The following is a 116145-nucleotide window of genomic DNA, read 5'->3' as shown; positions in this document are numbered from 1 at the left end:
AGATGAACGACATAATTAATATGTCATCCTCATAGGATATATATATATATATATATATATAATTAAAAGAAAAAAAAACGTATTATAATGAGTCATACCATCATGTGGCGATGTTTTGGATATATACTTGAAATTACTCAACCAAGGATGAGGGAGACCAAATACAGGGTCCCTCATGTGTGTGTCAATAGTGTCGTAAAGCCTCCTATGTATATAAATATGGTCGCATAGCCAAGTGGTCCGGCTGTTGCAACTTAAATAGTTAGCCACAAACAGTTTTTATGTCATTTGAGGTCAAATATAAACAAATTTTGGCTAGCCCTTGCTCAAAAATGCATAAGACCATAAAGATAAAAGAATGAAAGTCCCAACTTTTGTAGCGATGTAAAGATAAATGCTCTACTATTAGAGTTACAATATCGACTCCTTTAAGACTAACTCCAATAGTGGGCTAAAAGCCAAATGACCCTCCAAAATTTCCCCCCAAACCCACTCCAACCCAAGGGGAAATTTTGGGCTAAATGCTAAATGCTAAACCAATGCCAAATTCCCCCCAAAATTTAGCTCAGAAATCGGAGTGGACTCTACTCAATATTTATCGGAATTTAAATTTTTTTAGATTAAAATGTTCATAAAATTAATTTACGATAGTCTACATATTTATTTATTTTTTTAAAATTCAATTTAACAAAAAAAAATGGTCTAAGTTCGTTCTTTAATAATCTCTGACTAAGATTTATATCTCCATTCCTACTATCGTGCCTTTCTTGGCTCTAAGAGAGGCAGGGGTCGACTCCGCGAAGTCTTCCTTGGGTGTCCTACACTCCACCCATTTACCTGTCATAGGCCTACCACCAGAGAGTTCTCCAGTGGTCTGGGAATTGTGGTATGCTCCATGTTAGCATAACACAATAAATTGCCTACCATAGCTTGCAACCTCACGTCCCAGTTGCCTACGAAGAATCTCTCCCATAAATATCTAAAAATCAAACATGAAAATTAATAATCATCACTTATTACTCAAAATTCGCTGTTCAATTTGTAGACATCAAAATTTCGGTGAAATGAATGTTGACCAATAATTAAAATTTCAACGCTCACGTATCACATAAATTTTACATGTAGCGTGTGACTCAACGAAAAATCGAAATAAATTGGAAAAGTCATCAAATAGGACACGTGTCAATACCTGGCAGAAATGATTTATTTCATCTGATTATTTAAATCCAAAAATCAAGTTTTGGAATTCTATAAATAGGAAGCCAAGGCATTCATTTTGGAGGAAGAAGGAAGAAAGGAAGGAAGAAAAGAAAAGGAAGAAGGAAGAAAGGAAGGAAGAAAAGAAAATGAGGAAGGAAGGAAGAAAGGAAGAAAGGAAGAAGCTTTGAAACTCTAAAGCTCTCAAGCAAATCCCGAAGGATCAAGAAAGCAATCTTCGTTCTTCGTCAAATCCACCTTCAAGATCAAGCCCCGACGACCCTTGAGGAAAGTGTTCATCGTTCATCATCCACCTTCAAGATCAAGCCCCGACGGCCCTTGAAGAACTTCCACCAACTCAAGATTAAGCCCCGACGACCCTTGAGGAAAGTGTTCATCGTTCATCATCCGTTCATCCTAAGATCAAGCCCCAACGGCCATTTGGATCAACAACCTCAACAAATCCACACATCCAATCGTTCTTCAAGATTAAGCCCAAAAGCCCTTGAAGATCCGCTCATCCATCAACCTTCAAGATCAAGCCCCAACGGCCCTTGAAGAACTTCCACCAACTCAAGATCAAGCCCCGACGGCCCTTGAAGAAAGTGTTCATCGTTCATCATCCGTTCATCCTAAGATCAAGCCCCAACGGCCCTTTGGATCAACAATCTCAACAAACTCATACACCCATTCTTCAAGATCAAGCCCAACGCCCCTTGAAGATTCATTCATCATCCGTTTATCCTTAGATCAAGCCCCGATGGCCCTTTGGATCAACAACTCATCCACAAACTTACACCCTACGAAGATAGAATCAGAGGATCAAATTACAAAGAGATTGTAACCCCAAAATCATTAATACACAAATATATTTTGTACACGTATTCTTGTCTCTTGTTTCAGGAATTTTTCGTGTTTACAAATTTGGCACGCCCAGTGGGACTATCTCTACCTCTCATCTCTATCCTCAAATCATCAAAAAACGCAAATGGCATCAAGAAAGGATCAAGCTGTTCCTGCAATCAAAGCAAAGAACAAGAACATCATCGCCGCAAGTGGTGATATTCCGGGCATCATAACCCGAAGTAAGGCAAGAGATCTTTTTGCCGCGGCTTCCGCCCCTGCATTAACTCTGTCAAAGGAACAAGAGCACCTGAGGTACGAGCCTGTGATCACCCTAGCCTCGCTAAGGGCATCAAGGGGGGAAAGCCCGAGGAAATACTCAGAGTCCCTACTCTCCGACGCTGATTCGAGCGGCAATACAACCATGCAAGTCATGACCACTGGAGCAACTTCAATCGAGGAGCAGCTAGCTCAGATGAATGAAGCAATCGCAAAGCTCACACGAACTGTGGAAGAGAAGGACTTGCAGATTGCCGCACTTGTCAACCAACTAGATGCGCTGCCCGACGTGAAAGTCGACCCAATTGTTGGCCTATTAAAGAAAGAAGGCGACGAAGAAGAGGAGCCTCCAGCAGAGAAAGTCGAAGAGAAGCTGAAACTAGACCAAGCAACGGCGTCCATGGGATCTCTCTCTATCCAGCAACTACAGGAGATGATTGCAAGCACTATCAAGACACAGTACGAAGGAAGCTCGCATGACTCCGTACTGTACTCAAAGTCTTACTCCAAGAAGATTGATGCTTTGAAGATGCCAAAGGGTTATCAGCCCCCAAAATTCATGCAGTTCGATGGAAAAGGCAACCCGAAGCAATATGTCGCCCATTTCATTGAAACTTGCAACAATGCTGGGACAGAGGGAGACTACCTCGTCAAACAGTTCGTGCGTTCGCTGAAAAGTAACGCTTTTGACTGGTACACTGACCTCGAACCTGAGTCTATCAACAGTTGGGACCAGCTAGAAAAGGAATTCCTCAACCGTTTCTACAGCACTCGTCGTACTGTAAGCATGTTAGAGCTGACCAGCACGAAACAGTGGAAAGATGAACCTGTCGTTGACTACATAAATAGATGGCGTTCTTTAAGTCTGGATTGCAAAGATCGGCTTTCTGAAACCTCTGCCATTGAGATGTGCGTTCAAGGCATGCAGTGGGGACTACACTACATCCTTCAAGGCATCAAACCACGAACATTCGAGGAGTTAGCCACCTGCGCCCATGATATGGAGTTAAGCATCACCCGTCATGGGAAAAAAGAACAGATCGCCGACTACAAGAATGACAAAGTTTTGGGGCCAAAGGTGGATAAAGCTACGTGGAAACCCACCAAGGAAGCAATGACGGTCAACACAACTCCAGTCAAAATCCCTACACGAAGCAAGGCGATTCAAACCGAAGCTTTTCGTGATCAAGAGACACGTAGACGCACTTTGAAGGAGCTTGAGGAGAAAACTTATCCATTCCCCGACTCTGACGTGGTTGCCATGTTGAAAGACTTGCTTGACAAAAAAGTGATCGACCTACCTGAGTGCAAACGGCCAGAAGATATAAACCGTACTGACAGTCCAAGGTACTGTAAATTCCACCGCTTCATTAGTCATCCGACGGAAAAGTGCTTTGTGCTAAAAGATCTCATCATGAAGTTGGTTCAGAAAGGGATCATCGAGCTAGATCTTAATGATGTGGTGAAGTCAAACTATACCACCGTCACTTCTGGCTCTTTGAACTCAAAATCTTCACCTCAACCGTTGGGGGCATGCTCCAAAACCATGTCAGTCAAGTCAAGTGAAGTTGAAGGATGGACTTATGTCACTCCAAAGAAAAAGCACAAGAAACATAGGTCTCCTCCACAAGTTCACCAATTGGAAAGGGGGCAAAACAGCTATCGTCAACCTTCAAAGCTGCATGAAAGTGTTGAGGATGATGAAGTTATGACACAAAGATCGTCCGTTGCCATCACGATGCGCGATTTCTTCCCCAAAGACTTCTTCAATCACTCAGTCAAGACTCCTTGCTATAAAGATTGCAAGGAATGCTTCTCTAAGATCGTTTGACAAATTCAAAAAAGCTCCTCGTTCGCACGAGCCTAAAAGGCGACAACCAAAGCTCCTCGTCCGCACGAGCATAAAAGGCGACAACAAACGCTCCTGGCCCGCAAGAGCATAAATTGTGTACGGCAAAATCATCATAAAAACCATCACTCATTTGAACTACGTCATGACTTGATCCCTCCTCAACCAAGGGTACATAGGCAACTTGAAACTTCAAAACTTCAAGTACAGTCACATCACCAACAAAAACACAAACACTTTGAAGAAAAAAAGCGAATTCAAACTATGAATACTTTATTTCTTTAAAGGAATGATTTGGTTACAAAGCCGTATTACAAGGGTGAGCATCACACCAACGTCACCATCGAGGAAAGTTGTGACCAAAAGACACTACACAGCATGAACTCGCTGCAGTCTTTTGCACAACTACACACGATAAAAGTGACACTTTGGAACAAGCTTCAAGTAGCAGTGGTAAAGAGCCCACGACAAGCAGTAAGGTCAATGTGCACAACAAAGTCACCGCCGAGGGAAAACCGTGACCAAAAGGCACTACACAGCGAAATCCCGCTGCAGTCTTTTGCACAGCACCACATGGTAAAAAGTGGCGTACTGCAACAAGCACCAGGCAAAGAGTACAGTTGCACCCACATCCTGCTCACTCCGTCACCAATTCCAAATTCACAAGAAACTGCCACCAATTGTGAACATGGGTAATCCGTCAAAAGACAGCAAGGAAATCTATGAATGCAGTAAGTACCTGTAAAAATAAAAAATAAAAAAATAATAATAATAATAAAAAAATAAAAAATAAAAAAAATATATATAAGGGTTTTTATTAAAGACTTACAAATAAAAGTCAATTTTATTACAAGAAAAAAAAATATTACTTTGTATTAAAAAAAAAAAAAAAAAATTAAAGGTTTCATTAAATGCTTGACTAATAAAAGTCAATTTTATTACAGGGGAAGATATTACTTTATATAAAATTGTTACAGTTTCTTAAAAAAAAAAAAAAAAAAAAAAAAAAAAGAAAAAAGGAATTGGGTCGCCTTTTCTTCTCCACCGACAGAAAAAAGAGTCAAAAGCCAGGCCTCCCTCCAATTTACAGGCCCAGAAGCCCAGAGACCGGCTGATGCCATAGGCTGCGCAAGATGCTCATTCTACTTCAACAACTCCGTCTTCTTCGTCTCTGCTGTTGACGTCAACAACAAATCTACCAGCGACGGCAAATCAAGAGTTTCGTCGCCGATCTCGAACTCGCCGTGTGTGGTTCCTCAGTTGACGTCGCCTTTCCCTCAGAATTCTGGCTCCTCTGTCACTTCCATGTCTGCCAGCCGCAAGAAGCAGCAACCATCATTGCCGCTGTCAATTCCTACAACCGCAACGGTCGCCGTCAAAAGCCCAGCCACGAATAACAGCAGATATCAACTCTGCCTTCCCCCAATTACTCTCCTTCGCAGTCCCCGCCGCGCTCTTGCTCGCCGTCGCCCGCGTCTCGTGCGCCCTACCAGCTCCGATCGAAGCGCGCCGCAGCTAGTGGATCCGACAGCAAGGGTGATGCCAACCTGCCATCTGCGAGTCGTCCATCACCACCGTCGATTTCCCAGATCAAGAATTCCAGGATCAAAATCGATGACTTTCCGGGAGGCCCTGATGGGTTCGAGTTAGTTTCTCGATTCTGTTACGACAACGGCAGAATCAAACTCACGGTTTCAAACGTGTGCCGACTCCAACTCTGCCCTGAACTCCCCTGTCGAGAGACGACCAGATCGCCCACCCTCTCTCTGTCATTCTCCTCTTTGGACGCAGTTCCATTTGTGGTGTGTTTGACTTCCAAGAAACTTCCACAGCCTGGTGCGTTTTCACGTTTTGAGTCTGCCACGCTCTGCTCTCCCCCTCCGCCGCCAACACTGACCCTCTTCTCCACCTCCGCTCCCAATCTCTATCCGGCGCCGTTTCGGTCAGTTGCTGATCTCACCGTCAGAAATCTAGAGCTGCCCGTGAACCCGGTCCAGAATCTCGAGTTTAATCTCAACAGGAACGCCACCACTACCAGCGGCCGACTAGGCCATGGACACTACAAAGAAGACCAGGAGCGTGATATAGCGAGCCTCCGACGAGCCTGCTTGGTCGAGAAATGGATGGAGAAGAAGGCAGCTGAGAAGTCCGTACCTGTGCGACGAAATTCCATGGCGGATTTCCAGACAACAAAGTCTAGATACAGTCACCAGAACGAGTTCCTGACGAATTCTAGTTCCAGTTCTTCAGATTCCAGTGGTGGGTTTTCTTCGTCGGAGTCGGACTCCATGTACGGATCAAAATCGAGGTCCTCATCGTCATGCTACAGCATGCACAGGCCGAAGCCAATTCGAACCAGCTTTTCGTCAGAAAAGGTTCCATTTGACGATCACCAGAGAAATTACCATCACAGTTCACAGAAGAAGCACGAGAATGGGTTCTTGAAGACGAAATCAAAAGCGCTGAAGATTTACGGCGATTTGAAGAAGGTGAAGCAGCCGATTTCGCCAGGTGGTCGGCTAGCCAGTTTTCTCAATTCTCTGTTCAATGCAGGGCACGTGAAGAAGTCCAAAATTGACAATTTGGGTGCGGAGAGAAAATCGTCACCAAATTCGGGACAAATGGGGTACTCAAACCCGAGTAGTAGTTGTTCGTCAGCCTCTTCGTTTTCAAGGTCTTGCTTGCGAAAAGCGCCTCTTTCGAGAAGCGAGTTGAGTGGCATCAGCATCAATGGTGATGCCGCGAAGAGGTCGGTGAGGTTTTGTCCTGTAAGTGTGATTGTGGATGAGGATTGCCGCCCGTGCGGACAAAAGACTCTACTTGAAGCACAGTAAGCTGCTGCGGCCATTAAACCGCCAACAAATGAAGATGTTGGACTTGAGTGTTGTGTAATAGAGGTTGATGAAGACGATGACCACCGGCGCCGTGAGACCTCCTGCGTTCACCACCCTGTGAATTTCCAATCAAATCCAAGAGCTCTGCTCCCCTTTTTCTGCAACAAAAGAACATGAAGTCAGTAAGAGAGGTTAAGAGAAAGTGACGGAACACGACAAGGCACTTCTTCCTCTCCATCCATGCAGCTCCTCGCCTGCAAGGACCTCGAGCTCGTCATTCTGGCCACCTTGATCAAAATCAACGAAGAGCTTCATTGACCGCTGTCAAACGACTAGCCGGTCTTCAAACTCGACGCTTTGCACTACTTCAAGCTCTGGCTGCTTCTGCATCTCCGCCATGGCTGCTGCCTTTGAATGTGATCAACAAAATCAAAGTTTGTCAACTCACACCCAAAGATCTCATCCGTCTGCTTGCCTCTGCTGCTGCCTTTGAATGTGATTGACAATATCAAAGTTTGTCAACTCACACCCAAAGATCTCCTCCGTCTTCTCTCGGACTCGCCTGGGTTTTCACCCACGAACTCAACCTTGCAGATGGCCATATAAAGAAAAAAAAAAATGATGATGCGGTGAAGCATCTTTCAAAAGAATAATAAAAAATTAAAAAAAAAAAAAAAATAATAGCAATGATGATGCTGGGAAGCATCTTTCAAAAGAATAATAAAAAAAATAACAATGATGATGCTTCTGGAACCATGTGAAAAAAAAAAAAATATATATATATATATATATATATATATATAATAAAAAGAAAGAAAAAAACGATGGTGGTGCTTTTGGCACCATCTGAAATATATATATATAAATGAATGGTGGATCAGCGCCACCGAAAGTAAAGAAAAGAATAAAAAAATGGTGATGGACGGTGATGTATATGTTTTATCTGTATTTAGCACAATACACTAAATAAAACGAAGCATGTTCATTGATTTTCGAGAAATTACAAGTGCGAAAAAAAAAAAAAAAAGAAAAAAAAGAAATGTATCTAACAAAGAAAGAGAAAGATGGAGCTTTCACAAAGGTTGTTCACGTGAAGCCCCACTACTTGGCCAAACTCCAGGAGCGGGAAGCAACGAAGATAGATCATTCGAGGCCCCAATACTTGGTGGAACGCTTGATGACGCAGGAAAAAGGTGTCTCTGGAAGAAAGACGCAAGCCTTTGACGGTCACTTTGAATACGACCATGAGATTCTTGCATCTCATCAAGCTTCCTCTTCATGCCCGACGAATAGTTATTTGCAAGCACATACAAACTTCTATTCTCGTACTTAAGCTGTTTAATCTCCTGCTTAAGATCTTCTACCTCTGCCATCAATGATTCCACCTGACGGGACCGAGCAAGCAGGCGTTGGCCCATGTTGGACACAGAGCCCGCACACTGAACACTAAGAACGAGGGACTCTTGAACGGCCAACTCATCGGACCGTCCTGAAAGCAGCCTACTATCTTTCGGTGTGAGGAGGTTCCTAGCTACTATTGTAGCTGTTGTTGCATCCTGCATCACTGAGTCTTCACCTGTAAGAGGACCGTTAGAAGATAAGAAAGACGGGCACCATACATTACCTTGACGCGGCGCAACCGGATCACTGCTGAGACTCAATTCTAAGCTAAGGTTCGATGGGTTAGCCATTTTTCAAAGGTGTTAAAAGAGATGGGTGGATGGAGTTAAAACTTAAAAGGCCGGAGATGATTTTCAGGAATGAGCAACCTTCAAAGTATGCATGTTAGAGGTGATTAATACCTCTATAAAAAGGAAGAGGCGCTTGCTCAGAAATCAAAGAGGCGTTGGTTCAGAAATCGAAGGGCCGCTTATTCAAAAGTGAAGAGACATCGCTCTGCAAATCTCAAAAGCTGGATTTTCCGGCGTAAGTTAGGCGACGCTTTCTCGGCTTTTCAGAGCACGGGTGCCACTTTGTCAAAAGATCACGTGGAGGTCATCATTGCAGCTACACATCTTTAGCCGACAAGCGCAAAGTTCGGTGACGCTTTCTCTGCTTTTCAGAAAACGCGTGCAGCTTTGTCAAAAGAGGCGCTCGTTCAGAAATCGAAGAGACGTCGTTCAGAAATCAAAGAGGCGTATTCAAAGATCGAAGAGTCGTCACTATTTCAAAAAGCCGGATTTGCGGGATCAAAACGTTTGTCGACAAGGGTAAAAGAACAGTACCACCACTTGCTATTGGGAAATCCCTATATATGTCGACCTTCATCTTTTATGGCAAGGCAGACCTGCAAACAAGAAAAAAAAAAATGCCCAACTCTTCCTCACCTCCGAGAGTACACTCCCAGCAAAGCATCTCAAAATGCTCAGTTTTCTTCCTCTTCGGGAATGCCCTTGCAAACAATTGACACCAAGGCAAAAGTATCTCATATCATCAAGGGCGAAAGCAAAGGTATCTCATATCATGCTTTTCCCCTATCTTTTCCTTTGCCCTTGTTCTCACCTGCCAGGACAAGGACAGAGAAAGCAATATGTCGGAACCTCCACTCAAACTTGCGCTGCCACCAAGAAGTGATGGTCCTTTCAAATGCAAGGTTTGCATTCAACTCCTGCATCAGGAACAAATAGTACAAGAGAAGATGCTAAACCTGCATAAGGAAATACCACTTCTGCAAATGGGAGCAAGTAAGGCAAGTGAAAATGATACATTGAAGCATGTGGAGACAAGTTACAACTGCATATGCTGAGCTATCCTCTAACCCTCTTCAATACGAATTGGAGAGATTGAACAAAGAAACAGAAAAAAAGGAGTAAGCTCAGACCTTCGGGGAAGACCAAAAGAATCCTCCTGCCCAGTTCAAGAGTAGCACAAAGGAAAATCAACGATAGGGGGAGACCAAAAGAATCTTCCAGCCCAGTTCAAGATCAAGCCTCGATGGCCCTTGAAGAAATCACAAGTCTGATTCAAAATCAAGTGTTCACCACCCTTGAATCAAATTCAACTCCAGATAAAAGGAGTAAGTTCAGACCTTCGAAGGAGACCAAAAGAATCCTCAAGCCCAGTTCAAGATTAAGCCTGCGGAAAATCAACGATTGGAGGAAACCAGAAAATCTTCCAGTCGAACTCAAGATCAAGCCTCGATGGCCCTTGAAGAAATTTCCAGCCCAATTCAAGATCAAGCCTCGACGGCCCTTGGGTTGACATCTACATTAAGGGACTTCAAAACGCATCTTCTACACGTGACAAGCACATGTCTACGTCGCGCCATGAAGTGGGGGCATTTGTAGACATCAAAATTTCGGTGAAATGAATGTTGACCAATAATTAAAATTTCAACGCTCACGTATCACATAAATTTTACATGTAGCGTGTGACTCAACGAAAAATCGAAATAAATTGGAAAAGTCATCAAATAGGACATGTGTCAATACCTGGCAGAAATGATTTATTTCATCTGATTATTTAAATCCAAAAATCAAGTTTTGGAATTCTATAAATAGGAAGCCAAGGCATTCATTTTGGAGGAAGAAGGAAGAAAGGAAGGAAGAAAAGAAAAGGAAGAAGGAAGAAAGGAAGGAAGAAAAGAAAAGGAGGAAGGAAGGAAGAAAGGAAGAAAGGAAGAAGCTTTGAAACTCTAAAGCTCTCAAGCAAATCCCGAAGGATCAAGAAAGCAATCTTCGTTCTTCGTCAAATCCACCTTCAAGATCAAGCCCCGACGACCCTTGAGGAAAGTGTTCATCGTTCATCATCCACCTTCAAGATCAAGCCCCGACGGCCCTTGAAGAACTTCCACCAACTCAAGATCAAGCCCCGACGACCCTTGAGGAAAGTGTTCATCGTTCATCATCCGTTCATCCTAAGATCAAGCCCCAACGGCCCTTTGGATCAACAACCTCAACAAATCCACACATCCAATCGTTCTTCAAGATTAAGCCCAAAAGCCCTTGAAGATCCGCTCATCCATCAACCTTCAAGATCAAGCCCCAACGGCCCTTGAAGAACTTCCACCAACTCAAGATCAAGCCCCGACGGCCCTTGAAGAAAGTGTTCATCGTTCATCATCCGTTCATCCTAAGATCAAGCCCCAACGGCCCTTTGGATCAACAATCTCAACAAACTCATACACCCATTCTTCAAGATCAAGCCCAACGCCCCTTGAAGATTCATTCATCATCCGTTCATCCTTAGATCAAGCCCCGACGGCCCTTTGGATCAACAACTCATCCACAAACTTACACCCTACGAAGATAGAATCAGAGGATCAAATTACAAAGAGATTGTAACCCCAAAATCATTAATACAAAAATATATTTTGTACACGTATTCTTGTCTCTTGTTTCAGGAATTTTTCGTGTTTACACAATTTTCTCAAACTATTTCTTACTTAGGAGAATCTAAGACTTCATTGCTAGACTATTAGAGAATTTAAGAGGTCATGTTTGGTTTCAACGATTTGAATTTTTTTTGGTCAAAAGTGTCCATGATTTGATTAAATTGAAGAATACTGAATGCTATTGAAAATCTGGGTGTCCACTTCGTCTAAGATAGAACATTAAGGAAATTAATCCCTTGGTTAGATTTGGAGGGATTAGTTTCCATCTGTGACTACTCTCTCTTATATCATCCAAATCAAACAATTTAACATTTAACATTCATTTCATCATTTGTTATATACTTAATCTAGTAAGTTATCTTTTTCATTGTCAATTTAGTAAGTTATCTAATTCAATTATTATTGATACCAACCAGCCACAAGATTGCTTTTCCATTAGAATTGGCACTCAAGTTCCATCCTCTACCTCTAATGATCATATGATCTAAAACCACTACGGAAGGAGGCCTGTGCATCTCTAGTAGAATACCCAAAGTTGCTTTCAGGATATATATATTTCATTGGAACTCCCCGAAAAACCACTCCAACAAATTAGCCATGACATTATTAATTCCTAGCTAAAAGTGGTTAGCCAAAAGAGAAAAGAAAACTTTTTGCCAAGTCTTGTTCTCTCCTCTCTCTTCGTTATTAATTCAATTCATTAAAATTAATTATTTACTATTCCATGTTAGCCAAACTAGAAGATAATGTTATGGCTAGACCGTTCCCATATATAGTATAAGAGACAATTAGGTAGGACAAGTTCGAGAAATTTTTGTGTGACCTAGAACATCAGCATGTGGTATTATCATTTTATATGTTATAATATAGTAAATGACGTAATTGACACACATCCTACTTGTAGGATATATAATTAAAAAATAATAATAGCGTTATAGTTTGAGCATAACAACACCATTACGTGGTGATGTTTCAGATAACTTAAACATACTCAACCAACTTAGGGTGAGGGAGACAGATACAGGGCCCTCCTATGTGTATGAATATGACTACATGGCCAGGTGGTCCAACTGCTGCAACTTAAAATTTGCCAAAAATAGAGATAGTAGTTGGCCATAAACAATTTTCTGTCATTAGTAATTAGCCATAAACAATTTTTCTGTCATTTGAGGTCAAACATATACAAACTTTGGCTAGCTAGCACTTGTTGAACATGCGTAAGACCATAAAAATAAAGAATGATAGTCCTAAATTTGGTCGCGATATAAAAATAAATACTTTACCATTAGAGTGACAATGACTCCCTTAAGCATCCTTTTGTTTTGTCATTACATTCTTGACACTAGCTTGCTTGAAACGTAACACACATATTAGCTGGCTTGCAAATATCAGTGATGACTTCGCATCCACGTTGGTCAGATATATATGTTGCTATGCCAAGAAATGTACTACAGCTTTTTTTTTTTTTTATTTATTTTTTTTATTAGTGAAGAAGATTAGTTAGATTCACGTAAACAACTTCAAATAAAAGCATTTATTCAAACTTGGCGAATTGCTTTTGCTCAGGGTTACCCATGGACAAAATATTAATCGTGCGTGATTAGATAGCTAGAGTTGAACAGAAAGATGCTTAAGTCCATAAGCACTTGGGCAGAGCATCAAACAGAAAAAAAAGCACTTATGTAGTCAAATTCAATAATTAAAAATATGACTTTCTTTGTTGATACTATACTTATCTGCAGTGCTACCATGCACTGCAATGTGGCACACAGTGATTTGCCAACAGGCTGCCAAATATTTGGACAGCCAAGCGCCAAACTTGGATGTGGACATGGAGGCTAGAGCATTCACGCATCCCTGTTGTGATGTTGATGAGGTCTTAAAATTTTCCATTTAATAATAAAACAAAGTTTATGTAATTAAATTCCCTATCTTCTTTAAGCCAGCAAGCTATCAGTCAGTGTGGAAGCAGCAATCATGTAATATAATCAGAAAAATATTTGAAAATGTTGAGGTTTCAACGTAAAATCAACTCTTAATTAATATGTATTTGCAAGATTTTTTAGTTTCTCGTAGTGAAATTCACACAGTAGCTTAAATTTTTGAATTTGATTTTGATAAATTGAAATTAAACTCAGATAATGAATCAAAAGTTTAGGTTCAATTGGTGTGAGTTTAACTATTGAGTGTAATACATAAGTTTCTCGAGTTTGATTTCTACAATTTTCTCCCATAATCATTAAACTCACACTACTTTAATAAGCAATGTCATAAAATTAATCAAACTCTAGTGCGCATTCTTATATGAGAATCATCTTCACACATACAAACGGCCTTATTGTAAGATGATTTTTCTCATTACTAGAAAAATGACATTTTTTTTATTTTTTTTGCAATGCCACAGAGTATAGAGTAATTCGAAAAAAAAAAGTTAAAATTGAACATTCAATACCATGGAACATCGTAGTCATGTTTTAACTTGTGAACATAAAAGTAATTTTAATAAATTACTTTTACACACGCATCAAATTATACTTTCTTTAAAGCCAAATAGTGTTGCATATTTGCCACCAACTTTATATTGTTATTGAATAGTTAGAGGCGTGCCCTGAATGCTCTTCTACCCCGCACGGCATACAGTGATATATATTATTTTAACAATTATCTTAATACCTAAAAACGATCCTCCTGAATTGGCCAATGTCTCTGTCTTCCCATGTAAATTCAAACCCTAGCATTTTGCTTCACGGGGGTCATACGCTGATAAGGAATAAGCGTGAGTGTGTGTGTAATTCCTGTTATGAAGCTTTCTTTTTTCTAGAAAAAAAAAAAGAGAGTAAAAAAAGAAATATTATTTTTCGGCATCTTTGTCTTCTGTCCTGTTCTGCTTCCACCACCTTCAAAACTCACCTCCTTCATTAACCCTAATATTTATAAGCTCTTAGAGTCCTCCGCTTTAGCATCAAAAACAGCTGGGAGGTGTTTCCTAGGACGGTAGATCTTGTAAGAAACTATGGGGAAGAATGTAAGCCAACAAACTGCATCACTGAAAATATCTAAGAAAGAAAACAAAGAGTTTAACAGTTTGATAAGACTTTTGAGGCCTAAAGTCTACATCACTGACAGCTCTAGCTTCAAGAGGCTCGTGCAAGACCTCACCGGCAATGGAGCTTCGAATCCAATTACCACTTCCTCCTCCCTCTTGCACCCTCCGAAAAAACATAGACTGCCGGTCGAGGAGGAGAAGGAAATCCCAGTAGTTGTGGACATTGAGCCTGAAGGCAGCGTGGATGTGTCTATTGACACGTCGTTTGATTCTTCGGAATTGTGCAGCCAAGTGTTTATAAATGATCAAGAGTTCGAACAGTTATGTTATCAGATATTTGCAGATGATCATACAACAACAACAACTACTAGTACTTCAGAAGGTTCCTCAGAAGAGCAATTGTTGGTGGAGGATATGCTACCTTTTCAAGATCTTGAGCAATGGCTCAATTTAGACACTGTTTATGATCAGCCTAATCATGATCCTTTTTCCCACTATGGTTATGCTCAAATTGATCAACAAGTCAGCATATATGATTACGAACTCTCGGGGTTACCATGATCAAATTTGTTAAATGTTCGTTGTATGAGCTATCCGGTCTTGTAATATTCTTCTTTTGATGCCTAAGTAGTACATATGTTCATAACAAAGATATGCATTTATTCAACGTGGATTCTTTGTATAGAGAACATATTTCTACTTTAACTGATTACCGTGTATAATTTGTTCAATCTATATTTCGTATTATTATCCGTGCTTCTCATTCATATACGTAGGTGTACATTGTAACACACATGCTAACTTTATATGTTCAACGGGGACAGTCGTGTATGTCGTAAAATTATGTTTGTTAAACTGAATGGTTTGTCCATACAAGGCAAAGAATTGTACGGCTTCCAATACACAAAAGGTTAGCAGCATTGGTCTAGCTTATAAAATCTTTGTATAAATAGCATGCTTCGATTGTAAGAAAAGATCTTAATTACCAAACCAAAGTATTCACAACATATTCCAAGTGTCATAGGATGCATTTCTAGTTTGTGTTTAGGAAATCAGATCACAGCACACAGCTGATATATTTGCACAAGAAAAGTCAAAATTTCCCGTTATTTTGAAGAAGTTGGGGTTACTCATTCTTATGTCTACACCACTGACAGCTCTAGCTTCAAGAGGCTCGTACAAGGCCTCGCCGGCAATGGAGCCTCGAATCCAATTACCACTTCCTCCTCCCTCTCGCACCCTCTAAGAAACGCAGACTGCCGTCTGCCGGTTGAGGAGCGGAAATCCCGGACTCCAAAAAGTTGTGGATGTTTGAGCGCAATTGGTATTAAAATAATAAAATATTATTTTATGTATAGTTTAAAATAAGATTTTTAACAAATCACATCACTTTAATATCTGAAAATATAATTTGTGGGAATAGATTTTTGAGTAGATTTTAAGTAATTTTGTAGTGCCACTTGTCATAATCTGTAAGAATTTTGCTGATAGATTTCCAATAAGATTTTTAATCAATTTTGTAACATCCCACATCGTTCAAGGAAGTAAATCATGTATATTCTCATCTCTACCTAGAACGAGGCATTTTGGGAGCTCATTGACTTCGGGTTTCATAGGAACTCCGAATTTAAGTGAGTTTGGGCTAGAGCAATCCTAGGATGGGTGACCCCTAAGAAGTTGTTCGTGAGTTCTCAGAAACAAAACCATGAGGATGTGGTTAGGACCTAAAACAAACAATATCATACTATGGTAGAGTCAAGCCCGGAATGTGGTGGGGGTCCGGGCCGGGATGTGACAATTTCGTCCCACCACGTGTCACTATTTGTTCAAAATCTTTGTGGATATATTTATGACAAGATTTCCAGTCAATCACGGCGTGACATGTGTCATTATCTACAACTTTTTTTTCTTTCTCTTCATATAAACCCTACATCCAACATAAACCCACATACCAAATTCAAAATCTTTAAATTTTGTTGATTTTGGTGGATTGAATTACCCAATTGCCCTGGCAGTCTTATAATTGCTCCTTTTTCCTTAGGATTTCTCAATTTCTATTTTCAAAAGTTGGGCCATCCCAGGCCTCAGATTCCTTACCCAAAATTTTATTTTAACCAAATTGTTTCAAATTTTGTGTCTAACCTTGGAAGATCGATCGTTGGATCAAATTTAACGGTTAAAATTCAAAGATCGTGAACCGTTGGACTCGATATAACGATGGATTAACCTCTGGCACTTGCTGTCTGACAGTTGATTGATTAACCAACAGGTGAAGTCCCAAAAGAGGCCAATGATGGAATCATTATATAATGGGAAAATTCGAATCATATACAGTTTTTCTATATCATTTAGATTAAACATTTGTGCCTTTTTAAAATTTGATTAAAGTATTTTGACCAATCGTTGCCTCTATTTTTAAAAATTAAAATACTTTTTGAATTTATTCATTTATCTACATGATGCACTTTTCCTTATTTAGTGGACATATTAGTAATTAAACTATATTTTCTCTTCTTTCAAATATGTTTTTTCGATCACAATTTTTTTGTTTGGTTATGCAAACATTTAATATTATTTCTTTTTCCAAATGATTTTTTCTTTTTCAAATAGTTGGTGATCAACATAAAAGTTCCATGTAATTTTTTCAATATTTTTGTGAAATATTTTTTTTTTTTTTTTGCTGTTTTTTTAAGTGTAGTTGTTGACGAATTATTATTAGGTACAATACATTACATATTTATTATCTATGGGTACGTTTGAATTTACAAAAATCATTAATTGGTACGTTTATTTGCTATTTTGGTGAGTTTGATTTGATACTTAATGTTAATATTGGTACATTATTTTTATTTTGGTATGCTTTATTTTGTACACATTGTGTATTGGTACGTTTATATTATTCACAATCATATTTTCTCTTAATGTACTAAAAGAAAAACTTATTTCGGTACGTTTGATTTTGGGGGATTTAAAAATATTTTAAACTATTTTGGAAAGAAAATATCTTAAATTGTAGCATTATTGTGAAAATAAATTGAATCTAACCAACTTTTTATTTTTTTATTTTTTTATTTTTTTATTTTTATTTTTACAATTATCTCTAACAAAGGAGAATGTAATCAAAAGGCTAGATTATAGGAAATTTGTTACAATATAAAGTGCATATAGCACCAAACTTATGACAAAAAAAAAGTTTAATCAAATCACTAAAAGACATGAATGTTTGATCTAGAAAATTCAAAACAAAGGCGTCTATATCAAAAGATCTCTAAAAAATTTGCCAAAGACTAGAGATAGTAGTTAGTCATAAACAATTTTTGAGTCATTTGAGGTCAAATATAAACAAATTTTGGCAAGCATTTGATGAAAATGTGTAAGACCATAAATATAAAGAATGAAAGTTCTAACTTTCGTCAAGATGTAAAGATAAATGCTAAAAGTCCTAACTTTCATTGAGATGTAAAGATAAGTGCTCTACCATTATCGTTCCTTGGGTTTTAACATTACATTGTTGACACTAGCTTGTTGAAACGTAATACACATATTAGATGGCTTGCAAAGATCAGTGATGGCTTTGCATACACGTTGGTCAGATATATATGTTGCTATGCCAAGAAATGTTCTATAGCTAAAATTTTTTTTTTATTAGTGAAGAAGATTAATTAGATTCAGGTAAACAACTTTAAATAAAAGCATTTATTCAAACTTGGCAAATTGCTTTTGCTTAATCGTGTGCGTGACATAGGGTTGAAGAACAGAAAGATGCTTAAGCAGAGCATCATATAAAAAAAGCACTCAATAAGCAGTCAAATGGGTTACCAAACAATTCAATTAAAAAATCACTTTCATTGTTTATACTTCACTTATTTGCAGAGCCAATAGGAAAGGGATCCCTAGATCCCTTTCTATCTAATTCACCTAATTCGGAATTCGGACCATTCAAATTTAATTAAACAGTTACAAACAGAAAATTCTTTTAAAGTGATAATAACTGTAACCGTTCGATCAAATTTGAACGGTTCAAATCCTGAACTAAATGAATTAGATGAAAAAGAATCCGAAGAGGATCCATTTCCGAGCCACCATGCACATGATTTGTCAACAAGCTGCCAAATATTTGGACAGCCAAGCGCCGAAATTCCAGATTTTTTATATGACGTGGGATGTGGACATGGAGGCTAGATCATTCACACATCGCTATTTTGATGCCGATGATGTCTTAAAATTTTCCATTTAATAATAAAGCAAAGTTTATGTAATTAAATTCCCTATCTTCTTTAAGCCAGCAAGCTATCAGTCAGTGTGGAAGCAGCAATCATGTAACTGTAAGATAATCAGACAAGTACTTGAAGAATTTGAAGGTTTCATCTTAAAATCAACTTCTGATTAGGGGTGGGCAAATTAAAAAAAAGGGACTGAACCGACCAAACCTTTGGTTTGGTTTGTTTGGTTTTATATATATATATATTTTTTTTCTGTGAGTAAACCGAACCATACCAATAAGGTCGGTTTGACGAGCAGTTCTTATAATTTTTGGGACATTAGTTATCTGAACTGACTCGTGTGTTTGTTTTTATTTGTTTTAATCATAATAGACATATACCTTGTACCCACCACAACAAAACAAAACGTGGTAGTTTTACGAACTCTTGTCCAAAACTTATGCTTCTGTGTTTACATAATTATTACATGGGTAGATTGTTGGAGCGTAGGAAGTGCTAGGAAAGTTACTAGAGGCTTGGAAGTATGGAACTTTTGAAACTTTTTGATATTTTGAACTTTGGAACTTTTGGATTGTAATATTTTGAAAAATTGGAGCTTTGATATATTTCCTTTTTGTAACTTTAAGAATGTTTGAATGTTAAACTTTGAATTTAACTAGTGTTCACACAAACCGAAAACTGACCCAAATCAACCCCCATCGTCGGTTAATCGACATGATTGGTTTTAGATCCGGCTTCATTGGTTTTGGTTTGCAATTTTGGCTTAACCAACTAGGTCAGTTTGGTTTCGGTTTTTGGCCCAAAACCAACCCAACCCAACCCAACCCGCTCCCACCCCTACTTCTTATATGCACTTAGAAGATTTCTTAGTTCCGTGAACTGGAATTCATAAAGTAGCTTGAAAGTTTGAGTTTGATTCTTATAAATTGAAATTGAACAAATAGAATGAGCCGTGAATTCGGGTCCAATAGGTGTGAGTTTAATTATTGAGTGCAAAACAAAAGTCTTTTGAGTTTGATTTCTTCAAATATAATTCCCATAATTATTAAACTCACCGCTTTATTAAGCAATGTTATATAATTAATCAAACTCTAGTGCCTGATTGTTATATGATAATCAACCTCACATAAACCACTATAGATGACCTTAATGTAAGAGGATATTTTCTCATTATAGACAGATGACAATTTTCAAATTTTTGCTATGCAATGTAGTATTGAATATCCTGAAAAATAAATTAAAAAAATTAAATTTGAACATTCAATATCAGAGAACATTGTAGTCACGTTTTAACTTGTAAACATAAAAGTAATCTTAACAAATTACTTTTACACGCATATCAAATTATGATTTAGAGAAAAAATGACTTCTTTAAAGCCAAATAGTGTTTCAGATTTGCCACTAATTTTTTATTGTTATTGAATAGTTAGCGGCGTGCCCTGAATGCTCGTCTACCAAATATGTCATATAGTGATATATATTATTTAGTAGATGTTAGAGAGATCATCAATTTAAATCATATTTTGTAGATTATATGACGTAGTGATTGGTAGTTAAACTTCTTCTTTAAATCATTAAAAGAAGAATTTAATCATTAACTGCCTATATCATGCAATCTACAAATATGATCTAAAAACATATCTCCTTAACATTTTTCATATTATTTTAAACACTTATCTAATACACAAAAACATCCTATTGAATTGACCAATGTCTCCATCTTCCCATGTAAATACAACCACTAGCATTTTGTTTCCCGCCCCCCGCGCGGGGGTGTGGGGGTCATACTCTGATAACGAATGAGAGTGTGTTTGTGTGTATAATTCCTGTTATGAAGCTTTCTTTTGCTAGAAACAAAAGATTAAAACAAGAAATATTATTTTTCAGCATCTTTGTCTTGTGTCCTCTTCTGCTTCCACCACCTTCAAAACTCACCTCCTTCATTAACCCTAATGTTTATAAGCTCTTTGAGTCCTCCGCTTTAGCATCAAAAACAGCTGGGAGGTGTTCCAAGGACGGCACAGTTGTAAGAAACTATGGGGAAGAAAGTAAGCCAACAAACTATTTCACTGAAAATATCTAAGAAAGAAAACAAAGAGTTTAACAGTTTGATAAGACTTTTGAGGCCGAAAGTCTACATCACTGACAGCTCTAGCTTCAAGAGGCTCGTACAAGACCTCACCGGCAATGGAGCCTCGAATCCAATTACCACTTCCTCCTCCCTCTCGCACCCTCCGAAAAAACATAGACCGCCGGTTGAGAAGGAGAAGGAAATCCCAGTAGTGGTGGACATTGAGCCTGAAGGTAGCGTGGATGTGTCTGCTGACGCGTCGTTTGATTCTTCGGAATTGTGCAGCCAGGTGTTTATGAATGATCAAGAGTTCAATCAGTTATGTTATCAGATATATGCAGATGATCATACAACAACAACTACTAGTACTATAGAAGGTTCAGCGGAAGAGCAATTATTGGTGGATGATATGCTACCTTTTCAAGAGCTTGAGCAGTTGCTCAATTTAGACGCTGTTTATCATCAGCCTAATCATGATCCTTTTTCCAACTATGATTATACTCAACTTGATCAGCAAGTCAGCATATATGACTACGAGCTCTCGAGGCTACTATGATCGAATTGTTAAATTTCGTTCTACAAGTTCATAGAAAAATTAAGATGTGTATGTATATATGTGTGTGTTTATTCAATGTGTATTCTTTGTATAGAGAGCCCATTTCCGCTTTTACAAATTACACGGTAATGTGTTCAATCTATACTTGGATTCCATTAACTTTAGAACTCTTCTATTAATTTTTGGATTCTATTATGTACAGTGTATATGAATGCACTGCACAATCAAGGTCTACTCGTTTCACCTAGCTTCATTGCTGTTTGAAACTTGAAATCTACTACAGAGAACGGTGCGCAAAATGTCAGAGTTAACAAATGATTGGCTTTAAGATATTGAGTTATATCCTCCGTCATAGTTTCGTAACCTTGAGGATGAGTTTAAGGACCCACGTAGTAACCATTTCGTAAATATTAGTTGTATGATTTTTCGTTTACTTCTGAGCTAATTGGAATGCTGAAGTCCCACAAAATTTATGAGACCTGCCAAAAAACCTGAACCCCTCGCATGCAGTGAGGCAAGTTTCAAGGTGGATGAATGACACACCGTATAAATGAAGGACACACAGTATAATAGATTACGCATAAAAGAACTGTAACGATACATTGATTATAAAGAAGTGTAACGATACATAGATTACATATCTGGCCAGCATTATATATGAGTTGCAACTCACATAGAAACACAAAAGCAACCTGCAAATGCATGGTATTTCATTATTTATTATTACATAGTTACTTCATGACAGGACACACCACTCCAACTACCAGTGTCATATTTATCCAGCACCCGCACCTCAATCCACTGCCAATTCTTTCCCATCCACTACCTCTTCAGAAGCTCTTTTGATCCCGGCCGGGATATTCTGTACTCCAGAGCTTACCAGAAGCCTGACAATAATAACAATACTTGGTAACAAGATGTACAGGCCAGTTCACTTCAGGCGTACCAGAGGGATTCTCTACAAGCTCCTCACAGTCCTTACAAAGTATTTCGTAGCCAAAGCAACATCCAGAAAAAGTTGAAAACCGCCCTCGGCGTAGGAATAAACACCTGTACGGGCAATCCTTACGGAGTGTTTAACTTTTTTCTGACCACAAACATTACAGGAGCGGTGCGCAGTTTTCCGACCACAAACTTCACAGATGGATTTTGTCTCTTCTTCCTTTTGGAGTTTGAGATTATCCTCTGAGTCTTCAACGGACTTTTGTAAACCTTCCTTTTCTTCTGTTTGTATAAAGTCCCACAAAATAACCAAAAACAAATAAAAACAAAACAAACAACGAAAAATAAAAATAAAAGTTGAAATAAATATTAAGGCCCATATGAAATTTTCTTGCTACAGTAGCGTGAAGGCAAGTAGAAACAATATACAGATAAAACATGGGAAGTGTTATTGACACTCTAAAATCTTATTTTACACTCCTCACAAGCTTATTTTTCTTGTCAAATATAGAAAATTTGGAGTGCAATTTGAGATTTTTGAAATGCCAATAATAATTCTCTAAAACATTACGGGGAATTTGGAACTGTATCTCTACTAACCAATTCCAAACAGGCCCCGATCCACTTAAGCAATTACTCGGGCCGCAAATCCTCAACACAATGCAGAAGCTATAGAACAACATACATGCATCATGTAAAGACAGACATGCCAACTCATGCACTAAGCCAGCCACCTCGGAATTTTGATTTTCTTATTCAAACATGGCAAACGTAAAAAGCACTAGTTTCATGATCAAGCTTAGTAAGGCTCAATTGTTAAAAATACCCTACAATATAAAACTATCAACACTACAATATAAAGCTCTAAAACAATACAAATTTACTGCAAAGACGCTAAATGAACAATAAACTATGCAAACACTACGAAGCTAACATTGAAACTTTAAGCTTCTAGTCATTTTCAAGTTATCCTCCATCTAATTCTCGATGCTGAACACCAAGGAAACAAAATCAGCATTTATCAAACTTGGGGAAGGAAAATAGAAGATTACTAAACATAAAACAAGTAAAAAGCAAGGAAGTGTAAATTTGATAATTTACCTACTAGGAATGTGAAGCATTTCCCACTTACCAAGACGATTCAAAACCTTCACGTTTGCAAGTGAGGACAGGGTCCTGTTAGGGAAAATAAATTTTAGTACCAAAAGAAGAATATACTAATAGCAAACTCCTTGAACAGAAAACATATTTAGCAAACACCTTGAGTGTGCCATTAGGTATGAAAAACGCATTCCTTGCAGTCGGATGAAAGCAGGAGGCTCCGGACCATCCTGGAGCATCAACTCCTATAGATAAATAATTAAAAATGTATAATTTTGTTCAATGCATATGCTTATACTCCATTAGAACTTTCCTCCAAATGAACAATAAGCTTTATCATATTATCTTAAGAAATGAGTTTCTAAACCCCATCTCACAGATTTTTATTTTCTACTTTCATGAAGAAAGACACATGTAAATAGTACACACAGTTATAAAAGTCATTGCATGCTCAGTAACAACTTCCGACTTCACAAATAAAAAATAACGCAAAGCTTAGGACGCGTTGGTACTCTATTTGAGTACAAGTTTTTTTAACTCAAAAATCGTTTTTGAGTTACAAAATTTTAATTCTTGTTTGGTAGATCATTTTTAAAAACTGGCCTTGAGAATAACTCAAAACAAAAACCATATCTACGTCCTGAAAACACAAAAAGTGATTTTTTTAATTTTTTATTTCATAGTCCCGATCTCTTCTTTGCGAGTCGAGTTAGTCGCGTTGAGTCCACCGGTCGAAGAAGAGTGAAAACCACCGATTGCCGATCGAAAGATTTCCGTCGACTAAGAGGTATCACCTGCTGGTGATGGCCAGCGCCGACACCACCGCTTCGCAGCCATCGGGCCATTCTTCACTGGCTTCTCATCCTCCCTCTCTCTCTCTCTCGAGTCTCTCCCTCGGTCCCTGTTACTATCGCCGTCATCGGCCACCAAACACAATCCAATTTAATTCAAAGCTTATTTGACGCTGGTGATGCACAAATCAGTAGAATCATGTGTGTTGGCTGTTAAGCTTGGTTCAATCTAAATTTTTTTTTTCTTTCCCAAAAAAATTATTTTCAAGAATTTAATAAAATTCATACCAAACAAGTTCTTGGATTCTAAAGTCTAAATTTAAAACCCTTGTTTTTATAAGAAAAAATAATTTTCTTAGTCCAATTCTTAAGTAAAATAACAAACGAGCCCTTAGTTTTTGTCCAGTTTGTTATGCATGTCAGTTAAAAGCTTCCCTCTGCACGTCCACCGAGCAGAGGGAGGTTTTAACCGATTTTATAGTGTACTTCTGCAATGAAATTTTTTGATTCGAGCCAATGTCTCGGACATGGTTACTCAACCGAGAGCAATAATGCTACTTTTCCGTCTGATGGATGAGTGAATGGCTGACTCTGTCTTAAGTTGTTGGCTTTAGCACCAAAAATCTATGTCCAAAAACTTGCATTGTGCTGGAAACCACCCTAGTTAACGGTGCTTCTGCCCTTGCTCATCTTCACCGTGATGCTCAAGAAACCGATGATATAACAACTCTAAAGATCACTCTAATGCAGGACCAAAGAAGTTCGGTGCAGAAAGCATTTTCAAAATACCTTGTATGGAAAACATTGAAGGACATAATAAATCTGGTGAAGCAAGCACTTTTAAAATTCCGTACACACACACACACACAATTGTGCTCAGACTTTATCAAACTGATTAGATCAGATATGTCGGGCCAATTTAGAGCAGTTGAACAAATCGAAATTACTATTAGAAAACAGAGTAGTTTACCAACACGAGCAAAGGCAAAAGCCATTATTATGAACTGATGTTAAACAATGTATACAAAGCATAATAAAAACATGAGAGTATGATAGACACAGATCGAAAACGAGTTATTTAACAAACGAAGAAAACAAGAAGCCTTTGTCATCTAGCTTGTGTTTGTCGTGGAGCTGGAAGGCTATATAAGGATTTCAGTTGTCTGCTAATAAGCTTACTGTTATGCATAGCCAGTTGAAGTTCCAAGTCATCCGACCACCATTGCTCTAACCCGTGAGCCTCCAGAAACTTCTGGTTTCCTTTTGACATCACAAACAACTTCGCTGCTACTTGCCTGTTGGTTGGACGCACATTCTCTTTGTCGGCATTGGCTCCTTCTATTCCATCATGTTCGGTGTAAGAGCAGCAGATATAGTCACTATTATTTACGTATAAATGAGGAACCCATTTTCCCAAGCCTACACCAGGATTCTTCAAACCTGAAAAATTTGGTATCCAATTCTTCAATGCAGTACCAGGAGCATTATCCCCCTCTTCACTGCTAACCTTAGTTGCACTGCCCAAGGGAGCATTGACTTAAATCTCTTCCAAGCAAACCCTGCTTTCTCTCCAATATTTCTGAAGCTCATTGCTAGCGATACAGAAGGTGGGTTGAACAGATGAGTCTCCACATACATCCCTTCTTTGGCTAATGCTTTTCCTACTTGGAGAGCAAATCCGGCCCCCAGTGAGTGTCCTGCAATACACACATTACTGCTTCCATACCGTTCAGCAACTGATTTCAAAGCTTCCATAGCTGTTTTGAACCTCACAGAACCCTTCAAGCTCTCCCAAGCAAGAAAACGAAGGTCGTCTTCAATATCCCTTCTCATAGTTGGGCCTTTGAGTAATGTTCCTCGAAGTGCTAGAACCACCTTTGGCGCTCCGCTTGGTCTGATAAGTACAAAGTCAGCAAGTGCTGCAGATCGATCCCATTCCAGTATTGCCCCAAATATGGATCCATCTCTTTCATCGATTAAGGTTTGCGACAATTTATACTTAAAGGGTATCCACCATTTAGGAGCTAGAGCATGTGCTTCAGCTCTATTCTCTTGTCTGTCGAGTTCAAGCAAATATATTGATTGTATGAAGCACGCGATTACAGTTCGTTTATAATTCCCGTCCTTCCTGTATGAACAGAAATACGAGTCATTTAACAAAATTGTGTTGTGCCTTGGCCCGTTCGTCAGTGCGGAACCGAGATTTAGATTACAACCTCACCAATTTCACACACAGTTGAACAAAATAAAATACAAGAAATAAAGACACAGAGAAATTTACGAGGTTCGGCAAAAAAACTGCCTACGTCCCCGGAGAGATATTGCTCTTCACTATGAGAATAACAGTACAAGTATACGTAAGTTAAATCGACATAACCCAATCCCATATTCCTTGTACACCCACTCACAGAATTTTCTCAAAAGCCTCACTCTACCCCAAGAGTTCTTTCACTAGAATACTTTTCACTCTAGCTCTCTTGATTTTCTCTCAACCCATGTTCAACCTTCCATGGGAGAGCCGAATGCTCTCCCCCTTGGATGCTCTCTTTTTCCCATCACAAAGGCATAACCAAATGCCTTAATATAAACAAAAGGCCCCGCCTTCTCTCTCTCCTCTTCTCTCTTTCGGCTCATCACACAAGGCCAAATCTTTGCCTTTGTAAAAGCCACAAATCAAGGGCTAGACATCATAATGATGTCCCCCTTTTTCTTTGTCCCTTTCTTTAGCCGAAAGTAGCTAGCACTCCACATGGTTGAGATGAAATTGTTGCCAACTCATAATATGAGCCAATCACAACAATTGGTATCAGAGCATCGTTGGGGGCTTTGGTTCGTTGGAGGTCCAGATTTGTTGTTCACCATGGAATTTTCAGTTGAGCAGTTTAAAGGGAGAGGCGGTTTTGCTCTTGGTAAAGGAGAGTAATGGAAGCCTGAAGAAATGGAAGCCGTGTTTAGGGATGCTTGGATCAACTGCGAAAGTTGATGTTGAGGAAGAAGACAAAGGCCTCTTTCTTCTTACCTCACTTTCAGATTTGTACGAGAACCTTGTGAAACTTTACTGCAAGGAAAGAAACAGTAAGTTTGGAGCAGGTGCAAGCTTCTTTGGTGTGGAATGATACACACAAGAGACCATGGATGATGGTGGGCACAAGACTGCTTAAGCTATTCAAGGTTGAAATCGTGGAAGAAAATTGGAAAGAGGATCTGAGAGAGACAGCAGGTTCGGATCCGGTTCCGGAGGCAAGGGTCCACAGTGCTACGGGTGCAAGGCCGGGTTAGCAAGTTTGTGGTGGAAGACTTTGAGTATGCCCTCTAGGTACTCGAAGCAACACTTCTCCTGGTGATGTTTAGTCTCAAGTGTTGCAGGGGTTTTGCAGCAGGTGGAGCTATGGGATTCACAAGTGATGAGAAGGTCCTGAGGTAGGAGGAAGTGTGGGAATTTTGTCTGGCTCGATGGGTTGTTGCTGGAAATAGGCGCGCTGACGAGTTTCCAGGTTGCAGACAATGAAGAGGAGGAAAACCTGCTGAAGGAGACGAGGATGTGTTGAGATCCTGTCTGAAGCTAAATGGTGATTTTTTAGCTTGCAGCAGCTGCACATGCATTGGCAGTAACTGAATCGGAACAGGACCAACGAGGTGGATTCAGAGTGTGCATGCTGGTACGTAAGGCCAATGGGCTTTGGTGATGGGTGCAAGGATTTTTGCATGGTGTATTCGCCAAGGTGGAGATTGTTGTGATTGGCTCATATTATGAGTTGGCAACAATTTCATCTCAACCATGTGGAGTGCTAGCTACTTTCGGCTAAAGAAAGGGACAAAGAAAAAGGGGGACATCATTATGATGTCTAGCCCTTGATTTGTGGCTTTTACAAAGGCAAAGATTTGGCCTTGTGTGATGAGCCGAAAGAGAGAAGAGGAGAGAGAGAAGGCGGGGCCTTTTGTTTATATTAAGGCATTTGGTTATGCCTTTGTGATGGGAAAAAGAGAGCATCCAAGGGGGAGAGCATTCGGCTCTCCCATGGAAGGTTGAACATGGGTTGAGAGAAAATTGTTGCCAACTCATAATATGAGCCAATCACAACAAATTGAAACCCTACATGTTTCTCCATCCCCTAAACTACAGCTTCATAAGAATTAATTACTGCATAGCCATATGAGTGAGGCAACATATATACTAGCTAAAATAGAAATATATTCAACATGATCCAATCTCAAAGGTTTAGTATAAGTACAACCCCGAACCAATTGCGCCTACATTTGAACCAAAGATAGCATTTGATTAAACGATTTTAAATTCAGATCGCGGAATCAACAATGTCAGAAACATTCTATGTTTATTTGTAATCATGTATTTTATGCTTTTGATATATGTTGCCAAAGCAACCAAAAAAAACAATCGAACCGGAAAGTCCATAATTTATCAATGTAAACATGGATTAGTAGAATCAAATTAGATAAAACTCCCAAAACCCCATAAATCTAGGATCCCAAAATATAAGAAAGTCCCACTAAAATGCAGCAAAATTTGATACAATCACAAATGCACATTGGGTGAATCAGGTGGTGATGGGTCAAAACCTACAATTATGTACCAAATTTATCCGCCAATCCTGGTTGAAATAATCTGATCTGAGATCCAACAATGCATTTCCCTAATTAATCAACTAATTAACAAAAGCACAAAACATAGACAGGCGAAAACTCTGTTATCTTCTCTGTTCCAAACGGAGTTTCCTTTTATGTTCCACAAAAATAAACAAAATTCAAAATTAATCATGGGCAAGTTTCTAAATCTCCAAATTTTGTAAAAAAATCCAAAACTGAAACCCATTCTGCTAAAAAAATTTAGCAACAATCCAACATATTTCAAATCTGTAAAGTTCCAGAATTTATAAAAATCTGAAATGGGTACTTACCAACTCGAGTTTAGAAGGTCTCTCCAATTCGGAGAGGTCAAATTGCGAGGTCCGGATACATGGAAAGCGTATGGATGAGCAGCCTCAGCTGCCGCAACTTCCTTAGCTATCTCCTCTCCGCCGCCGTGCTCAGTCATTAATGCACCGCCACCAGAAACAGCACCGCCTCCTTCTGCAGCTTCTTCTTCCTCTCTTTGTTCTGGTTTTCTTTGCATGATGAGGGGAGAGAAAGAGAAGGAGAGAGATGGAGTAGGGGTACGGAAAAGGAAGGTGAAGTCTTTTAGTTGGTATCTGATTCGAAGAAGTCGATGGGAAATAGGACTATCGGCTTCCCTTTTAATTTTAATTTAATGATTCGAAACGCCTGGATTTTGTAGGCCTGCAACGGTCATATTACTGGCTATCTCGGTGGGTTCAATATCAAATGACCATATCACCCCTGCTCGATTTCAAGAAAAAATATCCTTATTGAAAAACAAAAATGTTCAATTCTCGGATAGAGAAAAATTCAAAAATGTAACATATATCATGAAAATCATTTTTTATTTTTTTAAATTTCATACAAAGAATATAAAATAATTGGCTTGATTTAAAATCAGAAGCATAAAATACATTTCTTAGAGGGCACTAAGGCCGAAGGATGTTTTGGTCATTTGACTGTCCTTCTTGGAGTGTTAGCGTTTGATTGCACGCTGGATTATGTTGGGTCCCCGGTCAAAGAAAATCAAATTGAATATTGTGAATTTAGGATATCCTCAGGATCCTTCCTCAATGGTGATCCTTTGGTCCATAGTGGCTTACTTAATCTAGAGGTTAAAAATATTTGGGAGCCAAGCCAACAACATAAGTTGCAATAAAACAGCCAAATCAAACCAACCCGTCTCCATTAGGTTGGCGAATATTCTAGATTATGATTCATACAAATAGTGGCGTAGTTAGGATTTTCAAATAATGGGATCATAATATTAATAAATAAAAAATGTCATTGGGCTATTTCGTCGAGCATCTTGTATGCACCTGTCAATTCCTGTCAAAATATGTTGAAAGTTTATGCCAACATACGTTGACAACTATTATTATTTGTAGAGACTTGTCTAGGGTGGATGCTAGATATAGAGTAATGTTGAAAACTATCAAGACTTTTCAACTAAAATATTTCATCAAGCAAATAATCACACAATAATGTAATTGGAAGTTAGCCCCCATGGTGAAAAAAATTGGATTTACCACGAGGATTTAAATCTGATTTTTTCACCATGAAGGCTATCTTCCGATTACTCTATCACCACGGGGACCGGTAATTCAATTTAGCGTAGAAGAAAATAGAAGAAGTAGGAGGAGGATTTTGTAATTTAATTTGCCTTAATTGTTTATAGATGTCAAATATAATACACAAACAAATATACATGCGGTTTTCGAAGTGTTGGGGGTCAAGAACAACTAATGATCTCATGCTAGCTCTACCATACATACTAATGCGAGTGAAATGTATAATTTGTATTGAGTTGATACTTAGTTATAATTCATTATAACTTGTTATGTATAGATTAACACTGAGTTATAAAATAAATAACCGAGAAATCAGATCGAACTAGAGTTAGAAAACCGAAAAAGAAATAATTGAGTTGACTAAATAAGTCAAAACTCAGATCAAACCAACCTTCCAATTTGGTTCTTCGATTTGAAAAAAATGAAAACCGACTTACCAAACTGAACCAAAAATTAATCACTAGATAGATTAAGACTGATCCTAATCACAAGATAGATTAGTTTGATTCAATTAGGCTACTAAGTGTGGGTGAGAAATAATAGTTTTTTTTAGTACAACGATATATTTTAAAAAAAGGGGAAGGGAGAGTTTGGCTAAGCTACGTAATATAGACAACTTAATTTGGTATCGAATTCATCATCCATTAGATTGGAACCTAAAACTTTTCACTCATAATTGAAAAGGAATATCATCGTACCGTAAAAAAATAATAGTTATTTTGCCTCACAAATATTTGTTTAATTTTCCACATGGTCAAAAGACACGTTCAAGTGGTTTATGTGTCAATATGTGGAGGAGCAATTTCCCGCATTTATTTTAGTCCATATAAAAAATAAATTGAGGTGTGGGTGTAATGCGACAGGAGGCACAACTGAAGTAATAGCCTCAAAGGCCTCCATGGCCAATGAAGAACCTTGTAAACTCACACAACCAAATCTCATAGAATTATGGCCCTGAATTTAATTGCTGCTTCTTCATTTTCTTCTTCTTTTAGTCCTCCTCCTCCTCCTCCTCCATTTCTAAACCCAAAGCACAAACCCCACCTCAAGTTGTATCCTTTAGAACATATGCAGCTCATTCGTCAGACGGAACTGAGAGTTGGGTTAAAGAGGAAGACCCTCCTGCTTCTTTCTCCGGTATACTTTTCGTTAGCGTACTATCGATTTAGTTCTTATGTCATCTGGGTTCGAAAAAGTATGCTTCTTCATTATTTAAAACACTAAACTTTACTGGATAAGTCACTTTGTTTGAAGTGATCAAACAAGTCCTCTATTTGATCAATTTAGTCAGCCCTTGAGCATATCAAGAACACTGGAGATGTTAGTGGCTTCCTCTATAAGCACTTCTAAACAATCTAATCACAGCTTTTCACTTTCTGCTACATAAACAATCTAATCACAGGTTTTACACTGTCAGCTATATAACAATTTGATTCAACTAGCACCTAAGAGTAAGGAATTTAGCATGCCACTAACACTCTATTTGCGGCTTCTTATATCATGTTTTTTTGACGGGAAGTGATTTCTGCACACCCTTTTGACCTTTTGCACTCTTCTGTTTAATTATGACCCTCGATCTCCATTTTAATGTAATTGATAATAATGGAGAGAATTTCATAGCTACGAAATCTGCCATTCAACTTCTGGTTGCCAGCATCTTTTATTTCGTTCCCTTTGAAAGGCTGTTGATTTTCTTTTGGCATTGATTACTTGAAATTTAGAGTATATTGACTTCACTTTGTAACCCAAATATGCTTGAAACACTTTTGATATGCCTTCTTTATAGGATCATCGTCATCTGCTCGCGCACAGCTGGATCTTTTGAGCAACTTACCTCTTCTAGCTCATCAGTTGACGCCAGTATGCACTTCTGTCCATTTACTGAAACAGGCACAAAAACGTATCATGTGTTGCTCAGAAATTTGAAGAATGGGAATGCTAATAAGTTACATATTTGATTGCCAGGTTATGTTAGTGATGGCAACTCCCGAAAACTTACAATCCGTCAGCAGCTAGCGCAGTTGGTTGGGGACAGAGACGGGGATTTCATCATTCCACTAGGTAAAAACTTTAAAAAGGTGAGTGCCAAGGCTCTAACCGTCTCTCAGAAGCGAAATATCAAACGACAGGCTTACTTAAACGAAGTATCGAAGAGGAATGATTCAGTTTTCTTTGCCACCATTGGAGCATTTGTGCTTGTTCCACCTCTTGTAATATTAGGAATCGCCATATTGACAGGTTATGTACAGCTTTTCCCATGACATATATACTACTGAACTAATATATAGAAATTCAGTTCACTATAAAATTTGGAGATGCAGTGCTTCAAATGCTTCATTGTTTGTTCAAAGGAGGTACATACACCGACTTCTTGGAATCGCATTCCCTTACTTAGTAAAACTCTACAATCTGTTTATAATCACAGAATCTCCAAATCTTATACAGAATCCTACTTACAAACTTCCGCTAATGGTGTGTGTTACCAAATAATTTCAAAATATACCAAAACACCATTAGTTCATCTTATTGGAAGAATTCCTCATCCCAACACCCAGTGTTTCACCTGCTAGAAACACCAACTATTCCTAGAGAAGACGGGAAAATGATTCCCGCAAATCTCGTTTTCCCCTTCTACACTCTCCCTTTGCTTGTCCGTTGATTCTCCTTTCGATCTATTCTATCCAACGGGAGGAGAATAGGGGAGAGAAAGGGAATGCAGAAATCATTCTCTGTGAAAAAGTTGAAGATACTATACATATATATATATATATATTTTATATATTAAGAAAAGAGAACACTTCTCAGCAAGAATCAGTGACTGCTTGCTTTTGCTTTTCTATTGGCAAAAGTACTTGATCTGCAGTGGGCCTTACTGGTTCATGGCCCAGAAGCACTCCTTGCTTTTGGATGTACCACCATTTGTCTTGGAAGAGGTAGAAGAAGGTCATGAAAGAGACTTGAGCAGTGAAAATTATGGTCCAAAGCTTTATGCCTTTTGAGGTCTTCTCATGGTAGGCTTGTAGTCCTGTGTATATGTTGAGGATCCCAAGCAGTGACACTGCAGTTCCAAGAATCCAATGTACAGAAAACCATACGCTTCTTCCCTTGGATCCCCTGTATAAGAATAAAGACTGTAATTAACTCGTAAGTGAAATTATTTTCGCCTTTTATTTCCTCTCACACACTTACTGAAGACTCGTTGCAGAATTTCTGGACTTTTAGATTTGTTGTTTTGATAAGGGGATATTCAACTACTTTAAACTATGAAGCAGGGGATCAAGCTTTGGTGAATGGGGCAGGCCGACTGTTCAACTAGACTAACCCATATTTGCGTATTTTTGCTCTATCAAACAACCACACTTTCCTAGCACCCCAAAGATAAAGCACATTCGTTTTATTTTGTTTTGGTGAGGACATTTGGATTTGATAATTTACCTTTGTGGCCTTATAAACCCCATTAGGGCTTGCAACCATATGAGGCCATATAGGCCTAAGCCAACTCTTTGGTGTTTATTGTTGAAGGAGTTGTTGAAGTTTCTGAAAGACATCACTGCTGCTGCTGTTGCAAGAAGGATAGAGAGCATCTGTTGAACAAAACTAATCAAGCAAGAATTAATTAAAGTCATGTCATGTCGTAATTAATCGAATCGAATCAAAAGCTACTACATATAATTAGTTGTGTGAATGATGGGATTTGACATCAGGGAAATTCAGCACCTAACACTATAATTATGTTCCACACACACATGTGCTAATTAATTTAAAATGAAAAAAATCAGAAGTTTTGAGATTCTAGTTACCCAGAAAATTATAAAGATACTCCTGTCTTGCTCTCTAAGCATTAATCATAATCTCCTTTAACCAAAAAAAAAAAAAAAAAAAAAAAATTAGTTTTAATTTCCTTTCACCATCTTTGTAAGTAAGAGTGGGGCATCTGAACCTAATAAATAAGCTTGTAGCTTAAATAATTTAGTTTTCATAAACACTGTAGTTTTTTTATTTATTTATTTATTATTACATGGAAGGTAGGGTTTGAATCTGCGAAACTCTTAATTGAAGAGAAATATCCTATTCACCACGGAAATCTATCACTTGCAATTTTAATTTTTTTTTTAAACCAAAAACACAAAGAAAAATAGGAAAGACGGGTGAGTCATGTTTCATAAACAAAGCAATTTTAATCGTTTTCAAGTGAAAGAAATCTAAAACTATTGAAAAGTCTAATTAAATGTTAATCTAGATTATTAGAGAGGAGAATGATAATGTAACAGTAAATAGATGATAATGTAACAGTAAATAGATGAACTTGCCTCTGAAAAACCATGAACATAGAAAAGAATTCTGAGCCTTCTTCCACATTCCTCTCTCTGTGACATTCTGATAGCAAGTATTCCTACAGGCATCAAGAACCCCATCGAAGCCCAAAGAAGAAACCCGTGTAGTCTGATTTCAAACGATAAGTTGTGACTCATCTGCTGTAAAAGTCATGCACCAAAATTCTGAGTTATGAGCATTTGAATTCCTTCACAAAGTAATTAGATGGAGTGGAGTATTACCTTATGACTGTTGTCTTTGTTACTGCCTCCACCTTTCATGTGTTCTTGAGAGGAGCTGACGAGCGGCGAAACAAGAAAAAGAAGAAGACTTGAACGAATGCAGAAGAAACCCAGTTTCTGCAGAAACTTCATCTTGCTTTCTCTATGGTAAATGAAGAAACAAACCCTAAGCTTAATGATATATATTTGGGAAAGCGCTCTGGATGTCAGCTGCAGACAATAAGGCATGCTGCAGACACCAAGGCATTTGAAGTGCTTCACCAGTACTTGATTGCCTCTCTCTCTCTCTCTCTCTCTCTCTCTCTCTCTCTCTCTCTCTCTCTCTCCCCCCCCCCCCCCTCCCTCCCTCCCACATGCAAAATACCCCACTTCAAAAACAACAGATATGTCAAAATGTAAGAGAACAAACTGATCAAGAAAGATGCTTAAAAGTTTGTGAGATTAACCATTCAGTCTGTTTCTTTTGGCTTAAAAGAATGCCAAGTGGGATGTCTTTAATGTAATAAGGATGGTAATTGCATGGACGTTGATGGTCTAAACGAATGAGAGTAAGAAAAGAAAGTGGAGGATAATTGAAATATGAATTGATGTTTCAACCTTGTGGGGTTCCACTTTGACATGCTTTTTGGGTTGATGGAAGAGAATGTGGAATTTCATCGACCAAAAAGAATGTCAGGTTTTCTGCTCTCCACTAACCAGTATATGGTGTGCCTGTACATAACTCACAAGTCTAACATGTTGTACCAACCCATTGAAAAAACACAAGGCATTTCACACTTAACCGTAAAGGATTGTCCTGGCACTCGAAGTCTCAAGTTCAAATCCTCCATTTTTTATTTTTGCTTTTTATTGTTTTCTTTATTTCCATTAGAGTTTCCATTAGAGCTCGCTTTAGTGTGAATTTTAACAAAAAAAATATCAAAGATCTGACAGCGGGCGTGCGGACCTGGACGAGGATGTTAGGTAATCAAGCGAGGGAGGTTGTGACAACCCCGGTATTGTGTCTCACATTGGTAAACTACTAGATCGATTTATTTAGTAACTAGTCCTTTTAAATTTTAACTCAGACTAATCCAAGCAGTTAAATTATCAATTATGTATGCCACACTGAACTGAATCAGTTTTACACAATTGCACTTAGATTTAACTAATGATGTAGAACAGATAGCTAAATGAAGTAATTAGTGAATAGTATGGATCATTTCTCGGTATATATTTTATGAGGCAGGTGGACTAAGACAGCGTATGTCATGCATATATACTTTTTGGTTGTGGGAAATCTAATCTTGGATTGCATAAGAAAAGCTATGTGTGTTGTCCTCCCTTTTCAAATACAGCCACCTATGGATTCCTTCAAATTCATGATTACCATTTTGTAACTTATACGTGTTTGCACAGACCCTTATCTTATTTTGATGTTTTTTAGTTGGTAACCTCAATCAACAATCTAAGATTCTAAACCATATTAATCTTAAAGCATAAAAGCGTTTTTGTTTTCCTGATAAAAATAGAGAATGATCAGGCAAGATTAGCTCTTTGTAACGGCGCATGTAGAGCACCTGAACGAAAAAGGCCATTGCACTCAAAAAGTGTTTTTGCTTTATGTTTTTATGGGTTGGGAACTAAAGTAGAACATAATGCACATTATTTGATCTTTATCAAAACTCTATACAGTTTGGATTGAAATTGATGATAGCTCGACAATAGTAGAAACTTGTATATTATATGAAACTCACCTAGTTGTCAAATGTACTAGTAATAGCAATAAAACTGGATGTAATTATAAGAAGCTTAGGCTTAATCAAAAATTATTTCTCCTCATATGATACATCATATGATTAATTGTACACAAGAAATTAAATCCCTTTTGTAGGAGATAATTAAAAAGGAAAAAGGTTTCACTTTACTATTGATAGGATTTTTAGTACCTACGCAAAGAGGGTTAAAATCACATAAAATACTTATAAGAGTACAAGATAATTGCAGTAAGAATGCTTATGCAAGGTGGTTCTCGGCAGGAATTATTTAAAACAATTAGCACTTCAAAAATCTCATTTGACACTCCAAACTTTCTATAATTAGAAAGAAAAATACACTTGTGAGGAGTGTAGAATGAAAATTTTAAAGTACTAATAACAATTCCCTATTTGAAAACCAAATCTTAATTGATTATTTGAAACAAAATTTAGAAAATGTTGATTTTGAAATTTAAAACAACAAAGTTTAGGAAAAGTCGTTGATTTTGAAACACAGTTTACTGTTGTGATTTGCAGATAATTGATAGGATTAAGATGTTAAACATCCTTAACAGGCTGTACGTAAGAAGAACCATGATGAGATATGCTGTTTTATAATTACCACATACTAAAGGAGGGATACATCAGAATATCACATGAACCAATCATAAAAGTTCCTAGCTAATGTTGTTGACATGTCACATTTGATTTTAACATACCAACTGATGGCGTTTTGGGTGAGGGTTGACCCACCAAAAAAAAAAAATAAAAAAATCACTAGCTAGGTTTTGTTGAGAGGATAAATTTCACTTCGAGGAAAAGATGACCTTCTGTGTGCTTATAAGTAATTGAGTTACTCTCCATATTTCATTTGTCAATTAGTTTCATGATGGAACCTCACCTTTCTTATGCAAACCTGGGAAGGAGGATTGGGATTTCAAGATTTACATGCCTATAATTTGGCACTAGCCAAGCAAGGCTGTCGATTTTTACAGCAACCGGACTCCCTAGTCACATGTCTATTTAAAGCGAAGTATTCTCCGGATTGGCATGGCCAAGGAAGCTGCTGATGCTGCCTGTCAGGCGAAAGATGGTGAATTGCTTGGTCGACTCAAATTGACTCTCTCACAAAATGTTGCAGCTTCATCAAATTTTCACACTTTTAGGGACCGATTCGTTTCTTAGTTTTTCTGCCTCCATCCTATCCCTTTGTTTTTAATTTATTCTTGTCGACGATGCGTGCGCATATTCTTAACATTGTACCTGACAGGATGAATATGTAAGGACGAATGAGTTTCGTTTTCATACACGATATATTGTATGCATTTGTGAATTGTGGCCATCAGTTTAGGTCATATGATCTGTTGTGAACTGTGAGGAAGGATCGCTCAGTAGAAGAAATAAACAAGTAGTGGTGATATAGGACTGTTTTGTAAGGGATTTTGGGTTAAAGTGTAAGGGTTTTTTGTAATTGGGTTCAATTGTAATCACCTAAATCTTTAGTGGAGTCCACTTAATTAGTTAGTGGTGTCCAGCTGGCACACATGTAGCGGGATAAAATACACATGGCGCGTGGTAAATGGTGGCCAGAGGAAATTGTAATGGCATCGTGGAATTAATCAATAGAATATCCGTCTCTCTTTCTCTCTACTCGGTCCCTTCATCACTGTCACCATAGCTGCCATTGCAGGTCTGGTTCTTATCATGATCATAGTTTAGTTTTGGTACTACAAAACCGATTTCATGAATTTTGGTCGTGTGTTTCCAAATTCCCCGCTCTTTGTTCCGCTCGTCCGTGACCACATTTGATATCTATCCTGCCAGAACAAAGGAAACACTCTAGTTTATTACATTACGTTCTCAGGGTCTCGGATGGATAATCAATACTCCGAATCTGAATTACATTACAACGGTTTTCATCAAGGCGAACAACTCATGCAAATAGGCTGGGAGAAATGCAACACAAAACGTCGATACTTGCGCTAATGATATAAGATAATACTTTTAAGAAACAAGCTCAACCGTGACCAGATATGCATCTTGTTTACTCAGTCACCTTCAAGGATGCATAAGCTGAATTCTCATACTTGCCATCCCACCTGAAATTGAGTAAATAAAAGCAACTCGTCATTCTTTCTTTTCCGTTGAACTACCTATTTAGCCACAGCTTTGTTCAGATACAAGAGACACGAAGCTGCATTTACCTGTTTTCTTCCTGTTCCTTAATCTGGAGCTCCAAATCTTCTTCGAACGGCTGGAAGACCAGGTCTAGTTTCTCATCCACCACATTGTCAAGAGACGGCGGGTTCCACTACAACCAACAACAATACACATTTTCTCGTTTTAGAAATGACTGTAATGTTTAGATAATTTGATCTCTGGTCATAACACATAGAACCGGAAAACGATTAATGGAAAGAGAGGGATTACCTTGGGAGCATTATCCTTGTCAATAGTGAGAGCTCTAATACCCTTCATATCAAAATACAAGATTAGTACACTCCGAAAGCAGGGAGCGAGATGGTATTTTCAGCATAGGAATGTCCATAGTTATATGGTCTAGTTAGTTATCGTTATACAACAATTACCTCATACACATCCTCAGAAATTTTGGACCGCAGTATATTCATTGTGAGTCTAAATTCCTTCTTCATAGATTCAGGCAACGTTTGCTTCCTGCCTTCACGAATCTGGAGAATAAAGTGGCAGAAGCAACTTAAGCAAGCAATGCATCTATAAAGCAAAAGGAATTACGCATGGGTTGCATTCCCGTGGATGTTCAAATCAAGAGAGACAAAGACCACAACAGATGATGCATCTTTAGGTGAGTCTTAAAACATAAATCTTGTATACCTTTCAGGCTTGCATTAACCAAAAACACATGAAAATTCCCCACTAACCAAACAATACTACGGCCACGAGGACTCAAACCGCAATATGCATCTGATCAAACTGCAAGAAATCATACCGATCTCAGTGTTATTGTCAACCCTGTTGGGGATGATCTTTTTAAGCCCTTGAGATGTGGACCTATCCATCCATTTCCTTCTTTCTTTGCCTCTGCTTCCTGGGAAACAAACACATATGTTGAATTTATGCTTGAGAAAATGCATGAATCTACAATTGTTCGTTTATCTGTTAATTAGAAATGAGAAAAAGCAACTTACAAATGATTGTATAATCTCAGCCACTGTATCTTTGGAGAAGCACTCGTCAATTACTGACAGCCTGTAAGGGGAGGAAAGCTTAATGATATCGACATAAGGAGCTTTGAATGTTGATTCGAAGGATTGAAGTAGAACTAGAAATTAAGAATCAGCAAGTAAGATTTTTTTTTACTTGTTTAAAACACTTTCTTCATCAGGCTTGACTTCCACAGAAAATTCTTCAATTGCAGCTTTGACCGAGTTCTCATTTCCGGAGTTCAAGCTTATCAAACGCTTCTCTAGATCGGATAATTTCTGATGCACATTGTACAAAACCAATTCAATATAAAATTTCAGTTTGATATAATAAGTACAAAGAAGACTGATATCAACTTAGCTGATATCGTTACCGATGACTCAAAACAACCAGAGAAAATGTAGTAACGTACAGTGCAGTCATTTAGATTTTCAAATCTTTTGAGGCAATCCTTCCAACTTTCCAAGACTTGGTTTTCGGTGGAGGAAAAAATTATAGTGAAGAGTGAGAAAATTACCTCAAGAGGGACAAAATGGGTTGCTAGTCCAACCGCAACCAGCTCCTTACCATTCAGTCTTGCTCCTGTTAAGCCCAAAAACTCCCCTGCATTCCCCACATGATATCAATCAGTTTCAGAAAAAATGCTGGAAACTTTGTTTTCCTTTTTTCAGCATGCTTACCGAGATACCCAGGAAGATGGGAATGCATATATGAGAAACCGCAATCTGTATGAAATCCAATACTAGCTTCTGGAGTGGAAAAAACCTATCATGAAATATACCACAGAAAGTTTTGATGTCACTGTGCAGAAATAGATATCAAGCCTGACGAACACCAAAGATGGAGATGTTACTCACAGTTTTTTCAGTGACTACTGAGAACTTCATTGGGACCATCAAAGATGCGCCTCCACCCATTGAAATTCCATGGACCAAAGCCACCTAACCATAACATGAATGTTTCGGTGATAGCTTCAACAATAACGTAAACTTGAAATATATGCATCACAAGAAAGCTAGGATTACTTTCTTTTGAAGCATTACCTGGGTTTTCTTGTAAGTATGAATGTGGTAGCAAAGCCAATACATTCTGTAAACAACTTCAAGGCAGGGATCCTCTGCCAAAAGAGATTTATGAGCAAGTTCACTTTTGGTATACATTAGGAACTTAAATATTTTCGCAAAAGAGAACGTTTACTTGATTTCCTGCCGTCATAGAACATTTTCAAGTCCCCGCCAGCTGAAAAAGCTCGGCCTGATCCCTACACAAGAACACCAGAGCATGTCAAGTGGCTAAGCCTAATATCTGTATGCCTACGTTTGTGGCCCAAGTTGAACTGCTTCGTTAACATTGTACATTGACGTTTTAAACAAGGAGCACCAATGGAAGTTCAAGATTCCGGGATCGTTTGAACTAACCTTGATAATTACAAGCTCAGCATTGTCATCTTTTTCCCACTTTTCCAAGTACTCAGCTAGCAAAGAAACCTGATTGCAGTAAAAAACTAAATTAAGAACAGAAAAACACCCGAGAGAAAGCACAAAAAGGAGCATATCGACTTTATTTAACATACCACTTTGGATGAGATGACATTCAATTGACGAGGCCTGTTCAATGTGATCAACCTCACCCGCTCTATTTCTTCTCCAACAATAACCTAAAAGATTATTCCGACAAACACACACATCAAGTAATTCACAGGCAGTAATTCAGCAAAAGTAAAAGAACAAAATTTCTCTTTTGATTCGGGCAATTAGAAATGCAGAAGGTAGATTACCTCATCAGAAGTTACAACTTCTTGAGCCATTTAAACGATTAATTAACTCGCGGGTTATAATCCAACAAACTGTACAAGCAAATTAATCAGAAAGTGAGGAAAAGATGAACTGTTTAATCCCAGATAATTAGGATAATTAGTTCCAGAATTAGGAGCACTGAAGTTCAAATTTTTGAGATGAAAGCTGAAACAGAAACAATTGATCAAACGAAAATGACAACTTACGTTATCAGTCGAATTGTGGTTCTTTTTCGAGAGAAGAAGAAGTTGCAGAGAGGAAAGTTGGGTTGTGAAGAGAAGCTGATGGGGTTAGTGTTGTGTTGTTGTTGATAGCAACCCAAGTAACCGGTCTGGTAGAGAGAGAGAGAGCATATGTTTGGTTTGGTAGAGAGAGAGAGAGAGAGAGAGAGCAAATGTGTCTAACCCTCTCCACGTGTGGTTTCTATCTACCCACCACCACATCCAACTATCACCACCACCACCTCCAACTACTACACCATGGTTTTTATCCTTTGACAAGTAGCTATACTTGTGTTACTGCCACCAAACCCATTGTCGTTACAAACAAGGGGAAATGATTTTCACGCTCTCATCCTTTACACATAAATAGGGTATGCTAAAAGAATGCGGAAATCACTTTATTCTTTTGGTATTTTAGTTCGAGAAAAACTTGATTATCTACGTTTAAAGAATCATTCTTTCTAAAAGATAAATCACAGTTTGATATATGTGCTGAAGCGTTTCTTTACTTTGTTTTATTTAGCACATTGTCTGATTTTCATACATGTAGTTGTCATTTGATCAAATGATATTGGTGAAGGCGGTAATTCAAACTCAAGACGTTTGAGTGCGAAAACGTTCGCTGCGTCCCTCCACTTAGTTGCCGGGAAATCTCACCAGATGCAAATCGAGTGACACATTGTCCCCGATATATTCATCTGCAAATGCAGATTACATGCAGCATGGCGTATGCATTAACGAAATCAGAGCGAAAGCGAAGCATCATAGACGAAATTGCAAGCATGAAATAAAATACCAAGCTCATTAACGTCATTATAAACTTGTGAAGACACGTCGAAACTGTAACATCGCAGATACTAGAAAAAAGGATGTTCACTCCCACAAAACAAAACTTGAGTAACTAGTTTAGCTAATTAAAATGCAAAGCCATCGGAGGAAGGGAACCCGCAGGAGGTAACAAGATTACATAAAGAGGTTGGGCCTGGATGCCTTGTATGTCGTCTTGAGCTTCCTGGATGGGGGCCTAACCTTCCTGAACACCAACGGGAACTTGATCTTGGAGTTATGGAACTGCTTGGTGCTCTCCCTCTTGCAGAGTTTTGCTGGGATGGTAGCTGTCTTGATGATTTGGATGCACGGAAACCTCACCCTGTGACGAGATGCCAACTCAGTGTACATGGCTTCAACAGCACCATTGAGAGTTGTGTCTCGGTACTCCTTGTACATGTTGTGATAACCAGTTCGGCTCTGATATCGAAGCCAAATTCCATAGTTCTTGATGGTAGTTGGATATTTCTCAAAAATCTGCAATCAACAATATCAGAATTACTCTTTTCAACCCAAATACCCTGAATATTACACGGTAAAGAAAACTAGCAAACAGTTCGTCTCAGTGCCAATATGTTCAACTTAGTGTCTGCAATACTACAACAGAAGTAACACATCATCTAATATATTAACCGGCAACAATATATTAAAAGTTAAACCTTAATTTGCGACCTTATTAAAGAAGCTGCTATCGCATAATATAAGTGTATATCTAAGGAATAAAAACCCTGAACTTTTATCATAACAATATATGAAACATTATTACAAACTGGGTTCACAGTCAATTACAGGTTAAGCATAAACAATCAAACTAGACCGAATTTTCATATGAATTACGGCCCAGCTTAAGAGGCCAACAAACATTAGGCAAAACAACAAATTAGATCATGTTGGTTTATAGAGTACAAGAGAGATGACAGAAACGTAAAATGCATACCTCGTTGATGGCCAAAACTTGTCCATTGCTTTTCTTCACTTTCTTCAACTTCCTCAAGAAGTACCTAATACAATAAAATCAAACAGGAGAACAACACCCAATCAGATTGAAACCCCGAAAACATAACAGAAGTTGACGCGCTAGTGAACCATGAAAATTTGATTAATCTTATACAAATTTAAATATTTCCATCGCTTTTCGGTTTACAGGCAGGCCAAGACCAAAACAAACATGACAACAACCATTCTACGACTCGACTTCCTGGCCCGTGCTATCATCCTATAGTAAATTCAAAATGCAATCAGTTGGTTCATCTCACAAGAGCAAACAAGTTTCTCACTTTCCTTGTTATACTTTGATATACACCATTCAGAAATAAATAAATAAAAGGCACTACCAAATACAAATTAGTAAGATTCGCAGGCATAGTCAAGTGTGGGATTAGTTTATCTGGTGTCATAAACCCTAAATTTATCAAAAATCTTAGATTAAAAATTAAATCTTTTTCCATTTCCAATATTTTTCAGCAACTAAATAAAATAAACAGATGAAAAAGCTCTTACCAGAACTTGGATTTGGCACGGACCTCATTGGTGGCCCAGAGCTTCATCCGGTAGATCTTGGGATGCTCATCCTTCTCAGTCGGGAGGGCTCTCCCCACCACCTGGTACTGGTGAAACTGTTCCCATAAAACAAAACCCACCATTTTAATCTCTCCAAATCCACGTTTTCAGAAACCAAAAAGCTAAAAAAAAAAAACGATTGACAACGAAATAAAAATCACAAAAATAATGAAAGCGTGGAAATTGATTTCTGAAAACAAAAACTGGGTTGTGATAGATAAGATCGAGAGAGTAGGATCATTGCGGCTCACCCTGAAAACACCCATTTTTCTGCGATGAGGGAGAGAGACGCCGCTGCTCTGGCTGCTGACTGCTGACGGCTGCTGGCTGCAAGAGCAGTTTGTCTTCCACGACTCTATATCAAGTGAAGGTTTAAAAACCCTAATTCCTCTGGTTGGTGTGTATGGGCCTTCAAAGTTGATGTAGGAGCCCAACTTTTATTTTTCTGCTGACAAAAGCCCAAATTTTATGGGCTCAATATTTTAATTCATGCCCAAAAATATACCAGTCGGAACGAAATTGGATTTTCGAGTTTCTTGCATTATTAAAATATCAGAAGAATACAAGTCTCTCACTGAAATTTATAATAAAATACCAAAAAATAAAAATTAAATTAATTGAAAAAAGGACTAGTTGATTTGATTCTCTTTCCTGGTCAAATCTTCGCATGAATTTTGATTGGACTCAAGTAGCCCATCATGGTTTTGGTTTGTTTTCCGACTCCTGAGTGTGGGCTGGGCTAGGTTTCATTGAACTTTCATAGGACTCAAGTAACCCATTATTTTGCATGCGTTGAGGGGCAGATGTATGGGAAGTGCACAAAAATGACACCCTTAAAATTTGCTATTACAAAAAAATGTGTAATATCCACATACATTTTTTTACTTCTTATATACTCTTTATTTATTTTTATCCTCTGATTTTCTTCAATTCATTCAATCCGGCGGCCAGAAATTAAGAATGTGCGTGAAAAGTAAAAAAATGTGTGTGGATAACACACCCCTTACAAAAATGACGCCAGGTTGTGATAGATAAAAAAATGACCATTTTCAAAAACAAAAAATGGATGTAAAAAGGCGAGACTACTCTTTTCTTGCATAATAACATTTACAGAAATGATAAGTAACAATCACATATTGATTATACACTGATGACGTAACGATAATATAGCAACAACACAACGATGATATAATAATGATACAATAAATATTGATAATTTCTGCAACAAAATGTCAAAATATGTTATTATATCGTCATTACATCATCATTGTGTTGTCATTATATTATAATTGTGTCCTTCATAAGGAGAGAGATTTAACATGCTTCTCTAAAAATTAAAATTAAGTAAAGGAGAACCTCTTCTTTTTGCATCCATAGCGATTACAACTTGGTGTTAATTTTGGACTAGTAAGGGTGTCATATTGCTCCTTTTTCCCAAACATTTCTAGTAGGGTGCACATTCTAGCGTTTAACTGGTTGTTTATTCCCTCTTCAGTATCACTCAATTTAAACACTGGTCACGAGAGATATAAAAGAGAGACATAAATATTGGGTTACATATAAAAGAATTTGCCTTTGGAGAAAGCCATAAACAAGAGCATGACAGCAAGATAAACACTTATATAGAATAGATTCACAACCATCGTAGCGTTTCGTTCTAATAATGGAATTTTCATGTGTAATTTTTTAAGATTATGTTATTAAAATGGAATGTTATGTCGGTAAAACTTGTTTCATGTAAATTAATCTCTACAAACAGGTTTAGCTTGTGAATGTGAATGGAAACCCCTGACTTCTGGTTAGAAGCATTGAAAATAGTTAGTTGATTGGTCTCGTCTTCTCGGACCCCGAATCCCAACTTGCAAAGAGAGATAGTTATGAGTCATGATGCTTTGTACCTTGCAATTAAAGGCAAGAAAATGCAAGTCCTAATGCCCTACGTATTCATGTTATGTGTGAACTTTAACAAGTAACCTTTTGAACATTTCGACTTGCTAGAGTCACCTCAAAACCTTTTCAATGTCAAATCTCACTTGGCTTGCCCTCATCCAATTTTTAGATATGTCAAGGTCTTCAAGTAACAAAGTTGGAGACAACACCGTTACAATAGCAGGTTGACGAGCGTTATCTCCGCCACAGACGGTGAAGCCACTAATACATGGTGGGTCAGACAGTTTTGAGAAAAAGAAGAAGGCATATCAAATTGGTCTCTTGGAAGCCCTAAACGATGACTTAGCATCAGTTTTGGTTTCAGATGATCTTCTCCAATAAGCCACCATGCAAAGCAATATTTGGAACATAACAAGGCTGACTTGGCTCTTATGACAAAAGCTATGATCCTCTAAATAGGAATCTATTCATTTCTTCTACAATGACAAATATATCCAAGGCATTATCACAAATTGTCATGCGAAAATTAACGTTTTGTAACGGTAGTTTAAGTCAATTATTGATGTCATGTATGCAGAGCCCCTTTGAATTGTGTAAGCTTAATTATACTTGTAAATTTGTAATATCAAATGTATATACAGAAATTGAAATCAATAGAGAAGTTGCGACAGCCCAAACCAAACAGTTTGACTTGTTCTTTGTTTTATTCACACTATATATATTAAAGTTTTCATACACCTAAATAATTGACCAGGTATTCATCATAGTAATATATAGTCCAAAGAGTGTTAGGCTTCAAGATAAACAAAAATAACGTAGAAAAATAAAAGGTTAAGAAAGAATTAGAATTTCATAATATCAAATCAAAGTTGACAGACGGAATACAATCAAATTCGTGAGAGTAACGTGTTTCTATCAGCCAACAAGCAGCGAAGAATTCTAGGTCTAAATCGATGAAATTAATTAAATTTTAAATATGAGCCTCCCTCCAAAATCCCTATTTACATAAAGACATTCATAACTGGTTCATGAAAGAATGATTCATTCAATCAAACTACGGTGTTTTTTAAGATTAGTCCTTCAAAAAATTGAAGTTAAAAAAAAAAAAAATATGTTGTTAGATTACATTTTAATTTTAATCTTTTGAATGGTACTTTTATTTAATTCATATTCTATGTGTTGTTATTTAATGTCTCCACATTAAATTTTGATTTTATTAATATGCACATTTTAGTTCTTCCAATTATAAATCAACCCAAATGAGAAAACATTAAAAGAAATTAGTGTTACATAAGAAAAATATGTAAATACATAAATGGTTGTACCGAAATATCTTAAATTGACTTATTTGTACCGAAATATATTAAATTGACTTCTTTGTACCAAAATATATGTACCTAAATGTTTGTAGCAAAATATATTATAATGAACCTAAAAGTTTGTACCGAAATGTATGAACCTAAATGTCTGTACCAAAATGTATTATATTGAATTAATGTACATAAATGTTGGTATCGATGAATATACTAAAATAAATTAAATAAATTAATGTACCTAAATTGACACACCCCGACCGAAGTCGAGACGTGATGGCCGTCACGTGAGGGTGACGTAGCCAAGTGCGCAACAGAAGTGATGATAATAATAAGAAAATGCAACTAAGTAAAAACCAAAACTAAACTTACTTAAACTAGAGGCAATATGTAAGTGCGTGAAAGTGATCAAGTATAAGATACACACATATCAGAGCATAGGTAAACGAAAATGCAGCCGAACTAACTAAGTATTAATTGTATAAACAAGGAGAAGATCCTTACAGTTATTTAGTAGATTGTCAGAACCACTAAGAAGTCCTCATAAGCCACCAAGATGTACAACTACCTAGGATTTGGAGTGGCGTAAAATAAAAGGGTGAGTGGGTAAAAACAAAACGTTTGAAAATACATTTATCTTTTTTGAACATAGTAACCCCTCACTATAAAACTCGTATAGTTCCAGAAAATAATACTACATATATACATAAGAATACCAATGCACAAGGTCAGTAAAACTGAAGTATGTCATGCCATAACGTTTCTGCACTAAAAGATGTAAGCCAGGTGAAATCAATATAAAATAATATGTCAGTCGAAGTCACCTAATGTGACATGTACGACTGGACCTATAGCTCATCAATACATGCTAGCACGCAAGTCGAAACCATTTAGTGTGGTCTGTACGACAGGGCTGACACCAAACTTGGATCCAAGGTGAGGGTGCGGTGCAAGAGGTGAACATCACGTAAAGGATTGTGCCCTGACCTCGGGCGGGAGCATTAACACCGGGGTGCAGTAATGATGAGCTCTAAATGCATTTATGCATAACAATGTGCCATGCAACCAATACCATCACAATATACTCACCTGAAGCTTACTTAAGCCTCCGCAGCATCAAACGATATAATTCACGATTTACAATAATGCAATACTTAAAATGCAACTCATTTTCGACATGGCATTTAAAGCATAAATCATTTTAAAAATGTTCTGGAAACCACGATATATATAAAGCAAATGCCCACTCATTGATAAGTAGCAGGATCGTAGCCCCCCAATCTTGCTTGTCCACGCTTGTCCTCGCGGTACGTTTCACCTATATGTGAAATAACTAATTTTACGTTAATTTTAAAACACATAGACAAACCCTAGGAATAACTTATCATACGTTGCTCAAATAAGGTGTTTGAATATACCAAGATGATCTACTCGACAACACGAACACCCTCATATTTTTAGAAAAAATTTTGAACGTTAAATGCACAGCCACGCGTCGGCCAAGCGTAGGCACGTGCCTGACACACTGATGGAACTCCTAACGGTGTTAAGGAATATTCCGTTAAATTAGTAGAATATCTCGTTAAAATTACCTGATGTCGTTAGAATATTCTGTTAAAGTTAATGGAATATACTCCTTCTTCTCTGATGACTCGCCAGAGTCCGCCGTCGCCGCTATTTGGTTCACCGGTTTTTGGAAAATTTTCAAAGTTCTATATCTTCTTCAATTCTCAACCAAAATCCATGAAATCTTATGGATTTTAAGGTCTTGAAGAGTAAAACACATCCATACCTATTGGAGGTCCTAAAACCAGCGGAAAATGGTCGAAATTTCCTTCGATACCTCCAGCCAACTCTTCAACTTCACAAACCCGTGTGTTCTGATGTCCAAACCACTCCCATTTCACTCCAAGAGTTAAGGGAGTTGTTTAGAGTCTATCTCGAGCCTTAAAATCATGTAAATCACCCACAATCACAACGTCCTAAAAACCCACCGTGTTAGAGCTTCTATGTTCTTATGTTTCCAACGACCGTTCAATGAACCAAAGGTGTGAATGAGTTCGTGAGGTTGTGAGGAAGATGATGGTAGTGTCCAAGGACTCGATTCGTGAGTTTTAGTATGGTTTGAGTATGGTGGTCTCACGGTTGTACGGACGAAAAGAAGAATCGAGAAAGAAGGAGAGGGTGAGGGATATGTGTGTGTGTGGTCATGAATTGGCTAGAAAGAAAAGAAGTAAGGCCTTGATTGGGCTGCCGTGAGAAAAAAAGAAAGAGAGAGAGTTTTAGGGTCCAATTAGCCCAAGGAAAATAACAATTCAACCTAAAATCTGATTGGGCTAGACATGACAGGAACTAATTGATTGGTGAATAAAATATAGTCAACCCAACAATATATTTCTACCCTAACTCGTTCTTTAATCGTCGTAACATTTTCATTAGGAATCCGATTCGACCTTAACTCGCATCGATGCGCTCGTGACGTCAAGTACGATTTAATTACGATAACGAGGAAGATTATTTAAAACTGCATATGTACATCCACGTTACTAAGCCACCGAGTGCATAATCATCATCTCACATACTCAGGGAGAAAATTATAATGACAATTGGGCGGGTCGTCACATAAATGAAGAACACTAATTATATCGAAATATTGTATAAAAAAAAAAAATTAGTTCACCTAAATGTCTGCAATAAAATAATTATGAGGAATGAAATGAAAATTAGGAATCAATGTGATAGATACATTAAAATTAGGAAGAAAAAGAGACATAAAACATCAAAATATAATTAATAAATAAGGTGACTAAATGTATTAAGGACGAAAATTAAACCTTAATCTTACATAAGTTATAGTATAAAAATCATCTGTTTCAATGATTAAGATGAAATTTTCTATTAAATTAAACACATCAAAAGGCAATAACAAGAACCAGTATAAAAATGTGCAAAAAATGCATTAATATTTCCGCATTTTTTTAAATACAGGTTATAACCCTTTCTAGCTATCAATATGTAATCACTTAAAACTTCAAAAAATCAGAAGAAAAAAAACAATTAATATAATTTCTGTATGTCACCTATGATCCTTGTCAGAAGGAAAATCTTAGAAAAAAAAAAAAGAATGTTTACAATTTTTCCCCACCTTCTAAACATCAGCACATCTCATGGGTGCATATCCTAACCTGGACTTCTTTGTATCATAGAGGATGTGAAAATTCTGCTGCTGATAGTTACCGATGATCGAAAGGCCGGATTTCGGAGTCCCCAACACCGCCAGGCAGACGATTTCCTGCGGTTCGATCTGGATGAAGTAGTTCTCAACTGGGAAATCCCACACAGCTCCGTCCGCGAACACAATTGCAAATTCCGGCAGCTCTATTTTCTCAACACCTGACACATTGTAACAAGGTTCCAAAAATGGAAAGTCCTTCACGACTGGATACCCTTTAACCTTTTTCTCAAAAGCCTCCTTGATAATTTGATAGGCTGGATCCGCAAAGTAACTCAACGTGGTGCCGGAATCAATGATTGTCCCACCGGCACCCTCCGGCGACAATTTCCAAGTCTCAGCCGGTATGTCCACCGCTTCTCCGCCGACCATGACGGATTTTATCTCGACATAGTAGAATGTATCAGCAGGGTTTTCTTTCCCTCCTACCAAAGAAGTGTAGGTCAGTTTCGGGTGGCTCAAGAGGGTCTTGTCCTCCCCGAAAATCAACTTGCTGCTGACATTCGCGTCGCTGTTTCGATCCACAAGGCAGTAGGAAAACGAGTGGCCGTACAGCGATTGGAGCTGAGAAGCAAAGGAAAGAGGACCTCTGCCAAGACCTAGCAACCCTGCAGCCCCATGGAACAATCCTCTGTTCCAATGGCCGCATCCGAACATCACATTCTCCACCCTCTTGAACTCCGCCTTGTTCGATGACGTGAGGTTGACGGTAAAGGTTTCGAGGGCGAGGTCGCCGGTGGTGTTGGAGCTGTCTCCGTACCAGTAGAAATACGGACACGTTTGATTTTCGGACTTGCAGGGTTGCGGAGGATCCGGGGACGAAACCAATCGACACCGCCGATTCTTGCAGCTAATGTCACGAAAAGAAGTTGAGTCTTTGGGGTCGTAGTGCGGGCCGTGCTGCTCGAAGCAGTCGTGGCACGGCACGCATTGGACCCAGTTAAGGTCACTGCCAGTGTCGAGAATTAAAGAGAATTGTTTAGGGGGTGTACCGATGAAAACATCCATGAAGTACTCGCCGGAGCCGAGGCTGACGCCGGACTTCAACGTGGCCTGAAGCTGGCCGGAGAGCTCGTTGGTGTAGGACTCCGGCGAGGCTGCCGGGGCTACAACATGATTTGATTGGTGGTGCTTCGGTTTCTTATCTTTCTGCAGCCTTGAAAATGTGTTCTGATTCTTCTTCTCGACGATTCTTGTGTGGAGGGTTTGAATTCTGACCAAGTCTCGGACTGTGGACTCGATCACTGAACTTTTTCTTTCGGATTGTTTGTTCTGTGATCTGTGCCGTAGGTGGAGCTTCATAGTCTGTTTATGGGGGTTCAATTCGGGTGCTGCTTCGTCGGTGTCGGAGTCTTCAGCTTCTTCCATGGTTGAGTCTGCTTGGTTGGGTATTTTGGAGCAGCTGAGGCTGCAGCCGGTGTGGGATGAGGAGGAGACGGCGTTGAAGCTCATGTGCTCCGGCAGTTGTATGCCGGCGAAAGTGGAGGCATTCGAGTTGTGATTGCGGTGGTTGTGAACTCTGGCAATCGCTGCTAAAGTGGAGGAGAAGATCACAAGGAGAACTAGTAGGATTGAAGCCTTAACAGCCATTCTGATGGTATCTTCTCGTTTCAAATTCCTGCATGAATAAAACTCGAGAAGAAAAAAACTGGAGAAAAACCAAGAAAGATTTAATAATCTGAAAATCCCAGAAACGGAAAAACCAGATGGAACTTGAATTCCGATGGAAAAAAAAAATGAAAACGAAGAAGGGAACCCAGAAGCAAAAAACTTCAACTTAAAGCTCTAAAAAAATAGGAAAGTTTTCTGGGAAATACTTTGAATGGGTTTCAAAGACTTTGAATGTGTTGATTTGTTTTTTCAAAAGATGAGGGTGCAGTTGAAAACGCGGTTTCGATAAAAAAAGCAGAAATAAATACCAGAGGAAGGAGAGGAGAGGAGAGGAGAGGAGGATGTGGAATTGTGAATTTTTAATATTTAATCAAAGTGCTTACCTGGTCTTCTTCATCTTTCTGCTTCTTTCCCCTCGCTTTCCTGCTTCATTTGTCTCACGGCACTCTCATATACCGTTATGTTTTCACACTGAGCGGCTACCACCATGACTATCTCTATCGCTCTCTGTCTCTCTCACAACTGTTTTAGGTTTACTTGGTAAAACTCTGTGGTCTTGGTTTTGAGTCTCGACTTTGGTTTACTTTCGTATATTTTAGGAAATAGTTTATTTGTTTTATATTACAAAAAGTCCAAAATATTAGATTAGTTAAAATGACAGAAATAGAAATGTTGGACTTTTATCTATTTGTGAATTTTTTTTTAATTTGGTTAACCTACGTTATGTGTGAGATCCCACATCGCCCAGGGGTGATCCTTAAATGTATATTCCCATTCTACCTAGCACGAGGCCTTTTGGGAGCTCACTGGCTTCGGGTTCCATAGGAACTCCGAAGTTAAGCGAGTAGCGCACGAGAGCACTCCCAGGATGGGTGACCCATCGGGAAGTTCTCGTGTGAGTTCCCAGAAACAAAACCGTGAGGGCGTGGTCGGGGCCCAAAGCGGACAATATCGTGCTACGGTGTGGAGCGGGCCCGGGAAGTGGTGCTACCCGGGCTGGGATGTGACATTATGTTTGGATGAGAAAATTTAATATTCTTAATTGTTAGAATTCATGTGTCCCACATCGCCCAGAAGGTTTGAGAACAAACCCTTTAAATAGAATTACCTCACTCTAACTAACACCGAGACCTTTTGTATTAAAACCCCACACCTGACGGATTGAGTAGATGGCCAGTGGAGACATTATCGGTATTGTTGGAGTGGGCCTATGGCTCGTCCACCTGAAATTTAAGATTAAGGAATTTCAAAATGACAAAAATAGAAATGCCAGAATTTTTTTTTTTAGAATTTTCTTTTTTGATTAACCTAAAAGAACAATGAAATTTGAATACATTTTTTTTTTTTAAACTCTCACTTGCAGAAATTTGGAAATGACACATATTTACGTGGATATTAAACTTGAGAATTGGAGATTCCAAATTCCAAGTTTTTTTTTCCACGCAGAAATTCTAATTTTCTATGTTTATGAATCCAAACAAGGAAAACGACATATTTCTATACCAGTATTTTTTAATTTTTATTCATTTTAAAGATAAACGGCATATTTCATTTATGAGAAAGATAAATACAAGATCACGAAGAACATGATCTCCATAGTAGGGTAACTGTAAATAGAGATATGAAGCTAAAATAATAATCTCAAATGTGGCAACAAATTAAAAAAGACAAATGTTTCATAAAAACCAATGCATCTAGTGCTGAAAATCGTGTGAGAGATGAAAGCTTTCAAACCAATTATGGGATAGAAAAATGACATGCTTATATCTATATTTTGTAGACAAGGATGTCACATTTGTAAATCACCTTAACATCCCGTAACACCATTTAACAATTGATCCTAAAAAACTCAATCAACTCAACTGTGGCGAACCACCAGACCGACTGCACAATGACCAAACTCATAAAACTCGCCCAAATGAGAAACCGGACAACTTATATTAAGTTTCTGAAGTTATTACAAACACAAGATGGCTTGAATAAACGATAAAATAAAAAATCGCACAACTTTATTCAGCAGGATCCTCTCATGGATGTCTTGGTTGTCAACTCCCAACAAAGCAAATCGGAAACTTTGATTCCATAACGCACAGCTCAAGCCGATAGAGTCTGGCACATTATAAGGCTTGCATAAACATAACTCATGACTCGAAGGCCTTAAACGTTTGTTGGATCAAAAATCGAAAAGTTGTTCTGTCGGGAATACAAGAAATCAAGACAAACCAACCCGAAGAGGAATATTAATAGAATGTCAGTATGTTTGATATAAATCTTAATCCTAATTAAGCTTTCATATGTATGAAAAAATGATAAGCTTTCGTGAATATTAATTCTTCTTGGCTGATGACTCAACAGAACAATTTGTTGTTATCAAGTGAAGTTTTTCGGCTAACTAAATTCTAAGAACTAACTCGATCTATCCGTAATCTTGAATCTGAATCCTCTTTATGAGGATTATGGGGATCCGTGAATCATATATGTTCATCGTGCGGTCAGAAATAATTTTTGAATATTTTTATTTAAAATTAATTACAAACAGTACCTGACAAAAACTGATCGCACGATATACAATAAACGGACACGATGTACGGATCTCTAGAATTCTCCGGAGAGGATTCTATTGGCGTAATCTTTTATGTTAACAAACGTAGTTTCTCTATAAATGATACAATAAACAAAAACAATCATCAAGTCAAGGCACTTTCGATGGTGGAGAACTATTCCTATAATTATCAGATATGCGAAGTCAAAGCTTATTTTCTTTTCCTTCCTTTTTTTTTAATCATATGCACTAGTTTAATTTTTTAAAAGAATTAAAAAAATTACAAAGAAGATTCTCTTCAGATCTATAAAGCATACATGTCAAAGTTAATCTTAGGCATAACTTTCTTAGGAAAATTACAAAACCGAATACAAGCATGATTGTATTTATGACCTAATTAAATTAGTTAAGTCATTTGTTGTCATATTGGTTTCAAGTATGTTGGAATCGTATATCGGGAAGTCGTTTTGAAAGAAGCCTATATCTTGCATTCGAGTCATCACTTATCATAGTATTTTGGACCCAAGTTGCTGATTTAATGCTAAACCTACCATTAACATTTAAGCCCCAACACAAGTAGTCATCCTTATCATAAAAAGGCAACGGTATACTACAGATCTTACAAATAACATCCTCATCCACATACTCACTTAGCAAATCTCTACTCCAATTCCCATCGATAATGAAATGATTAACCTTTGGGTCTAAATTAATCTGACTTACCTGGTCCTTCGGAATAAGGTTCTTTAATGGGAAATGAAAAACTCAATTTTGGGTCTAGAACGAAATGTCCTTGCCATTTCCCACAATCCATCGTGCACCTTTTTCAATAACAGGCCTAGCAGTTAGAATGCCTTTCTAGGCTACCGAGTAATGCTGCCTCACTTTTGCATCCATAAAATTTTCTTTACGAAGATACTTTTGTTTAACTAATTGAACCCACCAATTCTGATCATCAGTCAGGACCTTCCATCCAAGTTTAGCTAGACAAGCATTGTTAAAGCAATTACTCTTTCTAGTACCCAGGCCCCAATTACCTTTTGGCTGACAAACTTTGTCCCAAGCAACAGGATTCATCCTACCTTCTTTTCCCCAAAGAAAGTTCCTATTTTCTTTATCCAACATCCTGGTGAACTTCTCAGGACATTTGAAACAAGACATCATATGATTGGGTAAACCACAAAGATTAGCCTTAATTAAAGTAATTCTTCCCGCTCTCGAGAGTGTGTTGGCTTTCCAACCTACTAATTTGTTCTTAATTTTTAACTCAACATCCTTTGTATTTATCGAATCTCTCCAGCATATAATGTTATTTATGCCCAGATACTTACCAATAGTTGCTTAGTGTTGAATTTGGATAATATTAGCAATCTCCACACGAACACTATTAATGGTATTCCCTAAGAAATAGAGAGAAGACTTATGGAAATTTATCTTTTGTCCAGAGGCAGAGGCAAACATGTTCAAAGTATTTAAGATATTTCTAGCAGCTCCTTTAGATGCTTTGGCAAAAATAAGGCAATCATCTGCAAACATTAAATTAGAGACCTTTAAACCCAATGGAGAAGTTAAAAGCCCGACACTAGTTTTAGGAGTTAAAGCCAACTTATTAAAGTGTTTAATTAACGGCTCGATGCAAAGAATAAAAATGTACGGCGATAGGGGATCTCCTTGTCTAACTCCCCTAGAGGGTCTGAAATAACCATGAGCTTTACCATTAATCATGATTGACATAGATGTAGACGAAATACATTCCATAATTAGATTTATCTAGTGGGTATTCATCCCAAAGTTTGTTAAAACCATCTGAATATAATCCCAACTCAACATATCATAAGCCTTCTCCAAGTCTAGCTTGACTATCATAGCTCCCGTACTCCCTTTTTTTCGTTTAAAGGAAGACAAAATCTCATGAGCAATAAGAATATTATCATGTATAGATCTCTTTAGAGCAAAAGCTCACTGATTATTCGAAATACACTTTTCTAGAATAGGTTTAAGCCTGTTCGCCATCACTTTAGAAATAATTTTATATGACATATTGCATAAACTAATAGGTCTAAAATGAGCCACTATTTCAGAATTGTTCACCTTGGGAATAAGAGCAATATTTGTATGATTAATTAAACTTAAGCTTGACCCATTTAAAAAGAAATCTTTCACAAGATTAATGACTGAAGGCCCGACGATATACCAACATTTTTGGTAGAAGATCGCATGAAAACTGTTCGGACCAAGAGCCTTTAAAGCTCCAATACCATTGACAGCCTCAAAAATTTCATCATCACAAATTGTGCTAAGCAAAGCCAAGTTTTGGCTTTCAGTTATGCAGGCCGCAATAATGCTAGTAAATGTAAACAGTGCATTATTATTTGGGGTAGACTGGGCAGTAAAACGCAGTTTGAAGTCCTGCACAAAAACCTACTCCATGCCCTCCCCTTTCATCCACCAAAAGCCCCCAGAGTCCTTGATTTTAAGAATCTCATTCCTTCTACGTGTAATATTAGTTACTGTTTGAAATTTTTGTGTGTTTTTATCTCCTAATTGAAGCCAGTTAACTCTCGCTTTTCGAGCCCACAGGAGTTCCTCATTATTGAGAGTACTATTCAATTCATTTCGAATCCTTAATTCTTCATTTAACAATTGAACATTATCTGGATCATCCATGCTTTGCGATTGAACATTATTCATTTCCTCAAAAAGCTCTCTTACTTTAACATGCAGATTACCGAACACCTCCTTGTTCCATCCTCTGATCAAATATCTCAAGGCACCAAGGCACCCCCTGAGTTTATCGTTGCGGTTACCTTCCAACTCCGAGCTCCACGCTTTCTTAACAATGTTAGAAAAATTAGGGTGATTAAACCACATAGCCATAAACTTGAATTCACTCTTGCCACTCATGCCAAAACTATTATTAGGGCAATAGTCTAAAAGTATAGGACTATGATCCGAACCAAAAATTGAAAAATTATGAAGGTTGGCATTCGGAAATAAGTTTAACCAAGTTGTATTAATCACTACTCTATCTAGTCTTTCAAAAATTAAGGTGACGTTATAAGGATTAAGATTCCTTGGGCAGTAAAAAAAAGGCTGCTACATCACATTTAATTACAATATTTGTGGGAAAAGAAAACTTAATTTGGGTTTTACCTTTCTTTAATTTTATGAAAATGGTCATGATGATAAAAGAAATTTCAAGCAATCTAAGGTATAGCAAAAGGCACCAAATCGGACTGCCACATTTAATTTCGTCACGATGGACCAAATACATATGATATTCTTGACGTAATTAAATATGGGAATGTCTGCCATTAATCTACATGGAATGTTCAACGAGACCCTACGTACCCATGAATGGAACGCACGCCTACAAATATAAACACACAAAGTCCACAAACAAAAGGAAACGAGGGTAGCGGTGGAAATTTGGAGTAGACATGCATGAGGTTGCAGCCATTATTTTATTATATTTATTAATTTTGATATTTATAAAAAATTGCGTGAGAGCAGGTTTTGTGTTGCATTTGAACCACTGGATTTTGAAATATTATTGTTGATTAAGGAAAAAAAACAATATTATCTAAATTACATATTAGTTAATTTTTTTTGTCAATTAAAAAAAGATGAAAAAATATTTAATTTTATTATACAAAATAACATCATGAGCAATAGTATCATTTTCCAATAATAAAATATTATTCTTTCTTCCTTCCTCACTCGCATCTCAACGTAGCATATTTTTGATTTTAAAAAATAAAAATAAAAATATCTCTCCAGTCTCCACCCCTACATTTTATCTCTCCTCCTCATCAATTCCTCTCTTTTTTCACGTTTCTCTCCAACTTCTCTCTCCACATATGTTCTAAATAAAATAATAATAAAACTACTTCACATACAAAATGCGTGGCCTTATGCTAGTAAATGTTTAAACTAAGGCTTTGAAATTGGTGTGCAATCGTGCTCTCCAAGTTTTGAATGTATAATCGAAATTTAATTTTCATCAAAAAAAAAAAATCGAAATTTATTTTAGTCAAAAAGTCTTAAGTATTTATTCAAATAAGATGTTTTGCGTTTAGTTTCTTAGGTCGGTGCGTTTGGAAGAAAGAAAATGAATAAAGTATTAGCAAATAAAAGACTTTGAATACGCAAAACAACTTACATAATACGAGTTTACTGTTATCACAAAGTTTTAGTTTATTATTAAATTCTAATGTTATGTGACTATATAGCGTCGGCATATATATCTTACTCTTTAATAGAGACAGGATCATGTAATGGTTGAAAACCTTTCTTTTTTCCCATTAAATGAATAAAATGTCAAGGGAGGAAAAGACTAGCTTGTAGCTACCGCACGTTGAATTTTCATTCTTATTTGATGAACAATACAGTAAAAGCAAGCTGTTAATTAATTAGTAAGAAGAGAGATTGCAGTTCGAGTATTCAGGTCTTATAAGGTTAACTACACTTTTCATCCTTGTAGAATATTTTATCCCTGCATTATTTAACTTCCTTATTATTAATTATAATTTCAATAACTTCTCCATCACAGATGTATATTTTATTAGTTCTGTGTCATTACGTGATCAGATTAAGAACAAGAAAGATACAAGTAAAAATAGTACTTGTAACATCAAAGTTTTATTAGGATGATGCTATCTATACATTTCTTTTACTTCTCACATATAACTTATTACTTTTTTCATTCGATTTAACAACCATAAACTAAGAAGGGCGTGTGAAAAGTAAAATAGGGTGTGTGGATAATACCACCCAAGTTTTACTCCAAGAAAATAGTTTTTATCTCCAAAACAAGGCTTTTATTTTTCCTTCCTTGCTTGTTAAGGTATAAAAGTTGAAGTTGTGCATTATGTTCGCAATGCCATTGGATCCTCGCCAAATCCCTTTCCTGGGGATCCTAGGGATCAACGCACTTGGACCATTAATAAAAAATCATGCGGTCACAATTTATTTCTTTATTATATTTTTCATGCAAAACGAGGTTGCTTTACTTTTAAAAATATAAAAAACACTTAATTGTAACCGTACGATTTTTGATCAACAGTACACATGCATTGATTCCTAGAATCCCCAAGAGGGGATCCGACGAGGATCCAAATCCATTTTTATTCTCCTAGGAATAGAGCTAACCTTAATACAAGGACAAGCGTTTGTGGACCGAAGAGTTTTGGTTTGACACACAAAGGTAGGCGGTGCTGTGGCAGTCCCAACACGCAATCACGTTTTAGGTTTTCCTCAAGTGCGAGTTTAACGATAACCAAAGTTCAAGAGCCACTAATAACAACTAGTGCTTGTTTCTTGGAGCAAGTAATTTAAACATCTTGAAGGTCGGGAAATTTGATGAAATTTTCCACCTCGAAATATGTCATCTAGCATTTGAATGCGAATGCATGCCACCACGCTCATTCTTCTCGTTAAGTGAAGAGATATAAAAAATGTTAAAAAGAGAATTCTCTCAAAACTGAAATTTTTTATGAATCTTCTATCATCTTATATTTTTAGCACAACGTAATGTTGACATTAGAATTGAGGTTAAACTGATTAGCAAAGAGTCCACAAAGTCCACAAAGAGTTCCAATTTTAAAAGAGTCCCCTTATCATTTCTCTAATTTTTATTATTCGAAACACAAGTTGGTACGCTATTATCATAATCTAAGTGAAAAAAAATATAAAATCAGCATTGTTTTAGTTGTATTATAATACGATGCACCAATTTGCATTCCGAGTACACTGAAAAATTTCTCCTTCAATTGTCTGCATGTGAAAATCTTCCTCACCAACCTTTCCGAATTGCTTGACTTGGACTTTTATAATTTCATTATTCCTCCTCCTCTTTTCCTTGGAGATTATTTTGCTTAGACTGCAGTCTGCAGTCTGCAGTATTCTTGTTCTTTGTTAATTCCCATCATTTTCTCCCCCTTTGAAAATGTTAAGTTACGTAATTGGGTTAAGTCTTTCAATCCCTCAAGAACATGTCCTAGTTAGACTTGCATCTCAGTCATTAGACCATATATCTTCAACTGAAGTCCTCTAACGTGATCTAAATTAGGTCAAAGTGATCTCTTTGACAAACCATGTGGTTAGTGATTACTCTACTCCTAATGTAAAAGACTTAATTTGCACAAATTTTCAAATTCTCAAAAATTGTAAGATATATGAATTGTGAATCCCAGAATTCCAATATGCCATTTATTTTGAAATTAAGTTCTGAAAATTTTAAATTTCCGAATAATTCCAAAAATGAAAAGAAAATGTGATTTTGAATTTTTTTGGGTTGAAATTAGAAACCCAATTTCCGATCTGATTGATTAAAAAATCATCCATAACATCCAATTTAAAGCGTGTACGACTAAAACAGAAGTTGAAAATAACTAAAACATTTACAATGATAGAAATGATCTCTTCGGTAAAGCTGAAAGAGAGACTTGCAAGTTGGCTAGTGGTTAACTAATTGCTCCCCTGATTAGGTTTGGATATGGAATTTTACGCCCTAAAGAGATTGAGACCTTCCAAAAGTTGGGCGGTTCTTCTGAGTACCATCCTTAGAGAGGTCAAGGGTTCGATCATTCGCTTGTAAAAAAACCTCTTGGGGAGAGCTTTCTGTAAAAACAGCTACCCGGCTCGAATTGGTGGCCCACTACTACCATTTTTTTTTACCAAAAATAAAAAACTTGAGATTGACCAATTTATCAAGAAATAAACCAAAATGTTAAATAGCAAGGATTATGAATGCCTTCCATGAACATTACAAAGGCGTGCGGAAAAGAATTGCAAATGACACATTCCAAGTAGGAATTTACACATTGCTCTCTCACACCTTTATAGTTTGTAATGCTCATGCGGGCATTCCTAATCCCCCCTATCCAATATTTAGTTGTCCATTCTTGGTCTCAATCCTTGAATCTTGAATCCCTTATCCAAACACAGCCTAAATGAAAGCATGGACTCAAGATTCAATAGTTCAAACGATGCCCAAAATGGATAATGTAATTGAGGTAGATAAAAGATGTTACAAGATAAATTATGGATAGATTTTCTCTGTTTTCTAAGGTGTCAAATATTCAATTTCTGAACAAATGAGAAGGAAATTTAGATTTCAAAACTGCCGAGAGGGGCAGCGAGAACTTCTACAACAACTAAGATGTTATGCTGAGCAGCAGAAGATGTTGCATGCCAAATGGTAAATAAGAGGTTTTATGTAGTCAATCCAATACAACAGCCGCAGGTAGCTGGCTCTTTCATTCATCCAGACATTCTTCTCTCTCGTTCCGTTTTCTTATTCTTTTTCTGCACAACAAAAGAACTCACACAAGTATCTCTTGAAACGACACGAGAGGTATCGTAGGATACAGAGCTGCCTTTCGGCACTATCAGTATATGCATTCAAAGTCTAGTGCAGTTAATTGTACTAGTAGATACATCATGTATAGTGGAAACCAATCGAGTGATGTGGTAACGCCAGCTCACTTTAGATGTTCTTGTCTGAAGTACAAATCATAGCAGCAACTGTACCTATTTTGCCACAGACTCGGCAGGCCTTTCAGATAAATCTTGCAATCCACAAACCATATTTGCGGGTACAGCTATGTCAATCATTTTTGGATATGAGAGTTTTAGATCTGTCAAAAAACATAAATTTGTCTTAATTCAAACCTAAAACGGTTGGATATGTCATAAAACAATGAAACGGCACCTTATAAGTTTAGATGCAATAAGTTTACTTACTTTCCATGATACTTTTAAATCCCTCCTGCAGAAAAGAATTCAAAAATCAAATTAGTTAGATATAGGCAAAAAGTGTTGAACATACCCGTATCATCGACGAAAGATAAAAGTGAATTCATGCTGCGGTTATGGTCAAATGCATGATAAATTCTCTACAGTGGGTACTACTTTATTTAGCTAATAATCTCCAGACGACAGTAGAATCTATATCTCATTGCTTTCCCTTAAACTTCAGCAGAATTCTTTTACAACATCCGAGAAATATTAGTGTTAACCATTCGTAGTAAAATTAAGTGATTGCTTTTAGGCAGAAGCTCCTTCACATTAATATCTGCCCTTGTCAGTACACATCTACGTTAAATGTTAGTCGAACCAGAATATGCAGACATAAAACATTGACGATTAGATTTATTAGGGTAAAAGGAAGTTATTATGTGCTTGTCAACCAGATAGCAGTAGTTACATCTTTCTGAAGAAAATAAAATTTAGTAAATGCAAGGGGTTTGGCAATTTTGACGAAAAACAATTATATACCTCATCTTTTGTGAGCCGAGGATTATAAAGCATCTCCTCCCCCACAGTACTAACCTGCATGTCAAGCAAACAAGTGGCATAACTAGCTACGTAGATTCAACTTGGTATGGAAGAAATAGACAGTAAATAGTTCCTTACAGTGAATCCCTTGTAATCATGAGCAGGATAGATAAATGTATCCTTTGGCAATGTGAAAATCTGGATATGTAAGCACAGAAATATTAGTGGTTTCTCTGTATATAATGTTATGGATCAAACTCATTTATTTCCCATGATATTGAAAGTCAAAGTATACTATCTCGTCACGTGCTTGCCTGTGAATGAACTGAGTTGTAGAGTTGATGTGAACTGCCACCCTGCAAGCAGATTAGAGAATTCAAAACAACGAACTACAACTGCCCTTCACAGTTCCATTTACGAAACAACCCAACTTCAACTACCAAGATGCTGCTAGTTTTTCCTTTTTCCTTTTCATTTTCCTTTTAGTTGATAAAGGGAAGCAGAAATTGTCACAGAGAAGTGACATCATAAAGAGTTCGAAAAGTTTAATCTGTACCTGAAAATCGGTTCTCCCACATCCACGTATGAGTAGTGCATCCCCAGTGAAAGCCATCCTCGGTTGGGGTTGATCAGGCCCATCTCCTGTAACATAGGTAAGACAACCTAATGTATGCCCAGGAGTAGCTCGAACCTGAAACAAAAATAAACATATAAATATACATGTCCAAAAGATGCACACACCAAACACAAAATTAAACTTTCTAATTCCAAATCAGACAATACCAGACAAATTTTGTTTCAGCAGGTTGTTTCTACATGTTGATCTGTTTCGTCATTACACCAAATTTGCACGCAGCAGACCACAACATACACACATAAGATACATATCCACACACACATCACTACTAGGCTACTAGCACATGCACACGCACACAAACACAGATACACAGCCGCACACACACAGATACACAGCCGCACACACACAGATACACAGCCACACACACACACACACACCCAACACAGAGATTCACACATAAAAATAACTTCAATCAGTATATAGCAGACAAATTTTATTTTTACAGTAGGTTATTTCTTTTGGTCATTTTTTACATTTCACCATAGAGGGATGCAGTAGCTCACAACCTATACACACATATAAGCCAAGTACAAAACTGAACTTTTAACATTTGTGAAATGCCACCCTACCATACGGCATTGTTTCTCTATTTTATCAGCTACAGGCAATTAATTTGATAAAGCTGATCTTGGTTATCAAGCCGCTACCAGGTTTGGGTTGAACACTCCAATTTAATCAACCAAGTTTTTACCTTCACGTAGCACATTATCATTCAGTCTGCTTAGTAAGCGTTCATCATTACCATACTGCATTGTTTCTCTATTTTATCAGCTACAGGCAATTAATTTGATAAAGCTGATCTCAGTTTTCAAGCCGCTACCAGGTTTGGGTTAAACACTCCAATTTAATCAACCAAGTTTTTACCTTCACGTAGCACATTATCATTCAGTCTGCTTAGTAAGTGTTCATCATTCTATTGTGAGTTGTTAGTTGTGACAAAAGTTCATCTTACATCAAACTCTAGCAAAAAAAGAACTGCACAAGATGGCATAGGCACTCTTATGCAATGATCACTGGGAAGCATATACCACATGTATAATTATTTCTGGGGCTCGCCTAACAAGCATTACAATAACTCTCCACCTTAAATAATTCTCTAGCTCTCATTAATCTAAAAAGAGGGGAATATAATGGTAAGCTTGTTTATACATTTACTCCTCCAGAAACCATCAGAACCTTCCGATTTGCATGTTACATTGTGCAAGAAACTTAAAACATAAATGAAAATAAACCCAAGTGTTGGCATACCTCCAAAAACAGATCTCCAAAATATATTTTATCGCCGGCTTCAATCAAAAGGTCCGCTTTTGATTTGCTCGCCTTGGAAATGACAGATTTCACACCAGGAAGCTTAGTCTGCCACAACAAATACATATGCACATCAAGCAAAAGCAACAAAAAATGCCAGAGATTGGTAATTCATTTGCCATTGAATTCCATCAAAGAACACAACTTTTACACAAACAGCATCATTCGAAAGGAATTCTTCATTTCATCATTCATGAATAACACAAATGCAGTAACACTAACAAAATAATTAAAAAAAATCGCGAAAAAAGCTCGAAAGTTGGAACCTTGATGAGGCCGGTGCCAGTCACGTGATCAGCATGAACATGAGTGTTCATGGCGTAGATCAACTTCAATCCCAGTTCTTTAACAAGGGAGATATCCCTATCCACCGTCTTGTCCACCGGGTCAATCAGCTGCAAATTCAACCAAATTAAAGACCCACAATTTGCATCATCATCATCATCCTTAATCACAATTAAGACCAAAATTACTACTTTACTAATTAAAATTTACATACAAAAGGGCTGACCAGAGCAGGTTTGTCGGGGTGAGAGACATCGGCGAGCAAGTAAGTGTAGGTGGAGGACTCCTTCTCGAAGAGCTGCCGGAAGAGGAGGCTTGGAAGAAGAACCAGACGACGTCGTATAAGCCATGGTTCGGGAACGGGAAACGAGCTTGGTACGGATTACAGGAGGAGGAGGGAGGGATTTGGGAGAAATGGGATTGAACAAAAGGGAAGACGAGGAGAAGGAGGAGGAGGAGTGAGGGAGAGCGACGAATCTGAGGACGCCGATTCGAAGCATTTGTCTTGAATCGTAGTGGGTGTCAGGAAGTGGTGGACGCAGCGATGAAATCGATTGAGCGATTTGGTGGTTGTGTCTTGTGTGTGTGTGTTTTAAGGGGTATTGATTCGATACGATCAGCGAGGACGGTAATTGGTTTGCGCGCCAATTCCGATGAGGGGAAGTGAAAGCGATGGCTTAACCGAGTTGAGCTGTGTTTTGTGTCCTACTCACTAATAGTGGCCAAAGCATTCCACTTTAATCATTGAATCACCGAATAATTGCGTCACCTACTTATGTTGGACGCTATTTTATGGAATGTTCTTAAAGAGGTTAAACGCTAATCGGTAATGGGTAGAGATCTAGCATTTAAGCATTTAGACAGAGCTTAAATGATTTTTTTTAATTTTAATTAAATTTAAAAAGTTGTTATTAGTACTAAAAAAAAATCTCATTTTTCACTTTTTCACAAGTATTTTTTCTTTTAAATATGAAAGTTTAGAATGCAAATCCAGAATTTTGAAGTGTACGTAACAATTCCTGATTATTTGTATTAAAAGATTGCAACTTTGTGCCTACATTGTCACACCTCGCAACCTTCCTTTTGTGGGGCGCCAAACAGGCCAACATTACCCCAAGCCCAAAATCTCGCTTACGGAAAAGGTTAATCCCCGGCCCAGTTTCCCACCAAAAACCCCAAAAGCCCGATTGCCGGAACCCCCGAGCTTCTGCAACTCAAACAAAAATGGTGGTGGTGGTGCTGCTGCTGCTTCCGCCTCCTTGAATGAAGAAGAAAGCTAGCAACTTGCTCAGAACCATCACCACCTTCAACCCCAAGCACCGCAAAATCATGGACGATTTACCAGAGCGCTACTCTTACAACCCAACTCTCCGCTGGAACGCCGACCTCGAAAGTTACTTCTCCAACGCCTACGGACCCCACCATTTCTCCCGCATCTCCGATGCACTAAAGTACCCCTCTCTCTCCCTCCCTCCCTCTCTGTCTGTCTGTCTGTCTCTCTCTCTCTTCAATTTCAACTGATGCATATCATTTTTCTCATGATTTCTGTTGTTTTTGTTTGTTGGGTTTGATCAGGCGGCCGTCTTGCTACTCCTGCATACGCGTGAACACGCTGAAGTCGACGCCGGATGCAGCCATTGAGAAGCTGAGGACGGTTCTGAAAGAAAAAGGAGCTGACATTTCCAAGTGTGAAGTCGGAGGGATGGACTACGTTCTGTTTGTGAAGGGTTCGGGCCCGCAGGTCATTGATTATAGCTGTGCTGCAGATGGGAAGCCTCCGAAAGAGGTTCTTGTGAGCCGGAAATGTGCCGAGGCAGTTCTTCGAGGTGCCCAGGTTAGCATTTTTCAATTTTCTTTCGAGAAATTATTTGCTTTCGTTACTCAGTGGTGGATGAAGGAGGTTGTTTTGGGGGGTTTTTGACACGTAGGTGTATGTTCCTGGTGTACTGGGTTGCACTGCTTGTGTCGAGAAAGGGGATATTGTGGCGGTTTCAGTTGCGGTTCAGCAGCCCGGTGCTGATGGTGGATGGGTCGTTGGGATCACCCGAGGGACTGTGCCGCAAGGTTCAGAGACAGGTGAGTAGTGTATTTGTTCATGTGTGTGGGATTGAAGACTGGATCACAAAGATTGTGACTTTGCTTAAACGACTGTAGGTTGATAGATGATTCTTTTAAATGATGTTTTAGATCCTTATCATCTTGAACGAAGTGGGCTGTATATCGGCAAAGGAAGAGCAACGCTGTCAAGGGCCGGGATTTTCTGTGTTATGGAAGGGCTTGCTGTGGATATGAGTGTCAGAGTTTTTAATCTCCCTTCTTTACATGGTATGGTTCATATAAGAGTAGAATCCTAGTTCTCTGCTAATGTATATCACGCCACCTGAAGCTGTTGCATTGCTCCTCTAGTATATCAAGTTTTTCAATGAGCTTCAATTCATGCTTTTTTCTCCATTCATTGTTGCATATAATATAATATTACTTTGAAAGTTTAGTGTAGATTTTTACTTTATAGAGTGGAAGATTCTTTATAGTAGCTGACATGGGTCGTTAATGAGGGAACTTTGATTTTCTTTTATCTGATGTCTATCTTTTTGTTTGTTACCTAATTGATGAGTAGTTGCTTGTTCTTTCATGGTTTTGGTTCTATTGTAATAGTTATATAGTTTATTTTGCATTCTGCTATAACTCCATCTTTTGTCTTGGTTTCTAGATGTGCTTGAGGAGGAAATATTTCTTCAAAATCTGCCAAGCATTATTGTTGCTCATGCACTAGGTACCCATTACCATGATCAATCTCCATATGTTGTTCTTTCCTTTTTTAGGATTGTGTCTCATTCTGTCAAAACCACAATAACTACATTAGCTTTTCAGTTTCTGCAAAGTAGTATCTGTATCATGGTTTTTCTTTATTTGTATTATTCATATGATCTTATTATAATTGTGATGGATGCTTCCTTCCATAGGAATCAGCTAGCTGTTACTTACTGCGATCATCTTAGAGCATTTAATGAACTTTTTAATAGGTGATTTTCTTATTACTCCTGTGTTTCTTAGATCCTCAAAAAGGTGAATGCATATTAGACTTGTGTGCTGCACCAGGAGGGAAAACAACTGCAATTGCCCTTCTTATGAAGGATGAAGGAGAAATTGTTGCCGCTGATAGATCTCACAACAAGGTAAACTTCCTAAATCCTAACCAGAGATGTCGTAGAAGAAACAGTGTCTCCCTTTTCCTTCTTTTATGATTCCGGTATTATATTTGAGTCGTGTTGTGGATTCTAGTTCCTTATTAAACTGACTTCCTGCATTTCACATAGGAGGTTAGATTCTAGGTTCCTTATTTAACTCAAATCATGGAAAGATAATATAATTCCACGGATCTGGGATTTTCAATGCCCCTTCTTGGCTTTTTGCCTTAAGGCTTTGGGTTTTACTTACAGTCACAATATTTTTGCAGGTGCAGGGTATTTACAAATTGGCTGCTGAAATTGGCCTGAGATGTATAACACCATATAAACTAGACGCTTTAAAATCTGTTTGTATAATAAACGATTCTGATGATTTTTCTAATCACTCCTGTACTAAGGATAATCATGGTGGAAACATTCAAGGTTCTGACTTGCTAACGTCAGAATTGGAGAATCTTGAATCGGTTACTTAAAGGTTGAATGCTGAGAAGGATTTCAAGAAAAGTGGTAGGTAATCTTCCTCATGTGTGTACATGAGAACAATTTTCATGGATCTGCCCTGTCTTCTGGTTCTGATAGTTGGGAACAAGAACTTGTTGGAATCAGTATGATAGTTCATAATGCTTTTAATTTGTGAACAAGGTCATAAACTATACTTGCAATATTTTTGACCTTATGAATTCTAACTTAATGTTGTGTTTTGGAAGTTCAAACTATATTTTTAAAATTGAAATAGATTCCAGATCCCTGGGCTTGTACTTAAGGTTGAGTTATAGTTTTCATTTTGTTGGAATATATAAGACCTCTGACATCTCGATTTGTGGGTTGGGATTGTGAATCCTACATAGCCTCCCCCCCACCCCCTACCCCGCCCCCTCCTTTCAGGAGTTTCTCTCTCTGAAAACCACCTTTAGGCTTTAGCTTGTGGAATAATGTGAAAAAAATTCTTTAGAACTTGTCTTCTACATGTAGTTTTCTTTTCCACACTGATGCTACAGTTATAGCCAGTTCAATTTTTATTATGTGAATGGCAAATGCTTTTTTCCAATATTAGAGTTGAAATTCTAATCAACTAAATGTTTTAGTTAGCAATGAAAAGGCGAATGAGACAACTTACATTAGCAAAAGCTGCTATCAGGAAGGAAATCTGAAGAAAATGGAATGGCCCAGGAAGAAATCAGAGCGTGGGTGGTACGGTTGAGAAGTCAAAAGGCTTTGCTCCCAAAAGCTTTGATCAAGTTCTTCTGGATGCACCCTGTTCTGCCCTTGGTTTAAGACGTCGACTATTTGCTGGAGAGGTACCATAATCCGATCAAAAAATTACGTGTTTTCAGTAATTTTTTTCTTTTTCTTTTTGTTTATTGGTTGTTCTTATTACTTTTAATGCCTTCTTGTCTTGTTAATGTCTTATGTGCGGATGTATCTACAAGGTATTTTGGTTCAAGTAAGGTATCTTAAGTGTTTGATAAAGTTAGTGGCTTATTCCAGGAAACAATTGAATCCATGAGAAAGCATGCGACATACCAAAGAAGAATGCTTGATCAGGCTGTTCAGCTAGTTCGTCCAGGTGGAGTTCTCGTGTATTCAATGTTAGTAAATATGCCTCCTCTTGTTCATAGTGTTAGTGAGCATTAATTGATAAGAATTCCAGTATGAAAGGTTTCTTGACTTTGATCATAAGTTACATCATTGGTTCATTTTTGGAAGAAGAAAATATGGTTAAATCATTGGTGCTATCTTTTTAAACTGTATATCCGTGTTCATCTCCTTCGCTTTTCTTTATTTTTCTGGTCTTATCTTTTTCTCGTTTGTGGATTTTACATGATTTGAAACAAAATCTCTCCAGGGTAGTCACAAAGTTTTCTTGACAATTTGAGTCTTTGATTGTATATGCAGCTTCAGTCAAGTTGGTCATTTACGAAAGATTGTTTTTGTTTTTTTTTAAGTTTTCAACCTAACCTTCCGTAAATAATTCAGCCAGCAATATGTCAATGGCATATAGTTTGCATTTTAGTGCGCATGGAAGAAACTAATCTTTATACTTGCACTGACATCGCCCTACCATTGAACTGAACTTTCTATATTGTTCTCTTCTCCAGATGCACCATAAATCCCGGAGAGAATGAAGCTGTGGTTCGATATGCTTTGGATACATAAAAATTCCTCTCCTTGGCACCTCAGATTTGGTTCGAATAGTTTATTGGAGGTCTATGCAATTTATTTTTTTGAATTTCTCAAATTTTCCATAACAATGAGGAAGGAAAAACATCACAGCCTCCTAATTTTTTCATTTTCTGTTTACTTTGACCTTCAGCACCCAAGAATTGGAGGACCTGGTCTTGTTGGTCGTTTTGAATTTCCCGATGGATATACAGAGTAAGTTCCTATCTAAGTCCTATGTAATTGTTTACACTCATTAACAAACCTTAAATAAACAGTTGATCTGCTTGGCCTCACAGGGAGTGGCTGAGACCCGGGGAGGAAGAACTCGTTCAGAGGTTTGATCCATCGTCCTCGCTTGATACAATAGGGTTTTTCATAGCCAAGTTCTCTGTTGGATCAAATGAGGCTGACTTACAAAACTCTGCATCTTGACAAGATCAGAAGTTCCGCGTTTGCATACCACAAATAGTCTTAAAACGAATTCAGAGTTCACCTTGCATACAAATACCGCAAGTAGGCTAACTCAAATTCAGAATTCACCTGATGGATTTGTTTTCAGCCAGAATATTCAAGCGGGGGTTGTGATTAAAAACTTATTTCATACACTAGAGAAGAAGACCGATGAATCACAACTATACCTTCTATACGTTTTTGTATTAGAGAAGCAGTTCTTGTTGTACATTGTAATCTTCTGTTAAATAAACTTGATTTGTGTGAAAATCTTGCTCATATTTCCATTTGGTTATCTTTCAAATCCAAGTTGGTGTTAGTTATGTACCGAATTTGCTGATAACAGTAACTCCCTTTGTTTTCAAGTGTGGTCCTCGTGCCGTAAGGTGCAAGGCACAGCCCTTGGAACTTAGCTTAAGTATGCACCTCAAGCTATCATGAGAATAATATTTTGTGCCCACAGATTGTGGTGGTTTTTTGTCTTTTAGTCAACTTTTTTTGCCTAACTCTTAGGTTAAAAAACCTCCAACCATTTGATTGACCTATTTAACTAATCCACTTAAACTGTTAGGGTTTTGTTTATCATTTACAATATGTATACATTAGACAAATCTAGTTACAACTACATGCCCCTGTGCTTTAAATGTTCATTTTTCACCACATGACGAGGTTTCACATAAATATTGACTGAAAATTTACATTTTAGTATCGTTGATGGTTGCCACTTAGTACTACAGTCTAGTGATATTTCTCTTCACTTGTAAGTGAGAGGTCTTAAGTTCGATACTCGCTAAAAGTGAATTTGAATCACATTATTGCTAGCCCATTGTGAGGCTTAGTCCACTTCCCCACCTCTTTAGTGTATAAAATATCGTTTGTTAATATACTTTAGAAAATAACTCGGGAATGCATATATAAGAGACAAGTAAACATCATAAAATACCACATATATCATAAGTCGGGGATGCAATGGGCATGTAATGACGAATAAACAAAATTTTAACGAGGATGAAAAACCACAGTTTTCAGAACTGAAAATAAAAAACTAAAGTAATAAATTGAAAACCACTTTATTGAATATTTAAAGTTTGAATTTGAGGTTTAAGACTGCCCATAAAGCATAACTTGATTGCTAATTTCTTCACGAGAATGCATTCCTCATTGAATTTGAGTAAATAAGACATGCTCCTTCACCACATCAAATGTATTCTTGCACACAAAATCCATACGTATCTACTGACTCCATTTGGGTTGGTACTGTGTTCGGTTTCTAAACTGGTGTAGTCGAAACTAACAGCTATGTAATCTTCATTAGATGGATTCTCTGAATTTATACTCATAATTTCGATATGATAACCAAAATTAACTTCATTAAGTTTCGAATTTTGGTGCTTGCAAGTTTACGAATCAGATGATAGCATGACAAATAAGCATAAATATCATCCCAGAAAGATCGAATCGATTCTAAACATCTTACCAACAAAATTGAAACAAATTCTACATGACATGACATCTAGTTGCATCAAAAGTAACCCTACATGTCAATTATCAATGGCATCTAGACGAATTTAAACAAGTAAGAACCCATTAAGCGCTATGGAAAATCATTGGAACATCACACAAACCCTAATAGCATGGCATCTACAAATAGGAATTCATGGTATCGATGACAAGAAGCTAAAACCCAAGTTAAGTATGATATCTACTCTAACTTGCATCATATCAACTTAATTAAAGCCTAATGATGATCAAGCATCTGAATAAAAATCAAACGCATTACGAATAACAAAAAATACTCAATACAGATGAAAAACTTGATAATAACAATGCCTTGAAGTATTCATCATTAAGCAATATTGTAGCTCTAGAAAGAAGGAAAAAAAAAAAAGAAAGAAGAATAAACTCTAAAGTAGCTCTTAGCCTAGCCTTCTTTTCCAATATGATGTGTTTGATGGTTAAATAATCCAATAAGGAGCAATAATCTCCTGTATAACTGACACACTACGGTTGAAAAGGCCAAGTAAATGACCACTAATATCCTAACTGACTTTTAAGTCCTTATTAAAGAAAAGAAAAGTAAACAGAAATGATAAAAACTATTAATTAAGTATCTCCTAAAATCAATTCATCATATGAACGATTTGACGTTCAAAAGTTTGTAGTGTCATCTTCCTATTGAAATGCATCTGCCTTAGCATAATTAATCAGGGCTTAGCATAACTAATTAGACTTTTGCACCATTAAAATTATTCTATAGATACTTGAAAAGCTCTTTTTTCACTTTTTTTTCTTTTCTTTTTTTGGCATAGTTCCGTAACTGAATACCTAGAAATTATTATGAGGAATTTTTATAAGGAATTTTTATTATTCTCATTCTTGTGTCACTAACAATCAAGGATTTGAAAGAACAAGTATGATTCTTATTCACGCATTTACCAGATAACAACCAAAGAATAGAAAAGGAAAAAATAAAAAAAAATGCTGATGAGTATCTCATACCTGAAAAGTGAAGGTATGAGACCATGGGGGAGGGGTTGTCCATCCCTATACAGAATCCTTCATATCTCTATTCTTTTATATTTCCATTCTTTTTTATGACAAGTAAACGTACCCTAAGACCATCTCCAATGGTGACCTAAAACCTAAAAATATTTAACCCAGAAAATTTAGGTTTTAGCCCAGAAACAGCTTTTCTACTCCAACCCTTCTGGCTTAAAATTTTAGCCCCAGATTATCAAAGAATGAATTAAGGCTATTTTTTTTTTAAATTAATTTTTTTTTAAAAAAAAAAATTTATGTAGACTATCCTAAATTAATTTTATGAACATTTTAACCTAAAAATATTTAAATTCCGATAAATTTTGAAAAATCACTAAATCAATACATGAAAATCAAGATAAACCACATAAACTTAATACCAACGACATTTAATAAACCACATAAATTTAAAAAATAAAAAAGACAATTAATAAACCACATAAACTTAAAAAATAAAAAAAAATAATTAATAAACTATATAAACTTAATACAATCGAAAACTCATAGACTACATAAACTTAATAATGATATTCACCATCTTGACTTGGTGCTAGACTTGGGTGATAGTCTTGAGATGAATCATCATCTTGAAATATACTCTTTGTGGCATTCCTTCGTAAAATTTCCTTTTGCTTACCACGTAAGTATCTCTTCCTCTCTGGAGTGTATTTGTCGAGGTCCTCCATTATCAAATTAGTTTCGTACCTTTCTTGCTCCCTATCCCCTTCTTCCTTCATGGCCAAAAGCATTTGGGCCGATTCTTCTAGCCGACGACACTGAATTTCGTTCATTATTGCCATTTCGCTAGCAAATTGTGCGCGTGTCGGATCTTGGGACTTCCCTTTTCTCTTTGCTTCCTTTTGCTTATCTTTACCCGGGGGCCTTGCAAAAGAAGAAGTTGGAGTCATTTGTTCGACACCTTCATTGTCGGAAAAATTCACACCTTCATTGACATCATTTGGGGGTGGGGCTTCATTATGAAATAATCTTCCACATTGTTGGTTCACATCGGTTCCCCACCTCGGACAATCCTTGAGGATGTTCCAAACATGATGCAACTTAAAAGCTTGATTTTTTGGTGTAGTTCTTGTCTTGTAAATTGCCATTGCTTTGTCACCCTATGCAACAAATATATAAAAACAATTAGTTGCAAAATATTATTATGTACATGACAACCAAAATATCAACAAATAAACTCACAATTTCTGAGGCGCCCCTTCCACTAGCCATGTCAACCATGGCTCTCTTCAAGCTTCCTTTCCACAAAGTGCACGCTTTGTTGATAATCTTCCACCGATCATAAACAACACCAACTTCCCTTCGACTGGTGTTGGAGTTTTCATGGAACTTATCAACGATTTTACCCCATAAAACCTTTCTATTTTGATTGGTGCCGACGGCACCATCTTCGCTAATCGAAATCCATGCCAAACATAAAGCAATATCTTCGTCAAAGGTCCAATTACGACCTCTAACATGCTCTTTTGCCATCTTGAAAATTCTGGAAATGAGAATAAATGGTATAAAGAAAAATTGGAAGAATTGTAGGAGAAAAGTGAGTTTTGTGTGGATGTTTGAACAAATACATAGGTCTTTATAGAGTTTTTGGTTGAATTTTAAGTTAAATAATTTTTTAAAATTACTCTAGCCGTTGAATTTAAATTTGGACCATTAAATCTTTTTTTTTACCGTTATATTTAATTATATTTGATCTAAGCCGTTGGATTCAATAAATACATAAATATAAAACTAAAAAAAAAAAAATTTGAACCTGGACCGTTGGATTAACCAACGGCCCATTTAACGTCACCATTGGATTACAAAAAGTAGCCGTTAGGCTGCTTTTTGCTTTGAAACCTGAGGGAACAGCCCCACGTGGGGTTGTTGTTCGGCTGAAAGTGATCGCGCGTGCAGCGCGTGCGCGAGTCCGGAAGTGGAAATTGGGCTTCACAGCTCCAGTTTCAATCTCAGTTGGTGGGGCCCATTTTGGTTTGTGGCTTAAATCTGGGCTGGTATTTGACCCTCAAATGAGTTTTAGGTTTTAGGTTAATTTTAGGTCATGGGTTGGAGTAGATTTTGGGGGGGGAAAAAAAGGAAAATTTTAGGTTTTAGGTCATTGTTGGAGATGGTCTAAAGGGATGGAAAAAAAAAAACATACCCTAAATGGAAACTACACTGGGTCTATACTTAATTATTCGTTTTAAAGATGGCAGTAAGTTAATATTCTAATAACTGGTGACATGCATGCATATATAGCCAGGAATGGCATACATGGGCGGTTAATTTGGTCCATAAATCAATTCTTTTACATTTCTAGCTAATTATCCCCCCTACATATTCATATATACTTGTATATAATTATTCAATTATCTTCCCACAAGCAATTGTAAGTTATTTCCTTGTACGAGCCTCCAAAACCACCGTGCTGCAATTGTGCATAATCTCCAATACTAGAACCACAATCAACCATCCCTACCATGTCATCATCTCTGAACCAGGCTCCCATTTCGTATAATGGGTCAATCTCCACCATATCTATATCTTCCCACTTTGAGTCAGGGATGCAGATTTCAATTCCATCATGCTCCAACGAAACCTGTCCGTCTGTCGTCATATTATTGGCCTCATCAGCGCCCACTGATGACTGCACTACAAACCCTAGTTTCTCGTTATTCTTCTCCTCCTCCTCCTCCTCCTCCAACTCTTCAAGCAAATCCCGGAGAAGGGCTCCATCAACTTCTGTGACCTCAAAATCTTCGAACTCATCTGTCCCAAGAACAAACTGCATGCTTTCTGAAATATATCGGAGGCCATATATATGTATAATATAAAAATGGAGCTGAAAAGGTGCACAAAGTGAAGAACAACATAAAAAAGCAAGAGCAGATGAGCTTTAAAAACTTGGTGCAACTTAGAATACAACATAATTGATATATATAGTGATAAGGGTAGGCTCCCAGTCGGCACATAGTTTTGCCATATCACGGCGCATAGGATCATTGGCATATCATGGGCCATGATCTTGAAAATAACATGTACCTAATATTGCTAGAATTGGTGCAAACACATATGAGGACCTATAAAGGCTAAAGGCTGAAAAAGGCTAAATAATAACTAGGGTTTTGAAAAAAAATTCTACAAGACGACATATGGCTCCTAATTAGACATATAGACTGCACAAGAAACCGTATCTTTAGATGAAAACCAATCGTGTAAGCCTAAAAGGAAAATAAAGCTACAACTTTATTGGTGTTATTGGTGTGGAACCCATGCACTTTTACCAAATTCAGATTAAGCAAAGAGTTTGCTTTTCTGGTCTCACTGAAATCTTGCTCATTTGCAGATGGAAAAGCGCATTTGGACAGAAGCGGGGCGGGAGGGGATAAGCAGCATGTTCAATGCAGTGTACGTATATCGGTCGTTTTCTATGTGTTTAGTGCATCTGAATTTTGCACATGTTTACATAGTGTTTTTAGGTCTCCTTTTGGTGTCATTTTAGGCTTTTGATTAATTATCACGAGAGTGCATGTACCTGCTGCCTGTTAGTCCATTTGTATAATCTTTCAATTTATTTGTAGGAAAATTTTTTATTTGATCTCTAGTTACTAATGTTCATTGACTGAGACCTTATTAGTTTTCAAATTTAATTGAAGTCCCTAGCATTAATGTGATAATGAATTTACATGTTTATTACATTTTTTTAAATAAAAAATTAATAATTGATTTAGGGTTTTAATACTCATTAAACTCCTAATTAATTTTCAATTCAAACATTTCAAATAAATAAATTAATTAAAATAAGTTTGTACCCCTTAGTTTTTAATAAAAAGATTCTCAATTTTTTTAATCTTAAATGTACCAATTCTAAAATAGACCAATTTGTTATATGTAAAATGTACTATTTTTAAATATAAAATGTACAAATTTTTTATATAAAATGTACCCAATTTTTTAATATAAAATCAATTAAAAAAATTTTCATCCATTTTTAAACTTATATGTGTACATTCTTTTTTCGTTGATTTGAGAATGTATCTATATCAAATTTAAGAAATTTACTAATGTTATTAAGCTTTATATCTTTTTTTTCTATGGTTTGAAGAATGTTTACATGTTTTGGTACAATAATTTTTTTTTTTTGTTAATTTTGATGAATGTACCTATATATACATATACACACACACACACACACACACACACAAACACATGCGAGCGCGCGCACACACACACAATGTAATAGAGATTATAATTTATATTTTATTATTTTTAATCCCACAAATTATGGGTTATATTTAAAATCTCATTAATATAAACAAATACAAATTTTAATTTTTAATTTTTAATTTAAAAACTATTACATTAATGTTAGGGACTTCGATCAAAAACTAAAAACAGAAAAGGTTTCAATCAAAGAATATTGATAGCTAAGGACCGCATCCAAAGTGTCCCTTATTTGTGTTTTTACTTTTTGATTAACTTGTTTGTTTAATAAAAAAAAAAAAAAAAAAAAAGGATAGCACGCTAATTATAAGTGAATTACAAGGTAAAACCAAGGGAAATTTTTTGAAATGTCCTATGAACTTGTACGCAATTTTCAATTTGTCATATAAACTAAATTTTAAGGAATTTGCCATATCAACTTTTTGAAATCATTAATTTGTCATCTCTCCCTATCTCCATTAAGTTTTACATCAAATGTTTAGGGTTATTTCAATCATTCTAATACCTTACTTCCCTTTTATTAAGTTGCATTCGACAACAAACTCTAGGGTTTCTAAAGCAACAAAACAGGCTATTGATACACATATATGTTCTTAGAGTTTTAGTCCAAAAAGGGGACCAACAGCTATTGAGTGTTTTGAATTGAAGATGGCTCAAGAAAGGTAAAAATTTAAGTGTTTGTACTAAAGAAAAGTAAAAAAAACTTGTGAAAAGATGTTAAAATGACCTAAATAACCCTGAACACAAGTCTCACACATAACTTATATTGGATGAAAAACTTAATTAATGATTTTGTAAAGTTGGTATGACAAATTGCTTAAAATTTTAGTTTATATGACAAATTGAAAAATATGAACAAGTTCATATGATATTTCAAAATATTTCCGTAAAAACAATGATTCAAATTCAATAATATTACCCTTTATTCTAAGATTGATGTTATTAGCACTCCAAAAATCTCATTGTGCACTCTAAGTTTTTTATATTTAGAAAGAAAAATACACTTATAAGGAGTATGCAATGAGATTTTTGAAGTGTTAAGCACTTCAAAAATCTCATTGTGCACTCTAAATTTTTTATATTTAGAAAAGAAAATACACTTACGAAGAGTATACAATCAGATTTTTGAACTGCTAATAAGAGCACCTTATTCTAAATCTTTTCTTTTTCTTTCCATTTTTTTATGAAATGAATTTTTGTATCAATAGGTTTATGTCTTTCCTGGTTCGGTGTAGCTTTTTTAATTTAATAAAAATTCTCCTCGTGGCTTGATTTTTCAAAAAAAAAAAAAAAAACCTCAATATTAATTAAAAATACATACTCTTTTTACTAGGGATGGCAACGGTTTTGTTTGGGGATGGAAATGCTATATTCATCCCCATAACCACGAAAATTAACCATATTCATAACTGCAAATTAATTATCGGGGATTATCCATAACCATATTTACCGAGTAACGGATTTTCAATCGGTTATCGGTTATATCCATTTTCGTCAATATATATATATATATTTATCCAATTGATGCACTATAAATTTTAGTAGATACTAATTCCATCATTAAATAGCAACATCCAATTACAAAAAACATAACAATATCTATTTTAAGTTGTTCATGATAAGCCAATATGATAAATTGGTCCAATGAAAAGGAAAAAGAGGACAAAAGCAAATGCGAAAGAAAGACAAAACAAATTGATTTAACGAATTAATTTCTTGACAGTGAGATTCTTGAAGAGAGATGAATCTAATAAACTTGGAACATGTGATAATTGATATATAAAATGATTCAATGAATTAATTTGGTTGAGTATAATAATAACAGTGTTGAATTGATGAGGTTGTTGGTATGCCCCATGCATGATGTTTGGTGCATAATAAAGATAGTATAGGGTTTGATGCATGCATAATGAATTAGTATAGGGAGGGTTCAGTAAATTGAATAAAATTATATTATACATCAAATATGTATATATGTATATATACACACACACACACACAATATATTCGGGTCGGATTTGGGGACGGATATGGATTGGGGACCCCTATAACCATATCCAAAATCATAACCTAATAAAGTTCATGGTTTTTCCCCATATCCATACCATACCTGAATTTTCATATCCAAATCCAATCCATTCGGACGGTTATCCATTGTTATTGGGTTTAACGGTTAGAAATGCCATCCCTACTTTTTACAGAAGATTTATTTTATAATTTTTTTTAACAAGCGATAGTATATATCCATACTAAGGTGGTAAGGAAGTGGGCTAAGCCTTACAATAAGCTTGTCATAATGATGTGGTTCAAATTTAGCTTTGGCAAGAATCAAATATGAGCCATCTTATTTACAAGTGAAGAAGAATGTCACTATACCGTAGTATTAAGTGACTTATTTTATTAATTTGGATGTAAAGTTTAATTACGAGTATAAACACGAATGACCAACATAAGAAATATGACCAATATGTACATTTTTTCCAAGGAAAAAAAGTTAATGAAAACATTTATCTCCTTCAAGGATATTATATATTTTGTCTAATCAAAATGTCTCAATGCATACACATCCTTATTTGGATATATACTGTACTACTAATACTATACTATAAAGTATTACCTACTGGTTTTTTTACAGCAAAGGTTGGGAATCATACTTTGATGTGGAGGTTGCATAAGTTTAAGAGAACATTTGCTTTTCTCAAGCATGGCAAACAAATAGGCATCTACCACATTCAGTAATATTTCCACCAAAAGATAGGTATGGAATTTGATTGATTGCCAAACTAATGAGATCTGGAACCCTACCGTACATCTGTCTTGTTTTTTTTTATAAATGAATTTGTTACCTCTTATAGAAAGATCACATTGTATAAATTACCATGCCAGAATATGTTTCCCTTTCATGTGAAAGATCACGTTTCACAAAATACCATGCCAGAATATGTTCCTTTTCGCAGAAAGACCACAGTTTATAAAACACTAAGCTAGAGGATACTAGATAGGAATAGAAACCGAGACCATGTCCAATTATGCTCTATATTTTATAGCAAAGTAATTAGAATTATCAAAAAATTATGGGATAATTTTTGCTCACCACCATTTAGTGTGGTGTATGAACACCATCCTATATTATCACCGTTAAATGAGTTTGAATTTCGAGATTCGTGTAGTATTTCCAAAGAGTACGATGTGTTTTTTTTTCTTTGTTGTTTTGAAAAATGTTCAAAGCAAACATACGTTGTATCCAATTGTCAACTTTGTACCCCATCCTATAATATTTAGAATACCACATACCTGTAATTTCAGCATTAGCTGAATTGCACATATTAATAAGTATCTTAATTAAGCGAACCCTTTAGCCAAACGTTACATTTCCTGTGACGTTCTTAGATTTTACTTCAGTTCAGTTGTGCAGGGCTCTGCAATCTGCATAGAGTAAATTTCCAGAATATGAAGTTGTATCTCAAAGTCAACCAGCTGAGTGCTCCCCTGTTCATTGCATGATGAAGTTTGGGCATTGACGACAGGAGAGAGAAGAAAAAAAATAAACTGAGGATAATCAGGCTTTGACTACTGCGGTTTAATGGAAGTAGGACGAAGTTATTGCTCTCAGTATAATTAACTAACTTGCATTTGAGGTTTCCTAACCATGAAGTTGTGTCCAAGTCAATCAGCTGAGGCTAATCAGGCTTTGATTACTGATTATGCATGGTTTCTCTCCGAAGCAACGTTTTTTTAAGGATAATCAGGCTTTGATTAAGGGAACTTTAACGAAAAACTCTTGGTACTGTTCATTTAACAAAAAACCACATTTTTATATTAAAAAGTCAATCCTAGTAATATTCACTTTACCATTTATTTTGTCTTTATCGTTAAAACTCAAAGTTTTCAAACATTTTTTCTTAATTTTCCTTTTGATGGGAACTTTAACGAAAAGTTCCCGGTACTATTCACTTTAACAAAAAGTCACATTTTTACACAAAAAAAATCAATTCTGATACTATTTACTTTACCCTTTATTGCTGGCATGGTTTTTCTGAAGTAATAACAATTTCAATGAGAAAAGTCAATTTTTTGTCACAGAAGCAGAATTTTATTGGGTTAATTAGGACAAATATATATATATATATATATATATATATATATCATTGTACCAAGTTCCAACCTGTAATTTTATTGTAGCCTAATCACATTTCATCAACAAGAGGCTTTAAGTTTACTACTTTTTTTTTTCACTTTTTTTTTTTTGTCTTTGACTTTATGATTTCTTCATACACAATATTCAGCAAGGGAGTAATTTGCAAGTAGCTAGCCCAATGAATTTAGACTGCCATTGAATAATGCATGACTACATTCAGTTTCCTGTTTTTAACTCTCCCCTCAGTCTTTCTATAAAACCCTACATGTTATTGATGCCTAGTAAGTACCTCAGAAGCTCCTACCTTTCCCTACAATAAAAATACATCATTTGATTTCCTCATTATTCAGTTATGGCCATGAAGTTGATGAACATTTTCTTTACTCTCCTAGCAGCAATGGCCGTTGCTGCAGCTGCAAATATAGACACTGATTATATCGAAGACGGGGAAATGCAAAGGAGTACTACTGAAGCAGCATTGCCTGAAATACCAGATGAAGCAAAAGCAACTACTTCTTTAAGAGGAGTGAGCCGTTTTCTTGCTCAAAAGAATCTACTCGCGAATGCGAGTTGCGACAGGTTTCCCCTGGTTTGTCATCTGAGGAACAGTCTGGGGCATGACTGCTGCAACGACAAATGTGTTGAGGTGAAGACTGATCGATTCAACTGCGGGACGTGCGGCCACAAATGCAAGTACACTGAGATTTGTTGCAAGGGCAAGTGCATCAACGCATAATTGACAAGATGCATTGTGGTGGGTGCAACAAGAGGTGCAACAAGGGCGAGTGTGTTTATGGGATGTGCAATTATGCATGATTTAACTCTGCTGCTATACTTATACTCTGATTACACTACATTATGACAAATTATACATAAATAAAAGAAATACAAATTATGCATAAATTTATTGTTCTTGTGAAATGCTTGCCCATGCTTCTGTATCCTGTATCCTTTTTACTGTTGGAGTTACCATACCTATTACGCGCGTGAGAGAGTGACCATTAAGAGCCTAGGAGTGTTCATCTTAACTACATATATACCTAGACTATTTTTGTTTCGATAAACTCTTTATCATACCTTTGAACATATGAACATATCGTATCTTTAAGCAACCCACGTTGCTAAATCCAAATTCATGGGCTGAACTTCTAAGCAGTGAAACAATGCTTGGATGGCTGATCAGCTTGATGGGTATCCACAGTTTCTCCATGTCCCCTTCTTTCCCTACAAGCATTGGTACATAACCTTTTCGAACTCTCTCTCTCTCTCCTCCATTGTTTCACTGCAGCTTGTCCTCCCATAACCTTCCAGCTAGCCTCTCATCTTAATAATAATAACAATAATCTCCAATTCCTCTCAGGTCTTGAGCTTATTGTGTGTCTGTTTTTTTGGTCATGATTTGATTGTGTTGTCTTGGATATACATGTTACACATAAGCAAGTGCCATGTTAGCAATTGCTCATGTCATAAGATAACTTTGGAATGTTGTATATGTAAACATGAAAATCCTGTGACAAATGACAAGAGAACACGTGTACAAAATAATATTTGTATGAATGTAATTGTAGGGTTACAATCTCTTTACAACTTGACCTCGGTTTCGATCTCCGAAATTTAAAGTGTGTAGTGTTGTTGATCAAAGGGTCGCGATGACTTGATCTTGGATGAACGGATGCTGCAAGGTTTTGGTTCTTGTCAAAGGAGGAATTGGCATGTGTAGGCGTTTGAGTGCTTAAGAGCTTCAGAGTTTCAAAGCTTCAACGTTTGGGCATGAATGATTTTTCTTTGGATCCTTTCTTTAACTTGGAGCCTCGTATTTATAGACTTTCTAAGTCTTGCCTACGAATGGATTTGGCCTTGATTAATTGACGAAAGAATCAGGACTCGATTTGTGGGCCGGTTCGTGATTTGACTCCATTAATTAACATTTGATTTAATTAATTATAATCAAATAATTCATTTTCGCCAGGTGTTGACACATGCCCTTTTTTATGACTCATCCGATTTTGATGAGTCACATCCATGTGTACGATTTGTCAGACACATGGTGCATGCCACGTATGCTTTGAATGTCGAAACTTTAATGTGTAGTGAACATTTATTTCACCGAAATTTCGATGTCTACAGTATATAAAGACTTTCCCTCTCTTACTTTAGTGAGTCGGTTAACATTTTGTAACAAACTGAATATTGAGAAATACAATTGTGTTGTCTTTTCTTCCTCTGTAAGATTCATCCTTTCTTCTTGAATGTCTAATTTCAGCAATTCATACAAGCATGTCAAGATTGTTGAGATGTTACACATATGGTTTTTATTGCATGAAGGGTTTTTATCACAAACGGTCATTGAAATTCACCCATCCCATCAAGATGGTCCTTAAAATTGAAAATCAATCAATGTAGTCCTTGAAATTGAATTTCGCAAATCAATGTGGTTCTTCCATCATAATTCCGTTAAAAATTATGTTAAGTGCTGATGTGTCAAGTAATTGGGTCCCAACCATGGCACGTATAAATGGGCCAACTGTGCTCTTCTGAGAGCAAGATCGATCATTGCACATGAAGGGATGACAGCATTCCTCATGAACGGGCACCAACCAGAGTACTTATCCGTTAGGGAAGCCTTTAATGTCTTTAATACCTCTTAATTATGGACCACACAATATGCAAGGCCGTAGAAGTTTGGTGGTCTTTGAAAATTACTGTTGTTTCTCAAATTAGGTAGATTTTTGGGTGTCTCCTCAATATATCCTCATCTTTTTATATTTCACTTAACTTTGTCACGTTATATGATAAAAAATAGAAAACAATGGCGATATATTCCCGATTGTATGCTAGAATTTCCACTCGGATTGTGCATGAAAATTCAAATACAGGATATATACATCAGTTTTATCCCTAAAATTTGGAAATCATGAGTATTATTGTTGATTGACATAGTAGGGGTGTGCTATCCACACACCCTATTTTATTTCTCACACACCCCTTTATCATTTCTGTTCGTTGATCTTCTTCAATTCATCCGATCAAACGGCCGAAAATTAAAAAAATATATAAGAAGTAAAATAGAGTGTGTGGATATCACACCCTAATTTTAAATCCTCCTTGGTGCACAGCACGGTCATTTTGTCTTCAACTTACCAGCTGCATCATTATCTTTTTTTTACTTTTTATTTTTTGGTAACAAGGAGTGCTGGAAGATTTTTCTATCTTTTCCTCAGGAACAGGAATGGAGAATTGAATTCACATAGAAGCGTTCCAATACCTGACAACCCCCATCCACTACATTTATGGCATTACCAATACCAACAATCACACAAGCAACTCATTTTTTGGAGCCATGAACTTTCCATTTGTTGGTTTTTAATGGGGTTTTCCACTTTTTACTCCTTACTTTTCATCAAAATTTTATGATTTCAAAAATCTAGGCATACTGAATTGCAGCACCATCTTTAACCCATTTTGGTTAATCCTGACCCCATAATGCTTGTACATACCAAGCTTTCTACTGCCATAATAATAAGTAGAACCCCTCACCAAACTTTCTCAATTATTGATTTCTCTTAAGTACTTACGGACTCAGTGTTGACACTTATTTGCTGACTGAATTTGATTCAACATCTTAAACTGATTCAATGGTCAAATATGTGTCGTCGTTGAATGGGAAGTGGCTCAATTATATCCACATTCTCTATCATTCCATGAAATAAATGAGCAATAAAATAAACTAATATCTCCCACCAATATAGTTATTCTCATTTCACATATTTCCATCCAACTGTGAGCTTGCAAAAAGAAATCATATAGTTACAAAGCAACATGGCAAACTTGTATATTCCCTGGCTTTTCTTAGTTCAAATCCTAACCCTTGTTGCCAAATGTAGAGCTAAAGTTCCAGCAGTCATAGTATTTGGAGATTCTTCTGTTGATTCAGGTAACAACAACTTCATTCCTACAATTGCCAGGAGCAACTTCCAGCCTTATGGTCAAGATTTTCCGGGAGGCCAGCCCACCGGGCGGTTCTGCAATGGCCGGATTCCTCCTGACTTCATCTCCGAAGGTCTAGGCTGCAAGCCAATTATACCTGCCTATTTAGATCCAACTTACAACATCTCAGATTTTGCCACTGGTGTTTGCTTCGCTTCTGCAGGAACTGGCTATGATAATTCCACTTCTGATGTTGTAGTAAGTAATCAACCAACTCATATTTTATTTATACGAGTGATACTGGGGGAGAGAAAGTCGAACGCAGAACCTCAAATGCAGTGTTGTATGCTTTTAACCAACTGAGTTGCATGCTCCTTGCATTAACTAATTTATGTTGATGAATTAAACATGTTAGGCTAAATACCTCATCATTTTTTTGTGTTTAATGCAGCAAGTGATTCCACTGTGGAAAGAAGTGGAGTACTACAAGGAATACCAAAAGAAACTAAAAGCCTATCTTGGAATTAAGAAGGCAAAGAAGCTACTAAGTGAGGCATTATATTTGATCAGCATAGGAACAAATGACTTCCTTGAAAACTACTTTACACTCCCGAACCGGCAGTCCCAGTTCACCGTGAAACAGTACGAAGATTTCCTGATCGATCTTGCCGCAGATTTTCTGAAGAAACTATACGTTCTAGGAGCTCGGAAGATATCGCTTGCAGGGCTTCCTCCAATGGGGTGTTTGCCATTGGAGAGGGCCACAAATATTATGGGGCAAAATTCATGTGTGGAGGAACGCAACAACTTAGCTTTGGAGTTTAATGGCAAGTTGCAGGGTTTGGTGGCAAAGCTGAATGAGGAGCTTCCAGGGCTTGATTTGACGTTTTCAGATGTTTATTACATTTTCTTGCAAATCATAAAAAGGCCTTCTGCATTTGGTAAGTCTTTAACTTGCATTAATTCTCTAATTATTAATTCTACGGCCCCTAAATTTTAACTCTGAACTCCGTTGAAAAGATAGTGGATTTTGACTTCTACATGTTGGCATATCAAACAAGTGTTATTTTAATAGTAGGAGAGAGAAAGAGAGGGATAGAGAATGTGGGAGTGAGAATTTTTTTAATTACAGATATGTTAGGATTACAATATAGGTGAGACTTTGAAAAAAAAAGTAAAATTTGGTTGTGTGAAATTACATTTCTGTCTCATATTTCTTATTCATATTCTGTTTTAATTAGATGGTTAAACTGATAATTTCATAAAATTTTAGTTAATAATGAGTGTTTTATTAATTATCAGAGATTAGAAAAATACTCTAGCAGTTATAAGCTTTATGCAAAAATACGTGAAGAACTCAATTCGAGAAAAACAAAACCTCTCATCTATCCACTTATTGTGTTTCAATTGATTTTCAGTTGGGAAATTACTCTTGTGCACTTTACGATGTCAATTAGGTTTTTCTTTAAAGTATTTAGTTTGAAGTAGTTTTCTACTTACTGTAATGTTATCAAAGGACTAATATGTGAAAAACCACTAATTTATATCATGATTTAATAGATCGTTTACAAACGTTTAATAAAAAATAATGCTAAAAGGATAGCAAAGAAACAATTAAACCTATTTAGTGTTTGTTTTATTAAAAGTTCGTAACTAACTCTATTTGCGCATATTTCCTATTAAAGCAACTCAGAACTACAAAATTGGAAAAATATGCTCAAATAGAATCGGTTTGTACCACGTTAAAGCAAGAAATTTATCCGTTTCATTTCTCTCCGCAATTTTAAAATTAATAAATTACAATATGTTCTCTTTGTCCAACCCTTATCTGGAGAAAAGAAAACTTGCAAGTGTTTAGCCTCCTTTTTCTCTAAATTTGTCCAGTAAATCTTCTGGGTTTAAAGTGTGTTCTCTTCTGGATGACAGGATTGGAGGAAGCAAGAGTGGGATGCTGCGGCTCAGGAACGTTTGAGATGAGTTTCCTCTGCGGTCAGTTCAATCCATTTACCTGTGAGGATGCAAATAAATACGTGTTTTGGGATGCCTTCCATCCTTCTGAGAAAACCAATCGAATAATCTCAGAATATGCACTCAAAACTTCTCTAGCAAAGTTCCTTTAATTTGATGTTTGTTCTAAGTGTAATTTATATAAATAAGGCAAGCACATTGCTGACTTGAAGCCAAATGTTTCCAACGTTTTCATCCTTCCGTGCTGGAGACTCGTCTCACACAGGTAACCCGACTCAACTCCGATCTCGTTTCCACGAGTCAAAGACCGTAAAAACAGACTACAATGCTCATCCCCTGTAATACCGAGTTTTGGGTTTCAACCGGGATCAGTGAGTTGGTGTTTTGAATGACCAGTTAAAGTTGTGCCTGAAAATCCACACCAATGGCATATAGTTTGAAACTTCAACAGCATGCTACATCCTGCTAGTCACTGTAACTCGAACATCCACACTGCATTTTCGTCAGCTGAAACGAACTGCAATCTCAATTCTCTAACAAGAATGACCTAAATTAGTCACCAAACGTGTATCTAGATTAAGCTATTGAAATTTCCGCTACACTCGTCACGATCAGTTTGTTTCAACTTCGCGATCTATGATAATCTATCAAACAATTTCATGAATGACGGGAAACAACTGCTCTCACCACCCACGTCCATCTGGAAGCCTAGTATAGAAAATGTACAAGTGAAGATTCAATTATTTCTAGCTCCAAACAACTGATCTGGTTGATAATAAAAGAACAGAATTGCCGAAGTTGTACATGGTCCAATAAAATTAAGAAAAACAAGAACACAAGATTACAGTTAATATTTCAATCTTAATTCCTCGCTGAAGTTGGTTATTACAAGCATGTCAAGGGTGCAACAAGTCGGTGATTGATGATTACACTCGACAAATATAAATTAGCAATAAAATTTGTGTCATTGTGCATAAATCAACGGGCACCAACAGTCAGTGACAGCCATACAGATTGTTACGCACAGTAAGACACTACGTATACAACAGCCTTAAAAGTAGAGTACAGCGAACCTGGGTTCAGCAATTACCTTATTTTACAGTATCTAAGACAAAGGTGAATCAGGCAGCCGTTGGCTGGCTCAGCGATCTGTTTGGCTTCAAGCGTCTTCTTGTATTCCTCGATGGACTTGAAGAGCTCGGAAAAGTTACCCTTCCCGAACCCACCACATCCACCCTTTTGCTGTACCTTTCCTTCTTCATCCTTAAGCATGCACCCTACTCTCTGAATGATCTCTACGAATATGGTTGGCCCGCCTGTTTTATACAAGAACCAATTAATCCAACGATGGATACAGCAGGGGTAATGTGATTTGCATTATTAATGTATTCGTGATCAATTTTTCCTTTTCACACACAAAGGCATAAACTTTAAAACATGACTCCGAATGACCAATTTTCGATATTTCTCTCAAAGGACAACATAAGACTCGAATTGAAAGGACTAAAATCGAAGCTAAACACTAAAAAAGCCAACTCGACAGGCATATAGTTTGACAGAATCATGATAAACCATATTCCCCCACCAAGAATTGAATCATGAAATACACAGAGAAGCATAAAGTTATTAACTTTTCGAAAAGTATATTCACTTTTTGTCCGATGCCGGCTTCTTGTAAGTTAGAGTAGTTTAGAATATTGAAAAACACGATGAAAAAAGAGCACAGAAAGTTATGACATTTACCTATCTCCAACATGCTTAGTGAAAATCTGAAGCAGAGTCCCCTGATCGTCCCTATCCACCAAAATCCCCAACTCCTCACACTCCTTAATCTGCTCATCCGTCAGCACGTCCCCAACCCTCTTCTTCCAATTCCTGCAATACGCCGGCGGCGGCGCTGGCATGAACTGAAACCCGCCGACGCCGCTCCGGCTCCGCATTTCCCTCAGCGTCCTGAATATGCCCTCGCTCACCAGCGCCAAATGCTGAACTCCTGCACCCTCGTTGTGCTCCAGGTACGTCTGAATCTGGCTCTTCCTCTTCATCCCGTACACCGGCTTGTTCATCGGAAACAGCACCATCTCCTCGTCGTTCGCCAAGACGACGGAGTTGAGTCCGCTCTCGCTCGTCCCGACGTCCTCGGCGGTGAACTCGGCGAACTCGTGGAATCCGGTGAAGCCTTTGACGTAGGACACCGCCGATTTGAGATCCTCCACGTTGCCGACGGCGTGGTCGAGGCGGCAGATTCCGAAGTCGATTGGGAACGACGACGTTAGGGATTCGAATCCGGAGAGGAACCAGAGGTTGGGGTCCGGGTCTGTGAGGTGGTTGTGGTCCGTGTAGCTGACGTATCGCAAAACGACATCACCGTACAGTTGGACTTCGGCGATGGTGACGCCGTTGTCCAGGAGGATGGGGGCCGCCGTGGGCGACATTGGCTGTGAAGGCGGAGACGGCGTCCTCGACTTGGTTGGCGACGGCGCGGACGCCAAGGCCGTGGGTGGCGGAGAAGGCGCGGGAGGCGGAGTGGTCGAAGGTGGGGATCGAGGCCGTGGTTCTGGGCCTGGCCGGGTCGGCGGTTCGGGTCAGGGTGGGGGAGTACGGGGCGGTGAAGAGGAAAACGAGGTCGCCGGAGCGGAGGGGGTAGGAAGCGTGGGTTTGATTGCCGGTGGATAGGTCCGACTTACCTACCATGGGCATGCCCAGTCCCCAGGAGAATTGGAGGGCGGCATTGGTGGCGTCGGTGCACCAGAACTCGACGTGGTGGAACCGTGGAAGCGGTGGACTTTGAAGCGGTCGGACCGGGGGTTGGTCCGTACGAAGTTGGAGAAGCCAACGAGGTTGAACTGGGTGTCATTTTCCTGGCCCATGGTGCTGCTGGTTGCGGTGGCTGTCGTAGTTGTGGTGGTGGCGGCGGGGGGTGAGTGAGATATCGTCATAGCAGTAACTGACGGTGGACTTGGAAGTGAAGGTGATCTGACACGTGGCTGAGATTATTTAATCACGTCTGTTCATTATATATTACGTAAACAGAAATTATTGTAAATTATTTTTATTTAAAATTAAATATAAATAATATTTAATAAAAACTGATCACATACTATGAATAAATGTGATTAATAGATCTTGAGATCCTACAAAGAGAATCGGTCATCCTCTCTCAATATGGGCCTTGTACTGACGTGTGAGACTCAACTTCATCCAGTCAGAAGGCTGTTTTGCAGTGAAAACTATGATTGTTAAAATGGTGAAAAGCCAGAATAGCATTTCGGGAATTCTTTTTTATTTTTTTTATCAAATAATATTATCTGCAAAAATATAACGAGGAAGTCAACTAAACCTAATAATAATATGGTTCAAATTTTTCGACAAAATTCAAACTTAAAACCTCTCACTTACAAATTAATAGCTAGACCTAAATCCTGACAGAAAAAATCTGTTTGGCAAGTGTGGATAAATTAAATTTTTTTATTGGTAACGGTAAGAGATCGTCTTACATGTAAAAAGCAAAATAACGTTCCTCTAGATCACAAGAATATTTTTCGTTAATCCACGTATTTCAAAGTGATAAGAAAAATATGACCAAACCTAAATGTAAGGATGTGATTAAGAGCATTTACTCAGCACACAACCTAATCAGATACCCTCAGTTCCTCATGCCTATACAAGCTTACATTACAGCCTACACGAATCATAATCCATCTTAAAATGGCTGGTTTACACGACGACATATAAATCTACCTTCAAAACATGTTGATAAGAGGATCTTCCTCATGTTGCGGATTCTCAAAAGCCAAAATGTGTTGCTTAAACGAAGCCGCAGCATCTTCTCTGTCCTCTAATCTTCCCAGTTTGTCGAACACCATAGCCATTAAATAGAAAGCTTCGGCCGCCAATTCGTGATACTGTCCACCAGAACCATTTTTTCATAGCCATTAAACACAACCAATAAAAGCATATGTTTCAGAAAACTCAAACTCAGCAAGTATATTTACCTCTAGCAATTGAAGCTCGTCCGAGGCTTGTCTCAGCGGATCCAGCACATCATCAGGAGCTTTCAGAAACTGGCGAGTCAAATTTGCAACAGCAATGCGAAATTAGTTAGGACTTCAAATAAAATATGTTTGATGAAGCCATAAAGCCGAGGATAACTCCTCATGAATCGACGACAATGAAACATGTTATCTGGAAATGCGTTGTATATACTTACTGGAAAAGCTTGGATCGGATAGATAGCATTTTGCTTCTACAATAAAGGCCCGAGCACGGAGCTCCAAACCTCCTTGACCAAGAATCATAGGAAAAGCCCCATGTACCAGGCTCAGGGCCCTTTTTGCATGACTTGATCCAAGTGAGAGCCACAACTCAGCTAGTGTGAGTGTGGCCGATGCCTTAAGCAGATCCAGATTAAACGACTGGCAAAACGAGAGGCTTGCCAATGCATACGGAAGACCTAAAACAGCATTACCTGATTTCTGGAAACAGAAATAAAAGAAATTTTACCTTTGCAGAAATATAGAACAGGAACTATTTTAATAGACAAACAGATAGATAAGAAGACAGGAGTTATGAAAACTTTAGTCTGCCTGAACCTCCGACCACATTAGTGTACCAAATGTACAATTGTACCTTGTGGATTTCAGCTAGCAAAAGAAGCACACTGGCATTTTCAACTTGCATATTGAATTTGTAACACATGCAAAAGAGGGAGTGTGCTACAGCTGCCGCCTGCAATGAAATGCCAAAATAATAAGAAAAGCATGGCACACATTTGTAGGACGAAATCTACTTACAAGGTAACAAGTTCAATGTATTGAAAATATCAAACCTCACTGAACTGATTTGCAGGCAAGCAATGTACGAGCTTTTCTGAGACTTGCTTCCGTCTTCAGTTCCATATCCACGCCATTGACAGATGATGCCAGGACTCCAAGCTCATCACATACTTGTTGGGCAAACTTCAAATGTCCTCTAAATGATATTTGGCAAGGTCATGACCGACATAGACACAAAAATTACTGTATATGATCAAGATATTCATGAAATAGTGCACATGGTAAACTTACCTATGTAAAGCACGCTCATGGAGCAGCTGAAGTTTCAGTAACAAAATTCTTGATTTTGAGATGGATAAAAACTTCTCTGCAGCTATTTTAAGAGCAGCAAAAGCCTCTAAACAAGGAGAGAAAAAAAAAAATACAAGTCATCAAGGATGAACAGCATTTGTTTATGTGATGAACATGAGAGGGAGATAGAGTACTCGAACCAGAAATTAATATGGCAGCATCTATGAAAAAAAAATATATTCTTTTTAGGTACTCAAGCATTTTATCTAACCTTTGTATCCTTTATAAACGGCTAGATGTTGGATGAGCTTCAGATATGCTAATGCTGTGTCAGATGAACTGAGGACATCCACGAAATAGTCAGGTTGAAGTTATAAAAATGGAAAGGAATATAAACACAATATGTAAATCTTGTGATACTTTCAGTTAAAAATTACCTTGAGACATCAGGAAAACAAGTTGCATGAACAAGTGCATTAAATCTGGCAAGAGAAGAGCTGATGACATACAAAAAGAAAAATGTATCAAAACAAGCAAGATATAATAGCCCCAGAAATAGTTTGGATTAAAGTAAATAAATTTACTGTTTACAATGAATTGAGAATCTTAAAATTCTGAAAAAGTGAATCGATGTGAAATTCCACATAAAATGTGAGGCTGTAGAGTAGATGCAAGTATTCACATTCAGAATCTCCAGCTCTGGTATCATGTTAATTTTTGTTTGTTTATAACTATTTCTAAAACCTTAAGTTTTAGTAAATGTAATAACTGTTGGTTTATATTGTTACGATATTTACAATATTATTTTTTATTAAGAAATGAATGAAAATAAAAACAGCAAGGGGCATCTCACTCAATCAACTACACAATTTCAGATGACAAGGTAACTCGAAATCTAGGCACAATCAGTCTATTTTTCCAACAGGAAACACTGATCCGGTCAACCGTAGAAGTTAAATTAGCATAAAAGAAAAAGTAACACTAATACAGGCCTTTACTAAAGATCACCTGCCATATATTTCCCATGCAGTGGCACGAAGTAAGTATGAAGAGCCTATTAACTGCAACACAGATGCAGGGACCGAACTTGGTTGTGCACAGAACTGGAAAGCATTATTGCTTCCTGTTCCACTTTCTTGAGACAAGACTTGTGAATCCATTGGCTTCTGTAAATTCTTAAGCCATGAAGTACTAAAAGCACCATCAGTTGTCATTGAAGAAGTTTCGGATCCAAACTCATTAATCAATTGAGAACTCAATCTAAGTTCCTGCAAGAATTACATGTAACATAGGGGGAAGGGGGAGCATTGTTAGGAAATTGAACAATCTAACATGTCAGGAAATCAAAGAACATTGAAACATCTTCCAAGGGTCATCGTTACCTTGCAAACAGTAACTGGGTTTGTTCTAAGCTTCATTGAAGCCTTGGGTCCAAATGAAACTAGAGGCCTTTGCACATGCTGCAAATGAAGTTATGCAATGAGAAATAGATTTATCATCATTACGGGCAGCATGATACTCACAATATACCCTTCAGTCTTTACTGAGGTGGGAAGTACACAGATAGTCCACATTAGGAATCAGTAAAAATAAACTGCAATTTCGTGCTGACCGTTAAATCAAATTTAGCCATTGCAAGATGATTGGATGCCACTAAACGCTTCAACTTCAAATTTTCTGCTCTCTTCAGAGACCCTCTCAAGAGAACAAATAGTTGTTGCTGGACAGACAGTGAAATGCCTATTCTGGTCAAAGGTGAATATGATGAGCCCAGTATTCCAGTTGTACTAGATATGCCAGTTTCGGACAACAAATTGCAGATAGCCGCTAAGGTGTAAGCAAGACATGTATCGTTACTTTGCTGCACAAGTTGAAAATCATGAGGTTCTTGTAGACAACATATATGTAAAGGAAGGATAATACTAGGATGCCCTTTTAATTCAGAGGCATACATGTCATCCGAAAGGTTATAGAAAACCATCGGATACAGTATAACTACGGACATAATGTATATGTTAGATTTAGGATAAAAGTGAATACGTAAACCAAGGAATTACCTGTTGAGAAATATGTACTGCCTCAGTCAAAACCTGAACATTTTAACAAGCAAAAGGAATATTCAAACCAAAGGAAATTATAAATGACAGAAAGATTCATAATTAGAGTAGGGAACATGGGTTCACCTCCAAAGCTTGCTTCGGGTGCCCAAAATGGAAATGCATCATTCCTAAACAAAGCAAGGCAATTTCATATCTTCCTAAGCTATTGCAACCGGATGCAGGAGGAACGAAATCAAATCCTTCAATCCCTGAACTATTGTGCCAATATTTATTGGATTAGTTTGTTATAAACAGTTAAACATATAGAAGAGATAAAATAATGGACATAAATGTTAACACAACTAACATAAAATTACAGTTTGAAAGCTTTCATTTAATGGCTTAACCTAAGCCCACCAAAATACAAACTTATATTCATAAAGGTAGCCAAGACTAGGAGCATGCAATTGGACATGCATGAAAAGCCATGAAGAGTAGTAATGCATCCTGTTATAACAAGTATCTCCTTTCATAGGAGTACACAAAGCACAGTCATAGCTCACCATTTCAAATTTTTGTTCAATATTTCAAAATTGGGTCACTAAATTGATAAAGAAATTTTCACAACAGTATTTGATCAAGAAATTACCTAACTAAATAGTAAATACAGAGTTGAGTTCTGATATACCTGTAATCAAAATAGCGGTGAACATTCTCCAAGGCAGCAAAAAAATCATCATGATACAGACCATTCAAATAACGCAAGAAGTGAACCTGGACCAAAATCCAAAATGTTAAGACAAACACTTTTTAAGTGCAGTACAACACAAATGATCAAATAAGAAAAATATTTGTGCAAGTTACTAACACGATGTAGCTCGGGTGCCAGTTTTTGAAGCTGCCTAAGCATGAGCTCAAAAGCATTTAAAGAGAAAGAGCTCCCCTGCCTACCAAACGAATATAAGTTAAGATTCAGTACAGCCTAAAGTACATAAACAAATAGGAAAACCAAAAGATTGACAGATGTATATGCCACTTACTTTTCAAGTGCATCAGCTTGCTCCTGTAGAAATCCCTGTATCTGCCAGTTTGTCCGTAGGAATATCCCACCGTTGGGATCAAGATCACTGAATGTACTGCTTGTAGGATGTGCATAATGACAATCTTCTCTATTGCCACCATGTTTGAATTCTGGATCACCAGGGACTTCAATATCTGCATGTTTAGTTCATATTATGCACAATTATGATTGTCATCAGAACAGAATTTGTAAACATCACATTTTAAGAAAATCCATAAGTAAAGGAACCCAAAAGTAGTGAGCTAGGCTGTGTGTTGGCAGGGAATGTTCAGCCCAACAAGCATGCCAGGTTTGCTCTCAAAACTAAAGGATTATTGGACATTCCAAACAGATAGAGTAACATAAATTATTGATATAAGTATAAATTGTAGGTCGTCCTACTTGATTTGGAAATAATTTTATACAATAGGATTTCAAGATTATTGTTGTCAATCAAAAAGACCTATATGATGTCGTAGCATTTCTATGTGCTTCAAGAGAAGGACGCTTAGTATACTATTTATACCTTCAACCAATCCAACAAGTGCTTTGGGTGCATGAAGATGAAAAGAAACTCTTCCACCAGCTCTTTCTCTTGCTTCGATTTCTTCGGTGACTTTTTCAAAAACAAGATTCTCCAGTTCCATGTTTTCATATTCCGGAGGTGTTTCTAAATCATTACTCGAATCATCTAAGTGAGGTGACTCATATGGAGGACAACTTGAGATGGCTTCTTTACAGTACATTCCTATACTTGTTAAAAGATGACACGCACCCTGCATCAATAGTAAAATCATACGAAATGGGTAGCTAACCATAAAAGCTGTGTTTGCTATAAAATCTAAAACAACGAACACAACACAAAACAGCACTCATTTCCACCAATGCACGTATTCATTGGGTTGCTAAAAATACACACAGGATAAAAGACATTCAATTGAAAGTTTAGTATCTAATCTACAAAGCCGTTCCCTTTTGCCTCTCATGAACCCACATACAAGACATTACAACTGCGTAGTACATGTTTCCCTGATTTTCAAATAATTGGGTGGGGATGCATTTTTGATGCGCAACGACATGGAATACAAAATGAACTGAAAACAAATAGTAAGCATTAAGAAAGTGAAATAAAATAAAAACTCACATTACCTCAAAGGATAAAAGATTAAACGCAAGTATGCAACGTCGGAGAAACATCCCCAAGTTGCTATTTGGATCCAGAATAACTTGGTCATCTTCCAAAACACCTGCTTCGGGGCCCCCAAGGATCCCTAAAAAGAAATATCGAAACCAAACGAGCATGGGCAAGCAAGTAAAATTCAAAGTTAGCAAAAACAAGGGCAATTACGATTAACTAACCTCGCATATCACTAAAGAAGTTAAACAAATCATCCGGCGAGGACAGAGCCGACAACCTACTGGTCAGATGATCGGTTAACCAATAGTTCAATAATCCCCCAATTCCCCTCAATTGGTGTATAAGTTCATCCAATTTCGGCTCGAACATATCATCATAAGACTGCAAAACGTAAAGAAGAACTTAATTGCAAGTAATTTCCGAAAATTGAAGCTAAATTTGGGGGAAAGGGCGAAACTTTAAGAGCACCTTAGTGAGGGAGAGCAAGAACAGGCCGAGGCGGTTGTGCTGGCTGACGGTGGAGAAAGGAAACGGGACTGAGATTTGAGAGGGCGGCGCGTAGATCTGGAGCAGTATGCAGACGGAGACTTTGTGCGGCGTTACTGCGAAAGCCCCCGGCGGTTTGACAATACCCGCCATTCTCACCGTCGCAGGTTTAGCTCGGAGCGGAGGGGAGTGAGGTCTCACCTGATATCTGGGGGTTTGGGAGGGTTTTTGGAGCAGAAAATGGGATTTTAAAAAAGAACCGGGAAATTATTACGGTTTTTATTTTCCTTTCTGCTCTCATTGTCTCTTGGGAGGAAGATAACCATTTCATACAATTTGTTTGTTTTGTTTTCTTTTTTCGATTAGGATGAAGTATATTTCATGTAAACAATTAAATGGTAAAGAAACTTAATAATGTATTCCAAACTATAGTGAAATCAAATGATCAATACTTCTCGACTAAAAATTCATGATCATTGGTTCTTAATTCATTAATACATATAGTTATAGTCATTTTTATCAAATCCGTCAGAATATTGTCAAAATGAGTCATGTTGAAAGAACTATTGCTACAATTTTGTTAAATTGAGGGACCATTACTTCAACTGGATTAAAGTTGAGAGGCTATTGTTACTTGTTCTCATTTGGTTTTCCATATTGCCCCCTTGATTCAGCTTTACGTAAGTGGCGCGTGACTTATATTGACTGAAGTTTTAACAAAGTTGGCGAAAAAGTTATGGTTGCATGTTTTGATAAGTTAAAGGGCCAATAGTTTCGAATTTTTAGTAATTTAATTAAAATTGAGACACCATTGTTACAATTTACTCTATAATATGAGTACAGATAATGCCAAATTTTTAAACCAAATAATGTGTCACCAATAGGAAATAAGTACGTTTATCAATACTTAAATAATAATTCAATCATTCACCACTACATCATTTAATTTACAAATTTAATTTAAAAATTTTGATCTCCTTAACATTACCGTTAAAATAAATCTTGTATTTAATTTACAAATAATAATTCAATCATTCACCACCGCATCATTTAATTCGTCATCACCTCCACCTGCTAGTCCGGGAAACAAACCTAATAGCCTTCTGAACGACTGCAGAAACCTCACCCATACCAAAAGCCCTTCAAAAAATCCCCAAAATTCTCAGGCTTTCGATCGTCTCGATCCACCCAATTCCATGGCCACCACCAATGGCGCCTTTCCGGTCAGCCCCTCTCTCTCTCTCTCTATTTACTTTTTCTTCATTTATATATGTATGTATTTATCGATCTTTTATTTTTATTTTCGCGGGTTAGCTGAATTGTGAATTTTGCGATCGAGCAGAGAGCAGCGGACGCTGAGAACAGCTTGGAGAAGATCAAGCGCCAGCTCGCATCGGGTTCGGGTCGGAACTTGTTGCAGGGTCCACTTCTCAAGCGATCCGAGACTGTACGATCCTCCCCGGACCTCCCATTTTTTGTCACTTTCTTTTAATTGTATTTCTGTGATTCCTAAGTTTATTTTTAGGCGAAAGTTCAAGTTTTTTTAAATTCCGAATTTCGATTCAGTTGAGTTTTCATTGCACAAATTATAATGCGGATTACAGAATGTTTGATCAGTTTAAGGTTTTATAAGCTCCGGTTGAATCTTTCGAAGTTCGGTAATTTCGAAATTTGGAAGAATCATGCTTGAAAGAGTTCTAAATGGAAACTGGATACTGGGATGATTTTTGTTGGTTGGTCTGTGTGGTGCTCCTTGTTCTGGAATCTGGAAATTAGCTTATTTTTTGTGTTACAGCTGAGAAAATGGAACGAGCGGTGGGTGATCTTAGACCCGACAACAGGGAGAATGGAATACAAGTTAGTTCTGCACTGACTTTCGCTTCAATTCAAGTCTTATAAATGCATTGACCAACCTTATACCTTGTTATGGTTTAGGATTAGGAGAAATGAGCCGACTGTCAAGGGAACCATTCCATTTGATGCGAATAGCACAATTACCCTATCTCCCGTGAACTTCCAGTAAGATTGATGCATTTCATTATAGTCCGTTTTGTACATTAGTCATCTCAGCAGGCTTCAATTTGATTGATTATGAACTGTTATTTTTTTGGTTTGTGGTTTCAGTGGGTTGCAAAAGTATGACGGTTGCTGTTTCTGTATCCTCATTTATTTTTGCTTGTACGTTTGCTTTATGTTGAAACAAAATGAGGTTGTATCTTAAAACTGCTATAGAAACAGGTACTCTCGTAAAGCTGGATGTTTGTGCTTCTTAACTATATTCTTTAGATATTGGGACCCCGCAGAAAAAGGACTACTTCCTTTGTGCACAGACTCCTGGGGCAGCTAGAGCTTGGGTAGCAACACTACAGTAAGTTATTTCCCTTTACAATATGCTGTAGCTATTGTGTAGATGTTATACAGCGTACAGTTTCGTTTTTCTGTGCCTCTCTTATATAGACTTTATGAGCTTTAGGATATACCTTTTGAGGACATAATTATATGCTGCTGGTCCAAATGAGGAATTAGGTGACGTAGGTATGTAGATTATCAATGTGGGGTTGGGGCAGTAACAAGGGGTTTAGAATTTGAACTTTTCTATGGTTAGGGTCTAATTTCACTATGAAGACTTATTGGTTATGTTCCAGTTAATGTTGTATTTCTCTTTCAAGATCGTCCATTACATGCGGTTGGCCATTGTGAAGTTGGATTTTTTTACAGGCTCAAATGTATTGCTTTTCCATGTTTCCTCATTTTCAAGGTGTATATTAGCAAGTTATTTATCTTAAATGTGACATCAGGAGGAAAAAAAAAAAAAAGTATGTGTGTTGCTTCACTCAGAGATATTATTCAAGCATCATATGGACATGGTTGTTGGAATTTTTTGTGTAATGTCTTTTAAACTAGAAAGCTTCTTGTCCATTATATATGATGAGGATAGGGGCTTCACTCAGAGATATTAACCATAAAGTTTCCGATATTAAATGTTTCATCCAATATTGTCTTCTTCTGCTCTTTTTCATTTTTTTCCTCTGGCGACCAGAGCAACACAATTGGTTCTAAAGGCCCATAAAGAAGCTGTGAATTCCTTGAGTGGCAATGGCTCTGCAAAACTAGGAACGGTTGCAGCAGTAGTTGCTGCTGCCAATTCAACTGCTTCGGAGAGTTCTAAGGAAATCGAAGCAGCAATGCACATTTCTTTGAGAAATGCTTTGGGAGTGATCACCAATAAGCCAACTGATGGTCCAATGGATGATTTTGCAATTATGAAGGTACTGTACTTGTGATCTAATTCTGTTCTCAGAAATGAATTGAAAAACGCAGTGCCCTATATTCATTTGAAATGCACTTTACAGTATAGTTTGTTAAAGAATAATATTCTATTTCTAAATGAAAAGCTCTCATAGTCGTTTAAATGTAATTGCTCTTTGTGATTATTATGTTCACAGTTCACCTAGCATCTATGTGACTGTCTCTGTGTCCTGTAGGAGACACTTCGGGTCAAAGATGACGAACTACATAATTTGGCTAGGGACCTTCGTTCACGCGATTCAACAATTAAAGAAATAGCAGATAAATTAACTGAGACTGCTGAAGCTGCTGAGGCTGCAGCCTCTGCAGCTCATACAATTGATGAACAAAGGAAAATTGTTTGTGCAGAAATTGATCGCTTAAAAAAGGATTCAGCGAAGCAGCTGGAATCTTCCTTGTCAAAGGTATGATGAGCTTTGCTACATCATGTCTTAAATGTGTAGTATATTTGAATAATTAGGGATCTGTTTTCTTTTCCCCTTCCATTACAATATATTCTTAGTGTGGAAAAAGAAAAGCTGAATTTTTTTTGAGAGAACTTTTTGATTGTTCTACTTTATTTATGGCTTTTGTTTGTGTTTGTAGCTAAAAGATTCTGAAGAAAAGGTTGCGACCTTGAGCAAAGAAAGAGACCAATTGACTAGGCAGAGAGATTCTGCTCTCCAAGAGGCACACATGTGGCGTTCTGAGCTCGCAAAAGCTAGAGAGCGTGTTGTGATATTAGAAGCAGCTGTTGTGAGAGCAGAAGAGAAGGTCAGGGTTGCCGAGGCAGATGCTCAAGCTAGAATAAAGGAGGCTGTGCAGAAAGAATCAGCCGCACTGAAAGACAAGCAAGAGCTTCTGGAATATGTGAATACGTTGCAAGCACAACTTCAGAGGTTTAGTATCTTCTGCCTTTTACCTTATAATATAAGTTGCTCGGGATTATTGTGCATTGAATCCCTTTTGTCCCTTATCAAGCTATCGTCAATGTTGATCAATCAACCTTTTTCCGGTTATCAGGCATCACATAGATACAAAGCAAGTGTTCGAGGAGAAGTCTGAGTCTTGCTCAGATATTGGAAATACACCCCTGACTAAACATGTAGACTTGTCTGAAGAAAATGTTGATAAAGCATGCCTCAGTGTTTCTAGAGCAGTTCCGGTACCAGGGGAGAGTGTAGTCCACATGGCTGACGGTCAAGTCAACCTACGGCCAGTTGGTGACCATGAATGGAGTGACATTCAGGCTCAAGAGGCAAGGATAGCCGATGTAAGAGAAGTCGCCCCCCCAATGAGAAGCAAGTAGCTTGGATATTCCGGTTGTCACCCAACCGACGGGTAGCCATCATGAGCAAGGAGTGGACTCTTTCCAACAGCCTTGAAAATGAACTGATACGTTTGTAGAGCAGAAAACAGGAGAGATGTGAACTTCGTCGGTGTATTCTTTATTTACCCTGTTTCGTTCAACAAATTACGCTGTTGGCAATTTGGCAGGCTGATTCCGCATGGAGCATTGCATGCGCCCGGCGCGTTGTGTAGAGTATTTTTATGGAACTTTAACGAAAAATTTCCGGTACTGTTCATTTTAACGAAAAATTATATTTTTACATTAAAAAGTTAATTCTGGTACTATTTATTTTACTCTTTATTTTGTCCTTATAGTTAAAACTCAAAGTTTTCAATTATTTTTCATTAGTTTTCTTTATTTTTATTGGTTGAAAAATTGGGTTAAATGCTAATAGCCTAAACAATACTATTCAATCATAAATCTAATTGAGAAGGAGGATTGTCAAAGTAAAAGTTGTCGAAACCTAAATTAAGACTATTGGTCACTAAACTATCCACTACAAAAAAAAAAAAGATAAATTATACAAAATTACCTCAATTATTAAGTCAATCACAGTTTCATACCTCATCTTTAAAACATTTTAATGTTATACCTCATCTTCAAATTTGTTGTAATCTTATACATTCCGTCAGTTTGTCTGTCAATTCCTCTGCTAAATGCGTGGCTTGAGACGGAACCCACTTCTTATTAAAAAATAATTAAATATTTAAAAACTAAAAATAAATCATTTAATTATTTTTCTAAACGAGGGACCCATCTTACAAACCCATCACCCATCCACCCATGTCTCCCCCCGTCCTCATCCTCCTCCACAAAACTACCTCACCCTTCTTCTCCAGTTCACCGGCGTCCCGCTGCCTCCATCTTCCTCCTCAAATCCCTATTGGAATTTATATATTATAATATAAAATATTGTAATATATAATTTTAATAATTGTATGAAATATAGTGTTAACCAATTTCTTAGAAAGGTTATGTTGTTTAGGTGTATTCCCTTGATAAGTGATGTATATTTATAGATGAAAAGTTACATCTCTTTAATAAGTAGAAATTGGATTTTATAGAAACCCATGAAACCATTGGTATTAAATATAGAAAGTTAGAGTTAATTTTTACTCCTGAGAAATAGGGTTTCTCCACTTTGTTTCTCTCATGCTTCATGTGTCAAATTATGAGTCGTGTCTTGAGAGTACGGAATATATAAAGTTCGTCAGAGTCCGAAGATTGAAGTGCTTTGACTTCGGATTATAGATTATTGAATCCTGAGAGACGGACGCTTACCGAACTACAAGCACAAGAAGAGGGGCGAAATTATGTCTTTAGGACATTGCATTTATGCAAGCTTCAATCTCCAAGTTTGTCAGTTTTATTAACTTTCTCTTTTGTTGTTTATATTAATCTCATACATAATTGATGTTGTGAATTTCTTTATGATTATTATTATTGTAATTCTTGCGTTATTTTCATATTTTCTAATATTGCTCCAACAATCTAAAAATAGAAATTTTTTATCTCTATGGAACAATCAGAAATACGAATGTTCACGATTCTCATATTGAGAGTTTAAAGTTGTGGTATTATCCATGTGGAGCAGTGTCAATCAACCGCTTGTTTCTTTTTGAAAAGATAAAACTTAAAATTATAACTTTCTGGGCGATAAAAAGACGTGAGCAGTTTGCTTGGGTAATTTGGATCTGGTATGTATATGCATGCTTACGTCTATATGTGTCTGCAAGTTATCTTGAAAGCATGAATTGCATGACTTGTGTCATATGTCTTATGAATAAATTTCATAATTTCAAAGATTAATATTAATTTTCTACATGCCTAGGCATTCATTCCCATTCGACCAAATGTGTGAGTTATATATGTGGATTGATTTATTTATACGACCATGATGCATCTCAATAACTGGGCATATATTTCTGTGATTAAAGTATTCTTCTTGAGTATTTATAAGGATTGCAACCCTTAAAGTCGTGTACGTAAGAATGAGTTCACTATTTGGGCAGAATCAATAACTATTTGTGAGATATCCATTCAAAACCATGTTACGTGTTGACTCTATCTTTCAAAGAGAGGTGTCGGTTAAGGCAAAGGCAAAGCATATAAAAAATTTGCTTTATATCCCTATGCAAAGTTCTTTCTTCGGGAAAGAAAATAATTTCCTTATGTCAGTATATAATGCCAAAAGAACTTGTGGATGTAAGAAGGATTGAAGGCAATGATAGAGAAACTTAAACGGTCAGTTTTGTTTCTCAATTAATTACCCGAGCATGATGCAATCTTTAATGTTGTGGCTTGGCATCTGCAAACATAAGAACCTGGAAGTCTGATATGACGTTAAGGTTGTATGCTCCACAAACTCATTTAATTGAGTTAACATCTATAGAATGATGAGTACTTCCTGAAAAAGGAGTAACATGTGAAGGCAACTACAAAAATGAGTTTTGCTCATAAGCCATGTTAGTCATGGATAAAACCAAAGCCAATTCCTTTGCAAAGAATGATGGGACACTCAAATTGATTCTTATTGAGTAAGCATACACAATTAAATTAGAGATGATGATGCTTATTAAGCAAGGAATACGGACGGACATGTTATGAATTCAATGATGCTGGCTAATTTGAATTTTGATAATTTAAAGTCAAAGTACATATAGGTGGATATACAAAGGCATAATCTATAATGGAATTGATTATAGCCTTAAGGCTAGATAAATGTACCTTGTGATAATTTTGCCGAGTAAGGGCTAAACACGATGTGCAAATTGTAAAGAGTACTTTGTTTATTAAAAGAGAGAGAATAAAAGCAATTATCTCTTATAATAAGTAACTTAAAGGTATAAAGAGTTAGAGACCTTCTTACAAGTACCTTAAATGTGGGGAGTATGCCCAAGTGTTAGCAAATTACTAACTAAAGTCCCAACATGTACGGTTGAGGACTTGACATTGTAAATCAACTACTCTCGTATAAAATATAATTTCATAAGACGGATTGTATACACCATTAAAGATAGTCAACCTAAATGGTACCAATTATTAAAGGTTTGACTAGAAAGTAAGTTGACCATCGAGGGGAATGAGGCTAAAGCCAACATAACTAATGAATCAGTCGGGCGGAAACCTAACTTAGTTGATTGGAGATCCCATGGTCTAAGTTCAATAGGCAAACTGGTTGGGCATGATTCAAAGAAGTTAAACACATTACATATCTCATTCATATGGTGGAAGAAGTGTGTTGTCTGCAGAAGTTTTAGGATGTATATTTATTCTTAATGACAGTGATATCTTATAAATAAGAGGAATAGAGCATACTATTCTTAATTAGTGGTCACTTATGTGAGAGTAGAAGTGGGTCGCTTCTATGAGAATGAGATGACTAAATTCTCTAAGCTCTCATGAATTCGAGATTTGTTCAAGGCCAAAATGAACACAATCGTATGAACCGTAATATATTAGGATAAGTGATGTGTGTTACTTATTGTTTCGGTTTATTGCTGCGATGAACAGTTCAAGATCTTCCACGTCCACAGCGCCACGAAGTAAATCCGATAAGTATTCACTAAGGTAGGTTCAAGTCCAAAAGACACCTCTCCCGATACATCTTTTGTCCTACCTGTACTCTCAAACTCTTCCTAATTTTTCATTCATGTTGGGGATTGTTGGAAATTATATATTATAATATGAAATATTGTAATATGTAATTTTAATAACTGCATAAAAAATAGTGTTAACCAATTTCTTAGAAAGGTTATGTTGTTTAGGTGTATTCCCTTGATAAATAATGTATACTTATAGATGAAAGGTTACATCTCTTTAATAAGTAGAAATTGAATTTTATATAAATCCATGAAACCATTGGTATTAAATATAGAAAGTTAGAGTTAATTTTTACTCTTGAGAAATAGGGTTTCCCCACTTTGTTTCTCTCATGTTTCGTGTGTCAAATTCCAAGTCGTGTCTTGAGAGTACGGAATATATAAAGTTCGCCAAAGTCCGAAAATTGAAGTGCTTTGACTTCAGATTATAGATTGTTGAACCATGGGAGACGGACGCTTACCGAACTACAAGCACAAGAGTAGGAGCGAAATTCTGTCTTTGAAACATTGCATTTATGCAAGTCTCAATCTCCAAGTTTGTTAGTTTTACTAATTTCTCTTTTGTTGTTTATATTAATCTCATACATAATTGATATTGTGAATTTCTGTATGATTATTATTATTGTAATTCTTGCGTTATTTTCATATTTTCTAATATTGCTCCAACAACCCCCAGCAGCAACCACCACCACTACTACCCAACGACGTCGTCATACTCCTCCTCGTCCTCCTCCTCCTCATCTCAACATAATGAAGCAACAAAAACAAAAATCCCACACGAAGCAATTTATTAGAATATGCAGGCAATTTGTTTTGTTTATCCAAATCCATCAAACAAAGCAAAAGCAACACCAATTTCACATCCTTACAAAAAATTCAGAAATCCCAACAAGCTGAAATCCCTAATTTATCAAATTTCACCATTATTGATCGCTACCCCAACCACAAAACCCGCATGTGGGTTTGCTCCGACTTCGACGATGAGAGCGACGAAGAGGGTGTCCAGTCCCATACGAGGGAGGCAAAGTAAAATAGTGAGATAGTGGTTCAAGCGCAATTGAGGGAGGCAGAGTAATCAAGGAAGACGACGCCTCGGAACGGCGTTGTTGCGATCTGGAGTGGTGGGTCGTAGGCCGTGATCGGATCGAAAGGAGCAGGGTTCCAGAGATGCAGCCTTGGGTTCACCGATTCAGAGTTTTCAAACTGCGGCAACAATGGTAGCCATTTGCATAGGCGAGCTTCCAGCGCACGAGGTCGGAGAGCTCGGCTCAAGTTCATGGTGGTGGATTTAGGGTGGGAAGAGGATAGTTTTTTTTTTTGCCCATTATGTTTGAGCTGAGGAGGAGGAGGAGTATGACGACGTCGTTGGGTAATAGTGGTGGTGGTTGCTAAGGAGGGTTTGAGGAGGAAGATAGCGGCGGCGGGACGCGAGTGAACTGGAGAAGAAAGTGAGGTAGTTTTGTGGAGGAGGAGGAGGAGACATGGGTGAATGGGTGATGGGTTTGTAGGGGTGGGTCCTCATTTAATTAAAATAATTAAATGATTTTATTTTTTAGTTTTTAAATATTTAATTACTTTTTAATAGCAATATTTAAGGTATGACATTGCAACAAATTCGAATATAAGGTATGATATTGAAATGTTTTAAAGATAATGTATGAAACTGTGATTGACTCAATAGTTGAGGTAGTTTTATGTAATTAAATGAATGACATGGCGAAGGTTGCATTGGCAAGATTGGTGCAACCCAGAAACTCTCTTTTAAAGCACTGCTCCAATAAAATTATTATTTCCCTTCTTAAATCAGCCTGAAGAAGGAGCTTTCTAATGTGGCAAAGATTCAATCATACGAGGGTTTATCAACCGGCGCGTTGTGTCGAGAATCTTTGTGTGTAATGAGTTCCATGTGATCTGGCTGAGCACATAAAAGAATCCTCCTGATTTTCTCCATATAATGTTGTACTCCAATCCCTTTTATCAGAGATCTTATACTGAGATGGAAATTTTATGTGTGGAGCTTGTCCCGTTCTCCCTCAAATTTATGCATGACATCTGAATTTTGTTCCAACTTGCTAGCTTCATTTAATCTATTACCTTTCTTTGTCTTCTCTTTTCTGAGAATCGTTCCATGATATATATACATATATATACACACACACACACACATACGATATTGAGGGAGAAAAATGAAACTGGGGACCTTGGGACATAGTGTGAATGTTTTTAACCAGTTGAGCTAGAAGCCATTTGCATGATTTTTTTTTTCTTTTCGCATTACATGGTACAATTAGGACATGCATTTTCTGAACTAAATACCAAAATTGAACCGAACTTAAAATTTACATAAACTAAAAATTACTAAACTTTTCGGTCCAGTTTTAATAAGCAAACTTGGTAGGTTTGGTTTTATCAAAACAGAACCAAAATTATTATTATTATTATTATTATTATTACTACTTCATCATCATCATCATCATCATCATCATCATCATCATTCTTCTTCTTATTACGAGTATATAATATATTAGTGTTATTTTTTTGTTTGTAACTTATTATTTTATTTGGGTTATAATTTGTAACTTGTTATTTTGGTTTTTGGATGTAACTTTTTAATTTCACTAGTTGCTTTCTACTTCAAGTTTTAACTTGAACTTAACTTATTTATTATTCCATTTAATTCGAAGTTACATAAAAATTTGGCACTTAAATTCAAATCCTCAAACTCACATAAAAATTACACCAAAATTGGCACACACAGTCACTTAAATATGGGCTAAAATTGAGTGAGCCAAAGCACTGGCCTAACAAACAAAGGCCCAATCCAATCACGGCATGCATGCTCCTTTGTCCTCCTGAGTCCTCCACCAAGTAAACGAATTGGAAAATTTCACGGATTGTAATTTAGTTTTGACCTGAAAACTGCGGGACTCTGAAAAACCGGGGCTACGTACACTGCCTAAGGTGCTGCAGAAAACTTGAAATTCAACATGGTTTCTATTCCCTCCCTTGTTTATCGAAGTATAATCACGTGACTTCACATGAATCGTACGAACTACAGATCCTTTCTTGCAGCTGTTCATTCTTTCATGAGCCCCCTATCTGAAAAGGGTGATCGTGAGGCATCCAGTTCGATCAACTCGATCCTTCCATTCAAGTAATGGGGATCATCATGCTCTTAAATATTAGCCAAAACGGAGGGTGGCAACATGGATATATTGCTATGATAGTACTAATGAATATAGATCTTGTGCTCAAGTTTGAATCTATCTCGAAAGTAACTGTTGATCAGAACATTGACTTGTAAACTTAAACTAACTTGTATGGAAAACTTCATTCAGTTTTATTGAACAATCAAGTATTTGATTTGACAAATTATATAGGTGGAAAAGTATATATACATTCTTATTTATTTATGAAAATATTATTCTTATTATCTACTTTGTACTATCTCTTTAATAGAGATGAAACTCCAAATGTGTTGTGTGCCCCTTTATTAGAGAGATTGTACAAATAGAGGGTAAGTGTAGGATTACTCTTTATTTATAGGATTAATTGGAATCCCTTGCATTTTTTCCAACTTGTTTAGACTAAACATATGTTGGTTTACAAAATGAGAAATTAGGTTCACATCCTTTATTTTGATACTCATTAATTAAAACCTTATTCTTTTTCAATTTTTGATCAAGGTCCTTGGGTATTAATAACATCATTAATTATTTCAATAATAAAATATTTTTTACTTCTAAATATATTCATTTAGTGTTAAAAATGTTACAATTAGTATATTTATACTTATGGCTAAATTTTTTATCACATATTTTTATATTTAGTTTGTAGCCATTTTTAATTTGCAAATCTTTTTTAATTGGTACCAGTTTTCCTTTCAGTTTTAATTTGTACCCATATATTAATTTCTTTGTGTGCCCATATTTTTTAAAGTCATCGTATAATTAATCAATGATAGAAAAATTACATATAGTATATTTATGTTTTATGGCTAAACTTTGTATCATATATTTATATTTTTCGTTTGTACCCATTTTTAATTTGAGACTTTTTTTTTTTTTTAATTTGTAGTATTTTCTTTTTAGTTTCTTGGGGAAACTTGATATAGGTCCAATTTTTTGAGCCATAGGAATAGTCCAATTCCTTAAATCTTATTATTTTATTATCAATAATTATCTCTTAAATGATAAGATTTATTATAAAAATCAAATTTCTTCCCAATTATCTCTTTGATTTTTTTTTTTTTTGTTCTTTCTTGTTCTTTATCCCGTTTTAAACCCCATTTATAGATTTTCTTTTTTATTTTTATAATCAACCTATATCACAGGTTAATTATATTTATCTACCTATATGACAGATTCTTTTTTATAATTAAGTAAGATTCATGTGTCTTGCTTGTAGATATATTATGTTTTTTCTACCTTTTAGTTAAGTTTTATATCTTACTTATAGGTATGATATACATTCATATATTTGTTACTTGAGTTAGGGTAGAATGATTTCCAGATAGATTTATGTCAATATATTATTTTTTTTGTTATAAGATATTAATTATATTTTTTGGGTTGAAAATTCATAATATTAGAAGATATTAATTGATTTTTAATATTTTTAGAAGATATAAAATGAGCATTAAAAAAATAAATACATATAATTAGGTAATTGGACTCACTCCTAAAAACCATCTATATTTTTGGACCTGGATCTAAAAGCCCCTAATTTCTTTGTGCGCCCATATTTTTATAAATTTCATTTGTACTCATAATTTTTTATTCTTTTATTTGTACCCTAATTTATTTATAATGTACCCATTCTTCTTTATTAATGTACCCTTTGTTATATGTGAAATGTACCAATTTTTTTTTTTGTAAAATGTATCAATTTTTTTAACACTATAGAAACATTCTTTTGCCATTTATTATTTCTTATTGTTACATAGTTTTATCTATTTATTCAATCAAAAGGTTTGAAATTTTTTTTTTTGTAGCCGTTTCTAATAGTATTATAATGAGGGATTTAAATTTATAGGATTATAAATCTCATAAAATATCAAACAATTAATGTCAAAACTATAAAAATATAAGGGAATTGTTACTAGCTACTCCAAAAATCTCATTTGGCACTCCAAACTTCTATAATTAGAAAGAAAAATACACTTGTGAGGAGTGTAGAATGAGATTTTTGGAGTGCTAGTAACAATTCTCAAATATAAATACTAATAGTAAAATAATGAGGTGTACAAAGTCAATGGACTTTGATCAAACTTTCATTACAATTAAGGTTTTAGTCAAAGAATGTTAGGGATTAAGGACCGCATCCAAACTATCCATTTACAAAATTTGATTAAGATGCTTTGATCAATTGTTAACTCAGCATTTTTCTATTTATTTTATATATCTCTACTAATTAATAAAAAACTCATTGTCAACTAAAATCCTATGAAATTACCAGTTTAACCCTTTAATTAAAACAAAACATAAATAAGAAATATGGGCAGAAATGTAATTTCACACAATCAAATTTTGCTATTTTTTGTCAAAGCCTCACCTAGCTACATGTAATCCTAACATATCTCTAATTAAAAAAAATTAAAAAAAAAAGAATCCTTCCACTCCCACATTCTCTATCACTCTTTTCATCTCTCCTTCTATTTCAAAAACAAAAATAAAAAAATTTCTCACACACTTTGTCTGTGCCCATATATATGCTAGTATCCACTTAAGCTAGCTAACAACTAATTTTCTACAATCTAGAAATTTTAAATTTGTGGTTTTCTTAAATTAATTTAATTAATTCTTCATTATCACTAAAAAAGTAACTTTTATTGCTGTTATTATATTTAATTATTCTCTACCTTCATTAAAAAAGGTTATTAATAAGTCATTAATACTTTCATAAAAATGTATTTAAAACCTACGTTTAGACTCTCAATGTACTAAGAAACAAAATGTACCAGAAATCCAAATATACCATAAAACCAAGTGTACCTATATTATAGGTAATCAAGCGTACCTCTAAATAAAATTGTAAAAAAAAAAAAAAAATGAAGTGTTATTGGCACTCCAAAAATCTCATTCTACACTCCTCATAAGTTTATTTTTCTTTTTCTTTCCAAATATGAAAGTTTGGAGTGTAGAATGAGATTTTTGAAGTGCCAATAATAATTTCCAAAAGAAAAAATGTAAAAAAATGTTTAATCAAATTTGAGGTGCTTATATCAAAGCGCCCCTTATTTATATGACAGTCGGTATAATGTTATTACAGTATATAACCAAGTTCATGTACCTACTGTGTACCATGAGACGAAAAAAAAAGGCCCACAGGAAAGAAAGGAAAGGAATAGCAGAAAGAAATTAACGAAGCTTCCAAGTGCACACTAGCCCTCCAAGTATACCTAGCCTATCTACATTCTACAGTCATAAACTTGGGACGATGGATCAACAGCCAGCTGAACCACTGGTCTCAGCTCATCCCAGTTTCCATTAGTAAAGAAATCGCCGTCGCCCGGGTTCCAAAAGCTTGAATAAGTTGTTGCAAATGGAGTTGGGTCATAGATAGGGTCCAACTCCCCTCCAAGCCAGTGATTTGTTTCGTCAACTTGTTCATCCACATGAATTGGTTTTGATCTTTCAATGCGTTGAAAGACCGAATCTTCAAGACCGACGTGTAGCTCACTGCAGTAGATCCCAGATTCGAAGCTGCATGTTTTAGAACTTGAATCAGTAGGGTTTTGTCTGGTCGTGGATTCTTTGCAGTCTGGTGTGTACTTTCTATAAGATGGGATTCGTTTGAAAATTCGGCAGAGTGTCCAGACCTCCTGCAAATCATATTCACGTAATTGTACGTTGTAATTAGTTTTGGACCACTTTCTATGCATGAGAAGACAGTACTAATTAAAGAAAAAGGCAACTTAAGGATACGCAACTCCATGTATGATGCAAAATTGCATAATAGAACATCAAAACCAAAGGACAGTATACTTCTAGGGGAGCGCAGCAACTGATATTCCAATTTTTTTTTAATCTCAGCTGAAGTGGGAATTTCATATATTTACAATCAGTAAGCAACTATCTTATCATGGGTCATGATATATAATTGATGTTTGTATTTGGACTTCCACTTCACAAAAGGTACATATAATCTGTGTTTATACAGAAAATATATTGACAAGTTAATTTATATAGCATGAACGCGTATATATGTGGTGTATGACATACTAAACAATGTCCAAATTCGAATGATTGGATGCTCATCAAATAAAGATTAAGAGATTGAACAATATTCAATTAGAGTGATTTTATTACAGGGATGATCTTCAAATAAAGATTAAGAGATCGAACGATTCCTGATTATGAACTTTTTACGGTGAAGATGCATTATTTGCAAGTAGAGGATTTCCCCCAAGGGTAATGCAAATACTATTCTTTCCCTACATTTATAGGATAATAATTCTAACTACACTAGCCATCAACATGTAGTGGCGAATGTACATTCAGACTGGAAGTGGCCATCTCCCCCCAACCTACATACATGTGGCTCTATGTGATTGGCTTACAAAATTCTAAACTTTCACATAAGAGTAAATTGTAGAAATGATTCATCAACTTTAATCAAATTGGAGCAATAGTCCCTCAACTAAAAATTCATTACCATTGGTTTCTCAACTCATCAAAACATCTAGTTATGACCATTTTCTTCAATTCCGTCAAAATGAGTTATTTTTGAAGGACTATTGCTATAATTAGGTTAGAGTTCAGGGACAAATGCTCCAATTGTGTTAAAGTTGGGGGATCATTTCTCTAGTTGGGTTAAAATTGAGAGACTATTGATACAATTTTTCTTATTTAATTTTCCATATTTGCCGCTTAATTTAGCCTAACGTGCATGAAAAGTGACTCATTTTGACGGAAGTTCTAACGGAGTTGACGAAAATGACCATAGTTGCATGTTTTGATGAGTTGAGGGACCAATTAATGGTAATGAATTTTTAGTTGAGGAACCATTGTTCCAATTGGGTTAAAGTTGAGGGACATTGTTACAATTTACTCTTCACGTAATTATACTAAAAATGGTTAAATAAAAGTGTTATTAGACTCCCCAAATTCTTTAATCCAACTCGACTATTGTCAACACGGCATGAAAATTAACACATAGATTGGGTTCTCAAATAATTATAAAAAGCATAAGAATTATAAGAAACTTACAGCTTCTTCTTGTGTAACGTCGACTTTGGCCTTTAGGAACTTGGCATTTTTGCCATGGCCACTAGGAGGAAGGCGAAACTCATTCATCATCCAATCAGTTTTGGTGCCTTTGCCAGCACTCCCACGGTAGTAGACTAATGATTTCTTGAGGCCAATGCACTCGAGGGGATCTTTAACTGAATTTATAGGCTTGTCAATCCCAGTGGCTTTCCAAAATCCAGAACCTGTGACTCTGTTAGGTCTTACACTGTTCCTATATTTTCTTCCTCTTCTGCAAAAGAAGTAGCACTCATTGTCCCCCACGCTGCTAGCTTCTTCATTGTTACCGGAAAAGGAGATTCATTAAGTCAATGGACGAAATGCATGTTTACGCTTGACGCTTGAGTACTAGTGTTGTGTGTGTGTGTGTGTGTGTGTGTGTGTTGGTATATATAGGCAGAGGTGAATGATTTTTCATTTTGACATGATTAAAAGAGAACTGAACATGAAATAAATTTATTCCTTTTAATTAATCCTAACATTCTAAGAAGAATTAGAATTGATAAGTTTTCTTAATGAATAGTGGGACACAACTTTTTATAACTTTGAGCATATGATAAAAGAGTAATGTTATTCTCACCATATTTTTATATCAGATTTCTATATCACCTTAGGTGGCATCTGATGTAGACAATCACATCATTTGAAAAATTTGCAAAACCCAAGGAAATGAAGGAGAAAGACTCCTCGCATACCACAATCATCATTTAATTAACTAATTTTTCTTAATTATTAGTTTATTAAATAATGAACTAAATTTAAAAATATGATTAATTTAAATGATGTGGCTGTCCACATCAAATGTCACTTAAGGTGGTATGAATAACATTACTCATGATAGAGGCGCAAACTTTTTAGATTGAGAAGTTTCCTTAATCATAACCAAGATTTTTCATATAGCCTTGAGCATTTTATTGCGATCTCCAAGTGTTTGTATTAATTAGTATCTGACGTCATGCTTTATAGGCGACTCACACAACATAAATATTTCTCCGCATAAGAATGATAACCAGTTTTAAAAATCTTAGTCTCCTAATTACTATAAGCTAATTAAGCTAGTTCAATCTCATACTAACCTTGAAAGAACGCATCACTAGTTTACTTCGGAATTTAACCTGAACCCTAGACCTATAATTTTAAATATTCAGTACGTAGTTCTTATATTAATTTCTGTATCGCTTATATATACTAGTTGTATATAGATATTAGTTTTCAAAATATTTTAGTATTGTAAGATGCCAAGATATATATACCATCAGTACACATGTGAACTAATTAACTCAAATTAATTAACTAAACATCTGAAGCCTTGAGGGGTCTTACTTGGGAGATCCCAAGGATCATATTTGTAGATATCAATCTGTTTGATGAGTTCCATACGAATGGCTCTCTTCTCCACCTTCCTCTTTAGATAAAACCCAACAAGCTCCTCATCTGTTGGATAAAATCTAAACCCTGGAAGCATCACTTCCTCTTCATCCTGAACCTTTTCTGATGAATATCTCACCGCCTTTGTCACCTCCATATCTCTCTCTCTCTCTCTCTCTCTCTCTCTCTCAATTCTTTTATTGTTCTCTGTGCTTAGCTAGTTATATATAGAACAATAATTTTTATTTTTTTCAGCCCACACAAATTTTAAATAATGAAATCCAAGAATATTATAATTATAATGTCTCAAGCGGTCATTGCCATGGTCAAGTCATCATATGCTGATTCGTAAAGGTCTTGGAAGGAAGTAGCTATGCTGGCCCGTATGTTAACTCTGTCCACACATGCATACATGAAGGGTTTCGATTGAGCTCCACCGTTCCACCCTTTGACCCTAAGTACAATTTTATCTTTGTTCCTTTTAGTCAAGTCTTACGTACTGATTATGTGTGACTAATTGTGTTTGCTGAACAAAGTGAAGACGGGATTCATTACTAGTAACTCATGAATAAAAGAAAAAACTTTCATGAAATCGATTCACTGCACTACAAGCTATTGGAACATCTTACTAATGTATTTTAAAATATAAAATTGTTTTCACCGATTCACTGAACTAC

General features: G+C 36.8%; 10 protein-coding genes and 5 pseudogenes across 11 annotated transcripts; 6 read left to right on the top strand and 9 right to left on the bottom strand.

Annotated features, from left to right (window-relative positions):
* Positions 1-4856: 4856 nt before the first annotated feature.
* On the top strand, positions 4857-7514 carry LOC125474562 (annotated as a pseudogene).
* A 17479-nt stretch (positions 7515-24993) lies between these two features.
* LOC103947426 lies at positions 24994-29319 on the bottom strand (annotated as a pseudogene).
* Positions 29320-32001: 2682 nt separating this feature from the next.
* Positions 32002-32553, top strand: LOC103947425. The gene is made up of 2 exons (XM_048578486.1): positions 32002-32110; positions 32216-32553. Exons 1-2 carry the CDS (start codon positions 32002-32004, stop codon positions 32509-32511), a joined length of 405 nt encoding a protein of 134 aa, XP_048434443.1. The 3' UTR covers positions 32512-32553.
* Positions 32554-32641: 88 nt separating this feature from the next.
* LOC103947424 (cytochrome b561 domain-containing protein At2g30890) lies at positions 32642-35120 on the bottom strand. 2 transcript variants are annotated; one of them, XM_048578402.1, is made up of 4 exons: positions 34807-35120; positions 34561-34722; positions 33686-33834; positions 32642-33364 (listed from the first exon to the last, which is right to left on the bottom strand). In XM_048578402.1, the coding sequence occupies exons 1-4, from the start codon at positions 35032-35034 to the stop codon at positions 33052-33054; spliced, it is 852 nt and encodes a 283-aa protein (XP_048434359.1). In that variant the 5' UTR covers positions 35035-35120; the 3' UTR covers positions 32642-33051. The 2 variants fall into 2 exon arrangements, with proteins under 2 accessions (XP_048434359.1, XP_018503008.2); XM_018647492.2 differs by having other exon boundaries at positions 34561-34725; positions 34807-35119.
* Positions 35121-38369: 3249 nt separating this feature from the next.
* On the bottom strand, positions 38370-41895 carry LOC103947423 (3-hydroxyisobutyryl-CoA hydrolase-like protein 5). Its single transcript, XM_009358332.3, has 16 exons — positions 41728-41895; positions 41503-41571; positions 41299-41382; positions 41144-41212; positions 40923-40986; positions 40769-40842; positions 40583-40666; positions 40406-40490; positions 40243-40328; positions 39882-40003; positions 39710-39770; positions 39511-39609; positions 39131-39232; positions 38973-39014; positions 38747-38853; positions 38370-38641 (listed from the first exon to the last, which is right to left on the bottom strand). Exons 2-16 carry the CDS (start codon positions 41530-41532, stop codon positions 38587-38589), a joined length of 1164 nt encoding a protein of 387 aa, XP_009356607.2. The 5' UTR covers positions 41533-41571; positions 41728-41895; the 3' UTR covers positions 38370-38586.
* Positions 41896-42527: 632 nt separating this feature from the next.
* LOC103947422 (60S ribosomal protein L18a-2) lies at positions 42528-44537 on the bottom strand. Its single transcript, XM_009358331.3, has 4 exons — positions 44382-44537; positions 44071-44186; positions 43508-43571; positions 42528-43047 (listed from the first exon to the last, which is right to left on the bottom strand). The coding sequence occupies exons 1-4, from the start codon at positions 44394-44396 to the stop codon at positions 42706-42708; spliced, it is 537 nt and encodes a 178-aa protein (XP_009356606.1). The 5' UTR covers positions 44397-44537; the 3' UTR covers positions 42528-42705.
* A 5732-nt stretch (positions 44538-50269) lies between these two features.
* On the bottom strand, positions 50270-52161 carry LOC103947421 (aspartyl protease family protein 2-like). Its single transcript, XM_009358330.3, has one exon. It carries the CDS (start codon positions 52153-52155, stop codon positions 50482-50484), a length of 1674 nt encoding a protein of 557 aa, XP_009356605.2. The 5' UTR covers positions 52156-52161; the 3' UTR covers positions 50270-50481.
* Positions 52162-61917: 9756 nt separating this feature from the next.
* Positions 61918-65949, bottom strand: LOC103947419 (persulfide dioxygenase ETHE1 homolog, mitochondrial). The gene is given in 10 exon segments (XM_009358328.3): positions 61918-62358; positions 62465-62489; positions 62999-63052; positions 63137-63196; positions 63313-63354; positions 63555-63689; positions 64884-64991; positions 65210-65338; positions 65455-65541; positions 65543-65949. Coding segments are annotated over 10 exon segments (933 nt in total). The 5' UTR covers positions 65729-65949; the 3' UTR covers positions 61918-62251.
* Positions 65950-66422: 473 nt separating this feature from the next.
* On the top strand, positions 66423-71333 carry LOC103947420 (annotated as a pseudogene).
* Positions 71334-81908: 10575 nt separating this feature from the next.
* LOC125474152 (stigma-specific STIG1-like protein 2) lies at positions 81909-83683 on the top strand. Its single transcript, XM_048577595.1, has one exon. It carries the CDS (start codon positions 82279-82281, stop codon positions 82660-82662), a length of 384 nt encoding a protein of 127 aa, XP_048433552.1. The 5' UTR covers positions 81909-82278; the 3' UTR covers positions 82663-83683.
* A 1860-nt stretch (positions 83684-85543) lies between these two features.
* LOC103947418 (GDSL esterase/lipase At2g42990) lies at positions 85544-88038 on the top strand. Its single transcript, XM_009358327.3, has 3 exons — positions 85544-86111; positions 86305-86794; positions 87780-88038. The coding sequence occupies exons 1-3, from the start codon at positions 85746-85748 to the stop codon at positions 87971-87973; spliced, it is 1050 nt and encodes a 349-aa protein (XP_009356602.2). The 5' UTR covers positions 85544-85745; the 3' UTR covers positions 87974-88038.
* Positions 88039-88096: 58 nt separating this feature from the next.
* Positions 88097-90851, bottom strand: LOC103947417 (annotated as a pseudogene).
* A 424-nt stretch (positions 90852-91275) lies between these two features.
* Positions 91276-97956, bottom strand: LOC103947414 (anaphase-promoting complex subunit 5). Its single transcript, XM_009358326.3, is given in 22 exon segments — positions 91276-91726; positions 91817-91870; positions 91872-91885; positions 92032-92296; positions 92451-92549; positions 92650-92667; positions 92669-92792; positions 92888-92993; positions 93159-93226; positions 93325-93384; positions 93896-94155; positions 94270-94347; positions 94500-94748; positions 94945-94977; positions 95071-95200; positions 95615-95700; positions 95795-95873; positions 95967-96141; positions 96513-96762; positions 97136-97257; positions 97346-97505; positions 97593-97956. Coding segments are annotated over 22 exon segments (2763 nt in total). The 5' UTR covers positions 97764-97956; the 3' UTR covers positions 91276-91564.
* A 705-nt stretch (positions 97957-98661) lies between these two features.
* LOC103947415 lies at positions 98662-102533 on the top strand (annotated as a pseudogene).
* Positions 102534-112049: 9516 nt separating this feature from the next.
* Positions 112050-115676, bottom strand: LOC103947412 (transcription factor JUNGBRUNNEN 1-like). Its single transcript, XM_048578401.1, has 3 exons — positions 115424-115676; positions 114062-114375; positions 112050-112674 (listed from the first exon to the last, which is right to left on the bottom strand). Exons 1-3 carry the CDS (start codon positions 115623-115625, stop codon positions 112261-112263), a joined length of 930 nt encoding a protein of 309 aa, XP_048434358.1. The 5' UTR covers positions 115626-115676; the 3' UTR covers positions 112050-112260.
* Between the last annotated feature and the right edge of the window lie 469 nt (positions 115677-116145).

The sequence above is a fragment of a genome, unplaced genomic scaffold, assembly GCF_019419815.1.
Source record: "Pyrus x bretschneideri cultivar Hongxiangsu unplaced genomic scaffold, Pyrus_bretschneideri_v1 Contig12, whole genome shotgun sequence".
Taxonomy (NCBI): Eukaryota; Viridiplantae; Streptophyta; class Magnoliopsida; order Rosales; family Rosaceae; genus Pyrus; species Pyrus x bretschneideri.
The sequence above is the reverse complement of the archived record's forward strand: the minus strand, read 5'-3'. Positions and strand labels throughout refer to the sequence as shown.

Coding starts and splice junctions, on each gene's coding strand:
- LOC103947423 (XM_009358332.3), bottom strand. CDS start 41,532: ATGGCTCAAGAAGTTGTAACTTCTGATGAG. Junction 40,987..41,143: donor CTGAGCTTGTAATTATCAAG/GTTAGTTCAAAC, acceptor GTTCTTGTGTAG/GGATCAGGCCGAGCTTTTTC. Junction 39,015..39,130: donor TTTCTGAGGATGTGTATGAG/GTAATTGTTGTA, acceptor TTTGATATGAAG/GGTATTAGAGCTCTCACTAT.
- LOC103947422 (XM_009358331.3), bottom strand. Junction 43,572..44,070: donor CGTGCCAAATCCAAGTTCTG/GTAAGAGCTTTT, acceptor TTATTGTATTAG/GTACTTCTTGAGGAAGTTGA. Junction 43,048..43,507: donor AAGTTTTGGCCATCAACGAG/GTATGCATTTTA, acceptor TGTTGATTGCAG/ATTTTTGAGAAATATCCAAC.
- LOC103947418 (XM_009358327.3), top strand. CDS start 85,746: ATGGCAAACTTGTATATTCCCTGGCTTTTCTTAGTTCAAATCCTAACC. Junction 86,112..86,304: donor ATTCCACTTCTGATGTTGTA/GTAAGTAATCAA, acceptor TGTTTAATGCAG/CAAGTGATTCCACTGTGGAA. Junction 86,795..87,779: donor AAAAAGGCCTTCTGCATTTG/GTAAGTCTTTAA, acceptor TCTGGATGACAG/GATTGGAGGAAGCAAGAGTG.
- LOC125474152 (XM_048577595.1), top strand. CDS start 82,279: ATGGCCATGAAGTTGATGAACATTTTCTTTACTCTCCTAGCAGCAATG.
- LOC103947421 (XM_009358330.3), bottom strand. CDS start 52,155: ATGGCTGTTAAGGCTTCAATCCTACTAGTTCTCCTTGTGATCTTCTCC.
- LOC103947425 (XM_048578486.1), top strand. CDS start 32,002: ATGCTTGAAACACTTTTGATATGCCTTCTTTATAGGATCATCGTCATC. Junction 32,111..32,215: donor TAGCTCATCAGTTGACGCCA/GTATGCACTTCT, acceptor TTTGATTGCCAG/GTTATGTTAGTGATGGCAAC.
- LOC103947412 (XM_048578401.1), bottom strand. CDS start 115,625: ATGGAGGTGACAAAGGCGGTGAGATATTCATCAGAAAAGGTTCAGGAT. Junction 114,376..115,423: donor TGATCCTTGGGATCTCCCAA/GTAAGACCCCTC, acceptor GTAACAATGAAG/AAGCTAGCAGCGTGGGGGAC. Junction 112,675..114,061: donor ACGTTACACAAGAAGAAGCT/GTAAGTTTCTTA, acceptor TATGATTTGCAG/GAGGTCTGGACACTCTGCCG.
- LOC103947424 (XM_018647492.2), bottom strand. CDS start 35,034: ATGCCTTATTGTCTGCAGCTGACATCCAGAGCGCTTTCCCAAATATAT. Junction 33,835..34,560: donor ATGTTCATGGTTTTTCAGAG/GCAAGTTCATCT, acceptor TTTGTTCAACAG/ATGCTCTCTATCCTTCTTGC. Junction 33,365..33,685: donor GGGTTTATAAGGCCACAAAG/GTAAATTATCAA, acceptor ATTCTTATACAG/GGGATCCAAGGGAAGAAGCG.